Source organism: Zea mays, chromosome 10 (assembly GCF_902167145.1).
Source record: "Zea mays cultivar B73 chromosome 10, Zm-B73-REFERENCE-NAM-5.0, whole genome shotgun sequence".
Lineage (NCBI taxonomy): Eukaryota > Viridiplantae > Streptophyta > Magnoliopsida > Poales > Poaceae > Zea > Zea mays.
The window spans coordinates 60067484-60211662 of NC_050105.1; the positions used below are offsets into that span (position 1 = coordinate 60067484).

Sequence of the window (144179 nt, forward strand, 5' to 3'; positions counted from 1 at the left end):
TAACCCTCGTTATCCTGAGGCATGGGAGCCTTGCCCTTGACAAAGTTAGATAATCTTTTAGGAGGGGCATTAAGTTTGACATTGTCTCCCTTTTGGAAGCCAATGCCATCCTTGATGCCAGGGCGTCTCCCACTATAGAGCATGCTTCTAGCAAATTTAAATTTTTCATTTTCTAAGTCATGCTCATTAATCTTAGCATTAAGTTGAGCTATGTGATCATTTTGTTTCTTAATTAAGGCTAGGTGATCATGAATAGCATCAACATTAATATCTCTACATCTAGTACAAATGGAAACATGCTCAACAGTAGATGTAGAGGGTTTGCAAGATTTTAGTTCAACAAACTTAGCATGTAAAATGTCATTTTCACTTCTAAGATTGGAAATTGTAACATTGCAAACATCTAAATCTTTAGTCTTAGCAATTAATTTTTCATTATCATTTCTAAGGTTAGCAAGAGAGATATTCAATTCTTCAATCTTAGCAAGTAAACTAACATTATCATCTCTAAGATTGGGAATTGAAACATCACTAACATTAGAATCAACCTTAGCAATTAATTTAGCATTTTCATTTTTAAGGTTGGCAATAGTATCATGATAAGTGCTTAGCTCACTAGATAATTTTTCACATTTTTCTACTTCTAGAGCATAAACATTCTTAACCTTAACATGCTTCTTGTTTTCTTTAATTAGGAAGTCCTCTTGAGAGTCCAAGAGTTCATCCTTCTCATGAATAGCACTAATTAATTCATTTAATTTTTCCTTTTGTTGCATGTTAAGGTTGGCAAAAAGGGTGCGCAAATTATCCTCCTCATCACAAGAGTTATCCTCATCACTAGAGTTTTCATATTTAGTGGACGATTTTGATTTTACCTTCTTCCTTTTGTCGTCCTTTGCCATGAGGCACTTGTGGTCGACGTTAGGGAAGAGGAGTCCCTTGGTGACGGCGATGTTGGCGGCGTCCTCGACGGAGGAGGAGTTGGAGGAGCTCTCATCGGAGTTCCACTCGCGGCACACATGGGCATCGCCGCCCTTCTTCTTGTATTACCTCTTCTTTTCTCTCCTCTTGCCCTTCTTGTCGTTATCCCTGTCACTGTCACTTGATAAAGGACATTTTGCAATAAAGTGACTGGGCTTACCACACTTGTAGCACACTTTCTTGGAGCGGGATTTGTAGTCATTCCCCCTCCTTTGCTTGAGGATTTGGCGGAAACTCTTGATGATGAGCGCCATTTCCTCATTGTCGAGCTTAGAGGCGTCGATGGGTAGTCTACTTGATGTAGACTCCTCCTTCTCCTCCGTCGCCTTGAATGCGACCGGTTGTGCTTTGGGCGTGGAGGGGCCATCTTGCTCGATGATTTTCTTTGAGCCTTTGATCATCAACTCAAAGCTCACAAATTTCCCTATTACTTCCTCGGGAGACATTAGTGTATATCTAGGATCACCACGTATTAATTGAACTTGCGTAGGGTTAAGAAAAATGAGTGATCTAAGAATAACCTTGACCATTTCATGTTCATCCCATTTTTTGCTCCCGAGGTTGCGCACTTGGTTCACCAAGGTCTTGAGCCGGTTGTACATATCTTGTGGCTCCTCCCCTTGGCGAAGCCGGAAGCGACCGAGCTCCCCCTCGATCGTCTCCCGCTTGGTGATCTTGGTCACCTCGTCTCCTTCGTGCGCGGTCTTGAGTACGTCCCAAATCTCCTTGGCACTCTTCAATCCTTGCACCTTGTTATACTCCTCTCGACTTAGAGAGGTGAGGAGTATAGTGGTGGCTTGGGAGTTGAAGTGCACGATTTGGGCCACCTCGTCCTCATCATAATCTTCATCCCCTACGAATGGTACCTGTACACCAAACTCAACAACATCCCATATGCTTTTGTGGAGTGAGGTTAGGTGATATCTCATCATATCACTCCACCTAGAATAATCTTCACCGTCAAACATCGGTGGTTGGCCTAATGGGATGGAAAGTAATGGAGTATGCTTAGGAATGCGAGGATAGAGTAGGGGGATCTTACTATACTTCTTGCGGTCTTGGCGCTTAGAAGTGACGGACGCGGCGTCGGTGAAAGGGAAATGTGCCCTTGGGCCATTTCTAAGTATTTTGGTGATTTAGTGTCCAACACAAGTGCTTAAGTGTAAAATGGTGGACAAAGTACAAATCAAGGATAAAGGTATGTTTCTCGGACTTAGTACATTGTTTTAGAGACTAATGTATTATGTCTAAGTGCTGGAAACAGAAAAAATCCAATTGGAAATGTCTTGGCTCAAGCAGCCAAGAATCTGCTCAGTCTGGGAGCACCAGACTGTCCGGTGCACCAGGCTGGTTCGAGCGAAATGGTCGCTCTCGGGAATTCGCAGGCGACGTACGGCTATAATTCACCGGACTGTCCGGTGTGCACCAGACTGTCCGGTGAGCCAACGGTCGGCCGGGCCAACGGTCGGCCACGCGATCTGCGCGGGACACGTGGCCGAGCCAATGGCTAGAAGGGGGCACCGGACTGTCCGGTGTGCACCGGACATGTCCGGTGCGCCAACGGCTCCCAAATCTACAACGGTCGGCTTCGCCATTTAAGGAAGGAAATCGGGCACCGGACTGTCCGGTGCGCCAAACGACAGAAGGCAAGATTTGCCTTCCCAGATTGCTCTCAACGGCTCCTAGCTGCCTTGGGGCTATAAAAGGGACCCCTAGGCGCATGGAGGAGAAGATCAAGCATCCTTTGAGCACTATTGATCACTCACACATCATTCTTGCGCACTTGTTCGACATTCTAGTGATTTGAGCTCCGTTTCTAGTGTGCTAGCCATTTGAGCTTAAGTCTGGGTTCTGTGTGTGCGTATTTGCTGTGATCTTTGTGTCTTGTGTGAGTTGCTAATCCCTCCCTTGCTCCGTACTTCTTTTTGTGAACTTCAAGTGTAAGGGCGAGAGGCTCCAAGTTGTGGAGATTCCTCGCAAACGGGATTAAGAAAAGCAAAGCAAAACACCGTGGTATTCAAGTGGGTCTTTGGACCACTTGAGAGGGGTTGATTGCAACCCTCGTCCGTTGGGACGCCACAACGTGGAGTAGGCAAGCGTTGGTCTTGGCCGAACCACGGGATAAACCACTGTGTCATCTCTGTGATTGATATCTTTGTGGTTACTGTGTTTTGTTGAGACTCCTCTCTAGGAACTTGGTGATTATTGTGCTAACACTTAACCAAGTTTTGTGGCTTAAGCTTTAAGTTTTACAGGATCACCTATTCACCCCCCCCCTCTAGGTGCTCTCAATTGGTATCGGAGCCGTTCTCTTCAAGAAGGGACTAATCGCCCGAAGAGATGGATCCTAAGGGAAAGGGGATGGTGGTCAACAACAACGAGAAGGAGTCTATCTTCAACGAGCCGAAGGATGACAAGCCTACTGACTCGGGCTCGGGCCACAAGCGCAAAGACGGGAAGAAGAAGAAGACAAGGCGCATCAAGGAGATCGTCTACTACGAAAGCGACGAATCTTCCTCTTCCCAAAAGGACGACGACGACTACGAGAAAAAGAAAACGGTCAATTTGAACTTTTCTTTTGATTACTCTCGTATTCCTCAAAGTACAAATGCTCATTTATTATCTATTCCACTTGGTAAACCTCCTCATTTTGATGGAGAGGACTACGGATTTTGGAGTCACAAAATGCGTAGTCACTTGTTCTCTCTCCATCCTAGTATATGGGAGATTGTAGAGAGTGGAATGCACTTTGATAGTACGGATAGTCCAATGTTCATTAATGAGCAAATTCATAAAAATGCACAAGCTACTACTGTTCTTCTAGCTTCATTGTGCAGGGATGAATACCACAAAGTGAGCGGCTTGGATAACGCCAAGCAAATTTGGGACACCCTCAAGATCTCTCATGAGGGGAATGACGTCACAATGCTCACCAAGATGGAGTTGGTGGAGGGCGAACTCGGGAGATTCGCTATGATAAGGGGAGAAGAGCCAACCCAAACGTACAACCGGCTCAAGACCCTTGTCAACAAGATAAGAAGCTATGGAAGCACGCAATGGACGGACCACGACGTCGTCCGCCTAATGCTAAGGTCCTTTACTGTCCTTGATCCTCATCTTGTAAACAATATTCGTGAGAATCCTAGGTACACCAAGATGACGCCCGAGGAGATACTTGGAAAGTTCGTGAGCGGGCGAATGATGATCAAAGAAGCAAGATACGTGGACGACGCATTGAATGGTCCAATCAATGAGCCTCAACCTCTTGCTCTCAAGGCAACAAGAAGCAAGGAGACGCTACCTAGCAAGGTGGCACAAATTGAGGCGGCCGGACTTAATGATGAAGAGATGGCTCTCATCATCAAGAGATTCAAGACGGCGCTAAAAGGTCGCAAGGGGCAGCCAAGCAAGACCAAGACAAAGGGGAAACGCTCATGCTTCAAATGTGGTAAGCTTGGTCATTTTATTGCTAACTGTCCTGACAATGATAGTGATCAGGATCAAGGGAACAAGAGGGAGAAGAAGAAGAACTATAAGAAGGCAAAGGGTGAGGCACATCTAGGCAAGGAGTGGGATTCGGATTGCTCCTCTTCCGACTCCGACAATGAAGGACTCGCCGCCACCGCCTTCAACAAGTCATCCCTCTTCCCCAACGAGCGTCACACATGCCTTATGGCAAGGGAGAAGAAGGTATGTACTCGAAACTCTACTTATGCTTCTTCAAGTGAGGACGAATCTAGTGATGAGGATGAAATAGATTATTCATGTTTATTTAAGGGCCTAGATAGAACCAAGGTAGATAAAATTAATGAATTGATTGATGCCTTGAATGATAAGAATAGGCTTTTAGAAAAGCAAGAGGATTTGTTGTATGAAGAACATGACAAATTTGTAGAAGCACAAAAATCTCATGCTCTAGAAGTTAAAAGAAATGAAATGCTTTCTTGTGAATTATCTTCTTGTCATGAGACAATCTCTAACTTAAGGAGCATTAATGATGATTTGAATGCTAAGTTAGAAATAGCTAGTAAATCAACATCTTGTGTAGAAATTGTTGCAACTTGTAATAGGTGTAAAGATTTTGACATTGATGCTTGTAGTGAACACCTAGTTTCAATTTCCAAACTTAAGGATGAATTGGCTAGTCTTAATGCTCAACTTAAGACTAGCAAGAGCGAATTTGATAAGCTAAAATTTGCGAGGGATGCCTACACGATTGGTAGACACCCCTCAATTAAGGATGGACTTGGCTTCAAGAGGGAAGCCAAGAACTTAACAAGCCATAAGGTTCCCATCCCCGCCAAGGAGAAAGGGAAGGCTCCTATGGCAAGTAGTACTAAAAAGAACCATGCTTTTATGTATCATAATAGGAGACATGCAAGAAATGACTATAGAAGTTATGATTCACATGCTTATGATTCACATGCTATGTTTGCTTCTAGTTCTTCTTATATGCATGATAGAGATATGTCTAGGAGATATGTTCATCATGTGCCTAGAAAGAATATTGTTCATGTTTCTAGGAAAGTTATGGATGGTCCTTCTACAATATATCATGCTTTAAATACTTCCTTTGCTATTTGTAGAAAGGATAGGAAGATAGTTGCTAGGAAATTAGGGGCAAAATGCAAGGGTGATAAAACTTGCATTTGGGTCCCTAAGACAATTGTGACTAACCTTGTAGGACCCAACAAGAGTTGGGTACCTAAGTCCCAAGCCTAAATTTGCCTTGCAGGTTTATGCATCCGGGGGTTCAAGCTGGATTATCGACAGCGGATGCACAAACCACATGACGGGGGAGAAGAAGATGTTTACCTCCTACGTCAAGAACAAGGATTCCCAAGACTCAATCATATTCGGTGATGGGAATCAAGGCAAGGTGAAAGGCTTAGGCAAAATTGCAATATCAAATGAGCAATCTATATCTAATGTGGTTTTAGTTGAGTCTCTTGGATATAATTTGTTATCTGTTAGTCAATTATGCAATATGGGATATAATTGTCTATTCACAAATGTAGATGTGTCTGTCTTTAGAAGAAGTGATGGTTCACTAGCTTTTAAGGGTGTATTAGACGGCAAACTTTACTTAGTTGATTTTGCAAAAGAGGAGGCCGGTCTAGATGCATGCCTAATTGCTAAGACTAGCATGGGATGGCTGTGGCATTGCCGCTTAGCACATGTAGGGATGAAGAACCTTCACAAGCTTCTAAAGGGAGAACACGTGATAGGTTTGACTAACGTGCAATTCGAAAAAGATAGACCTTGTGCAGCTTGTCAAGCAGGTAAACAAGTGGGAGGAGCGCATCACAGCAAGAATGTGATGACCACATCAAGACCCCTGGAGCTGCTACATATGGACCTCTTCGGACCCGTCGCCTATCTAAGCATAGGAGGAAGTAAGTATGGTCTAGTAATTGTTGATGACTTTTCCCGCTTCACTTGGGTATTCTTTTTGCAGGATAAGTCTGAAACCCAAGGGACCCTCAAGCGCTTCCTAAGGAGAGCTCAAAATGAGTTTGAGCTTAAGGTGAAAAAGATAAGGAGCGACAACAGGTCCGAGTTCAAGAACCTTCAAGTGGAGGAGTACCTTGAGGAGGAAGGGATCAAGCACGAGTTCTCCGCTCCCTACACACCACAGCAAAACGGTGTGGTAGAGAGGAAGAACAGGACGCTAATCGATATGGCGAGGACGATGCTTGGAGAGTTCAAGACCCCCGAGCGTTTTTGGTTGGAAGCCGTGAACACGGCTTGCCACGCCATCAACAGGGTCTACCTTCACCGCCTCCTCAAGAAGACGTCGTATGAGCTTCTAACCGGTAACAAACCCAATGTATCTTACTTTCGTGTATTTGGGAGCAGATGCTACATTCTAGTGAAGAAGGGTAGAAATTCTAAGTTTGCTCCCAAAGCTGTAGAAGGGTTTTTGTTAGGTTATGATTCAAATACAAAGGCGTATAGGGTCTTCAACAAATCATCGGGTTTGGTTGAAGTCTCTAGCGACGTTGTATTTGATGAGACTAATGGCTCTCCAAGAGAGCAAGTTGTTGATCTTGATGATGTAGATGAAGAAGATGTTCCGACGGCCGCTATACGAACCATGGCGATTGGTGATGTACGACCACAGGAACAAAAGGAGCAAGATCAACCTTCTTCCTCAACTATGGTGCATCCCCCAACTCAAGACGATGAACAGGTTCATCAACAGGAGGCGTGTGATCAAGGGGGAGCACAAGATGATCATGTGATGGAGGAAGAAGAGCAACCGGCACCTCCAACCCAAGTTCGAGCGATGATTCAAAGGGATCATCCCGTCGACCAAATTCTGGGTGATATTAGCAAGGGAGTAACTACTCGATCTCGATTAGTTAATTTCTGTGAGCATTACTCCTTTGTCTCTTCTATTGAGCCTTTCAGGGTAGAAGAGGCTTTGCTAGATCCGGACTGGGTGTTGGCCATGCAAGAGGAGCTCAACAACTTCAAGAGGAATGAAGTTTGGACGCTGGTGCCTTGACCTAAGCAAAATGTTGTGGGAACCAAGTGGGTGTTCCGCAACAAACAAGACGAGCACGGAGTGGTGACAAGGAACAAGGCTCGACTTGTGGCAAAACGTTATGCCCAAGTCGCAGGTTTGGACTTTGAGGAGACTTTTGCTCCTGTGGCTAGGCTAGAGTCCATTTGTGTTTTGCTAGCATATGCCGCTCACCATTCTTTCAGGTTGTTCCAAATGGATGTAAAGAGCGCTTTCCTCAACGGGCCAATCAAGGAGGAGGTGTACGTGGAACAACCCCCTAGCTTCGAGGATGAACGATACCCCGATCACGTGTGTAAGCTCTCTAAGGCGCTCTATGGACTTAAGCAAGCCCAAGAGCATGGTATGAATGCCTTAGAGATTTCTTAATTGCTAATGCTTTCAAGGTTGGGAAAGCCGATCCAACTCTTTTCACTAAGACTTGTGACGGTGATCTTTTTGTGTGCCAAATTTATGTCGATGACATAATATTTGGTTCTACTAATAAAAAGTCTTGTGAAGAGTTTAGCAGGGTGATGACGCAGAAATTCGAGATGTCAATGATGGGCGAGTTGAACTACTTCCTTGGGTTCCAAGTGAAGCAACTCAAGGATGGCACCTTCATCTCTCAAACGAAGTACACGCAAGACTTGCTGAAGCGGTTTGGGATGAAGGACGCCAAGCCCGCAAAGACTCCGATGGGGACCGACGGACACACCGATCTCAACAAAGGAGGTAAGTCCGTTGATCAAAAGGCATACCGGTCAATGATAGGGTCTTTACTTTATTTATGTGCTAGTAGACCGGATATTATGCTGAGCGTATGCATGTGTGCTAGATTTCAATCCGATCCTAAGGAGTGTCACTTAGTGGCAGTGAAGCGAATTCTTAGATATTTAGTTGCTACGCCTTGCTTCGGGATCTGGTATCCAAAGGGGTCTACGTTTGACTTAATTGGATATTCAGATTCCGACTATGCTGGATGTAAGGTTGATAGGAAGAGTACATCGGGGACGTGCCAATTCTTAGGAAGGTCCCTGGTGTCATGGAACTCTAAGAAACAAACTTCCGTTGCCCTATCCACCGCTGAGGCCGAGTATGTTGCCGCAGGACAGTGTTGTGCGCAACTACTTTGGATGAGGCAAACCCTTAGGGACTTTGGCTACAATCTGAGCAAAGTCCCACTCCTATGTGATAATGAGAGTGCTATCCGCATGGCGGAAAATCCTGTTGAACACAGCCGCACAAAGCACATTGACATCCGGCATCACTTTTTGAGAGACCACCAGCAAAAGGGAGATATCGAAGTGTTTCATGTTAGCTCCGAGAATCAGCTAGCCGATATCTTTACCAAGCCTCTAGATGAGCAGACCTTTTGCAGGTTGCGTAGTGAGCTAAATGTCTTAGATTCGCGGAACATGGATTGAATTGTAGCATACATGTGTTTATGCCTTTGATCATGTTCATTATGCATTTTGTTGTTTATGTATGGTGCTCAAGTTGTAAAAGCACTCCCCGGACCTCACAAGTCCTTGTGCAAGTGATGCACGTATTTAGGGGGAGATGTGTTACAACTGGACCCTTTGAGACTAACAATGTGCCTTGAGTTTGTTTAATTTAGTCTCAAAGGAGAACTGAAAGGGAAAAAGGTGAACTTGGACCATGCAAGACTTCCACTGCACTCCGATGAGAGGGTAACTTATTCCAAGTTCATCTCTATGATCTTATCGCCTTTGTACTCTTATTTGAAGATTTTGGTGAGGCAATGGGGTTAAAGGGCCAAACTTGCTCCCGTTTTGGTGCTTGATGCCAAAGGGGGAGAGAAAATAAAGGCCAAAGCAATAAATGGATCAGCTACCACTTGAGAAATTTTGAAAATAGTATAATAGAGTTTTTGGATAGTAGAATAGAGTTTTTGGTTTGTCAAAACTCTTTTATTGTATTTTTTGTCAAAAGTTGGCCTCTTGTGGGGAGAAGTGTCGATTATGGGAAAAGGGGGAGTTTTTGAAATTTTTGATCAATTCCTTTTGAGATAGCTCTCTTTATGTCTCAACATGTGTGTTTGACTTAGAGATAGGAATTTGAGTCTGATTTGCAAAAACAAACCAAGTGGTGGCAAAGGATGATCCATATATGACAAATTTGATTCAAAACAAATTTGAGTTCTTATTTGAATTGATTCCGTACTTGTTCTACTTGCTTTATGTTGTGTTGGCATAAATCACCAAAAAGGGGAAGATTGAAAGGGAAATGTGCCCTTGGGTCATTTCTAAGTATTTTGGTGATTTAGTGTCCAACACAAGTGCTTAAGTGTAAAATGGTGGACAAAGTACAAATCAAGGATAAAGGTATGTTTCTCGGACTTAGTACATTGTTTTATAGACTAATGTATTATGTCTAAGTGCTGGAAACAAGAAAAATCCAATTGGAAATGTCTTGGCTCAAGCAGCCAAGAATCTGCTCAGTCTGGGAGCACCGGACTGTCCGGCACCAGGCTACTTCGAGCAAAATGATCGCTCTCGGGAATTCACAGGCGACGTACGGCTATAATTCACCGGACTGTCCGGTGTGCACCGGACTGTCCGGTGAGCCAACGGTCGGCCACGCGATCTGCGCGGGACACGTGGCCGAGCCAACGGCTAGAAGGGGGCACCGGACATGTCCGGTGCGCCAACGGCTCCCAAATCTACAACGGTCGGCTTCGCCATTTAAGGAAGGAAATCGGGCACCGGACTGTCCGGTGCGCCAAACGACAGAAGGCAAGATTTGTCTTCCCAGATTGCTCTCAACGACTCCTAGCTGCCTTGGGGCTATAAAAGGGACCCCTAGGCGCATGGAGGAGAAGATCAAGCATCCTTTGAGCACTATTGATCACTCACACATCATTCTTGCGCACTTGTTCGACATTCTAGTGATTTGAGCTCCGTTTCTAGTGTGCTAGCCATTTGAGCTTAAGTCTGGGTTCTGTGTGTGCGTATTTGCTGTGATCTTTGTGTCTTGTGTGAGTTGCTAATCCCTCCCTTGCTCCGTACTTCTTTTTGTGAACTTCAAGTGTAAGGGCGAGAGGCTCCAAGTTGTGGAGATTCCTCGCAAACGGGATTAAGAAAAGCAAAGCAAAACACCGTGTTATTCAAGTGGGTCTTTGGACCACTTGAGAGGGGTTGATTGCAACCCTCGTCCGTTAGGACGCCACAACGTGGAGTAGGCAAGCGTTGGTCTTGGCCGAACCACGGGATAAACCACTGTGTCATCTCTGTGATTGATATCTTTGTGGTTACTGTGTTTTGTTGAGACTCCTCTCTAGGCACTTGGTGATTATTGTGCTAACACTTAACCAAGTTTTGTGGCTTAAGCTTTAAGTTTTACAGGATCACCTATTCACCCCCCCCCTCTAGGTGCTCTCAGTTGGATCCGGATGTAGAGGGCGAGGAAGAGTCGGTCTCGTAGTAGACCACTTTCCTCATTTTCTTCTTCTTCTCGCCACTCTTGTGCAATCGAATGCGTGAAGGGGATCCATCCTTCTTCTTGTTGGCGGACTCCCTTGATGGAGCCTTCCCGTGGCTTGTAGCGGACTTCTCACCGCCGATCCCCATCTTCTTGGCGTGATCTCCCGACATCACTTCGAGCGGTTAAGCTCTAATGAAGCACCGGGCTCCGATACCAATTGAAAGTCGCCTAGAGGGGGGGTGAATAGGGCGAATCTGAAATTTATAAACTTAAGCACAACTACAAGTCGGGTTAGCGTTAGAAATATGAACGAGTCCGAGAGAGAGGGAGAAAAACAAATCGCAAGCAAATAAGGAGTGAGACACAATGATTTGTTTTACCGAGGTTCGGTTCTTGCAAACCTACTCCCCGTTGAGGTGGTCACAAAGACCGGGTCTCTTTCAACCCTTTCCCTCTCTCAAACGGTCACTTAGACCGAGTGAGCTTCTCTTCTTAATCAAACGGGACACAAAGTCCCCGCAAGGACCACCACACAATTGGTGTCTCTTGCCTCGGTTATAATTGAGTTGATCACAAGAAAGAATGAGAAAAAGAAGCAATCCAAGCGCAAGAGCTCAAATAAACACAAGTCACTCTCTCACTAGTCACTATTTGATTTGGAATGAACTATGGACTTGGGAGAGGATTTGATCTCTTTGGTGTGTCTTATATTGAAAGCTATAGCTCTTGTAAGGTGTAGGAAGTTGGAAAACTTGGATGCGATGAATGGTGGGGTGGTTGGGGGTATTTATAGCCCCAACCACCAAAAGTGGCCGTTGGGAGGCTGTCTGTCGCATGGCGCACCGGACACTGTCCGGTGCGCCAGCCACGTCAGCCGGCCGTTGGGTTCTGACCGTTGGAGCTCTGACTGGTGGGGCCTCTGGGCTGTCCGGTGGTGCACCGGACAGGTCCTGTAGACTGTCCGGTGCGCCTTCTGCGCGTGCTCTGTCTTCTGTGTGCGCAGGCGCGCATTAAATGCGTTGCAGTCGACCGTTGCGTGCGAAGTAGTCGTTGCTCCGCTGGCACACCGGACAGTCCGGTGTGTCACCGGACACTGTCTGGTGCTTCACCGAACAGTCCGGTGAATTATAGCGGAGCGACCTCCCATTTTCCCGAAGGTAGCGAGTTCAGCGTCGAGTTCCCTGGTGCACCGGACACTGTCCGGTGCGCCAGACCAGGGTGCCTTTTGGGATGTCTTTAGCTCTATTTATTTGAACCCATCTTTGGTCTTTTTATTGGCTTGTTGTGAATCTTTGGCACCTGTAAAACTTATAGACTAGAGCAAACTAGTTAGTCCAATTATTTGTGTTGGACAATTCAACCACCAAAATCAATTTAAGAAAAGGTGTAAGCCTATTTCCCTTTCAAAGACAATATGAATTATCCAAATAGTGTGCAACAACAGAAATGTAACTAGTCTTTTGATGTGATGAAGTCCAAATATCTGAAGTTAAAGCAAATGAAAACTGAACTTTTTTAAAATTTTCTTTAAGAACAGCAAGTTGTTTGTGATACTGAGACATCAAATCAGATTTTATAGTAGTTCTACTAACAGGTTGGTATTGTGGGAAGAAAGCACGCTGAATCAGATTCTTAAAATTAGGGCTTTCTCCCATCATAATAGGTAAGTCTTCAGAAACAATGTATTTAATAATTTCTTCACGAGCTAATTGTGGATTGTAAACCCAAGTACTTACAGTGCCGTCCGCAACAGAGTTTAGTTGAGTTTGCATACTTGCACCAAAAGTTTTCCCTGCCTTTTTTAAACAAGCTTTGAAGTGTCGATTCAAATGCCCAGTGCCACGAGCAGAATCTGTACTCAACTCAGTTTTACAATAGTGACATATAGCAATATAACTTTTTATACCATCGTCGATAATCTCCCGCTTATTCATATGCTTCCAGCATTCTGCCCTAGAAACAGATGGTTTAGCACCCTTTACTGGCACATCAACACCAATATCCCCATCTGCTGGTAAGGAACTAGAACCAGACTCAGCCCCTCTACTACCATCTACTGGTACTGGTAAGGAAAAGGAACTAGAACCAGATACAGGCTCAGTGCCACCACCATCTGCTGGTACTCGTAAAGAGGGACTACAAACAGGTCGAGACCCAGGGACTTCAATGGTAGGGGAGAATTCACTAGAAATAGGATTGCTGGAATAATCTTTCTTACTACTACAAAAAGCTTTTCTACCAGCTACCCTCTTCCTCCCCATTGTAGAGCAAATGAATACAGATCTAGCAAGTGAGCAGCAAGGAAACTACGGTACTCTAGTGTATAAATAAAGCACGAGTTCGAGCCCATTAGTCGGCATGATTCAACTAGGTGAGAATGTAAGGAGAAAGCACTTACTGCCGCCTCGATTGAGCACTTGAGCCTTGAGCACTTACTGGGAAACATACTTGCCGTTGGCGAAGCAGTAAGTGCATGGAATTGGAAGAGACGGTGACGGGGAAACATACCTGGCGGCGCTTCGATTCCTGACGCTTCGATTACTGGCTGCGCGGAGACTGGAACTGGAACGGGAGGTGGCGGCGCGGCGCCCTGGAGACTGTGACGGGGCGACGGCGTGGTGCCCTGGAACTGGAGACTGGTGTTGGCCCGGGTTAGGGTTTAGGCGGTGGCGCGGCGCCCTGGAGAGTGGAGATAGAAATGAGACGTCGCGGTATAAATGAAATGCGCGTGCGACGGTGCGAAGTGCGAACCGACCCAAACCCTAAAGGCCTAAACGCGTGCGAACTGCGAACCACCGTGCCATTTTCGTGTCGGGCTGACCCGGGCACGGCCCATTATCCCGTGTCGTGTTATTTAGGCCATCAGGCCGAAACAATAAGCACGGCCCAGCACGCTAATCGTACCGTACTGACCCAAGTTCTTCTCTTCCATGCTGGGCCAAACTTCGAGCTTTCAAATTCGTGCCGGGCCAGACCCGTGCTGGCCCGATGGGCGGGTGCCCAATTTAATAGGACTACCTTTCCCTACACAGTCACGTCACGTTCATTTCCTTACACAGGACGCTTTCCTTTTTCCTTTCATGCATGGTGCTGCTGGGCGCTTTCCTTTCCATGCACGTCACGTTTGCATGCAGCCGCAGACCAAGGGACAAGGGTGGGTAAAACAAAATCCTGTGAACAAATCTTTCTGGGGCGACCCCCAGGCCACTGCACGACGGGCGCTGGAACGCGTGGTCATCGGCTCATCGCAACATTTTCCTCGCGGGGGAGGCCACCAGTTACTTCTGATATGCCCGATGCCGTCCATGTTGGATTCAAGGGCATCCGGATGGGATGGGTAAGAAAGCGTTTGAGTATACGACTAATTACAGAAAAACTGGTGCTTTAGTAGAGTAGAACCACCCCATCATTGCCGTTATTCTCTGCCGGTAGCAATTCTCAGTGATACGTTCTGACCCGGCAGTAATTACCATTTCGTCTATAGTGTTTTAGCTTAAAGTAAAAAAATATTCCCTCCATTCTTTTTATTTATCGCCATTTATTTCGAAAATAAACTAGCGAACAATAAATATTCGTGAATAAAGGTAGTCAAAGATTTATACCAGCAGGCAAAAACAGGTTTCGAGCGAGATGCTAGCTGTTCTATAGGGTAACTGATATGTTATACGATTTATTAATTTACCGGAAAATAGGGCTTTATCAAATTAAAAAAAGCTGGCTTTTGCAACAAGCTACATAAAGCAGCTTTTGGCAACTGCGCCGTCATGTCTATTTTATTACATACAATCACAACTGAAGGAAATTCCTATTATTACTATTATTATTATTATTATTATTATTATTATTATTATTATTATTATTATTATTATTATTATTATTATTATTATTATTATTATTATTATTATTATTATATATTAAAACAGGGAGCATTCTTGCACTATCCACGTCACCATTTTTTTTGTGCTCCATACGATCTAAAATGAACGGTCCTTCAAACATATGCAAAGCTGGGAGCAACAATGAGCTACTACAAGTCTACAACATCCACGTGACCTTTAGATTTCTCAACCTGTCAACCATTCGATCAAAATATAGCGGCGCCTAGAATCACTCCGCGTATCAGCAGTTCAGCACAAAAGCGGTGTCCGCCTCGAAGAGCTGCGATAGTTCTAGACAGCAAAAAGCAAATGATATTCCTGGACGTGACGTCCCTGTACACGAGCGTTCACTAGTACAGATAAACTCTATAGTGGCGGTCGTAAACCTATTTACAGTGGCGTTTTTCGTAACCGCCAGTGCTAGGGATCAGTAGAAATCACCATTTTTACAGACGGGCAACTGAGAACCGCCAGTGAAAATCGATGAAGCTGATGTCAATAACTGCACTAATGGGTTGCACAAGGAGAGGTTGGAATCTGATGCAGAGCAGATCGCAGGGAACAAGATTGATGGAGCTGAAGCTAGAGCACATGACAACAATAAGCTGAGGAGGGGTGATCGGACAAGGAAGCTGAATCCCAAGTACTATGGCGCCAACTGGCTGTAATAGGGTCCACTTAGTTTTGGTTCTCAGTATAAAGTGATACAACTGCTCTATTGTAAAGTGACTTTTGGCTATTGGCAAACTTGAACAGAAAGAAATAGAAAACCACAAACCTGCTGCCGAGAGAAATACTGAGAGTGCTTAACATTTGGTATTCAGAGCTGGATCATCACCACGAGTACAACACAAGACTCCAAGCCAAAGCAGGAGCGATGGCGCCTCCGAGGGTGGAAGATCCGATGGCGCAGTTGATGGCTAAAATTGATGAAGGCAACAAGGAGACGTGCCGACACATGGAGGCGGTCCATGCTTCTATGGAGAAGATGGAGGCTACAGTTCAAGGGCTGGTGTCCGATCGCAACGAATTTCAGAAGTGGCGGCCAGATATCGAGAAGAAAGTGGTGGAGATGGCAGAATCTCCGAAGAAACTTCAAACCCAGATGGGTAAGACGCCGCCGAAGACCTTCACTGCTCCAGCGGCTACCCCGCTGGGCACGATGCCAGTGTCGACGTCGCCAAAGACCTTCACTGCTCCAGCGGCTACCCCGCTGGGCACGATGCCAGTGGGTATCGGCGTTCCAGCAACCACTACATCATCTACGTTGATTGGAGATATGGCGACGGGTTCTAAGCTGCACCGCACGGCGGATCCGTTTCGGTGACCTGCTACTGAGCAGGAGATGAATCGGATGTCTACACTTACAGGAGGTATGAACACATCGAACCCCTATGCTCCTTGGTTGTTCGGCCAAAGTCCCATGAGTCAATTTGCATCACTGAACTGGTCACAAGGTTTTGGTGGAAATTTGCCCCAGATGAGTTTTCCAGTGTTTGATGGATCTAACCCGAAACTGTGGAGGAGCAGATGTGAAACCTATTTTGAGTATTATGTTGTTCCGGTGGAAATGTGGATTCGCCTGGCTACAATGCATTTTGAGGGTCCAGCCTTATTTTGGTTGCAGTCGATGGAAGGAAGAACCAGGGAAATGAACTGGGGTGAGCTCTATGCAGCGCTGATTACCCGATTTGGTCGCGATCAGCACAATTTACTCATCAGGCAATTCTATCACATATACCAAACTGGATCAGTGTCGGATTATATTGAACAATTTGATGTGTTCTTGCACCAGCTGTTGGCCCATGAGAATCATCTAACAACCACTATGGTTACTGCTCGATTTGTGGATGGACTCAAAGATGATCTTAAGGCGGTGGTAATCACACAGCGCCCAGCTGACCTTGACACTGCATGTTCTTTAGCTTTGTTACAGAATGAAGTAATGAGTAATACTGGACGCCGAGATCTAAGGAGACCAGATATCAATTCATTCAACAGATCTCCAAACAAGGCCAACACGTTACCTCTGCTGTCAGGTAACCGAGCATCTGGTTTTCGGAAGAACGCAGATCAGGAACAAATTGGGGTGCTAAAGGTGAGGGAAGTAAAATGGCAGCCCTCAAGGAATATAGGAAGGCCAAGGGACTGTGTTTTAAATGTGGAGAAAAATGGGGCCAACTTCACAAATGCTCCAACACAGTGCCTTTACATCTAGTGGAGGAGATGTGGGCGTTAAGCATAACTGACCTTGACTTGGTGGTGGAATCTGAGGAGACCGTCATGGGCATGAGCAGGAAAGTGTGCTGGCAATATCCATAGCAGCAGTGTCAGGCATCGAAGGAAACAAAACTATCAGGCTGTGGGCATCTATCTACTGTCAGCAAGTTCTGATACTAGTGGATTCTGGAAGTTCAGCAAGCTTTATGAACACTCATTTGACAGGAGTAATGACAGGAGTGCAGCCTTTATCAGTGCCGTTGCAGGTAAAGGTAGCTGATGGAAGAAATTATGGAGTACACATGTAATGCCGGATTGCCAGTGGCTGCGTGGGGGCAATACTTTTGTCCATGATTTTAAAATACTATCGTTAAGTGGTTATGATTTAATACTGGGAATGGATTGGTTGGAGAAATATAGTCCCATGTCGATACATTAGTTCCTGTATAAGGGAAAAACCAGTACAGTTACAGGGTGTCTTGCCTAACACCCAGTCATGTCCAACACTTAGTTGTATTCAGTTTGATTCGCTTATCAAACAAGAAGTCATTGAGCAGTTGCTGGAGTTACAGGTGACTTTGTCTGATCAGCAAATGGAGATGCCTACTGTGGTTACAGAATTGGTTAATCAATTTACTCATCTGTTCGAAGAGCCAAAGGAGTTACCTCCAAAGAGATGGATTGATCATGTCATACCCTTAATTCCAGGAGCTCAAGCTTTTCGGTTGAGACCATATCGATGTACTCCACAACAGAAAGATGAAATTGAAAAACAAGTGGCTGAAATGCTGAAAAATGGTATTATTCAATAGAGTACTAGTCCATTTGCCTCACCTGTGTTACTGGTTAAGAAGAAAGATGGTGAGTGGCGACTCTGTGTTGATTACCGTCAACTTAATGCCTACACGGTGAAGAATAGATATCCTATGCCTATATTCGATGAGATAGTAGATGAATTTAGTGGAGCAGCTATTTTTTCCAAGCTAGATCATCGAGTGGGGTACCATCAGATACGGATCAAAGAAGGGGATGAGCCAAAAACCGCTTTTCAAACTCATTCCGGTCATTTTGAATATCGGGTCATGCCATTTGGATTAACGGGGGCACCAGCTACATTTCAAGAGTTCATGAATCATATTTTAGCTCCGCTGCTATGCAAGTGTGTGGTTGTATTTTTGGATGATGTGCTTGTCTATAGTTCTAGCCACTTGCAGCATTTAAAGGCAGTGTTTCAAATACTCATGCATCACTTACACTTAAAAAGATCTAAGTGTTTGATAGCTCAAACTACCTTGGAATTTCTGGGTCATGTGATCAGTGCACATGGGGTTTCCATTGATCCAGGCAAGGTGCAAATTGTTCAGAATTGGCCAGTTCCAACTTGCGTTAAGGACCTCCGCAGTTTCTTGGGCATGGCTAGCTACTACAGAAAGTTTGTGCGTCATTTTGGGATTATCAGCAAACCCCTCACTAATCTTTTACGCAAAGACACAGTGTTTGTGTGGACAAGTGAAACTCAGCAGTCCTTTGACATATTAAAGCAAGCCCTAGCTGAAGCACCTGTGTTAAGTATCCCTAACTTTCAGAAGACATTTGTGATTGAGACTGATGCTAGTGGAGGGGGTATTGGAGCGGTGTTACAGCAAGAAGGTCACCCAATTGCTTATATTAGTAAGGCACTTGGGGCAAGGAATTTGGGATTATCCATTTATGAAAAAGAATGTTTGGCTATTCTTTTTGCTGTCGATCATTGGCGTTCATATTTGCAACATGGAGAATTTCTTATCAAAACAGATCAACAAAGTCTCATTCACCTTGATGATCAAAGAGTGTCTACGGCTTGGCAACAGAAGGCATTGACAAACTGTTGGGCTTACAATACAAGATCGTGTACCATAAGGGGATAGATAACAGGCTGGCTGACGCTTTGTCACGCCGGCCTGGATTGGAACAAGATGGGCCACATCTTCAGCTGAATGCAGTGGCAGTTTCCACCATAGTTCCGAATTGGTTACTACAGATAGTGCAAGGCTACGAGCAGGATCCTAATGCTCAACAGATTCTACAGAAGCTTGCAACTGGAACTAGTACTGGCCGTACACTCTCACAAATGGAGTCATCAGACATAAGGGCCGTATTTGGTTGGCGCTAATCCCATTTTGCAGCAGACTGTTACGACAGCAATGCACAGCAGTGCCTTAGGGGGCCACTCTGGTTTGTCTGTTACATACCGAAGACTCAAAATGACATTTGCATGGCCTGGCATGAAACAACAAGTGAAGGAATTTGTGCAATCTTGTCTCATATGCCAACAGGCCAAACCTGACAAGGCCAAGTATCCGGGACTTCTTCTTCCACTTCCAATTCCTTCGCATGCATGGCACACAGTCAGCCTAGACTTTATCACTAGTTTACCACAGTCTGGTCGTTCGAATTGCATTTTAGTGGTGGTCGATAAATTCTCCAAATATGCCCATTTTATTCCCTTGACTCACCCATTTACAGCTCCGTCCGTAGCTAAAGTATATTTGTCTGAGGTCTATCGACTCCATGGGCTGCCGGCTGCAATGATTTCTGATCGAGATCCTGTCTTTACCAGTCGTCTATGGCAGGAATTATTCAAACTTGCTAGCACTCAATTATGTCTCAGCAGTTCTTATCATCCTCAGTCCAATGGACAAACAGAGCGGGTGAATCAGTGCCTCGAAACTTATCTTCGTTGTTTCGTACAATCTGCTCCGAAGAAATGGGCGAGTTTGCTACCATTGGCGGAGTTTTGGTACAACACTTGTCCCCATTCAACTCTGGGCACTTCTCCATTTGAAGTATTATATGGTCACTCTCCTCTCCATTTTGGGCTTACTGACAATGGCCAGTGCACTGTTCCTGACCTTCACGAGTTGTTGAAAGAACATCAGTTGATGCTCCAACAGGTTAAAATGCATCTCCATCGGGCACAACAACGTATGAAGAGACAGGCTGACAAGGGAAGAACTGACCGTGTCTTGGAAGTGGGCCAACAAGTATTTCTCAAATTACAACCTTACTATCAAACTTCAGTGGTTGCTCGCCCTTATCCCAAACTAGCATTTCGGTTCTTTGGTCCATTTGAAATTACTCGTAAGATTAACCCTGTGGCTTATGAGCTAGCTCTTCCACCAGGCTCAGGCATTCATCTGGTGTTTCACGTTTCCCAATTGAAGCCTAAAGTGGGATCCAATGCCCCGGTTAGTAGCACAATTCCAGATGTGTTTACTGGATTACATGTACCTGAGGAGATCCTAGATTCCAAACTAGTTTGGCATGGTGGCAAGACTGTTGCTCAAGTTTTGGTGAAATGGTCTGGCTGGGATCCATCTCTGGCCACCTGGGAGGACGAACAGGTGATGAGGTAGTCATTTCCCTGTGCGCCAGCTTGGGGACAAGTTGAGTTTTTAGGGGGGGGAATATGTTAACAACTGCACTAATGGGTTGCACAAGGAGAGGTTGGAAGCTGATGGAGAGCAGATCGCAGGGAACAAGGTTGATGAAGCTGAAGCTGGAGCACATGACAACAATAAGCTGAGGAGGGGTGATCGGACAAGGAAGCTAAATCCCAAGTACTATGGCGCCAACTGGCTGTAATAGGGCCCACTTAGTTTTGATTCTCGGTATAAAGTGATACACCTGCTCTATTGTAAAGTGACTTTTGGCTATTGGCAAACTTGAACAAAAAGAAATAGAAAACCACAAACCTGTTGCCGAGAGAAATACTGGGAGTGCTTAACAATGGAGGACAACACGCTCTGCAAGGTGGCCTCCGCTCCTGGTAACCTCGTTGGTGAGCGACCCACCGTGGTACTCAGCGCCCAACGCGGCACGGGAGCCAAGGCAAGGCACGATGTGTAGCGAGGACTGAGGCCCCGGAGGACATGGTTCTCGCGCTGCAGCTGCACCATGGCCCCGACGGCGCACGCCGTCTTGACCGCCAATAGGTCACTCGAGGCTTCATCGAAGGCGAGCCACACCACGGTGCTTGACGCGCCGCAGCGAGAGTACGCACACGCCGGAGTTTAGTCCAGTTCAATGGCGTTGAGCAGCGGAGCAATGCCCTTCTTCAAGCTGCTGCAGTGCTGCGACTGGAGTAAATCCTCTGCCTCCTGGAACTATCCCAAGGTGCACGCGCAAACGCACAGTGCTCTTGGTTTCCCACCTTTGATTCTTGCTTCCTTCACTTCACAGCTCTTGGTATAGGGAATCATTCTCCTACATTTATCATCTTCTGACATTGCACTTATGTTTTCTTTTTTCCCGTTTTTTCCGTCGTTATCTGTTTGTCTAAACAATTTTATTTAGTTGTACTACACTACAAGTCTTTAACAAGAGATGAGAAGTCATTTCATCATGAGTGCAGAAATAGCAAGTATGGATTAAAACTTGATACAGAGAGTGAGATAGAAAAAGAAATCAGTGTTTAATGAACAAGACAAGTCAAAGACATTAATTCGGATATCACAACTGTTGGTGCATTTTTGGGCACCAATCACTCAATACGAACCGTGGCAGTGCTCTCTGCACAGGCACGGACGGTCCGTGGCCTGGGGCTGGACAGTCCACGACCTGGTACAGGGGCTGGCGTTCCCTGCCTGACGGCCGGGCGGTCCGCGCGTGCGCAGGGGGCGGTGAAGGTTGCCGGCGGCGCCTGGATCTCGCTCTCGGGAGGGACCCGTCGGGGAGGAGAGATCCCAGGTGATGTCTAGGCTCGGCCAGCCGACCTAGACTCCTCTAATCGACGTAGAGTCGAAGAGAAGCGGAGACTTTGGGGATTGGAATACTAAACTAGGGTAAACTAGAACTACTCCTATTGCATAAGGTAAAAACGAGAAATAGATTTGATTTGATCGATTATTGTGTTTCAATCGGCCGTAGCCCTTCATCTATATTGTTGGGGACTTGTTCTCAAATACTATGAATTAAGAACAAGGCAACACAAGATATTAAATGTTAATGCCCTTCGTCCTTCGAAGCATTATTTCCCTTAGGATATAATGATCTTCAGACGAAGCTTATGAAGGACATACCTTCATAAACACAATATACGTTAAATAAAAGAAGGAGCATATGACATATGAAACAACATAAACTGTCATACAACATTATTAACTCATTATTATTCATTATATCATCATGTAAAAGCAGGAACAATATTGAATTACAAGGGTACCTTCGGCTTGTCAGAAGGCAAAAAAGCACAAGCGTGACGCAAAAGCAGGTACAAGTCAGCGTGAACAGTACGGGGTACTGTTCATCTATTTATAGGCACATGACGCAACCTGTGAGAAATTACAGTCATGACCTTTACATTTACTATTATCTTATAGAAAAACCTATGAGGACTGAATAGCCTTTTCCCCTTTAAGCCGGTTCCTTTTCTCGTGATTGAGCCGAAGCTCCTTTGTGCATAGCTTCGGAGCGGTGACAACCTTCGTCACGATCATGTCCCCATCCTATATGCCTTTTAATCTTGAATCCGAAGATACCTGTTTATAAATCAAACTTGACAAACACTGTTAAATTACGTTTTTGAGGACCTTCGGAGGACGAAGGCCCCTAACAGTAGCCCCTCGCAGTATTAATTTGTTTTAGGATAACGAATTCAGACTGCGACATGGACGAAGGCCTTAAGCCGAAGGTCCGGAAAAACACCTTCCTTTTGCTAGAATAGCAACATACAATGACAGTCGGGACCCTCTAATTTGGAACGTGCTGAGCGTATAAATAAGAACTCACCCTGACCACATTTGGTACGCTGTTTTTGCCACTTGCTTTGTTTGCTCAATTTTTAGCTCTTGCTCACCAACGCTTGCTTAGTTTCTCAAGCTTTCTAAGCTTCGGTTTGGAGGATACATTTTCGCCATTTCCGAAGAAAAGATGTCTCAAGACAAGAAGACAGTTGCTGAGACGAAACTAACTGAAGAGGAGAAGCTCCTTGAGGAGAAGACTGCAGGATTTGTTGAGTCAATAGCAAAAACAAATACAGAGAAGATTACTAAAGAAATACTGGAAGGCTTGTCTGAAGATACTGATGATAGCGACAGCTATGATGTGGAGAGTGGAGGCGAAGACTCTGAAGATCGGCCTTGGCGACTAAGTCATGCAGTCTTCGGGAAAACAACTATCAAACAGAGTCATCTTGATAATATGGTATTTTGGAGATATGTCTATTGTGAGGGCTGACGTAGACAGGGTCGTTCCTGCTCCCGAAGAAAACAAAGTTGTGATCTTCCGAAGCTTCTTCAAAGCTGGACTTCGGTTCCCGTTGAGCAGATTTGCGGTTGAAGTTTTAAAGACATACCAGATTTTCCTTCACCAGATCACTCCCGAAGTAGTTATTAGAATGGGGATCTTCGTCTGGGCTGTGAGAAGTCAAGGTCTAGAGCCAAGTGCAAGATGTTTTTGCAGTATGCATGAACTTTCGTATGAGACGAAGGCCTGAGGTAAAGAACAATATCATAACAATTTCGGTTGCTATAGCTTCGTTGCTCGCTCTGGCGCAAGCTACCCAGTGCCAACGTTTCGGAAGAGATGGCCCGGGGCCTGGATGGAAGAGTGGTTTTATGTGAAAAATGATTTGAAGGCGAGAGAAGACATTAAAGACATTATCATGCGCCCCATCTGGTACCGCTTTGGCCTTCGAAAGCCGAAGGTAGAAATTGATGAGGCAGCCGAAGCATGCCGAAGGGCCTTCAGCATAGTTTACTCTTTTATTGGGACAAGAGACTTACTTCAAGAACATATAGCCTATAGGATATGGCCACTTGTAGATAGCTGGGAAATGCCGAAAGAAACCATCACTATCCCTAGCGAAGGCGGCCTGGTTCGATTGAAATACACCTTCAGGTACGTAGATAAATTTGATGAACCAAATGATGACTGGCTGAAAAGTATCGAAGCTATAAGTGATGAACTGCTTGGGGCGTATTCCAAAGCAGAAGATAATGCATTATCTGCATCCTTCGGGAGCTGGAAAAAGAAAAGATTAAATAGGGTTTTTGATGCTATTGGATTTGTGTACCCCGACTACTGCAACCCACTGCGGGGACGGGGAAAGAAGAGGAAAACTGTTGCTTCGACCAAGGCTGCTGCTTCGGCCACTCCAGATGAGCCTGCGCCGAAGAGCAAGAAATTGAAGGTTCTCACCCATCGACCACGCTATATTGAGCCGGCCGTGGTACCTGAGCTTGGTGAGAAGATCTCTTCAGCTGCTGAATCAAAGGAGCCCATTCCTTCTACGCAGAAAACTGAAGAACTGGCTACCATGCCAAAGGCACCCTCAGCCGAGCAAAATGAGGCAGAGACTGATAAAGGTAAGGCCGAAGAGCCAAAAACTGAAAAAAATGTTAGGAATTTTAAGCCCTTCGGCGGAAGTAACAGTGCCGAAGGCACAAAAAAGTCTTGCGGCAACCCCGAAAAGAAAAAAGGATGGTAAATGTACTAGATGTGCTAGAAACAGTAAAGGCTTCAAGCTCTACTCCTTCAAGGAAAATTGCCGAGGGTTCGAAAATGCAAACTGAAGCTGAGACAGAGCCGGCCGAAACTGAAGCTGCAGTAGGCCAAACTAGTGCGGAAGCTGGGCCTTCAGAGCCTACTAAGAAAAAACCTTCGGAAATTGAAGAGAAAGCAGCAGAGGAAGAGGCTGTAGATCAAACTTTGCCTGAAAAAACTGCCGCTCCTGCTCCCGAAGCTTTAAAAGAAAGTATTGAATATATCATTCGTCATGCTTCGGGAAAAAGACTCTCTAAAGAAGAAGAACGAGAAGCTCAACACTATGCCCAGAAGCTGAAATATCCAAAGGGGGCATTAGTGTTCAACGGCAGCGGAGAAGAAGATTTTTTTGTACTGTCTCCCGGATAGCAAAGAGATATCTGTTTGCCGGGAGATGGGTAGAAGCTTCGGGTTCCCAACGTTAGAAGATGGCCTCTCAGTACTGTCGAAGGATGAATTGGCCGACAGTTTGGCATATAATAGTATAAAGGTGCGAAAATCAATTTTTGTATTTAAAAACGAATTATTTCACTTGTTTATACTTAATACTATACTCCTTTTGCAGGGCTTGATCCTTAGCAATGCCCTCAGGGCACAGAAAAATATCGAAGATGAAGGGTGCACAATGGCTCTGAACAACCTTCGTTCAGAGGTGATTGAACTAAGGAACGAGGCCTTGAAAAGGATAAAATATTAATTTCATTGGTAAACAAGATAAAAGAAGATGAAGCTAGTTCCAAAGTTCAAGCTGAGGCCTAGAAAAGTGAAATTGAAGACCTTCGAAAATAGTTAGCCGATGCCAAATTAAAATGCGCTGTTGCCGAAGCTGATCGAGATGCCAGCGAATACTGGAAAAATTATTTTGAAAAAACAGTTGCAGAGCTTCGCGCATCCAAAGAAAGATGCTTTGAAAAATTTGTGGATTGTGTGAGAAAGATAAAGACTAGCTTCGCCAACATGGGCGCCTACTCAAATGAAGACAACTTCATACGGGGCGACCCTGAGGGCGTCATCGAGTGGATCAGTAATGAAGCCGAAGCTTTTGAGGAGATTTTGAGTGACTGTGGGGACGTCTGCGCATTTTCTGGCGCGAGAGGAGTTGCAACCGTCCTGGAGAAGGGGGGTTGCGAACATGTTAAAACCTTGGCCCAAGCCGAAGCTGCCTTTTCTGTTGATGACACGAAGGACCCTTCGGCTGAAGCAAGTTTATTGGGCGGCAAATTTTTTACTGATATTTGGGAAAATGGCGGCCGAGGGATGGCTCATGAAATAATGAAGAAGAGCGAAAAAGATATTCATGACGCTCGAGAAACAACGAAAGCAGCTGAAAAAGCTGCGGAACTTGAAAGACAGATATGTATTACTTAATAGCTTTTAACTTTGGTGTTTATTTTTGTGACTTCGAACTAATTTATGTCTTCTACCGCAGCTGAACTATCTCCTCCCCCCAAGCCATTTAACCCACTGGCCGACCCAGAAACAAAGAAAGCAATAGAAATTATTAATATGGCTGAAGCTATTGTAGACGAAGTTGTTACCAAACTACTGACCGAAGCTGCAGAAAAAGTTCTGAAGGAAGAAGAGTAGCTATTGTAAAAACATTTCTAGAATATTAATGTAACATTTGCTGAACTATGATTGTAATATTTGATGTTTATAGATTTGAATGTAATATATGAATGGTTTGTAATTCAGTTCTTTGCGATGCATGAAACTTTATGTACATACCGTTTTTGAGCCTTCGGCGAAAAAACACCTTCCCTTCTTTTCATGCTTCGTAAAGAAGAGCTTTTATGCTTCGTAAAAATCATCCATACTTTGTAAAACATCAATGCTTCGTAAACAATAGATCCCTTTTTCCGCATCAGAACTGATGAAGCTGTAATTCTCAGCTTACTTTGTGCCTTGGCATCTTTTCATTTTTTGTAAAGCATTGCCCAAAGATCGGCCTCGTTTTCAATTGATGTCATTGATGTGATATGATGTATGATGTGATGCTATGCGATATGATGCGATGATATGATGCAAAGAATGATGCTAATGCCGAAGACACATACCCACGCTGAAACACAATATCTGTGTCCCCTTAGGAACCATCAAAAATCTCTTTGTCGTTTATTTTCAGCTTCACCGCTTATTTTTCGGTGTAAGTTCTGCATCCCCTAAGGAACGTCTTTTGAACTTCTTCGCCTTCTATTTCGGCGGTATTCGCGTTGACTTTTCGCGCTTCGCCTTATATTTCGGCGGTATTTGGCTCTGCATTCCCTTTGGAACGACTTTTGAGCAGAAAACTTACACTGCTCTCCCTTGGGAACGGTTTTTTGAAGCTTCGGCAAACTTACGTTGCGCTCTTTAAGAACGACTTTTTGTAGCTTCGGTGAAACTTTCACTGCAATTTTTAGCTCCGCATTCCTGAAGGAATATCTCTTTGTAGCTTTGGCATTCTCATAAGTCTGTGACGATGGTATATTTCATTTTGACATAAACGAAGCTAGTACAGGAAGTTAAAAAATAACAAGAAAACTAGGTTTACATTGATTGTTCCTTATTAAAAAGAAAACGACAGTGAATGTAAAACTGTGCCAAAGGTAGGATATCTCTTAATAGATGTGTTTTGATGCCGGCATAGTACTATTAACTGTGCGAGCTTCAGACCCCTCCTTAAAATCTCGCTGCTGATGGGTCTGTTGACTCCCTTCTGGCTGCTGACCTCGTGAGTAGGCAGGCTGTAGTGGCGGCGGAGGTGGAAGCTGTGGCCAAAAAACTTGCGGCTGACTAGCCAAAGCAACAGAAGTTGCAGGATGATTACCCACATATTCTGGTATGTAGGGTGAATGACAAGAAGCAGTGTGCAGGACCTGCTTCGTTTGACTTCGTGGGGCTTCGGCTTCTCCAATCTCTTTTTGCTTTTGGATGGTGATTTGACACGTTCTTGTATTGTGGCCCTTGTCTTCACCACAAAATAGGTAGTAGATCTTCCTGGGCTGGTCCCCATATCTTCCTCCGAAGCCCCTGGCGCCTCTGCCTCTTGGAGCTGGCGGCCAGAAAGAGCTTTGTTGCTGCCCCGAAGCTTGCGAAGAATACTGCGGCCTCTGCTGTTGACTTCCTCTGTCATCACTCTAGGTGGAGTTGTGAATTGACCTGACGTGCCTCGGGTGGATTCTTCCTCCAAAGCCCCTGGTCATTTCAGAGAACCTGTATGCTTCCTCCCTTCTTTGGGAGAAGTCATTGTCAGCCCGGATGTACTCATCCATCTTCTAAAGCAGCTTCTCCAGAGTCTGTGGGGGCTTTCTAGCGAAATACTGAGCAGTAGGTCCTGGACGAAGCCCCTTAATCATGGCTTCAATGACAATTTCATTGGGCAATGTAGGCGCTTGTGCTCTAAGACGCAAGAACCTTCAGACATATGCCTGGAGGTACTCCTCATGATCTTGCGTGCATTGAAACAAGGCCTGAGCTGTGACTGGCTTCGTTTGGAAGCCTTGGAAACTTGTCACCAGCATATCCTTGAGCTTCTGCCAAGAAGTAATGGTCCCTGGCCGAAGAGAAGAATACCATGTTTGGGCCACATTCCGAACTGCCATGACGAAGGACTTGGCCATGATAGCTGCATTGCCTCCATATGAAGATATAGTTGCTTCATAACTCATCAAAAACTGCTTGGGTCTGAATGCCCATCATACATAGGAAGCTGAGGTGGCTTGTATGATGGAGGCCATGGAATAGCCTGCAGTTCTGCTGCCAAGGGAGAAGCATCATCAGAAGTAAAGGTATCATGATTAAAATCATCATACCATCCATCGTCGTTGAACAAGCCTTCTTGATGAAGCGCCCTGTGTTGGGGCCTTCGATCTTGTTCGTCTTGAGCAAGATGGCGTACTTCTTCAGTGGCTTCGTCGATCTGCCTTTGAAGATCAGCCAGTCGGGCCATCTTCTCCTTCTTCCTTTGTACTTGCTGATGGATTATCTCCATGTTTCTGATTTCTTGGTCCAACTTCTCCTCTTGGAGTGTTGGACTAGTGGCCTTCCTCTTCTGGCTTCGGGCCTCTCGAAGAGAGAGGGTCTCCTGATTTGGGTCCAGTGGCTGAAGTGCAGCAGCCCCTGGCGTTGAAGCTTTCTTCGGCGGCATGATGAAGGTCGGTGCTTGCCGAAGGTGGTCGAAAAAGGGTTCACCGGAGGTGGGCGCCAATGTTGGGGACTTGTTCTCAAATACTATGAATTAAGAACAAGGCAACACAAGATATTAAATGTTAATGCCCTTCGTCCTTCGAAGCATTATTTCCCTTAGGATATAATGATCTTCAGACAAAGGTTATGAAGGACATACCTTCATAAACACAATATACGTTAAATAAAAGAAGGAGCATATGACATATGAAACAACATAAACTGTCATACAACATTATTAACTCATTATTATTCATTATATCATCATGTAAAAGCAGGAACAATATTGAATTACAAGGGTACCTTCGGCTTGTCAGAAGGCAAAAAAGCACAAGCGTGACGCAAAAGCAGGTACAAGTCAGCGTGAATAGTTCGGGGGTACTGTTCATCTATTTATAGGCATAGGACGCAGCCTGTGAGAAATTACAGTCATGCCCTTTACATTTACTATTATCTTATAGAAAAACCTATGAGGACTGAATAGCCTTTTCCCCTTTAAGTAGGTTCCTTTTCTCGTGATTGAGCCGAAGCTCCTTTGTGCATAGCTTCATAGCGGCGACAACCTTTGTCACGATCATGTCCCCATCCTATATGCCTTTTAATCCTGAATTCGAAGATACCTGTTTACAAATCAAACTTGACAAACACTGTTAAATTACATTTTTGAGGACCTTCGGAGGATGAAGGCCCCCAACATATATAAAGGGGGAGGTCTGGATCCGCTTCGAACTGATTTCCGAGTTAATCCCACGGTTTTAGGTAACAAATCCCGCGAGAAACTAGGAACGCTAATTGTCTCTGCGCACATGTGGACCGTCCGCGCCGCCACCGCGGACAGTCCGTACCGCAGACCGTCTGGCCTCAGGGCCGGACCATCCGCAAGGCCATTTTTGGCTTCCAACATATGCCCCCCTGCCTTTTGGTGAAGGTTGACGAACCAAAAGCATATGAACTAAACCTGATGTAAGTCACCAGCTTTTCAAAATAGAGATCATTCAATAAAGCACCAATGTTTAAAGGTTGTTTTGGATTGTATCTTTCTCGGCCACGACCATTTGTGCATCAAAATGAATAGAATGGAGGTGCCCCCCAGCCTGGATAGACAAAGGGACTATACACGTACCATGGATTCATCGTCGTGCCATTCCACATTTGAGTAGGACAATATACCAACGATGAATAAACGGGTGGAAAGTATCCTGGTCTCATAGGATGAACAGGCGATGCTTGTCGCGTCGCCTTTTGGGCCGTTTTGTTTGTCCGTTTCGTTTTACCAGGTGACCGATGTTTCTTTGTTGACCGATCACGTGGAATAGTCTTTTTGCTAGCATTTTCGGAGAGCAACTGATCGAAAGTAGGGTCGACTTTGATCAGCCGACTATATGTAATTTGACCTTGCGTCTTTTTCCTTGCTACGTGTAGAGGCTGACGCCTTTGGTCATAGGTGGACTGTCCGACTGAGTTAGCCGGACCGTTTGTCTGAGCACCAGACCGTCCGCACGTAGGTGCCGGACCATCTGCGATGCTCGGGCTAGGCTGATGTGTTTGGTTCATTAATTGTTCCTGCCCCTCGGCGTCTTCGAACCTTTTAGCCTTCTCGCCCGAAGCCTTTCGAGCAATCTCCTTTTGTGATATAATTGACATGCGAGGATCGCCAATGACGATGCCCTTGCCTTTGCCTTTATCGGCCATTTCGGGCCGAACCAAGACCTTTTTGCATGTGAGTTCTATTGTATTAACAGGAAAAGGTTGTGTGTCTACTTGCATCTCCTAAAAAACCAATCGGCCCTCATTTATGGCCGATTGTATCTATTGACGAAAAACATTACAATCATTGGTGGCATGAGAAAAGGAATTATGCCACTTACAATAAGCACGCCTCTTTAGTTCATCAGGAGGAGGAATAGTATGAGTTAATTTAATGTTGCCATTTTTTAGTAACTCGTCAAATATTTTATCACATTTGGCAACATTAAAAGTAAACTTAACTTCTTCTTGTCGATTCTTTCGAATCGACTGTAAAGTAGAACATGCGGAAGGTTTAGCCTGTCCTGGCCAAACTAGTTCGGCGGTGTATACATCCATGGATTCATCGTCCGAATTATCGTATGCCACTAGATGCATCTTATAGTTAGCCGATTTTGATGTTTCCTTACTTCAGCTTTCACAGGTCATAGCCCGCTGGTGCAAGTGTACTAGTGAAAAGAATTGGATGCCATCTAATTTTTCTTTTAAGTAGGGTCGCAACCCATTGAAAGCTAGCCCTGTTAGTTGTTTTTCTGCGACATGGATCTAAAAGCATCGGTTTCTAGTGTCCCAGAACCTCCGGATATAGTCATTAACCGATTCTTCAGGCCCCTGTCGGACTGAGGCTAAGTCAGCCAATTCTAATTCATGTGCTCCTGAGAAAAAGTGTTCATGAAATTTCCGCTCTAATTCTTCCCAAGAGTTAATAGAGTTTGGTGGCAAGGCTGCGTACCAAGCGAATGCAGTATCAGTAAGGGACAACGAGAATAAACGAACGCGGTAGGCTTCTCCATTAGCCAATTCTCCCAAGTGTGCTATGAATTGGCTTATATGTTCATGTGTGCTTTTCCCACCTTCACCAGAAAATTTAGAGAAGTCTGGTATTCTAGTTCCCTGTGGATACGGCACGGTGTCGAATCGGTGGCTATAAGGCTTCCGATACAATTGCCCTGTATCTGACACACTAACACCGAGTTTGTTCCTGAACACCCCAGCAACTTCGTCTCTGATCCTCTCCGCCATGTCTGGCGACCAGCCATTGAGTTTGTGGGTGGAAATCTCAGGTTGCCTAACATCACTCTATCGGCTTTCCTCCCAGGGATGTTTGAGGTGTGTATTAGGTGTCCTATTAATGTCACCAGCTCCTGCCCTATACCTCTCAGGCTCTCTTGTGGCCGAACAATATTCAGCCCTATGTCCATGAGGTGGTATGGTATGATTATAATGCGTTGCTGGTGGGGCACCATAATGTTGCTGCGATGAATGTGGAAACTGTGCATATTGCGCAGCTCTCGGCTCTGCGTACGCATATCCGGACGGTCCGGCGTAAGAGGCCGGATGGTCTGCGACCTGGCCAAATGGTCCGAAGGTATATCCAGATTGTCCAGCCGTATATGGTGCTACGTGGGTAGTCTCGTACCCAGACCGTCTATCGTAAAGAACTGGACGGTCCGCGATCGGGCCAAATGGTCCAGGGCTGTACCCAGACGGATCAGTCATATATGGCGCGACTTGGGCAGTCTGCGCGTGGACTCGTGTAGAGTCGGATGGTCCGGCGTAATACGTCGGCCGGTTCATGCCATATCCGGACGGTCCGACGTAAGATGGCGGACGGTCCGCAACATATCCGAACGGTCCGGCGTGTTGCACCAGACGGTCTGTGATGGGGCCGAATTGTTCGGGGTTGTACCCTGATGGTCCGACCATGTACGGTGCGACCTGAGCATTTTGTGTGCGGGCCTGCATCGGGTCGGATGGTCCGACGAAATACGCCGGACGGTCCATAGTATAACCGAACTGTCTGAGATGATGCTCGGACGGTCCAGCCGCGTCCAGTACCTATCGTGTGCCTAGTGGTTGCGGCTGTGATGGTGACACAAAAGCGTGCATCGGCATACCATGTGATGGCTGGGTCAAGGGTGACCCGTTTATAGCCGATGTGTTTGATGTGGGTGGCTCTGTATTAGACTCTCACGATGGAAAGCTAGGAGCAGCTGATTTCTCGTATTCACGTAGATGCATTTTAATAGATTCATCTACATACTGCTTTAACTGATCTCCTCATTGATCCATGAAAGTCGTAAGAGATAGATCTGGAGTACTTACAGCGGGACCCTGAAGTGGAGGTAGGAGAGATTCCATATCGATCTCCCCTTGACGGATGATCTTCTGGTGGCGATCCACCGTGAAGTGTGACAAGTACTTTTCCGCCGCCTCCTTGCGCCGTTCAGAGAGTTTATGCAGCAGTTCCGCCTCTCCTTGTCGCGTTGTTCGTTCCATTGCCGCATCACCTCCTTCTCTTCATGCATTACAAGGTCTTCAAAGGGTCTTTGGTCATCAGCCGGGAGCGTCTCCATGGCCAGCTTGATGATGTTGGTGGTGGAGATCTTAGTGTGATCCTTAGAACCGACCATCTATGGGCCGATTGTTAGCAGGTCTAGACACCTAGTCCCTAGCGGAGTCGCCAAAAGTATGTTGGTGCCTTTTTGGGCCACCAATCACTCAATACGAACCATGGTAGTGCTCTCTGCACAGGCGCGGACGGTCCGCGGCCAGGGGCCGGACAGTCCGCGACCTGGTATAGGGGCTGGCGTTCCCTGCCTGACGACCGAACGGTCCGCGCCCTGTGGACGGACGGTCCGCGCGTGCGTAGGGGGCAGCGCAGGTCGCCGGCGGTGCCTGGATCTCGGTCCCAGGAGGGACCCCGTCGAGGAGGAGAGATCCCAGGTGATGTCTAGGCTCGGCCAGCCGACCTAGACTCCTCTAATCGACATAGAGTCGAAGAGAAGCGGAGAATTTGGGGATTGGAATACTAAACTACGGCTAAACTAGAACTACTCCTATTGCATAAGGTAAAAACGAGAAGTAGATTTGATTTGATCGATTGTTGTGTTTCAATCGGCCGTAGCCCTTCATCTATATAAAGGGGGAGGTCTGGATCCGCTTCGAACTGCTTTCCAAGTCAATCCCATGGTTTTAGGTAACAGATCCCGCGAGAAACTAGGAACCCTAGCTGTCTCTGCGCATGCGTGGACCGTCCGCGCCGCCACCTTGGACAGTTCGGATCGCGGACCGTCCGGCCTCAGGGCCGGACCGTCCGCAAGGCCTTTTTTGGCTTCCAACAACAACATAACAAACCTGAGAAGAACTTTGTTAAAGTTGTGCCTCAAGATAAATAATTAGTTTTTTTATTATTGCGCTCCTTTTTTATTTTGCAATGATACAATTAAGTTTCGAAAAAATAACATTATGCTTTCTAGATTATATATGCACCACAGACAATCTTGATACTATTCTATACATGTAAGGAAATGTATATAATGTATATCCTTTGCCGAATAGAAACATTATTGTCAGAGAGAGACTTCATATATTATAAGCCTTGAGCTTCCAATAACTAGAGGAAGCCTAGGCCAGACTGTGCCATCTGGTTGAGTCGGACTAGGCCAGGACATCTATAAAAGCAGCCTAGACTCCTAGGAATTAGGGTTTAGGGTCTGGCGGCGACTGCAACTGCTTGAGGCACGAACGACGGTGGGCGGTGGCCGAACATCGACGACGGCTTCCTGCTGCACGAAACGCGAGTGGCAACGTGAGGCACGAGCGGTGGCCCAAGATGACGTTGGTGAGCGGTGGCCCCAGGCGACGTCGGCGGGCGGCGCTCCAAGACGCGAGCGGCACGGCGGGCATGACTATATGAGGCATGAGCGGTCGTGACTACATGAGGCACGAGGGGCGGCGTGAGCGTCTGCAGTGGCAACGGCCTGATGTCGAGCGACAATGGTGGCGGTGATCGCCTACGCTAGCATCCAAAGACGATGATCTCCTCCGATCCGATGCGTCTTAGGCGTCCTTCGATGAAGACCACCACCGATCTAGTGGCTTTAGAGGCGTTCGCCGATCTGGTGGCCTTAGGGTTGTCCTCTAGTGACGTCCTCCCACCGATCTGTGTTTATACCTTCCATGATTATGTTTTATGCCTACTACTTACACTATTTATGCATTCTATTGAGGATTTTTATGATGAAGAATACGACGTCTCTCACGTGGCTTCGGTTTTTTATGGTAACTACCTAGATTCACACACATTTGTTATGGGGATGTCAAACGTAATATCACACTGACCATTGTAATAACATTACAGATTTTTATTCTTATCACTGTCAATATTTATGCTTAAAATTTAGGATGTTTAAGCTCAAACATGTGGATGCACCCACCAATGTCCCGCATACATATTTTTCGCATGCACAGTAAAAATGGAATCCCTTAATTTATGGTGTTCGTAGCTGCATTAAAATCAAATCCCTTAATAAACTCACCTAATCAACCCCCTAATCAAATCCCTTGATTTATGGTGGTCACATGGATGTGGGAGCTATTGGTTTAAAGTGAATCAACATTTACGCTGTTATCTATCATTATCTATGCTCCAACTTGAGGATTTTTATGATCAGTAATACAAGGCATCAGAGTTATCAACGACTCTCACTTTGGCTCGGTATTTACGATCATAACTAAAGGTTTTTATGTTGAAAATTAAATGTTTTTACGCTCGAACATATAAATGCTTCACCAGTGAACCACATGACAAATTTTTACACAGCGTACCAAGTTGCATAAATACATACATCGTGTAACATAATTAGTATCGATATATATCATAAACTGGTTATGACGAGTCTAGTTGCATGGTTGTTGGAGCGATCCTATATTTATAGAATCATCCAGCGCGCATGCAGTGGACGAAAATATCTTCCAAAATTTTCACGCATGCAATGGAAACTCCCATGATCTGCCATAATTATCGAATCTTGTATAAAAATAGGATCTGTATGCATGTGCCTGCACATGTGCACGTGGTCAAGTGGTTGGGTGAGGTTTTATGCTATATTTATGAACTTTTTACGCTATTTCCTTGAAGCATTTATGTTATTTGCGCAAAAAAACAGAATCACAATTTATCGTGTGCGTCCCACGCGGGGGTTGGGGTGTTGGATCGGGGTTTGACTGATGCACTGGGGAGAGGTTTTGACCTGGTGCACAGAGATGTGGAATGTGGGTGGGCGCACCGGTGCGGTCCAACCAGATCGTAGGGGTAGTCGGCCAGGGCTTCCTCTACCAATTGGAAGTCTATGGCTTCCAATATACTTTCCCTATATATATATATTGGGAGCCTAAGGCTTTCAATTTTTACAGGAAGCTTCAGCCGACCCCTTCACATGCCTAACCAACAACCTCGCGGAAATTAGGGACGGTTTTATGGAAGGTATAATTTAATGGCGAAAATTAGGGCTGTTTGATCAAACGCGCATGCAGGATCTAATTTTTATGGCTTTGACGGTTTTTATGGCAGGTATGATTTTTTGATTGGTTTCACATCCGAAAATTATGGCAGACATAAAAATATGGCATGTGCTACATTGGTGGGCGCACTTCAGGTTCGACATAAAATCTTCTATTTTGAGCATAAAGATCCTTAGTTTTGACCATAAATATCGAGCCAACATGAGAGACGTTGATAACTCTTATATGTTGTATTTATAATCGTAAAAATTGTTAAGTTAGAACATAAATAATGTTTATATATAGCATAAGTGTTGATTCACTTCCAACCAACAACCCTCATTCATGCGACCACCATAAATCAAGGGATTTGACTAGTATAGTTGATTAGGGGATTTAATTAGCTGTGTCAATTACATAATTTGAACTTTTATGGCAGTCAAGAACACTATAAGTCAAGGGATTTCTTTTTGACTTTGCACGTGAAAAATATGACAAACAATACACTAGTGGACACAATCCAGGTTTCAACGTAAGAATCTTCAGTTTTAAGCGTAAAAATCCTCAATTTTAATTAGGGGATTTGTGAAAGCCGCCTAGATGGGGGTGAATAGGCGAAACCTGAAATTTATAAACTTAAACACACACTAAGGCCGGGGTTAGCGTTATAATTAAATTCAAGTCCGAAAGATTGTTTCTCTTGCTAAGAGTTGCTCAAAGGATGCAGATGACGTATGGGAGCAAACTCAAATCAATACTAGCAAGGAAACGTTAGAGAGAGGAAAGAGGGCAAACAAATCAAGCGAGAATCAAAGCGAGTAGACACGGTGATTTGTTTTACCGAGGTTCGGTTCCAAAGAACCTAGTCCCCGTTGAGAAGGCCATAATGGTCAGGTCTATTTCAACCCTTTCCCTCTCTCTGAAACGGTCACATAGATCGAGTGAGCCTTCTCCTTAATCAAATGGATCACTAAGACCCCGCAAGGACCACCACACACTTAGGTGTCTCTTGCTTAGCTTTACAAACACTTAGAAATAGAATGAGGAAGGAAGAAAGGCAATCCAAGCGACAAGAGCAACAAAAGAACACAAATGATCCTCTCACAAGCCCTTAAGCACTAGAGTTGATTTTGGGAACTTGGAGTGGATTGATTGCTTTGATTGTGTCTTGGAGTGTTGGACTTTGCTCTTGCAATGAATGAAAACTTCAGAATGCTTGGATGGCTTTGAATGAGGTGGTTGGGGGTATTTATAGCCCCCCAACCACTTCCTAGCCGTTGGCAAAGCCTGCTGGCGATGGGCACACCGGACAGTCCGGTGGCGCACCGGACAGTCATTGTTCACTGTCCGGTGCGCGCCACGTGAGCGCGTTCGTTAGGGTATAGAGCTGTTGACCATTGGAGGCGTTTGTCTTTTTGCTGCACTGGACAGTCCGGTGACCTCTGACTTCTGTCGTGGCACTGTTTATCACTATTCATCTGAGCAGTCGACCGTTGGCGCGCAGGGAGCCGTTGCTCCGCTGGCTCATCGGACAGTCCGGTGGCACACCGGACAGTTCGGTGAATTTTAGTGGAGCGCACCGAGAAGAAACCCGAGAGTGGCTGGTTTGTTGGTTGGCTGGCCTGGTGCACCGGACACTGTCCGGTGCGTCAAATATCAGCACACTCTAAGTCTTGCTCCAAATTTGATTGTGACCTTAACTGAATTTCTTTCTTGGTTTGTGTTGAACCTTATGCACCTGTGATAAGTGACATCTAGAAAACTAGTTAGTCCACGTGGTTTGTGTTGGACGTCAACCACCAAAATCGATTATAGCAAATGATTAAGTCCATTTTCCCTTTCAATTTGATTAGAGGAGTTGATTATTGGATTTAATTTCTTATGGCAATCACAGACATTATAAAACATGGGATTCTATTTTTTTCTTGTGTACACAGAAAATATTGGAATGCAATACATTGGTGGTGCACCCACAGGTTTCAACGTAAAAATCATCAAGTTTGGACATAACATAGTGTTGAATATAGAATAAATACGGGGCCAACATGACAGATGTGGATATCTTTAGCACGTCGTATTCTTGATCGTAAAATCCTCAAAGGAAAAGCATAAGTAGTGTAATTGTAGACAAACATAAATCATGGAAGCATAAAAAAATATTCTCCCCGTAGTTGGTACAGGAGGTCGTGCGGGCGGGCGGCCACGCGAGGCCTCGTCCTCGCTTGCACACTGGATCGCCACCCCCTCGTCGTCGAGACACAGGGATCCGATCATCGAGATACACCTCCGTCGTTGGAAACCCCACTGCGGGCGATTGACTATGCCTATCATTGTCGAGGTGCTGCCGACACCTACAGCCGAGCATCGCCGTCGTGCAGAACGACGACCCTCGCCACCCATCGCCGCTGGCGCCTCGCGTCGCCGCCGCCACTTGTGCCATGTGTGGCGTCGTCATCGTTCACGCCTCGTGTAGCTGACGCCGTCAAAAAACTTAATATGTGGTAGCCTTGATCGGCTTTTATAGATGGCTTGGACCTGGGTAGGTGGTGCCGCTGGACCGAAAAACTTTGTTGGACCAATGTTTACTGTAGTTATTGAACGCCCAGGGCTCCAAATATATAAACTTTCAAATACTATGCTCGTGTGCATTTATATATACTACTTATTAAGACTGCAAGGGTAGCCTGCCCCATTCCCTGTTTTGGCATTCCCATTCCCCTCCCCGCACAACCCATTCCCACCCGCGACCCCTCAGGAAAATACGAGTAGTAGCTACCGCTACACCACATGTGTGTTTATGTTTACATCTATGATAGGAAACACATCTACTACATCTCTCCCCAAGCCCACCTGCTACCTTTGTACAATGCACAATAGTAAATAAGTATCATTGAGATTCTTGAATTATATTTTTGGATAGAGAGAGTAATATTTAAAGAAGAGCCTTGCATGCAATTTCTTTTGTTTGAATGATGTTTTCAACTTAAATTCCTTTTTTTGCATGTGTGGCATTTATTCTCTGTAATTTTTTTTCATGGATCTAACTTGTGAGTCATTTTCATAAATCAACACCAAGGATGAATCTATGTTTCGTACTTGGAAACCCCGAACAAACAGCACTAGCAGGAGGCGCTCGTGTTGCGGTGGCTCATCGACGCCGAGAAGAAGCTTGGCGACTGCGAGTTCGACCTCTTGAAGTAGTCATATGTGGCCGCATGCACCGCTCTGGACGACAAGCTCCGGCACAGCCACCGCTTGGATACGGTCCAGAGCGGCTGTACCGCGCTATCCGTCATCAAGCAGGGGGACCTCATGGTCGTCGCCAATGTCGACGACTCCTGGGTTGTTTTAGGCACCGCATCCGACGACGGTGCCATCACGCTGTCCATCTCATTGTCCACTTGAAGCTCAACCTACCACGTAAGTTGTTACTGACTGGCCATGAATTTTTGTGTGCTAGAACAACTGTCGTTGCTGACGTTGTGTGAGTGTCCTCGAACATGATGTATGTAGAGGAGTAGCGCATCCGGTGGTGCAACGACGAGGTGTACTACCTCGGTGATGAGCCTGGGGTGCACTTCGTCTGGCAGCCCAGTCAAGAGTCATCGGGACTCGCCATGTCGCGCGCATTCGACGACTACTATATCAAGGACCGTGGCGTCATCTTGGCGCCGGAGGTGACGCAGAGGAGGACCGACAACAATGACCAGTTCGTCATCCTCATCACCATCGGGGTAGTTTTTGTGTGGGCCTACCTTTAATTCTCTTCGAAAACACACACACTTGCCTTTTTGTTTAAGCAATCGCGTATGGTGGTGCGTACCTAATGACTGACGATATACGAGGAAACTTTTTCCGGCATGTGTGGGACGTGCTCTCCAACGATGAGACCATGCAAATTGTGGCATATATTGAAATCTGCATAGTACTGATGGTTGCAATGTAGTAGTGAAACACCTATATTAAAATAATAAAATTTATGTATATAGACATGATCATAAATAGATTATGAAATCTTTTCTCATAACTGTATACACACATTTTGTATATAAGTTATCGTTGTATTATATATTCCCGTACGACACTCACCTCTCTCTATACATATACATACACACACACACATATATATATATATATATATATATATATATATATATATATATATATATATATATATATATATATATATATATATATATATATATATATAACCACTTTCAAATACCAAGATGAGTTGTCATATCATAACCTGGCCGGTACTGAATTATGCCAGATCCAGTTGATTGTGGTGAAGAAAATCTGCTTAGCTTTGGTCATTAATTACACTTGTAGAAAATAAACTTTCGGTTCAGCATAGTATTCCTAATTAAAATTGTGTCCTTTTGTACCAAATTCATACTCCGAGTTAAAAAAATTAGGACCCAAGTCTATTTCTTTGCGAGACTAGGAGGGTGTTTGAATGATGCATTAGAGGTAATAGTTAGTTGACTAAAAACTTATTAGTAGAATTACTTAGTTAACTATTAACTAATTTACTAAAAATAACTAATAGCTGAATTATTAGCTAAGTTATTTAGATGCTAATTTTAGCCGTTAACTATTAGGCCTGGTGCCTTCAAACCTGTTAGTGTTATCGTATAAGCGTTAAATGCAGCACATATAAACCATGGGCTGCTGGTGATGTATCCTCGCAAAATATACAGTTAATTAATTATGGCCTACAGCTCAAAAGCTAAATGACAAAATCCAGCTATGGCGATTCTTTAAAACGGACGCCGCTGTAACTGGTTTATACTAGCTACTATATAATTATAAAAAGAGAAGAATGCAGATGTTAGCCCACAGGCACAGCACGCAACGCAAACGGTGAGCGCACAGCACGCAGCAAACCAGATCTCGGTCGCCCGCCGGCTCTCCAGACGGAGCGAGCCCGTTCCGTCGCCGTCACCCAGCGCGCCGATGGAGCAGCAGGTAAAACGACTAACCAGGTCTTTGTTTAATTTCATATGGGTCTCTTTTCGTTCTCCTCTGCGGTTGGTGTGCGGCAGCAGGGGCCATCGGCCATCCTATACCCATGGGCCATGGATTATATATATATGCCATGACGATGCCCCGTAGAGCAAGCTTCCCGAGCAGGTGAAAGCCAAGCGCCCAAGCCGCTGTTTTCGCTTTCCCACTTCGTACCTAACCAGACTTACTGACTTAGTGCCTCGAGATGTGGGCGAAGCGGCGACGTCGACGCGGGGCGCGCAAGAACTGCGGCATTGCAGTCATGCACGCACTCGCACATCGGCCGGGACCCGGGAGGGCTGGATGAGGGCAAATCATGTCGGAACGATTCCCGATAGATCTGGAGAAGAGTGCATGCGTATGCGTGAGAGGTTTGAGAATTTTGGTCTTCCTGAAAAGTGTTTGGGAGTAATTATTCTGAGAGCAGCGAAAATGAGGAAATGGGAGAAGACACTGAAAAGCAAAGGAAATGTGCTTGACAAGATTTGGACTATAATAATCTAAGCTATCACATATATATGCTGCACTAGAATATCCCAGCGCAACTGTGCATGCAATTTTCTACTCCTCCATTGGTCGTCTCTCTTATCGTTCCCAAGTTTCGCGCCCCGGCCATGCAAGATTCCAAGAGTACCCAAGCCCTACTGTGTGGATGCCTGGAAGGGGATGATCGATGACCATCTTCATCAGTTTTTGGAGTATGAGTATGTTAGGGTATAGGGGAACTGTGATGATCCAATGAATTGAGAAAGGAAAGAGGATTGAGATAAAAACCGTGTCCATGCGCGCTATCCCCTAATCGAGAAACTGAGAGTTTGTTCAAGGGATTGAGAAAAAATACAAGAAAGAAGGGTTGAGAAACGAGAATGGGATGTGCTAGACCAGTAAGAGAGAACTAGATCCCAATCTCCTATACGCATGACAGGTCTCTACTGGAGAGAGGGAACTATTTTCCACAGTCCGTAAGAGTAGCTCTATGATGGGTATTCAAGATAGGTTCTCCTCTAATTCAACTAAAAAACTAATTAGATAAATCCGTCATTTTTGCTATGTAGTTCATTAATTATGAACTAAGGGATCGTTTGGATTCCTTCATTTCGAAGGAATTAGATAAATCCATGTATCGTTCCACCTTTATCACATTATATATTGTGGTAGTCAACGCCACATCTGTTCGTGGATGAGGTGCTACCTACCTATCTCTGTTAGGGCAGTCTTTAGAAGCACCATTTTGTAGAAGAAGATGCGAACTGTCTAGGAGGATAACATACAATGTTTTAAACCATTTAGGCTGATACAGAGAGCTATAAAAAAACTTATACAAAACAATATATATAGCACAAACTGTTTTGTTTCTCAATACTTTCTTTGAACCAGGATAAACGCCATTTCAAATAATTAACACGTAGATGAATGTTTGTGAGTCCAATCTTCTACCGAAGTGATGCGCAGCGCTGCTGGCTACGTGGAGGTGCGATCAGCATGGGGGATGCTCACCGCATACAGATGAAAATTTTCTCCTTTTCTTGAACCAAAACTACTCGACACAGCTGCTTTGCCGAGTACGCAGAAAATACTAAGCAAACTCTTTACTGAGTGTGACTCTGGGTAAAGAAGACTCGTGCACTCGATAAAGATTTTGCCGAGTGCCACCTGATACTCGGTAAATAAAAGTCGTCGTCACGACACTAAGTGACGGTGACAGAGTCATTGTCAAGTGTCTACTATCCGGACACTCGGCAAAGAAGGCTCCAACGGCCCCTTTTGCTACTCCCTTTGCCGAGAGCTCCGGGAGGCACTTGGCAAAGGGGGCTTCTTTGCTGAGTGTATGATGGTACGGGCTCTCCACAAAGGAGGCTCCAGTGTGCCGCTTTATCAGTTCCTTTGCCGAGTGCGCTGGGAGGCACTCGGCAAAGGGAGATTTTTCGGTTCCTAGGTGTGTCTTCTTTGCTGAGTGCTATGGTCATAGCACTCGGCCAAGAGCCAGTTTGTCGAGTGTAAAACTCGACAAAGTGATCAGATAACCCCTTTTTTATTGTTTTTTTGCTATTCCATCCAAACAAACAAAATATATATCACATAATCATCACATACATCAAACACATGACATAGTTCACAAAGATCACATGATTTCTCAATCATGTATAAACGCTAGATCCTCAGTATGAATGGAAGGTGTCGTAGGATTGTCACGGGGATGTTGAGCTGCCTCTTATGTCCATCACAAGAGTCTACCTCCATGAACTTAGACAATTTACACTTCGGACAATATTTTGCCTCCGTGTATTCTTTCCTCAATAGGACGCAGCCCTTCGAATGAGCATGTATCTGCTCATACATCATCTTGAGTGCAGAAGGGGTTTTGACTCATGTTGTACTGCGATTTCAAGCAGGCTGCCAATAACAGTCAACAAACCATCGAAGGTGTCTCGACTCATGTTGTACTGTGACTAGAACACCATTATACGTCCAATGACATCCAGTTGAGAAACCTTTGTCTTGCTGTGAAGGGGTTTCTATGCCGCGCCAAACATGTCGTAGAATGCCTTTGCGGACGCCTCTGGCTCATCCTTCGTACGTCCTTCGGCAAACTGTGCCTCGTGATAGTCGTTCAATGTGTCCGCTATCCCGGCATTGATATCATAATCCTCGACGCATTGTCTCACCACATCCTCTCTCATACGATGCACTTCACCATGGAAGATCCATCGAGTATAGTCTGGCGTAAATCCATTCTTCTAAATATGTTCTACCATGGTCTTCTTTGTTTGTTCTTTTCCTGTTGGCATATTTGTTGCATGGACATGAGACAAGACTCGCTCCTTTAGTAGCATCGCCAAATGCTCGTTCCACGAAAGCATCGGTCTTTCTAATCCATTCAGGGGTGACATCATTCCTTCCTACGCGGCCCATGTACATTCACTCATTGTCCACCATCCTCTAACATATATAACCGAGTATAGTTTAATATATACATGTAATGCATGTACACTACATTCCTACCTTCTAATAGGTGAGGATATGTCATAATCCCACCTGCAGTTGCGTAGATAGGGTTAGTTTCCATGCTCTACTCCGCTCCGAGACAGGATTTCGGCAGCACCTCTCCATTGTTCTCCAGATACAAGTCCTGGCAGGGAGACTGTACTGCCCGGAGAACAACAGGGAGGTGACGCCGAAATCTATCTCGGACCAGAGTAGAGCATGGAAACTAACACCATCTACACAACCCCGGGCTATCCAAGAAATGTGAACAATTTGAAACAGATACATTTGTAGATATGTAAAGATCTGCATATCTACACCTAGGGATGGCAATCGGGCGGGTAGAACGCGGATATATGGTTCGCGTATCCATACCCACGAGATAAAACCAAACCCATACTAATCGGCAGTGTCTCGACTCTTGACTATCAAAGCATTATAAATATAAGGCAACTTGCCCGGGGGAAAAGTGATATCCAGCACGGGTCCAATAATTTGATCAATATGCCCTACGCTTTTTTCTTCAATTGTGGAAATCCCGGGACGCGAAGTAGTAGGATTGGTTCTCATAATTATCACATAATTTTCAAAAAAAGGAATTTGTCAAAAAAAATTTCTTGTTGAATAATGCCAAATCAAAAAAATATCTAAAAATCCAAAAGTCAAAAGGAAATGAATTAGTTAATTCAATAAAAAAGAAAAGGGGACTCGCACTTGATTTCGTTGCCCAAGCGAATCCCATTCAATCGTTTACTTATGGAATGAATCCGTTGGAAAGTTCAATCCATTTTTTTCATATAAATTTCGCCTTTTGTGAAGGATCTGTGCCTACTCTACTTTCCTATCTAGGACTTCGATATACAAAATATATACTACTATGAAGCATAGATTGCTGTCATCAGAGAATTTTCTTAGTATTTAGGTATACCCATACCCATTTACGCTCGTGGGTACGGATCTGTATCCGTACCCGTACCCGCCGGGTATCCGTTATCCAACGGATATCCGTTACCCGCCCGCCCGCCCACTAAAATTTCAGCAACATTCCAATACCATTGTACCAGAAATAATTTCAACATTCAAACAATAATTTCAACATTCCAACAACATAAATAGATAACATTCCAGGCTTACAACAACATTTCACCATAGTGACATAGTCCATAGCAAGTAGTAGAAGTAGCAAAGACACTACAATACATCATAAAACATGTTCTTGGAATGAAATTACAGTCATACATAGTTTCCAAATGCAACAACAAATTATTGTAATGAGTATGGCTGAATGGCATTCAACTTCATTTGACATCTTGTGAATTTTCCTTCAAATATCTTCATTTGGCATCATGGAGAATTCAAAGGAGAGTTCCTACAATGATATATAATTAGTTATAGATATATCATGAAGTCATGGTAATTATCAGAAAATAATATGCTAGTTCTTACAACATACCACAAGTTCTTCTTGTATATCTTCAAGACAAGTCCACAAACCCATATAATCTTCTTTTCCTACAATAAGCGAGAGTATAACAAATGAGAGTAAACTGAAATCAAAACATACAAGTTACAACGACATACAATAATTTTAAAGATGTATTGTTTGTACCTTTTTCTTGACCAACACGAAGCCAATTTTGTGCACACATCAAAACCTCTAAAGTTTTGGGAGTAAGTCGACTTCGATGATCACTTAGCACTCTACCACTAGTACTAAAAGCAGACTCTGAAGCGACAGTTGTAACAGGAATAGCAAATATGTCACGGGCTATATCATCCTTGGAGTAGGGTACCGTATCCCAGAAATTTTCCAATAGCCTAATATATCAAATTCCTTTGACTTGGGAATACGACCTTCATCCACATAAAGATCAAGCTCAGACTTAGCCTTTTCTTCATCACTGCACATGTCATCGAGCTCTTCTTCCATGGCAGAGAACAACTCATCTGTATATGTGGAAGCATTAGAAACACAAGATGATGATGCATTTTGTCCACCACTAGTAACAGGTTTAATGCATTTGTTGTTGTACTCTTTAATCTGTTCATCAAATAATTTCCTCACATTTTCTATCTCTAGCATTGCTCTACTTTGTGCACCAAATAGACGTGCATAGCATGCTTTCAACATTCCAAATTTGTATCTTGGATCAAGAACAACAGCAATAGCCATTAGACCATGAATGTCAGCCCAATATTTACCAAATTTTGTAATCATATGACTTGACATGGACTTGATTAACTCATCATCACACTCTAGCCACTTGCTCATGTGTCCTCTAATTGCACATATCTTTGGAAAGAAGTCATTAGCTGTTACATATTGTGTTCTAGAAAACAATTTTATAATTTCATAGAACAATTTCAACCTATCGCAAACTTCACTAGCAAACTTCCATTCATCCTCACTTGGAGAAAAATCATAAGCTCTTTCACATTCAGCCAAACGATCAGAAGCCTCTTTGTAACAAATAGCAACACTGAGCATGATATAAGTAGAGTTCCACCTAGTTTTGCAATCAAGTGACAATTTCTTGTTGCATGGGATTGGAGAATAGGATCTTCACCGCTCAAGGACTCAAGGTTTCACCGCTCACGGCCCACGGCCCACGGGGCTGGCGACTGGCGCATGGGATTGGAGAATAGGATCTGGGTCCACATGTCATATGCCCAACGGGTGACGGATATGGAAAGCCTATATCCATACCCGCGAAATTATTACCCGCGGATACTATATAGTATCCATACCCGTACCCGCGGATACAAAAACCCACCATATCCGTACCAGATGGGTAAATAACCGCGGTTATTTACCCATAACTGTACCCACTGCCATCCCTATCTACACCGCATCTCTTTCGAACGGGAGATGCCTAACTAGGTTACGTGATCTACGACCATGATGAAGAAATAGAGGTTATACCTAGGGTGGCGGTGGAGTCAGGCTAGCGAAGCTGTGGTGGGGTCGGTGCAGTGGCGACGTGATGCGGTACATGTAGACACGCAACGGCTAGGAAGACGATCGATTAGCCTAGGTACTTCGGCTCGGCTCCAACGATCTCTTCTCTGCAAAAAAGGAACACAAGCATGTCAATACAAAAAAATCGACAACACCTCCCCTGCGCGGTGAGGTTTTAAAACCTGAAAAAATAACAGTACGATGGCTGACATGCACATATACATGATCTCAAGTGAACCTCTCATTGCTAACACCATCATATCAAAAAGTATAAACCACGACCAACACACTAGAATGTCATAAAACCACCACTCAAATAAGTATGATTTTTGTTCATGGTAATGGTAATTGTTCCAAGACAAATAACCTACTACATTAAGTAGATTATTGTTCCTTCAATAAAAAAGGAACCCAAGGATATATAGAACTAGAGCAAAAACACTAAAACCCTTTTCATATATATATCTGCTTCTATTCTATCCTTGGCATATGCATGTTTTAGAGTTCGGCATTCTTTCTTTTTCTTTTATTAATCTACTAGAAAAAAGTATATCCACACAATCCACACAATTTGAGCATATCAGAGAGATGATTATCCAACTTTTGTTTATTCACACAATCCACACAATCTAGCATGATTATCCAACTTTTGTTTATCCAAACCACACCCAACTTAACTATAAATAAGAGGCATGAATTTATGACATGAGGGTGCTTACACAATCGAGCAGTGGTCGGGGATCAAGCGATGGCCGGTGACGGGCAAAGCCGGGGCTAGGGCCGACGATGTGCGTAGTCGGGGCTGGGGCCGGTGGTGAGCTCGTCGGTGGTGGGTGAAGTAGAGGCCGACGGTGGACGGGCAGAGCGCCAGGGCGGTGGCAGGGACCGGCGGCACGGGCGGGCTAGCACCTGGCAGTGGCGACAACGCTCGGGCGCTGTAAGAGGCGGCAGTGAGTGACGAGAAATGGGGCAGTGGACTCCCGGTTACGGTTAAGTGCTCATTCTCGAGTGCCCGTGATTTGGCACTCGGCAAAGATTTTTTATTTAAAACATTTCTTTGCCGAGTGTCCTAGATCTAACACTCGATAAAGATTGTTTTAAATTATTAAAAATACTTTGTCGTGTGTCGCCTGGCGGGCACTCGACAAACCAAGTCTTTACCCAGTGTCTTTATTTGACACTCGGCAAAGCGTTTTTTTATTTTTTCACCAATTTTTTGTGGTGTGTTCATACACTTTATAGACCTACATGTTCCTTTTTGGCACAATTATCAAAAGTGTTTGCTATAACTATTAGATTTACTCTGTTTAATTGAATTTCTTCGGATAATTTAGATTTGAACTGCAAGCCACTCGAAAAATAGAATACAATGAATACAAAATGATATTCATGTTATTTAGCACAAATTATGGCCTATTTCAGAAATAGTCTGAAATTTTTTAGTACCATGCGCACAAAATATGATCGTGAACTTGAGATCTAGTTGTTTTAAAATTGTATAAAAAACAAACAAAGCCAGAAAATCAAGAAACTTGTCGACATGTCATGGTGTCATATGTAGAGACTCTGATAAAAATTTGAGACTGTTTCGTGAAAGTTATCACACACTATGTGTAGAAACTTCTATGGAGGCTGACTAGGTTTATACACATAGTGCGTGACAACTTTCATGAAACAGTCTCTAATTTTATCAGAGTCTTTACGAATTATATCATGACATGTCGACAAGTTTCATGACTTTCTGACTTTGTTTGTGTTTTATACAATTTTAAAACAACTGGATCACAAGTTCATGGTCATTTTCATGAGGATGGTGCTTGAAATTCCGGTCAGTTCCTGAAATAAGTCATAACTTGTGCTAAATAACATGAATATCATTTTTTGCATTCACTGTTTTTTATTTTTTGAGTGACTTGCAGTTCAAATCTGAATTATCCGAAGAAATTCAATTAAACGAACTAAATCTAATAGTTATAGCAAACACTTCGATAATTGTGCCAAAATGGAACATGTAGGTCTGTATAGTGTAGGAACATAGTAGAAAAAGTTTGGTGCAAAGAAGAAAAAGCAAAAATATACTTTGCTGAGTGTTAGAAGAAGGCACTCGATGAATAATTAATTTGCCTAGTGTCTGACCGAGGACACTTGGCAAAGAAGGTGTTTTGCCGAGTCTCAAAACCTAACACTCAGCATAGTTAACGACCGCCAACTATAGATGGCTGCTGATGGCCCTTTGCCGAGGGTCACGTTTCACCGAGTGTTTGATGCTCGGTAGACTCCTTTACCGAGCGTCGACTTATGCCGAGTGCTTGGCGCTCGGCAAAGGCGGTCTGTGTCGAGTGTATTTCTTCGACGAGAGTGACACTCGACAAAGAACTTGACCCTCGGTAAAGAGTCGTATTCCGGTGGTGCACTCCTTGAGTAAATCACTAATATTAGGTTAAAATAAACAAAAATATCCGTAGTGATGAGACCAAGCAGCCACATCTTCCAATGGATCTTCTTCATCCAGCCTCCATCCACCTGCGGCCAACACAGGCCGGCCTCTCTACCTATATTTCTACAGCCAGTCAGCGGGCACATGGGATGAGCAGCTGACACAGGTTGTTGACAATCGAGCTGTAGGAGGGGACTTGTTCATGCGATCTTGCCCAGTAACTTTGAGACTTGGAGCTATCATATTGAAAACAAAGGTCATGTGCTTTGAGCCTTTTTTGGGGTGATGGGAAATTTATGCTAGCTGGTGGATTAGAGCACCATTTGACACTTCTTTCCTGAGCGAAGACCAACAAAAGCTTAATTTTGTGCTCTTTTTCTTGGAACACCCTTTAATTTTGTTGCATCCAAAGTAAATTTCTCTCTTTATGTAATACATTTTGGACCATCCAATTTTTTCTTGGAGTTGTTATGAGAATGCTTTAGGGCACCATACGAGAGTGTGTTTCTCTTTCGACACAATAACACTAGGCTATGGTAAAGTGTGGCATCCATACTAGGGGGTTGTACGATACATGACCACTGCATAAAATGCTGACATGCCTCTTCATCACTACTGGATCAAAGGCTACACAAGCAATAATGAACTTTGCATAATTGTCAGATAAAAAATGATGCATTGGTGGTGATGAGCTCATCGTCACCGCCACATTATATGCTTTAGTCACTTCGCATGTCCTGGACCTCTGATGACCTATCTTTATTTGTTTACTTCGGATAAAATCTTGTTCCTTTAATTTTTATGAGTTTTTTTTGTCATACATTTGGACCCTGCTTCACTATTATGTTTGCATTGCTATGCGCCTGTGCAGCAGTGCACCTTACGAGGACAGCTAATTCATTTCCATTTCACGACAAGAACTTAGCAATCGAGAACAAGTTTAATAATATAGCCGACCGCTAGTTGTAAGGATCTTTGCAGTTTACCATTTAGTCCATTCCAATAGTAGTTAGCTCTTCAATATAAATACAAGACTCTACTTGTCTCTCTCGCAAAACTTTTTTGGTTTTGTGTCTAATCCGGTTGTAAGTTTATAGCCCACTTCTTCTCTCTCCTCTACCTTAGCATTTAGCTAACTTATAGCCTATTATCATATTTGCTCTCCTCAAGTAGCATGCACAACCCCCACACTACCAATTAATGCCACTCATTATCAATATCTAACTTCCATGCAATTTAAATAGACTAACACAGGGAGAAAAAACCTCCTATATATATACATAACTAAGTGTATTATTCAAATGGCACCGCTAGGATTGCTCAACTTAAGAAAAGATAGAGATTCAAGAGGATTTGAGTTTCTAAACTAGCTCTCAGTTAATATGTCTCCATAGCTTTTGTGCTAATAGGACACTACAATTCTACACATCCTAAAGTCCTCCATACTTCACTATCTCTAGGGTGTCGTCAGTTTTGGTCTATGCTTCTCATTTGGTCTTTGTGTTATCTCTTGTCTACCTTAGAACGTGTAGAGCATTCATATGAGCGTGCATATGTTAACCTTATCATTAAAACATTTTTTTCAGATGGTACCACTCTGTGTGAAGAGTGTGAAGCGAAAGAGGAAAAGGGTTGACCACAGCAATATTATTCTAGCATTACCAGCTATATATCCATTTCCACAAAAGAAAACGGTGGCAAGTGCTGCAGGAAAGAAAAGGGCAGCAACCAAGAAAAACACTACAGGTATTATTGGACCATCAAGTAATTAAGTATCCACTGCATAATAATCATAGCAAAAAAATAAAAATAAAGGTGCGCAATAATGCATCTATGTGGGCCTTTATTCCAGTAGTATATATATTTTCACTTGTTTCAGGAAGAAACAAGACGCGCAACAAGGCTGCACGTGCACCCAAGCAAGGACTGAGGAAAGGTCTACAATCTCCTGTTTCTATTTTTATTCAAAAATTAAAGTTGATATCGTATGTGAACCAGACAAATTTCTCTTGTTAGATATATAATTCCAGAGCATCAATAGTAATTAAAAGTTGATATCCTGCAGTGGTCATGCTGATCAAATTTTGATTTTGTCATTTCCACTTGTTTTAGGTAAAAGAAAGAATGCTAAGGCTGCTCATGCACCCAATGACGATGCACTAACGGAAGGACGTATAGGTACAACTAACCGTATATATGCTTCTATTTTTCATAAAGTTGATAACATATATGCATGAACCAAAACAAGTTTTACTTGTTCGATAATTCCAGTTTATCAATAGTAAAACTGCATCTTAAGGATCAACAAGAATCCTGCAGTCACGTGCTCTATCCATGCATCCATCTATCTGCAATTTGGTTCAACCAAAATGTCAATTTGTACAAGATGTGGAAATTAAACAGTGCATACAAGATGATGGAAACAAACAACATGGAATTCCTAATAAAAAAGAAATCCATATTATTTTGTTTCAAATATTTCTTAATATGCAATTGAGATAATATTGAAAAAGGAAATTGTACCTTGACCTGTCTTTCAATATATTTTCTAGGTTCTGTAGACATATCAAATGGTGCAAGCAATGAACATCCTGTCCAAGAGGATCAAAAAGGTAACAATGTAGCCCATGGAACTTGAGATATATATGTCAAACATTTGATGTGGGAAACAAAAGAGTCCAAGCTATATATATAATGTTTCTGTAGACCTCATACGGCAACAACACAACTTCTCAAACACTGGAGACGACATTATTGTGGATGATCGTTCAGGTAATAATGCTGTTGCTTCTTTGAATTTGCATCGGATTATTGTTCCAATAGATTTCTGTACTCTTTTTACAATATGACGGTGATATGCTAATATATATTGATTCTTTCTAGGTGATGCAAATGAACCAAAAATTGTTAGCAATGAACAATATATTTCCGATGAAGAAGCAGGTAAATCAAAACACATCCAATTATTAGAGACGCTAGCTTCAAATAATGCGTTGGAGAACTATGAGCTCCCTTATATATATGTTGTATTGTTTCTGTAGGCACAGTGCAGCTACCGAACCCTGCCAAACAAGACATTCTGGAAGCGGATTCTGCAGGTTTTTTTTTACTCCCTCCGTTTTTTTATTTGTCACATTTTAGTAAAAAATGAATTAGCGGACGACAAATATTAAGAACGGAGGTAGAACTACTTATTTGATTTTTTTTTCTTTTCACTCCTGGAAACGAGCGCTTTGCCGAGTGCCTGAAACACTCGGCAAAGCCTTAAAAACACTCGGCAAAGGCTTTGCCGAGTGTCGCACTCGGCAACGAAGGCTCGACACACAGTGCATCGGCAAAGCCTTCTTTGCCGAGTACTTTTCCTTGGGCACTCGGCAAATAGGTTTGCCAAGTGTCAGACAGCACTCGGCAAAGAAAAGCAGCCGTTACGGCGCCGGGTGACGGAGACGGCGTCTTTGCCGAGTGTCCCGGTTGACACTCGGCAAAGGAGTTACCTTTGCCGAGTGTCTGACTGACAGCACTCGGCAAAGGTAACTTCTTTGCCGAGTGTCACCAGGGACACTCGACAAAGAACCCGCCAGGGAGGGTCCTCATGTCAGTTCTTTGCCGAGTGCTAGGTACGGCACTCGGCAAAGTGTGCTTCTTTGCCGAGTGTCAGAGACATTACACTCGGCAAAGAACCTATATCGGTGCCCAGGTCTTGGTTCTTTACCGAGTGCTATGGTCTTGACACACTCTGCAAAGTGACCAGTAGGCACCTTTTTAATTTGTTTTCCCTATTCCATCCAAACAAACAAAAGATATCACATATACATCACATATATCACATATATACATTACAGATATCATCACAAACATAAATAGCCAACACAAACGTAAATATCCATCACAAACATAAGTGTTCAACACAAGTATCCAACACAAACATAAGTCTCATACGTCTCAAGCTCTAACATAAGTATCCAACACAAACATAAGTATTTAACACAAGTTTTGAAGTCTTCAAACACACAGACATAAGTATTCGACACTGAAAACATAAAACTCATGGAGGTGGGCGGTTGATCTGGTGCTGCGTTGGGCTGAACCCTTCAGGAGGGTTGTTGGATGCGGCCCCAGATTGGCCCTGCACAGAGAAGAGATTGCATGTGTTATATCAGATGCATTACCAACATCTAACTACAATTTTGATACTCACAGGAGTATGGAACACAGCAGGGTCAACTGCAGGGAACATTGGAGGTGGCGGAGCGAAACCCTGTGACGCGCTAAGGCTCTGCATGTACTGGAACATATCTGCCATCCTCTGATCAGTCGCCGCCCGCTCCGCCATTATCCTCACCTCCATCTCTTGACGTTCCCTCCTCTCTTGTTCTAGTTGGGTCTGTAATATTACAAGCCAACGTTATAGTAACTCAAAGAGAAGGTATATAACTCAAGGAATGACAAGTTACAGAAGCACTAACCTCAAGTTGCTGTATGCGAAGCTGTGAGCTGTCGTGCCGAGGTCGTATGGCTGGACTCGAGCCCGTGCTCCTTGCCCGCACCTGAGACAGAGTGGGAGTGCAGGATGAGTCGATTGCCCCGTCGGCAATCCAGTACCGCCCATGTCTCTTGCCTCCTCCGACCCTCATGAGCACATCGGGGTCGATCGGCTCGGTGCTCGGATCATAATCTGGGCCATGGACCTCCTGCGCCATGGCGGTGTAGTCATGAAGGCGGCTGTAGACGGCGGGGTTGGTGTAGGCCTCGGGCCCGTCATCCGGGTTGTAGGTGACGTCGGACGTCACCTTGCCCTTATGGGCCATAGCATAGGCCGAGAAGGTGGAGCAAGGCCGGACACCATGTGACGCCGACTGCAAGAAAACCAACGAGATAGTTAGAAATAATATCTAATCCAGTGCTATATACCTAAATAAAAAAGAGGGCGTACCCATGCTTCGGCATATTGGCCCAGGCTCCGGCTGCCTTGGTGGTGGGAGGGACCTTGCATCATCACACGCCGTTCCCGGCTAGCGGTGTGCGCCTCGTCCCACTCAGCCGAACACCACCTATCCACCATCTGCTCCCAGCACAGAGGATGTGCGGCGCACCAATGTGGAATCATCTACAAAGTAAACACGTAAAGTGCATATCAGAAGATAAAATAAAATTCATGCATGGAGTACTGGTACCAAACATGCATGACTTTACCTGCAGGTACTGGTCCCTGGTCAACGACATGGTTCGGGCTTGAGTTTTGGTCACCCTCTCCCCAAGGACGGAGCCGTGGTAGGTGACGATGGCCTGGATTCGGGCCTCATAGTGCATGTCCACGACGAGCTTCTTACAGCTCGTGGTGGCTACCACATCCACCCTAGCCTCGTATCCAGCCTCACATCTGAAGAAATCATGCATACAAAAACGATGTATCCATACATTATTTCAAGAATTTGCAACGAATGCGACATATTTTACATTATACTAAGACTTACCCATAACTCTTGCTTCACCCGCTCCGCCTTGTTATTGAATTCCCGGCCGTCCCGGTCTACTGCATCGGGGGCGACGGCGTAGTGGACAAAGGTGAAGGTTGGGCCCGTCACTCCGGCGTACTCCACCAGTCCAGGGAAGTGTTCCCTGTACAGCAGGCCGAGGATGCCATTGGGGGAGCGACGATGACCCCCAGCATAATCCACAATCGTCCAAGACCTGTCCAAGTGATAAATAAAAAGTATTAGTTTATATTATGATTTTGAACACATATTATGAACAAGAATGAAGAACATAAAGTTACATACCTCTCCCCTTCCGGCCGAATCAGCGGCCGCCTGTCCCGAAGTATGGGACGCTGAGGAAGACTCGCGGGACCGCGCAGGTAGATGCTCCTCGAACCTGAGGCGCCAGAACCTGAGGCGTCCTGCTGCTGGTCGTCGTCGACCTGAGGCGCCGCCTGCTGCTGGACAAGGTCATCCTGCTGCACCGCCTGCTGCTGGTCTGTCTCGTCCGCCGTCCTACTCCTCCTCCCCCTCCTCCTCCTACTCAGCCAATTACCGCCGACCATATTTGTCCAAAAACCTGCAATTAAGAGTAAACAAATAAGCACATATAAAAAGATAAATTAAAAACAGGTGCGAAATAAAAAGTCATATAGCATTACATCGATTAAAAATAATCTTCATATGTGTCGGGGTTAGCCGGATCATAACTCTCATCATCACTATCAACCATTTCAATCTCAACACCATCGGAAGATGCAACCTCGTCATTAATGTCATTGCCTTCAAGGATTACTAAGTCATTATCATTTTGCACCTCATCATCCTCGTCATCAACAACCATTTCAATATCTACGTCCATTCCGATAGCTTCGGTTAAGTCTATCTCAAATCGCCTTTCTAGCCCATCTTCTTGGAAGAACTCTCTATCATATGTGTCCAGGTCTAAGTTGTAATATTCATCGTTAGGAACAGGTAACCTCCCGTGCGGCGATACCTTATACACAACATCCCAACCCTTAAGATGTTCTTTCGTTTGGCACGCATATGAGAGATAATACACTTGTGTGGCCTGTTGGTCCACGATATAGACATCGTCTCCTGCTAAGGTGGAATCTTGTTGAATTTCGACTATCCCAAGATTAAATTGTGTCCGTCTCGTCACTTGAGGGTCAAACAATGACATTTGAATATCACTGGAGTAAGAGGTTTGGGACCATAAAAATTGAGCTCATATATTTCTTTGATTCGTCCAAAATAATCGACATTGTCAAGGCCAGGCGTAAAGACTCCAGAACATGTTGTTTTCCGATTTGGCCAACTTTTGTCGTAGTTTGTTGTGCGAAAACGGTATCCATTGACGTCGTACCCAGAATATTTCTTGACCCTATAAGCAAAGTCGTTGGCTACTTCTCTCAACTCGGCACTCATAGACGGATCTCTTTGGCCCTACAAGTATTCTCAAGTTAAAAGACGCTAAATTGAGTTCAAAGACGTATCTCTTTTACAAACTAAGCACGTACCTTACGTTTGAACCAGGAAATGAAATCGGGCAACCCATTTCTCGCACCCTTTCTAAGAAGAGTGTCATATTCCTGTGGAGTGGGGTCCCTTGATCGACGCCAGAATTCATGAAGAAATTGTTCCATGTATGGCGTCACCTCTTCAAGGTTGGTCAATACGTATAGCATGATATGTTGCCACTCTTCATGTGTCAGGGTCTTGGTGGTCGAGCCACTTGCGCTTCCGAGTTGGCCTCAAAATATGCTAAGGTTCGATTCATTGTCGCCATCATTGTAACGAGGGGGTGGATTATGCACGCTCGGCAGTTTGTCACCATAATAAGTTGTTGTGAAGTTTGAGACCTCCTCTAGAATGCATGCCTCTGCAATGGAAGCCTCGATTTTGCATTTATTTCTACATTTCTTTCGAATAATCTTTAGACATCTCTCGATTGGATAGCACCAACAACCCTACACGGGGCCCCCCATTCGTGCCTCATAGGGGAGATGAAGAATCAAATGCTGCATTGGATTGAAGAAGCCGGGTGGAAATATCTTCTCAAGCTTACACAGTAACACGGGTGCCAATCTTTCCAAGTCTGCAACCACGGTCCGAGATAACTCTTTTGCACAAAGCTGACGGAAGAAATAGCTCAACTCTGAAAGCGCTAGCCAGACATGCTCAGGGACATAGCCTCGAACCATCGTAGGAAGAATCCGTTCAATCCATATGTGGAAGTCATGACTCTTCATCCCTAAGACTCGCATAGTAGATAAGTTCACCCCCTACTCAGGTTAGCTGCATACCCATCAGGGAACATCAACATCTTGATCCACTGAAGTACTTCCTTCCTCTGGGCCCTGCTTAGGACGAAATCGGCCTTAGGCCTTCTCCACGTCTTTCCGGCACTTGGCGGCTTCATCTCTAGGTTTGGTCTATCACATAACGTTGCTAGATCCACTCTTGCCTTCATGTTATCCTTTGACTTATTAGGAATGTCCATAATTGTTGCCCACAGTGCCTCGGCAACATTCTTTTCAGTGTGCATCACGTCAATGTTGTGTGGAAGGAGCAGGTCGTCATAATAGGGGAGCCGAGTCAAGCCAGCCTTATGTGTCCACATATGCTGCTCACCATATCCCACAAAACCACCTTCTGTATTGGCCACGAGCCCATCTATCTGTTGACGAATTTCGGCACCAGTCATCGTTGCAGGTGGGCGGTCTGTCACTACGACACCTTTCGTAAAATTCTTGATGTCTAGGCGGAATGGATGGTCAGCAGGGAGAAATTGTCGATGTTTATCGAAGGACGAATATTTGCCACCCTTTTTCAACCAAATGAACCTGAGAGCTTCCTTGCAAACTGGGCATGGGAACTTACCATGAACACACCAGGCGCAGAAAAGCCCATACACCGGTAAGTCATGCATGGAGTACTGGTACCAAACATGCATTCTGAAGTTTGTCTTCGTAGCTCGGTCATACGTCCATACCCCTTCCTCCCAGGCACGTACCAATTCATCGATCAAAGGCTCCATGTACCACCCATTTTATTCCCTGGGTGTCCGGGAATTATGAACGACACGAATATATTCTGCCTTTGAAAGCACACACCAGGGGGGAGATTGATTGGGATAACAAACACGGGCCAACATGTGTACGGGGTAGCACTCATTCCATAGAGATTGAACCCATCTGTGGCCAACACAACACGTACATTACGAGCCTCTTCGGTTTTCTCACGGTGAATGGCATCAAAGTGTTTCCATGCTTTACCATCGGATGCGTGCACCATCTTGTCAGGATTGTATCGTTTTCCATTTTTGTGCCATGTCATCTGTTTTGCGGATTCCTCTGTCATGTATAGACGCTGGATCCTCGGTACGAACGGAAGGTGCCGTAGGATTGTCAAGGGGATGTCGAGCTGCCTCTTCTGTCCATCACCAGAGTCTACCTCCATGAACCTAGACGATTTACACTTGGGACAGTACTTTGCCTCCGCGTATTCTTTGCTAAATAGCACGCAGCCCTTCGGACAAGCATGAATCTGCTCATACGTCATCTTGAGTGCACGAAGGAGTTTCTGTGCCTCGTACATGCTCTTTGGCCGAACGTGATCATCCGGAAGCAGGCTCCCAATAACTGTCAACAAACCATCGAATGCGTCTCTACTCATGCTGTACTGCGACTTGAACGCCAATACACGCCCAATGGCATCCAGTTGAGAAACCTTTGTCTGCCCGTGAAGGGGCTTCTGTGCCGCATCGAACATGTCGTAGAACGCCTTTGCAGTCGGCTCTGGCTCGTCATCCATACATCCTCCCGTGTACTGTGCCTCCTGATAGTCGTTCAACATATCCGCTACCCCCGCATCCGTGTCATAATCGTCGACACGTTGTCTTAACACCTCCTCTCTCGTACGATGCGCTTCACCATGAAATATCCACCGAGTATAGCCCGACGTAAATCCATTCTTCCAAATATGTTCTACCATGGCCTTCTTTGGTTTTCTTTTCCGGTTGGCGCATTTGCTGCACGGGCATGGGACTAGACTCGCTCCTTTAGCAGCTTCGCCATATGCCCGTTTCACAAAATCATCGGTCTTTCTAATCCATTCAGTGGTGACATCGTTCCTTCCTCTACGGCCCGTGTACATCCACTCACGGTCCTCCATCCTCTAACAAAAGCCTAGCAACAGAAAATTTCGGCAGCACCTCCCCTGCACAGGGAGGTTTCGAAATCCTGTAAATAAAACTATCAGCACGATGGCTGACATCCACACATAATTCAATGGTACGATAGCCGGCAATCAACAATACTACATATTAACCTAATCATACACGTATATAATTAACTCAATATTAAAACCAATCATTCCATATAAATCATAAACGTAGAACATAAAGCAAGCAATCACCTTGGAGGTTTGGTCGCGGGCGACACGACGGGGCGTGGGCGAGACGATGGGTCGCTGGTGAGGCGCCGGGCGGGCGAGGGCACGACGGGGGAACGGCGGGTGCGGGCGAGGGGCATGGCGGCGCGGCTGCGGGCACGACGAGTGCGGTGGGCACGGGTGAGGGGAACGACGAGGGGCACGGCGACGCGGGCGCGGGCACGGGCACGGCGAGCGTGGCGGGCGCGGGTGAGGGGCACGACGGGCACGACGGCGTCGGCGCGGGCACGGCGGGCGCGGGCACGGCAAGCGTTGCGGGCGCGGGTGAGGGGCACGGCGGCGCGGGCGCGAGGTCGCGGCGGCGGTGGGCAGGGGCGCGGTGGGCGAGGGAGCGGCGGCGACGCATGAGAGTGAGAGAGTGAGGAAGAAAGCACTGACAGTTGGTATGTACGCGTGCTTTGTCGAGTGCCCGTGATCTGGCACTCGGTAAAGATTTTTTTTAATTCTAAAATACGCTTTGTCGATGCCAGATCGCTGGCACTCGGCAAAGTAGTCTTTGCCGAGTGTGCCCTGGGCGACACTCAACAAATATTCTTTCATTATTCTTTGCCGAGTGCCACACAGCTGACACTCGGCAAAGCCTACTTTGCCGAGTGTCAACCATCTGACACTCGGCAAAGTACATTTGTATTTTTTTTATTTTCCCAACCAAATTTTTTGTGTTGTGTTCCTACACGATGTAGACCTACATGTACCATTTTGGGACAATTATAACTGTGTTTTCAATAGCTAGTAGATTTAGTTCGTTTATTTGGATTTCTTCGGAAAATTCAGATTTGAACTGCAGGTCACTCGAAACTTGGAAAACCGTGCATGCAAAAATGATATCCATGCTACTTAGCACAAGTTACAATCGATTTCAGGAGCGGACCGAAAACTTCGAGCACCATGTTCACTCAACATGGCCGTGAACTTGCCATCCAGCTGTTTAAAAATTTTATAAAACACAAACAAACTCAGAAAATCATGAAACTTGTCCACGTGTCATGATATCACATGTAGAGGCTGTGATAAAAAATTTAGAATGTTTGGAGAAAGTTGTGAGACAGTATGTGTAGAAAACTAAGAGAACTACACATGAAATCATAGAGTTTCAATGTGGATCTCTTAGGTTTGTACACATAGTGCGTCACAGCTTTCTCGAATTTTTTTCAAATTTTTATCACAGCCTCTACATATGATATCATGACACGTGGATAGGTTTCATGATTTTCTGACTTTGTGTGTGTTTTATACAATTTTTAAACACCTGGATGGCAAGTTCACGGCCATGTGGAGTGAGCATGGTGCTCGAAGTTTCCGGTCCGCTCCTGGAATCGGTCGTAACTTGTGCTAAGTAGCATGAATATCATTTTTGCATGCACTGTTTTCCAAGTTTCGAGTGACCTGCAGTTCAAATCTGAATTTCCCGAAGAAATCCAAATAAACGAACTAAATCTACTAGCTATTGAAAACACAGTTATAATTGTCCCAAAACGGTACATGTACACTACATAGTGTAGGAACATACCACAAAAAGTTTGGTGACCAAAATAAAAAAATAAAAATATGCTTTGCCGAGTGTCCACAGAAGACACTCGGTGAAGACCTCTTTGCCGAGTGCCAGTTATTTGACACTCGAAAAAAGAATCTGCTTTGCCGAGTGTCTGCTTTCGGCCCTCGGCAAAGACTAACAGCCGTCAGATGTAGACGGCCGCTAACGGCCCTTTGCTGACAGCCGTCTTTGCCGAGTGTTTGCCTCTCGGCAAAGGGCTCTTTGCCGAGTGTCCTGCACTTGGTAAACTGGATCGTTACCGAGCGTAGGACTTTGCCGAGGGCGACACTCGGCAAAGCAGTCTTTGCCGAGTGCCCGATAAAAAGCACTCGGCAAAGGCCCGGATTCCGGTAGTGTTTACAACTTTGGTGTCATTTGTTTTACGAATATATTTGGAACAATAGTGTTGTTATGGTAACATTTATTTATTTATCTATGATCTTACATCTAAGGCCGTTTCTTCTTTGACTTTTAATTACTTAAGACTAATGTTTCATTTATTATTCCACTTTTTTACAATTGTAATTATATATCATTAATATGTTTTGTCTTTTTAAATTATTGTAGTGGAACAACCATATGTTATCAACAACGAACAACAGATTATGGAGGAACAACCAGGTAAATATAACCTTTCCAATTAGAGACCACTCGAGAAAAAGGTCTAGTGTTGAACTAACACTTGTGATGCTATATGATATCTAATATATATTGATTTCTCTAGGTGTGGAGAACCAACAAAATGTTGCAGTTAATCAGCAACACAAACCAGACGAACAAGCAGGTATATATATGATATAACTCATCCAATTAGAGATCCTTCAAAAAGTGCAGTTGAGAAAGTAAAATTTCTATGACATAATATTTCTGTACGTAGGCATAATGCAAGAACAAAACATTGGAAATGCTTTAGAAGAAAATGTGCCAGAGGATCCTACAGGTTTGTTACTTCTTTGGTATTTTCTTGTTATTATATATGTTTTTATATTATTTCCAAAATAATTTACACAGCAAGAAATCAGGTTTTTCCACACACATGCATAAGAGCCAGATATACTAGAATTAATAGGGAATGGAGGTGAAAGCAGGGTTTTTTGTATTTCACTTTTCTTGCAATAGATCAGATGAATGTGACCTTCTATTCACATTAACAAATTGAAATAGGAGGCTCTGTTATCAACATTGGGCTTTGCAAATAATGTGAATAATCCTTAGATTTTTATCGTCTTCTCAATAATTTGGCCACTATAAAAGTCCCCTTTTTCATATTTGTTTTTTACTTTGATTTTGTAAAGCTCCTTCCTTAGACAAATTTATGGTATGTGTATATCTTATTTAAAACTATCCCAAAAAGTAAAACATATGGAGAAGAAGGGTGCGAGGAAAGAGTACATCAAGTATATTGCTTATGTTGCACATGTTGCCTTGTTAAAAGCCTTGCATAAGAAAATATAGAGTAAACTCATAATTAGAAAACAAGCACAACAATTTTATAAACAAGTACAACATTTAGGATCACCACTACAAGTTATGAACACCCCTTGAACTCTCCTTGAACTTAGGATCCCATAAGTATTGTCATGCCAATGCCATAAGCAAAATTTTGAAATACAGTTGCGGGTAGAGATTTATAAACCAATAAATTTCAATAATACGAAAAGTATTTTAGGAGATAGGGCATTTAACTTTTGAAGGTGGTCAAAAAATAAGTATCTCCTAAAATGTCTAGACAACTTTTTTTGACACAACCAACTATTTTAAGAGGTAACCAGATAAAGCCCTTCTCTATAAATAGATTCGGAGTATCCCATACTTTGGAGGTCTTCTTATGTTGGATGCATATGTAAATATAGTATTTAGAAAGATGTCCCACTTGTCAATAAATATATAATTTATAATGGTGGCTCACTTAAGAAGCCTACCTCTATAAATTAATCTACAAAAAATGAGCTTCACAAAAGTGCTGCTTAGGCAAAAAAGGACCAAAGCTCATAAGGATTCCGAAGTTACCAACCATAACTAGTCGCATCCTATCCTAACCCTAAGCTCATAGACACACATACTCATTGTTCTATCGACTACCATCTTCTCCCACTCTTCTCCTACAATGATGCCCTCTGTCACAAGCCCACAAGACTGTCACCTCCCCTGACCCCGTCTTCTCCATTTGGTCTTTCATTCTTGATTTTTAAAGGGGGAGGTGTCTCATGTGGATCAACATCTAAGATCCATCTCATCTTTCTCCATCATAGGTAGCTAGTGCACACATAGAGGATGGGCTCTCAGATCTAGTGGGATAGACTTGCCTTGTTTGTCCAACATAGTTCTTTTTCTTCATTGTCGTTGGTTCAAGCGAACATGGTGGTTATGCCAACATCTCGTCCTCTTTGACTCAATGTTAGGATGGCTCATGTGGCCATGGTTATCAACCCTACTATAGTTTTCTATCTTCCTCATTTTCCCAACCAAGATCCACCATCACCAAGTGAGCTATCGCTAGCCTCATCCACCTTATGTCTATCTCCTTGCAGATCTATAGTGGAGATGGCATGGGTGGAGATACAACTTTGATTATGGTGGAGCTGGAAAGGGCTATCGGGTTTGATCTATGGCAAAGACAGTGGGATGGATGGTTTGATCTACGATAGAGATAATGCTGGCACACATTTTTTTGGTCTTGGTGTCCAACTCGACAGGCTCAGTAGGCTTGGCAACAAATTTCATGAGCTCAATTGGCTCATGGGTGAGTGTTGATTATGGGCTCAATTTTTTGTTTTTAATTCATTTATTGGGCCGGCATTACATTTTTAGAGGCAAGCATTGCAAAAAAAGGGGACAACGCCTGAATGAACCTTATACAAATACATTGTCAATAATTCTTGCAAGAGATAGCAAGAGCAGTGCCTTTAGCACGAATGATTGTGAGGTCGGTGACTTTGGTGTAGGAGAAAGGTGGAGGATGAAGACCCAAACTTTGGAAGGTATATATGCCACAAGTACAAAGGGAAGAGCCTTCAAACCTCCTAGCAATATGCATTGAGGTAGACAATGTGTCACATAGGTGGGCTTCATGAGGATTTTCACATTGACGATGCTTGAGCAAGCAGGAGGAGATGATGATGTGTTTTTTAATAGCTAGTCGACAGCTAGATGGCCTTAGGGTTTAGTTCGGATGGATGGCCTAGATTTGATTCACATTGATACATGATACTTATTCCAGACTACAAAAAACATTACTATATGCGGTGTACGACATGCATATCACCATACTTTATGGTGTTGTACTAATACGAGTAAACGATCAATAACCTTCGCTGGATGAAATGGGCATGGGAGTTGTGACATCGATATAATATATTGTGTGCACTAGAGAAATAAATCAATTTACAAACAGAATCATTGTATGAACAAAGTTCTTGTGAACTTCAAATCACATCTAGCCTAGTGGATATTGTAGTTGTTCCAAGAGATGTGATTTTTATTGCCAGATCATAAAGTGAACTAATTGTGATGGCAATTTCCATCACTGGATCTAAATGGTGGTGCATCCTTCCACCTTTAAAACAACGATGAAACTTCTTATTGGGTTTTCTAGTGGGTGTTGCTCGCTTAAAATGTAGGTTTGGAGTACCATCTTTACATAGGTGGACTGATGCACAAACAATGCTTGAGGGAAGTGTTTAATTTGTTTGTTGAAATAGAACTTGGTTTTGCCTGTCTTTCATATCATACTTGGTCTTGAGGTAAGTCATTATTGCCTCAATGTTCCTTATTACTCTGATGATATTCAAATTAATGACATATAATAAATGTTGAGTCTCTATGTGAACCATCATGTGACCTGCCTCGCTTTATATCTCACCACTAGACCATGTTCATTCCTCCTTTGGAGGAAGACCCATTTGCATCCTATATTGATGACTTCTATAGGTCATGGAACAACAAGACCAACAACATATCTTTTATATTGCAGACACAACTCTTCCTCAATTATTGGTTTCCATTATCTCGATCTAAGTGTTTTTAGCACACAACCATGAACTTTGGTTCTAGATCTTAATCAATTGGGTCAACAAATTTTGAGGCAAAATATGTGGTTACAACTATTTTATCTCAATTCTAGAATTCTTCTTATTCCACATAGTTACCAACTATCTCCTCTTGATCATCATTTGGTTGATCATGAGTTTCCATGATGACTGAGCTAGGGTTTTCTAATTTTCCAATGTGATAATGTGCACATGATACATTAGAATTTCCATCTTCATGATGGGTCCTTTAGGGACCATCTCAATTGATGATTGATTTAACTCTTCAGCTTTAGGTTGAGATTCTTTAGCTGATACCTTAAGTATGCAAGTGGTTTGGATCCTTGTCTTACCAAATGTTTCCATGAGACCTTGTCCCAAGTGATAGAAGGCCTCACACTCTTCCTAGTATTGGGAAACACAATAGAGTGGTTACCATGTGGGGGTACTGGTACTCTCTCTGGTGAATCTACTATAGGTATATCTTACCTTGTCGGTCCTTTATGCTTAGTGAAGGCATCTAGTACCTTATTTGCACGATGTTTCAAATATATTATCCTCTGAACTTTGAGTTCATTTTCATTAGTGTGTGGATCTAAGGACCGCATCCCAATTGCATTCCATACAATTTCCTAACACTCTTCTAGATGTCCTCTCCATCTAATGACAAAAAATGCTCCTTGTCAAACATAAAGCTAGCGTATCAAGCCTTATGAATTCCTCGATTGTTAGGGGCCTAAATTGCCAAAGATCTTCAAAACCTTTTGTTTTGAGATCGAGAAAGTGTGTTTTAGGCACAATATGAAGAATAGACGAAGTCAACCTTTGGCGGAAATGGCTAACGAACCTAAAAGAAAGAGCTTCGTCTGAGTATAGGCACAATGAAGGTGTACGCCAAAGCCAGCAACTTCGATGTCGAAAAGCTTCACATGCGAAGCTAAGGGACTCGGAAGACTTGTTCTGCAAGAAAGAAGAATGAGGAAGGACGACATTGCCCCTGTTATATTTGTAAACCATATGTGTAAACTTTATTGGCATACTTGTAATTTCATACAAAGTTGTACCTCTCCCCTATAAATGGAGGAATTGTGCCATGCATAAATTCACCGTTCGAGGGCCCAAAGCTTTGACTAGCTCAGCCTTTGAGGTACCTTCGTGCTATCATTTGTGTAAAGCCGAAGGTATATTTGTAATTGTCAATTACATTGCAAGGAATGAAATGATAAGTGTGGAAATACGAAGTTGAGTTACACATCTCACTTTCTATTATTTACATTTTTTCCTTGTTAATAAATACACATCTATCCCCCTTCATCTCTTCTCTTCAATTGACCTTTGGAGAAGGTTTAATTGAAGGGAGAAGTTTATGGTTTTATAACTTGTGTTGCCTTGTTCTTGACATCCTATAGCAATCAAAAACAAGTGACCAACATCGATCATAGGCTCAAAGTATTTGATTATAGATGGAGTCCCATAACTAACATATATTCCTAGCTTCGGGGATGCCCATTGATGTGCGACTAGGTTGTGGTGTTGGTACAAATACCACAAAAGTAAACATATGAAGATGAGAAATAATTGGTTCTTTTCCTATGCACCATCTATGAGGGGGATCTGTTGTCTTGAGTTAGATCAGTGTTGCAACTTGGAGCACTTCACTACCTCAACAACTGGATGACTAGTTATAATTCTACAAGAACAATCGATTAATCTACTTATTTTTACCAATGATTTAACTAAACCATTTTTTGTATCAACATGTGGTATAGGATGCTCTACCTTAATGTCCATGAATGAGAAATAATCATGAAAACCTTGGGATCTAAACTCACTAGCATTATCCATTTGAATATGGACATAATGTGGTTATCAAGAAAACCTACTCTTAACATGATTATTGGAGAAATAAAAGGCATGATTCCCTGTGGACACAAGTAAACATAGCTCCATATAGTGCACCCACAATTAGTACCATAATGTTCCAAGATAGGCTTGATAGGTGATGAATAGACCCACAAATATGAACATTCTTAATCTTTCATGGTATAGTGTGATTAGTTTCCCTTATTCATATGTGGTGCATATAAAATCTTCAGGATCAAGGACACACTCAAAATCATGGCTAGTATAATTATTGTTGGTCCTTTTCATCATACCCAACCTAGGTGACCAACTAGTCATGTCAAGTATTTATTGAGTAGGTTGATAAAGCTAGATTATGTCGGAACATATTCTTTTGTGGATTTTATGTATGTATAACACAAAGCTATTGACGCTAAGAGGAGTCTTTCCATCACGTATTTATGGTATCCATTGAATCTAGTGTTTAGTAGATATTCAATATCTTGCTTAATCTTGATTTCTATATGAAAACCATGTGATAGCTTTAAAACTCAAAAGGGTATGCTTTTAACCACCATACAAAAGTTCATCCTTCACAATGATTTGGGTACCCATAAGGAGAACCAGAGTGGCACTTTTGGTGCATATGGTAGGAGCATTACTTCCAACGACGGTGACAACATTTCCATTTTTCTTAGTAAATATATGGATTGTATATCTAGTGTTCCAGAGTATTGTATTAGTGATGCCTCTATCTAGTATTAACATAGATTGCAGTTTCCATCAAATGGTTTCCACAAGGTCTACGGAGGGCCGTAGATGCAACAATATTATAGTAACATGCTTTAAGAAAATCAAATTTTCATTATTCCTAGGAAACATTACAGTGGACTTAGGAATTTTGGTGTTTGTAGATGCCCTCTTGGGGTGTACATGTCCAAGGGACTAAAGTTGACACAAGTTGAGAGTGCATTATGACATTGTAGGTACCCAAAACTATCAGTCATTTATAAGGAGGATGTTTGTGATGCGGTTTATTTGAGCATTTTACCAATTTCTTTTGGATCGACAATTTTCATGTCGAGCCTTCAAGCTTCAGGCTTAGTGGTAAAATCAGACTCATGTTGATCTCTATTTGTGTTATTTATTTACGAAGGACTTTTATAGAGTTTAACTAGGTGTTCGGTGGTGCAATAATTTTAGGAGTAACGTCCCTTAACTTCACATCTATGACATTCACCTTGAATTTTCACATGTCTCCTTGTTGGCTTTCACTTTCCTTTTCAGCTTTCGCTACCTCTTCCTTTGAACAATGCACCTTATTTCATTTTCCATGATGCCTCTAATAGTTGTGTGACCTCTCAACAACATTATCATGTGCTTTAGGCAGAACCATGGCCCAATGATTATTTGTGTGACCTCTCAACAACATTATCATTCTGCCACTCTACAAGTAGTAGTCCTGATATTAACTAAAAATACTTGGAGTAGTTCGACTTCCTATATTGTTGTTGCAATTCTATGTTGTTAGCATGAAAGGTGGATATGGTTTTCCTAATTAGTTAGTGTAGGTGATCTTCTAGCCATAAAGGTGTAGCTAAGAGACAATATTATACATGTTAGATTAGTATGGTACCACAGACTTATAGTCTCAAAACATAGGTGGATCATATCATGTTGTGGTATAGGTAGCACAATTAGCTACTACTAGTTGAAGTGGTCCTTCAGGTATTGCCACAATATTAGTGGCTCTTTGTGGGTCCACCCCTATATTCATACTTCATACTCCACGTCTTGGTGGAATTGGCCAAATCCCATGTGTCAGGGGTCACGACACTTTGTCAAGCCCAAGTGGCAGGTGCCAGACATTGGTGCCTATTTGCCTATTTATTGGGGTCGATTTTTGTGTGGGAGAACAAATTTGATTCCCTACATTTTTAGCATTAGGCTCGGTTGAACTCCTGGTGATAACATTCTTATAAATCACGTTTTACGCATATAAGAACAAGGCACAACGGATGGAGACAAAATGAGGATATTTTGTAGTTCACTTTTCTTACATTAAATTAGATGGAAGTGATCTCTTGTTTATACTGACCAATCCAAGGAGGATGCAAGTATGAACACATGACTTTGGAAATATGAATCCTTGAACTTTTGTCTTAGAGAATCTCCAACAAGGTGCCTCAAAATAGTGCCCCCAAATTTAAAATACTATATCATTTAAGACACTAAAAATAAATTGAGCTCCAACCCTTAAACTCTAAATCATATTACGAAATAAATTATATTATTATAAAAATAAAAGGTTGAGGGTGATGTAAAAAACAAGGATACGATACTAATCCGAGGTGTATTATATTTGTGTCACTTCATGATCTCTATATTTTTTGATAAACATTTGTAAAATAAGACATTGTTGAAGTTGTTGTTTTGATGAACCTATATTTTACGGTACTGTTGGAGATGCTCCTACTCTCATTAACATGACTACCATCAAAGTATTGTTTTCATAATTGTTTTTTTAATTTCATACGCTAATGTTTATTTTTTGTAGTTTTTGCTGATATATTCAACTTTCCGCTGAATAATGAACTCATGGATCTCTCAAACATTGAAGACAATCTGGAGGATTCAACAGGTAATATTTTTTTTAGTTCCATGAAATTGGCTTTAGACTATTGATTCAATTCGCTGTATATTTGCTATCTGATAAGCTAATATAAATATATGTTCTTTTTTCCCCTAGGAGTTCAGGATGAACAAACTATAATGAATAATCAACAACTGATTCCGGACCAACAAGCAGGTACGCAATATAAAACGTACCCATCCATCCAGTTTGAGATCTCTGACGCACAAAGTGCAGTAAACAAACAATTTTTTTTCTGTCACAAACTTATGCAATGCAGGATTAGTGCACCAACAGAACCCTGAAAACGCCATAGAAAAAGTTGTTGCAGAGGACGACCCTGCAGGTTCGTTTGTGGCTTCGTTTGTGGTTTCATTTCATTTCCAGTGTATTTACAGGGAGGATTTTGTTTGCTAAGATTTATTCATTTTCAGTACTCGGTGACATATTCAGCTTTCCTTTGAGTAATCAACTTATGGACCTGGACTAAGGTTCTGCATAGCCAATCGCCATGGGAATTGCGTTGCTGATTTATTTTTTTCCAAGATAATGACATGAACCTGTATTTCAACATTCTCTGGTCCAAATCTGTTTTGTTATCGTGAACATAATGCTGTATATACAAGCGTATCGTCTTCTCTGATTATTATATATACATGGTATATATATATAGATGTTCCAGCTGCAGTGTGGCAAATCCCATTTCTGTGAGAAGCCGTTTTGGTGAAGCTGTATTTCATCAAGGCTTGTTCTATCTTTGTAGACGATATGTATATAGATTTATCGATCCACTATGCATGTTATGTTTGAGTTAGAAGAGGAACGAAATACATTAAGACCTTGTTCGTTTGTATCGGATTGTATCCGAAATCGTTTTAGTTAATCAAAGTTTATATAAATTAGAGAAGCAATCCGGTTAGAAATCGTTCCGAACCACCAATCCGGCATAAACGAACAAGCCTAATTATCTTACATTGTCACAACAAGAAAGTCTGGAAGAAACCACGTCATATAGAACAAGTAACCCTACTAACGCGCGCACTGGAAGGAATCAAAATATCAAATATTCGTAAGCTAGACCACTCCGGAAAATCTGAAGCAGCCGTCTTTTTTCGTGTCTAGCACAAATCAAAATGCAAAGTACACAACCGTGAGTACTTTTGAACATAACTTTACATCACTGCTGGTTCAGTAGAACAGTGGCTTATATTACTACACATAGCTAGCTGATCGAGGCATTTAAGTTTTATAGATGGTCAAACATACGTCAGGTACAAAATACTACCTCTGCTCTCGAATATTATGGTCCGCTAGTTTATTTTTAAATTAAAGCGCGACAAATAAAAAAGAACCGAGACAGTATTGTTGAGCGGCAAAACAGCCGCGTGGACGGTCCGGCCCTGAGGCCGAACGGTCCGCGGTCCGGACAGTCCGCACCGTTGGCGCGGATGGTCCGCGCGCGCGAAGGATCGGTTAGAGTTTCGAGTTTTTGTAGGATTTGTTACCTAAAACCGCGGATTTAGCTCAGGATACTGATTGTAACGGGTCCAGACCTCCCCTCTATATATACATAGAGGACTACAGGCGATTAATCATCAATAATCGAATCAATAATCAGTTTACATCTCGTTTTTACCTTAGGCATTAGGAGTAGTTCTAGTTTAGCCTTAGATTAGCCTTCCTCAATCTCAAAATCTCTGATTCTCTTCGGCTCTACGTCGATTAGAGGTGTCTAGGGTGGCCTGTCGACCCTAGACAAGGCCTAGGATCTCTCCTCCCCGACGGAGTCCCTCCCGGGAGCGAGATCTAGCCGCCGCAGGCGAACTCCGCCGCCCCTGCGTACACGCGGACCGTCCGGCCATCAAGCGTGGACCGTCCGGCTCATCAAGTAGGAACTCGAGCCCTGTGCCAGGTCGCGGACCATCCGACCCGTGGCTGTGGACCGTTCGCGCCTCTATAGAGAGCACCGCCGCCGATTCTCAACACAGTTATTGGCACCCGGATCGGCGCCAACACACTTTTTGGTGACTCCGCTGGGGAAATCACATATAGACCTATCAGATCGGCCCTCAATGACCGGTTCAAGGGATAACTCTGACGTCTCCCCCAACAATATCATCGAGCCGACTTGGGAAACCTTGCCGGCTGAAGAACAGCTCCAGTTCAAGAAGCACAAGGAGCAGCTGATCCAAGAAGTGAAAGCAAAATTCCTGGCCAACTTCAAGGTGGATAGGAACAATAAAGTCGTTCGGCAACTGGCGACGGATCTGGCTTCGCTCCGACCTACTACGACTACCCCTGAGGTAAGCGACAGAAACGAGCTCCAATCTCTTAAAGCTTATATAGATGAATAGCGAGACCAAATGCAAAATATTATAGGAGGTATGCAAAATGATTATAGAAGGCTAGTACGTGCGTTTGATAAATCTACTATTGCAAATTTTCCTTCGCACGAGGTTGAATTAAGGGAAACACGTCTAATTCATCGGCTACAGGTTGTCACGACCAGTCACATCCCCTTTATGGGATGCCGATAGACATGTACCCTGGGCAACCACAACCTCCTGCGCATATCGGCAATAAATTTGCCAATATGCACATGTCCGGAACGTCCGCACGTGAGCATGGACGGTTCGGGCCAGCGGTGGCCGGTCCTATTTTTAGAAATGAATTACCGAGATATGCACCCGAGCCACCACATACCGCGCAAACCCTAAACTACCCAGTCGGACCGTCCGCATACAGTGATGGATGGTCTGCATACAGCGACGGATGGTCCGACCATATGGCCAGACAGTCCGCACATACAACCGGACGATCCGCGTATCTAACCGGACGATCCGCGTCAGAGTTTTTTGAGGAAGATTGTTACCCAAATCGTCATCCATCCCAGCTAAATTTCCCATCATATCCTACAGCACCCAGCACCATAATACAACATTCCAAACACATGGGGGTGAGTTCTTTTCGGCCCATAGAAGGCCGGAAAGAGACGATCGTTCCTATGAACCACATAGGGAAAATATTAATACACCACAGAACTCAAACCAATGGGGGAAAGACAACATGCTAGTATCCAAACAACCTAACCAATATTGGACCAAAGAGCCGGTGGTGTCCCACCGGCTGCTATCGATATATTAAGGGAAGAGATAGCCGAGGCGTTCCGAGATAAGCTCGGAGTAAGCATGGTCCCTGGGTGTAGTCATATCGGAGACCTTATGACAGTCGATTTGACCATCACCCATACCCACAGGGAACTAGGATACCCGAATTCGCAATTTTTTTGGGTGACCAAGGAAAAAGCACACGCGAACACATAGGCCAGTTTTTAGCACAATTAGGAGAATTGGCCGACACAGAGGCATTCCGTGTGCGTTTATTTTCATTATCTTTAACAGGAACCGCATTCGCATGGTATGCCAATGCCACATTACCTCCTAATTCTATTTTGTCATGGGGGATTTAGAGCAAAAATTCCATGATCACTTCTTTTCCGGTGACTATGAGTTAGATTTGGTAGACTTAGTGGCCCTGCTACACGGGAAAGACGAATCGGTTAATGATTACATCCGGAGATTTTGAGATACAAGAAACCGATGCTTTCAAATTCATTTGGCAGAAAAATAGCTAGCGGGATTAGCCTTTAACAAGTTGCGATATTATTTAAAAGAAAGATTGGAAGGCATCTAGTTTTTACGCTACCACAGTTACATCAGAGAGCTTTTGCTTGTGAAAGCCGAAGAAAAGAAACTGCCAAAACGACTTGTCACAACGTCCACATAATAGAATGCGACCAGAGTAGCTCGGACGACGAGTCAAAAGAGGTTTACGCTGTTGAAATGGTTTGGCCTAAGCAGGCCAAATCTTCGGCTTGTTCCTTCTTACAGCCGGATCAAAAGAAACGGCAGGAGGAAGTTAAATTTACATTTAATGTTGGCAAATGTGACAAGATATTCGATGAACTACTCAAAATGGCAACAATAAAATAAATCATACTGTTCCACCCGCCGACGAACTAAAACGTCGTGCATACTGCAAGTGGCACAACTCATTTTCTCATGCCACTAATGATTGTAATGTATTCCAACGACAGATTCAATCAGCCATTAACAAGGGACGATTGAAATTTCAGGAAATGCAGGTGGACACGGAGCCCTTTCCAATAAATATGATCGACTTCGATGGCAAAAAAGTCCTGATTCGGCCTAACGCCGCCGATAAGGGCAAAGGCAAGGAGGTCATCATCGGCGACGCGCGAAAGGCCGATGAAAATGATAAAAGCTCCCACAGAAAGGTGGTGGCGGAGAGGACTCCCGATGGAGGTGAGACTCTGAAGGTTACCATCACTACCTCTAACACTGGGGGGCAAGCGCAGGCACAAGCAGGAAACCAGGCACGAGCACTTATTCTGCGCATTGCGGATGGTCCGACGCACAGATACGGACGGTCAAGGACACCACCGGACAGTCCAGATCATTCCAGCGGACGGTCCAGCAATGCCCAGGAGCCACGACGACCACGTACCTTCAAACCACGACGACCAGAAATAGGTACGTGGAAAACTAACACAGTAAAGGCAGTTGGTTGATTGATCAGATCTGCCCCAACCTTTGACCAGTTATTGTCTAAATATGTTAAAAAGAAGGCCGACCCAAGTGACCGCCCAACAAAGCGATCTCGCTCACCCACTCAGGAGCGACAGCAGGCAAGACCGATGGGACCACCTCACCAATCAGGAAAGAAGCAAGGTCATACTGTCCAATTAAGACCTAACTTGCCTGCATGGACACCCCCACCCCCATATCCACATGTGCCATATCCATATATATACATACCACCATCATATGTCCCAAATCAAATGTGGAGTATGCCACTAACATTTGGGATGCCACAGTACCCTGCTTGGGGGACACCCCAAACATTTGTATTCAACAGGATGACACCTCCAGTACAAGACCGATTGAGCACCACTCAATCCGGTCACCAGGCACATGCCCAACAAGATTGCTGGACCACTCGACTACAAAGGCCGACCAATCCGGCAGGGGGCATATACCTACAACAACCAAGAGAACGACAAAAAGGGACATCATCAAAATAGGTATAGTAGATGCCGTTATACAGGGAAATAATGAAGGGCCGATGATTTTTGGTAAATCGGCCAGTACAAGCAAAGAAGGAGACACGACTGCCATCAAAACAGCAGACCCAAAATACTCCATGCCCTGATGGTGCCCATCGGGACTGACACGGTCTCAAAAGCGAAAATTGCAACGCTTGAGAGAAAGAAAAAGGAAGTAGAAAAAATATTTAATGACACACATCCACCACCACAAAAGAGGTGGAGGCCAAAGGCCATTGAAATAAATCAAATGGCCATGAAGACAGAAAATGAGACAACAACTTCACAGCTCTCTGTAGGTACGGTGGATCGTCCAGCTATAAAGGCCGGACCGTCCGGCTGTAAAGGCCGGACCGTCCGGCTATAAAGGTCGGACCGTCCATGGATGACATGGACCGTCCGACTCTTGAGTCCGGACCGTCCGCTCTACGCCAGGACGCCTCCAAGGACGCGCCAATACCTATGGAGGAAGACGACCTACTGGAAGAGGACTTGGTCGATTATGGGGCTATGCCGGAACACTCAGGTATGGACATAAATGTTATTATGTTCTCCGCCGATTGTACTATTATTGGTGACGATGAACCCGTCGTCGATCAATTCAATTTTGGTCCTAAAGAGGCCGCCTTCACTAAGCCAAAAGAACCGGTTAACCATTTGACGCCGCTCTTTGTGCGCGGTCATATTGATGGAATACCGATTGCTAAGATGTTGGTAGATGGAGGGGCGACCATAAATTTGATGCCTTACTCATTGTACAGAAAATTAGGAAAGCAAGACAACGAACTTGTCAGGACCAATACGATGCTCAGTGATGTAGGGACTGACAGTTCGATCAAAGCCAAAAGGAGTCATGTTCGTTGAGTTAATCATCGGGACTAAGATCCTTGCTGCTAGATTCTTCATTGCTAATGTTGAAGGGAATTATAGTCTAATCTTAGGTAGAGATTGTATTCATGCTAATCAATGTATACCTTCTACTTTACATCAAATGTTACTACAATGGGTAGGCGATGACGTGGAACAAGTACATGATGATGCATCGGCCTGCATCACCATGGTCGATGCCCCTATACTTTGGACCTATGAGACCGCTACATGTCTCATAGCAGTTGACTTTTCTGATTATCAATTCATAAGTAAAGATAGGAAAGGCTTCACCCCTATAATGCTAGAGCCGATGGAAATTCGGCTAAATCCCAAGTAAAGTTTAAATGATGAGTACACTCATAAGAAACATGTCCTAGGTCACGGACAGTCTGGTCCCTGAGGCCGGATGGTCTGGTTTTTCATAGGATGGTTCGACCCTTAAGGCCGGGCAAGTGTCGCAGCATGGACCCAGTGTCGTGGATGGTCCGGCCTCCAAAATCGGACGGCCCGCAGCCGCACAGAGATCGTGTAGTTCCTCTAATGGAGGCATAATAGAGGAATTCAGAGATCTTGACAAGTTAGGACAGGGGTTTACATCGGCCGATCCTTTGGAGGAAATCGAAATAGGAGATGGTAAAACTCCAAGGCCGACTTTTGTGAACAAGACCCTGGAGACCGATCCTAGAGATGAAATGATCGGTCTATTAAAAGAATATTCTGATTGCTTCGCTTGGAACTACACCGAGATGCTAGGATTGAGCCAAGAGATAGTAGAGCATCGACTGCCAATTAACTCCGGTTTCAGGCCTTTTAAGCAGAAGCCCAGAACATTTCGTCTAGAATTACTCCCACGAATAAAGGACGAAGTTCACCGCATGCTAGAAGCTAATTTTATTAGACCTTGCAGATATGCAGAGTGGGTCTCCAATATTGTTGTCGGGGACCATAATTAGGGGTACCCTCAAGACTCCTAATTCTCAGCTGGTAACCCCCATCAGCATAAAGCTGCTAAGGCCTGATGGGTGCGACTAAGTCAGGGATCAGTCCATTCGAGCGACTCGATCACGCCTCGCCCGAGCCTAGCCTCGGACAAGGGCAGCCGACCCCGGAGGATTTCCGTCTCGCCCGAGGCCCCCCCTCCGACGGCAAACATATCTCCGGCTCGCCCGAGGCCCTGCCTTCGCTAAGAAGCAACCCTGACTAAATCGCCGCACCGACCGACCAAGTCGCAGGAGCATTTAATGCAAAGGTAGCCTGACACCTTTATCCTGACGCGCGCCCTCCGGCAGAGCCGAAGTGATCGCCGTCACTTCGCCGCTCCACTGACCGGCCTGACAGAAGGACAGCGCCGCCTGCGCCACTCCGACTGTAGTGCCACTTGACAGAGTGAGACTGACAGGCAGTCAGGCCCTGCCAAAGGCACCATAGGAAGCTCCGCTCCGCCCGACCCAGGGCTCGGACTCGGGCTAAGCCCCGGAAGACGGCGAACTCCGCTCCGCCCGACCCAGGGCTCGGACTCGGGCTAAGTCCCGGAAGACGGCGAACTCCGCTCCGCCCGACCCCAGGGCTCGGACTCCGCCCTGGCCTCTGCCGACGACCTCCGCCTCGCCCGACCCAGGGGCTCGGACTCGGCCTCGGCCATGGAAGACAGACTCGACCTCGGCTTCGGAGGAGCCTCCACATCGCCCAACCTAGGGCACAGGCTCGCCACGTCAACAGGAGGCGCCATCATCACCCTACCCCAAACTGACTCGGGCCGCAGGGAACAAGACCAGTGTCCCATCTGGCTAGCTCCGCCAGATAGGCATTGATGGTGTCCCGCATGCTCTGTGACGACGGTGGCTCTCAGCCCCCTTACGGAAGCAAGAGGACGTCAGCAAGGACCCAACCGCTCCGACAGCTGTCCCTCCGCCAGGCTCCATCGCTCCTCCGACGGCCACGACATCACACCAACTGGGTGCCAAAATCTCTCCGGCTGCCACATCGGCATGTACTTAGGGCACTAGCTCTCCCCCGCTAGACACGTAGCACTCTGCTACACCCCCCATTGTACACCTGGATCCTCTCCTTACGCCTATAAAAGTAAGGACCAGGGCCCTCTTAGAGAGGGTTGGCCGCACGGGGACGAGGACGAGACAGGCGCTCCCTTGGGGCCGCTCGCTTCCCTCTCCCGCGTGGACGCTTGTAACCCCCTACTGCAAGCGCACCCGACCTGGGCGCGGGACGAACACGAAGGTCGCGGGATTCCCACCTCTCTCACGCCGGACTCCGGCCGCCTCGCTCCTTCCCCCCTTCGCGCTCGCCCTCGCGCTCGACCCATCTGGGCTGGGGCACGCGGCGACACTCACTCGTCGGCCCAAGGGACCCCCCGGTCTCGGAACGCCGACAGTTGGCGCGCCAGGTAGGGGCCTGCTGCGTGTTGACGAACAGCTTCCCGTCAAGCTCCAGATGGGCAGTCTCCAGCAACCTCTCCAACCCGGGACGGTGCTCCGTTTCGGGAGTCTTGAGTTCATGTCCCTCGACGGCAGCTACGACATGATACTCCTTCCACCGCCGTGCGACAACGACAATGGCGGCCGACAGCCCGCCCGCCGGCGGCGAAATCGATGACGTCTTCCCCGCGTGGCGAAAGAACAACATTCGAGCTCGTTCCGCCTTCTTCCCCACCGACGGAGGGGAAGGCAGGGCAACCAAGGCCAAGCAGGAGGCAGCGCCTCGTCGGCTGTCGAGCAAGTCGACAACGCCGGCACCCCAACGAGGGGTGCACCGGGTATCGACTTCGCGCCTGAGACGAAGACGAGCGCCGTCTCCCCGCGACACGCCAATCCCGAGCAAGTGGACGACGCCAGCGCGCTTGCGAAAAGCTTGCAGGACGTCGCCCTCGTACCTGAGACGACAGTGCAGTCAGTGCTCGACGTGACTTCATCGCCGCTCGTCGACCAAAAGGTACCGACCGATTCCCATCCTACGTCATTTGGATTCAGCCTCAACCCGCCTAGCGACCTCGCTTTGGCGGACGCTCTCGTGGAGGCGAGTCCAAACCCTCTGGGGTTCCGCATGCGGTCGCCTTGGGACCGGTTGACGGACGTCTCGACCTACGGGCCCTCTGGGTCCGAGGAAGACGACGACCCCAGCATCTGTTGGGATTTCTCTGGACTTGGCAACCCCAGTGCCATGCGGGACTTTATGACCGCATGTGACTTCTGCCTCTCCGACTGTTCCAACGGTAGCCGCAGCCTCGACGACGAGGATTGCGGCCCAAGCCGCGAATGTTTCCACGTCGATCTAGGGGGTCCCTCCGAAGGCAATCATCTCGGCATGCCGGAGGACGGTGATCTCTCTGGGCCGGTGCCTCGCGCTGACATCCCACGGGAGCTAGCTGTGGTCCCCGTTCCGGTGGGGGGTCACGACCCACAGCTCGAGCAAGTCCGCGGGGCGCAGGCCAGGTTCGACGAGGGAGCAGGAGCGCTTGAGCCAATCCGTCGGGACGTCGGGCAGGCATGGGCGGGCCAACCCCCGGCCGGAGAAATACGTCACCTGCCCCAGGGTTTCCAGCACCGCGTCGCTGACGACGCCAGGGTAAGGCCGCCACCCGCATCTAGTGGCGTCGGCCAGAACCTGGCTGCAGCAGCGATGCTCCTCCGCGCGATGCCGAAGCCATCCACCACCGAGGGTCGGCGAATCCAGGGGGAGCTCAAGAATCTCCTGGAAGGCGCCGCGGTCCGACGGGCCGAGAGCACTGCCTCCCGAAGGCAAGGATACCCCTCGGAACCTCATGCCGCGACTTCCCGATTCATGCGGGAAGCCTCGGTCTACACTGGGCGCACACGCAACACCGCGCCTGCGGCCCCGGGCCGCCTCGGCAACGAGCACCATCATCGCGACCGTCGGGCCCACCTCGACGAGAGGGTGTGCCGAGGCTATCACCCCAGGCGTGGGGGACGCTACGACAGCGGGGAGGATCGGAGTCCCTCGCCCGAACCACCCGGTCTGCAGGCCTTCAGCCGGGCCATCCGACGGGCACCGTTCCCGACCCGGTTCCGACCCCCGACTACTATCACAAAGTACTCGGGGGAGACGAGACCGGAACTGTGGCTCGCGGACTACTGCTTGGCCTGCCAGCTAGGTGGAACGGACGACGACAACCTCATCATCCGCAACCTCCCCCTGTTCCTCTCCGACACCGCTCGCGCCTGGTTGGAGCACCTGCCTCCGGGGCAGATCTCCAACTGGGATGACCTGGTCCAAGCCTTCGCCGGAAATTTCCAGGGCACATACGTGCGCCCCGAGAATTCCTGGGACCTCCAAAGCTGCCGGCAGCAGCCGGGAGAGTCCCTCCGGGACTACATCCGGCGGTTCTCAAAGCAGCGCACCGAGCTGCCCAACATCACCGACTCGGATGTCATCGGCGCGTTCCTTGCCGGCACCACCTGCCGCGACCTGGTGAGTAAGTTGGGTCGCAAGACCCCCACCAGGACGAGCGAGCTGATGGACATCGCCACCAAGTTCGCCTCTGGCCAGGAGGCGGTCGAGGCTATCTTCCGAAAGGACAAGCAGCCCCAGGGCCGCCCATCAGAAGATGCTCCCGAGGCGTCTACTCAGCGCGGCGCCAAGAAGAAAGGCAAGAAGAAGTCGCAAGCGAAACGCGACGCCGCCGACGCGGACCTTGTCGCCGCCGTCGAGTACAAGAACCCTCGGAAGCCCCCCGGAGGTGCCAACCTCTTCGACAAGATGCTCAAGGAGCCGTGCCCCTATCACCAGGGGCCCGTCAAGCACACCCTTGAGGAGTGCGTCATGCTTCGGCGCCACTTCCACAGGGCCGAGCCACCCGCGGAGGGTGGCAGGGCCCGCGACGATGACAAGAAGAAAGATCACCAAGCAGGAGAGTTGCCCGAGGTCCGCGACTGCTTCATGATCTATGGTGGGCATGCGGCGAATGCCTCGGCTCGGCATCGCAAGCAAGAGCGCCGGGAGGTCTGCTCGGTGAAGGTGGCGGCGCCAGTCTACCTAGACTGGTCCGACAAGCCCATCACCTTCGACGAAGCTGACCACCCCGACCACGTGCTGAGCCCGGGGAAATACCCGCTCGTCGTCGACCCCGTCGTCGGCGACGTCAGGCTCACCAAGGTCCTTATGGACGGGGGCAGCAGCCTCAACATCATCTACGCCGAGACCCTCGGGCTCCTGCGCGTCGATCTGTCCTCCGTTCGAGCAGGCACTGCGCCCTTCCACGGGATCATTCCCGGGAAGCGCGTCCAGCCCCTCGGACGACTCGACCTCCCCGTCTGCTTCAGAACGCCCTCTAACTTCCGAAGGGAGACTCTGACGTTCGAGGTGGTCGGGTTCCGAGGAACCTACCACGCGGTACTGGGGAGGCCATTTTACGCGAAGTTTATGGCCGTCCCCAACTACACCTACCTGAAGCTCAAGATGCCGGGCCCCAACGGGGTCATCACCGTCGGCCCCACGTACAAACACGCGTTCGAATGCGACGTGGAGTGCGTGGAGTACGCCGAGACCCTTACCGAGTCTAAGGCCCTCATCGCCGACCTGGAAAACCTCTCCAAAGAGGTGCCAGACGTGAAGCGTCATGCCGGCAACTTCGAGCCAGTGGAGACGGTTAAGGCCGTCCCCCTCGACCCCAGTGGCGACGCCTCCAAGCAGATCCGGATCGGTTCCGGGCTCGACCCCAAATAGGAAGCAGTGCTCGTCGACTTTCTCCGCGCGAACGCCGACGTCTTCGCGTGGAGTCCCTCGGACATGCCCGGCATACCGAGGGATGTCGCCGAGCACTCGCTGGATATTCGGGCCGGAGCCCGACCCGTCAAGCAGCCTCTGCGCCGATTCGAAGAGGAGAAGCGCAGAGCGATAGGCGAGGAGATCCACAAGCTGATGGCGCGAAGTCCATAAAAGAGGCGAAAGGCGTCAAGATCAACCCCGAAAGGTAGATCCTCGCGGTGCCCCAGGGCATGGTCTTGGGGTTCATCATCTCCAAGCGGGGCATCGAAGCCAACCCGGAGAAGATCGCGACCATCGCACAGCACCCCAAGCCCTTGCTGGGGGCACCCGGGGGCTACACGCACCCTCGGGAAAGGCCGCTTGTCATCGCCAAAGTTCTGGAGCCCGGAACGTACAAGCTGGCCGGCGGTCAAGGCGAGGTCTATGGCAACGCTTGGAACATCCAACAGCTACGTCGCTTCTACCCTTAAGATGTTTTCAAGCTGTTCGTATACCTCGCTCCCACAAAAGTCTCAGCCGTCAAGGAAGGGTCAACCTCGCCTCGGCAGAGCCCGACCCTCCCTTGGGGGCTAGAAAGGGGGGAACCCCTCTGCGTCAAGATCGTCCAAAATTTTCGGTCAAAAAGGCTTTTGCGTTCTCCCGGCTATGTCAGAGACAGGGCCCCAAGGAGCAAACGTGGGTGCATGTAAGTGGCAAGGCCGACTGAGCCGAGGGATTCCTATGCCTCCGGGTTAGGGACACCTTCACTCATCACCCGCCACGAAAAATGACCCCTACTCGGGAAGCCACCCTGTTATTGACAGGCAAAGCCGGACACGCAAAATAAAAGGAAGAGTACGACTTCATGCAATGGAAACAAAGTGTTCAGGCCTCAGCGGCCGCAGGAAGACACACGCGCATCCAACAGAAACTGTTCCAACAGAGTTAGGCGTCGCCTTGGGAAGGAGCCACGCCTTCAGCTCCGTCCCTGCCTTCGGTAAGGTCCATCTCGGCTTCCGGCGACGGCACAGGGGGGAGGATCTCCGCCTCAAAGGTGGTCGCCAGCACTGCGCTCGGACCCGCGGCGACCGCGTCGAGCCGCTGGACTTCCGCCAGGGTAGCTTCGTCTTCGTCAGGAAGACAATACCCCTCACTAACCCGCTCCAGGTCCACAACGTAGTGGGAAGCGAGCACGGCGAAGGCCCGCCTGACGCCGTGGTGTAGCGCCTCGCGGAGTCTGCCGCGCGCGTGATCACCCAAGGCTTGAATGCGGCTTTGAGGGGAGCTTCCTGAGGGGACGTCGCCGGAGCCAAGGATCCGATAAACGTCCGAGACGGCTTCGGACATGGCCGCGAGGTCGGCCTCCCTCTGCTCGGCCGCCCTGGCAAGCGCCTCGGCAAGCGCCTTGGCAGACTCATCGAGGGCGGACTCGAGCTCTGCGAACAGCCAGAAGAAAGATCTCAAACACAAGCAGAGGAAACAAACAAGAACAAGAACCAAGGATGGCCAAGGCGTACCTTCGGCTCGGGCACGCTGCTTTGAGGCCGCGACCTGGGCTGCGGCTAAGTCGGCTGCGAGGGTTTCGGCCCGGCTTTCGGCCTCGGCAGCCCGGCCCCAAGATTGGTCCCGCTCCTCGACGACCTGGACGAACTCCGACCGCTGCCGTTGCGCCTCTGCGCGCGCCGCGGCCGCCTCCGCGCGCGCCGCTGCCGCCTCGGCTCTCAGGTCAGTGCAGAGCAACTGGAGGTCCGCTACCTCGGCACCCTGCTGAGAAAGGCGCGCAGTAGCCCCGGCGAGCGAGGTCCTCAGGGACCGCAGTGAGCCCCAGACATCGACCTCGCGGCGGATGAACGACGACTTGGCGGCGCTCCGATCCGTCAGATCCTGAGGGAAGGAAACGGGGCGTCACGAAGAACGCCTCGGTCACAGAAGAGAAAAGGTATGCCTGAAACCGTTACCTGGAGGATTTTGGGGACGTCCCTACAGAAAACCTCCAGCGACGACCGGAGCGACCCCACCGTTGCTTTAGCACACTCGTGGAGCTCATCCCAGGACTGGTCCTCCCGTTCATCGTCGAGAACGAAGACGGGGTCCGAGGCCTCACGGGTCCGGAACCGGAGCAACTGGTGTCGGACCTCAGGGCTCCGCCGCACAGCGATGAGGCTGCCGCCCGGCGGGACAGATCGCGCCTCCCCGCCCACCTCTTCCGAGGCACCGGGCGCCGACGCATCAGCCGTCTCGACGTCGGCAGCAACCGGTCGCTCTCCGACTGGGACGACGGCGACTTCGGTAGCGGCAGGCGCCGGCATGGCCGGCACGACCGGTGGGCTCGAGACCACGTCGGCGTCAGCCGCCTCCCCTATCACAATGGCCGCCTCGGCAGAGGAGCCAGCCTCGGGAACCTGCTCCACGGCGACCGGTGCCGCCCGAGCCCCCTGAGGTGGAACGCCATGCGAGAGGGTCGGCTGAACGGCAAGGCCCGGAGCGGCGCTGGCCGCACAAGCCGGCGTCGTCTTAAGGGCCTTCCGGGGTGCCAGGTCGGTCAGGCCATGGCTTCGCTTGCTGAGGAGAAAAGAAAAATCACGGCCGGGACATATGAATGGAAAGCCAGGACGAAGACATTCCGAGATACTTACCCGCTCCGGGCCATGATCCACCGTGCCTGGGGGGAAGTCTCTTGGATCCCGGCCCCTGGAACCGCCGCCGAGGTCCGCTTCGCTGGCAACTTCGGCATCGCCCTCGCTTTGGACGCCCGGGGGGCAGATTGCCCAGGCACTGTCACGGTGGCCTGAGGGTCGCCTCCCTGCGCCGCCGGCGCGAGCGGCGGCTCCCGGGGAGCGGACGCCCTGGCCTGGCCCCCCGGGGTCACCTCAGCTCCTCCAGCCGAGGGGTCAGGAGCCCTCTCGGGTTGCCCTCGCCCCTCAGGCCGGGACCCCGACGTCCTGACTCCGGGGACTGACGGCGTCAGCCCGCTCGGGGGCTGGCTTGACGGCTCCTGGCCAAACCCCAAGCCGGGGCTGAGGCCAAGACGGGCGGCCATGTCGTCCTCCTCGTCATCATCTTCATCATCGTCGTCGTCGTCGGGCGTTTCCGGCGACGGCTCCCTCGGGAGCCCCTCCCTCTCCTGCTCGCAACGGAGCTTTTCCAAGGCGTCTCGAGCTCGCCTCCGCTCGCGGGCCCGGGCCTTCTCCGCGTCCTTCTTTTTCTTCTTCTCCTCCACGGCGACCCGCCTCGCTGCTTGGTCCACCGTGTCCTGCGGAACCCGTGGCAGGGAAGGCTTGTGCCACCCCACCTCCTGAAGAAGAGGGGAAAAACCCCAATCGTAAGAACCAGGAGCAACCTGATGTATGAAGAAGGAAGAAGCGGACACTCACGAGAGTCACGCACCCTCGGTCGGGGCGCATCAAAAGCTGGGAGAAGGCGTGGGGGTCCGGCTTCCCCAACGCAACGGACACCCGCCATTGGAGGGCGTCGAAGGGAAGAGGATCAGGGGACATCCGCGAGCCCTCCCAGTCAGCCTCCGGGGTCATCTCCCAAAGCGACAGCCATCGCTCCGCCAAGGGAAGCACCCTCCGACGGTGGATGGCGACAATCACTCCTGCGGCGGTGAGTCCCCCCTTCCGCAACGCCTCCAAGGCCTGGAGAAGGGGCTCGAGGTTCTTCTGTCTTTCGTGCGGGGTCCCGTGGCGCCAAGCATCGGTGGCAGCGGTGACTACTCACTGGGAGAACGGCGGGAGCAACTCTCCGTCGTTCCGGAGGTAGAACCACCGGCGCTGCCACCCCTTGTTCGAGGACGCGAGGATGGCGGGAATATACAGCGACGCCCGCGACTGCCTCAGCAGGAGGGTGCAGCCGCCGGCCCGCACCGCTGCGCGGACTTTCCTCTCCCCCGTCGGCGAGGCAAAAAGCTCCGCGAAAAAGAGATGGGTCCACAAATCCCAATGGGGGGCGATCCCCAAGTACCCCTCGCACACCGCTACGAAGATGGCGGCCTGCGAGATGGAGTTAGGGGTGAGGTTGTGCAACTCCACCCCATAGTGGTACAGGATCGCCCGCATGAAGTGGCCCGCCGGCACACCGAATCCCCGCTCGTGGAAGGAGACGAAGCTCACGATGTACCCCGGCGGTGGGGACGGAGCGGCTCCGCCCACGGGAGGAATCCATTCCGGTCACTGCTCATCAGTGAGAGGACGAAGCAAACCCTCGCCGACCAGATCCTCCAGGTCACTCGCGGTCACCGTGGAAAAGGGCCATGGATCGCGCGGCGAGATGATGGTCACCCGGTCAGCCATCACCAAGCGGAAGGGATGGCGGCGCAAGGGGCGGGAAGGGCGGTTTTCTCTTCTCTGGCTAAGTCTCTCGGGTTGCGAAAACCTAAGAGGGAGGCAGGAAGCGGAGCAAAGAACCGTCACCAGACCCTCTCCCGGGTATATAAAGACCAAGGCGAGACCGGTTCCAACGTTCCGCCCGGACCGGACGCGGGATTCAAAAACGCGAAGCGAAACAGCCGTTCCTCGAAAGGCTCGCGCACGTGCAACGGCCGCCCCGCCGACCACTCGCCCCGTCGCATTAACTCTGCGGCGGGATAGGCGGCGCTTCTGGCAGGAAAAGCGGGCGACGCTTCGCCTTCGGCAAAATAACCGCGCCAAAAAAGGTACGTCGCGTCGTTCGATTTCGTATCCTTTTCCTTTTTTCCTCTTTCTCTCTCTCTCTTGCAACAGGGACCGGGAAAGGGGATACCCCGAAAAGGATCCTTCCCCGTGAAGGAACCAGGCTCCGAGCCTCCTTACTGATCAGAGGTTCGAAGGCTGGCCCCCCGAAGGGTTCAACAGCCGCCTCAGATCGCGTGGGCCCTACACCCACTACTGGTCAGAGGTTCGAAGGCCGGCCCCCCGAAGGGTTCCATGGCCGCCTCAGGCTACTCGGGCTCCGCGCCCATTACTGATCAGGGGTTCGAAGGCTGGCCCCCAAAGGGTTCACAGCCGCCTCAGACGCCGAGCGAGGGATGACCATGGGTACGTTCGATACATAACCGAGGCTCGGGCTGCGCTCCCGAGGTACCCTAGGACATTTCCGAGACCAGCGGGAGCGATCTTGTAACGGAATCCCATCAGAGGGAGGCATCGAGCCCTCGGACCCCGTCGCCAGGGGACCGGGTCCGGCAGATCACCCGCAGGTACTTTTGGGCGTGCCTCTGGGCCCCTAGCCGACCCCTAACGAACAGGGCACGGACGACCACTCGGATTACCCGCTTGCAGCTCACCGGAGACACCATGTTCGGTGCCCATCGAGGGCAACATGGCGCTTTCCCCCCCTCCTCCTTGCGGAAAGGCGACGCAGGGGCGTATGTAAAAAAGCCGAGTCTGTCCCTGATCGCCCTCTCGCCCTGTGCAGAGGCTCGAGGGCTGCTCTCGCAAATCCGGCTCCGGCCGAACCGTTGACAGCGTCAACATACCAGCCCGAGAACTTGGGACCCGACCGTACACCCGGGCTACGGCCAGCTCGCATGAGGGAACAACCAGACCAGCCGAAGCATTACGCAAGGCATTAAGACCTCGAAGGAATGAAACCACTCCTCCGAGGCCTCGGGGGCTACACCCGGCGGGTGCGCTCGCGCGCACCCACCGGAACAAAATGCAACCGAGAAAGGCTGGTCCCCTTGCAAAAAAGTGCGACGAAAGCCTCCAAGCGAGTGCTAACACTCCCTTCGAGGCTCGGGGGCTACTGTCGAGAACCATAATTAGGGGTACCCTCAAGACTCCTAATTCTCAGCTGGTAACCCCCATCAGCATAAAGCTGCTAAGGCCTGATGGGTGCGATTAAGTTAGGGATCAGTCCATTCGAGCGACTCGATCACGCCTCGCCCGAGCCTAGCCTCGGACAAGGGCAGCCGACCCCGGAGGATTTCCGTCTCGCCCGAGGCCCCCCCTCCGACGGCGAACATATCTCCGGCTCGCCCGAGGCCCTGCCTTCGCTAAGAAGCAACCCTGACTAAATCGCCGCACCGACCGACCAAGTCGCAGGAGCATTTAATGCAAAGGTAGCCTGACACCTTTATCCTGACGTGCGCCCTCCGGCAGAGCCGAAGTGACCGCCGTCACTTCGCCGCTCCACTGACCAGCCTGACAGAAGAACAGCGCCGCCTGCGCCACTCCGACTGCAGTGCCACTTGACAGAGTGAGACTGACAGGCAGTCAGGCCCTGCCAAAGGCACCATAGGAAGCTCCGCTCCGCCCGACCCAGGGCTCGGACTCGGGCTAAGCCCCGGAAGACGGCGAACTCCGCTCCGCCCGACCCAGGGCTCAGACTCGGGCTAAGTCCCGGAAGACGGCGAACTCCGCTCCGCCCGACCCAGGGCTCGGACTCGGGCTAAGTCCCGGAAGACGGCGAACTCCGCTCCGCCCGACCCAGGGCTCGGACTCGGGCTCAGAAGACGGCGAACTCCGCTCCGCCCGACCCAGGGCTCGGACTCGGGCTAAGACCCGGAAGATGGCGAACTCCGCTCCGCCCGACCCAGGGCTCGGACTCGGTCTCAGCCCCAGAAGACGACGAACTCCGCTCCGCCCGACCCCAGGGCTCGGACTCCGCCCTGGCCTCTGCCGACAACCTCCGCCTCGCCCGACCCAGGGGCTCGGACTCGGCCTCGGCCATGGAAGACAGACTCGACCTCGGCTTCGGAGGAGCCTCCACATCGCCCAACCTAGGGCACAGGCTCGCCACGTCAACAGGAGGCGCCATCATCACCCTACCCCAAACTGACTCGGGCCGCAGGGAACAAGACCGGTGTCCCATCTGGCTAGCGCCGCTAGATAGGCAATGATGGCGTCCCGCATGCTCTGTGACGACGGCGGCTCTCAGCCCCCTTACGGAAGCAAGAGGACGTCAGCAAGGACCCAACCGCTCCGACAGTTGTCCCTCCGCCAGGCTCCATCGCTCCTCCGACGGCCACGACATCACACCAGCTGGGTGCCAAAATCTCTCCGGCTGCCACATCGGCATGTACTTAGGGCACTAGCTCTCCCCCGCTAGACACGTAGCACTCTGCTACACCCCCCATTGTACACCTGGATCCTCTCCTTACGCCTATAAAAGGAAGGACCAGGGCCCTCTTAGAGAGGGTTGGCCGCGCGGGGACGAGGACGAGACAGGCGCTCCCTTGGGGCCGCTCGCTTCCCTCTCCCGCGTGGACGCTTGTAACCCCCTACTGCAAGCGCACCCTACCTGGGCGTGGGACGAACACGAAGGCCGCAGGATTCCCACCTCTCTCACACCAGACTCCGGCCGCCTCGCTCCTTCCCCCCTTCACGCTCGCCCTCGCGCTCGACCCATCTGGGCTGGGGCACGCGGCGACACTCACTCGTCGGCCCAAGGGACCCCCCGGTCTCGGAACGCTGACAATTGTGCTGGTGGAAAAGAAAGAATCAGGTAAGCTTAGAGTATGCATTGATTTCCACAATTTAAATAGAGCAACTCCTAAAGATGAATATCCTATGCCTATAGCCGACACGTTGATTAATAATACGTTAGGAAATAGAATTATTAGCTTTCTTGATGGTAATGCCGGATATAATCAAATTTTCATGGTCAAAGAAGATGCATCTAAAACGGTCTTTATATGTCCAGCCTTTATTGGTTTATTTGAGTGGGTTTTCATGACATTTGGTCTGAAAAATGCTATCGCTACTTTTCAGAGGGCTATGAACTTGATCTTTCATGAGTTGTTGGGAAGCACTGTGGAAGTTTACATCGACGATATTGTAGTCAAATCAGCTGAGTTTAGTTCTCAATAGCTTATTTGCGCAAAGCCTTTGACAAAATGCGTCGGTATGGTCTAAATATGAACCCACGCAAATGTGCTTTCGGAGTGTCGGCTGGTAAGTTCTTAGGATTTATCATTCATGAACATGGTATAGAGATAGACCCTGACCGAATTAAATCCATTCAGTGTAAGCTTGAAATGCAGAAGTTTCTCGGCAAGGTAAATTATTTACGAAGGTTTATTTCTATCCTAGCCGAGTAGATTGAAGCCTTCACTCATATCCTTTGGCTTAAAAATTATGCCGAATTTACCTAGGGGGCAGAACAGCAAGACATATTCGATCTGATTAGAAAATATTTGTCTTCTGCTCCCGTGTTAAAAGCACCATAGGTAGGAGTGTCGTTTAGATTGTACATTGCAGCCAAAGATAAAGTTATTGGAGTTGTTCTGACACAAGAGACTGAAGGAAAGGAGCATGTGGTAACCTACCTAAGTTGAAGGCTGGTGGACACCGAAACAAGGTACACTTTCATTGAGAAGTTATGTCTATGCCTGTTTTATGCATGCACCAAATGTAGGTGTTATTTATTATGTAGTCACTACATTGTTTCTGGTCAAACCGATGTGATCAAATACATGTTGCAAAACCCGATCATGAGTGGTAGAATTGGTAAATGGGCTTATGCACTTATAGAATATGACTTGGCCTATGAACCATTGAAATATATGAAAGGCCAGGTCGTAGTAGATTTTATTGTAGAACATCGGGTTGATGATACTCATGAGCTAGACATATCATACCTCACTGTTACTCCCTGGACTTTATATTTTAATGATCGGTTTGCAATGAAGGACAAGGAATTGGCATTGTGCTTGTTTCACCAAGTAACGTCTCCTTCGATTTCTCTAGCCGATTAAAAACTTACTGCACTAACAATCATGCCGAATATGAGGCCCTTTTATTCGGCTTGGAGCTTCTAAACTATATGGGAGTAAAACATGTGAAGGCATTTGGTGATTCTTAGCTGTTTGTCCAACAGGTATTAGAAGAATATCAATATTTAGATGGTACTCTAAATAGTTACCTTGAAAAATGTTGGGGCATATTTCATTCTTTTGACGAATTCAGCATTCAGCACATATCCAAGGTTGAGAATTACAGAGCTAACAATTTAGCGCAGGATGCATTAGGTTATCGGATAAAGCGAGGGAAGTTTCACAACACTGAAAATCTGATAACCGATGCCGCGCCAGATTGGAGGTTTCGTACCGTCCAGGTATGGGAGCCGGACCGTCCGACAGTGCCAGGAATGTTCTCCTGGTTGATTCGGTTGATAACAGAGCCTATGCATTTGATTGGAGGACGCCCATAATTAATTACCTACGAAATCCCAGTGTTAGGACGGATAGGAACGTTTGGCGTAAAACTTTCAAGTATGTTTTAATGAGCAATGAACTTTACCGTTGAACAGTCAACGATGTCCTGCTTAAATGCTTGGGCCCAGATGATGCTATATTAGCCATGGCCGAAGTACATGAGAGGATTTGTGGTACCCATCAATTGGCTCCAAAGATGAAGTGGTTATTGCGAAGATCTGGCTTCTATTGGCCTAACATGATAGCTGATTGTTTCAAGTACTACAAAGGGTGCCAAGTATGTCAGAAATTCAGCGACATACAGTTGGTCCTCACAGCCAAATTACATCCTATCATTAAACCTTGGCCTTTCATAGGATGGGGATTGGACTTTATAGGAGAGATTCATCCTTCATCATCAAAAGGGCATCGTTTCGTGTTAGTTTCCACTGACTACTTTACCAAATGGACTGAAGTCATTGCTCTGAAAAACATGACACACAGGGAGGTAATTGAGTTCATAACTAAGCATATTATTCATAGATTCGGCATTCCCCATACTTTTACTATAGACCAGGAGGCTTTTTTTATGTCAAAGGAGGTACGTGAGTTTGCTGAATTATATAGAATTAAATTGCTCAATTCATCTCGATATTATGCTCAGGCCAATGGACATGTTGATTCTAGTAATAGAACATTGATTAGCCTGATAAAAAAGAAGATATCTGATCATCCTAAGTAGTGTCATAAGATTTTGTCTAGAACTTTATGGGCTCATAGAATATCTAAACACCATGCTACTAAAATATCTCCATTTGAGCTTGTCTATGGGCAGGAAGTAGTGTTGCCTGTAGAGATAAGTTTAAATATTGTCAGGTTCGCCAAACAAAATGATCTAACTGTCGGTGATTATTATAATTCGATGATGGACAATATTGATGAAGTGACCGACAAGAGAGTGACAACATTAGGAGAAATAGAAAAGGACAAGATCATGGTCGCTAAAGCTTACAACAAAAAGGTCAAGGCTAAATCGTTCCAGGTAGGGGACCTGGTATGGAAGACCGTCTTGCCTCTAAGGAGCAAAGACTGGAAGTTTGGGAAGTGGTCTCCAAGCTGGGAAGGCCCTTACAAAGTCACGCAGGTGATGTCCGGTAACGCCTACTTGTTGCAAACATTACAAGGCAATAACTTGCCCAAGGCGTTAATCGGTCGTTTCCTCGAGCAATATCATCATAGTATGTGGCAAGATGCCTAAGAAAGTCGATGTGATCACATCGAGTTAGTTGCTTTTGGTTCGCTCAGCTCCGCCAAAAGGCAGGGGGCATATGTTGAGCGGCAAAACAACTGCGCGGACGGTTCAGCCCTGAGGCTGGACGGTCCGCGGTCCGGACATTCCGCACTAGCGGCGTGGACGGTCCGCGCACGCAGGATCAGTTAGGGCTTCGAGTTTCTTGCGGCTAAAACCGTAGATTTAGCTTAGGATACGGATTTTAATGGGTCCAGACCTCCCATCTATATATACATAGAGAACTACGACCTATTAATCATCAACAATCGAATCAATAATTAATTTACATCTCGTTTTTACCTTAGGCATTAGGAGTAGTTCTACTTTAGCCTTAGATTAGTCTTCCTCAATCCCAGTTTCTCCACTTCTCTTTGGCTCTACATCGATTAGAGGTGTCTAGGGTGGCCTGCCGACCGTAGACAAGGCCTAGGACCTCTCCTCCCCGACGGGGTCCCTCCCGGGAGCGAGATCCAAGCGCCACCGACGAACTCCGCCACCCCTTCGTACGTGCGGACTGTCCGGCCCGTCAGGCAGGAACTCGAAACCTGCGCTAGGTCGTGGACCGTTCGGCCCCAGGCCGCGAACCGTCCGCTCCTCTATAGAGAGCACCGCCGCCGGTTCTCAATGCAGTAATTTGCATCCAGATCGGGGCCAACAAGTATAACATAAACTCTGAAGTAGAATAAGGGGGTGTTTGGTTAGAGGGACTAAAGTTTAGTCTCTAGTTTTTAGTCCCATTTAGTCCCTTTTTGCCAAACACTAGGACTAAAATATGGACTAAAATGATTTAGTCTTTAGTCCTTCACATATGTGCTAAAAGAGACTAAAAGCCCATAATTATCATGTTGCCCTTACCGTTTTTCATAGATAACTAATATTATGAGTATATTCTAAGGGCATTTAAGTCTTTGGACAATGTATTTAATGACTTTAGAATCTGTTTACTCCCTAGAACCAAACATATAGGGACTAAAGTTTAATCCTAGGACTAAAGTTTAGTCCTAGAACTAATTGAAACCAAACATGGCCTAACATGTTTACGCAGTGGCGGACCCAGGATTTGAAGACAGCCTAGGCGAAATTACACTGCTATACTCTACGCCTGTGCCTAGACCCTTTGCTGCTCTGCTTGCTTGCTTGTGGGTATGATGTTTGCTTGCTTCTGTCCATTGTCGCAGCTGAGGCAGCCCAGGCCACCGCCTGTGGTGCCTGGGCGGTAAGTCCGCCACTGTGTTTACGGGACTTTGACAGAGCAGATATAGAGGCGGTACTGAATAAATGAAACATGTTGGGGGCATCTATGAGTACATAAATGATTTTATTTCGGTGCTATCCATTTTACTTACGGTTAATAATAAAAAAATGGGCACCAATTGTATAAAATATATGGGACCAGATTAAGAACCGTATGTGAAATATGTATTTACTTTGGCAGTTCGTCTATAAGTAAACTACCAGTATAAATAGTATGGTAGTTGTCACCTCAAAACCGTTCAAAGGCGACATATCTGTTGTGATATTAGCTAAAAACATGTCACTAATTTGTCATAACGACGAGTTTTGATTTAAAAATGTGTCACTAACAAAATTATCTTTGTGTCGTCTATTGTAAAGACGCGTCACTATAGCAAAACATGGTAATAACTCAGTGACTTCTTTTATTTTACATGTCTCTACTATGATCTGTTTATATATCTTATTTTCAGCGAATGCTGGCTGCCGAAAATGCTCTCGTGTCCTGTAGTGAAGTGATTGAACCTATTGTATCCGACCAAAGACCTATATATCAGTAACTCAATGCTCTCCTACAACATCTCTTTATATGTAACAACATTCAGCATTCTAAATATAGGTGACCAGATGGGCCGGGCTATATGGGCCGGTATGAGGCACGACACGGGCACGGCATGGCATAATACTAACCGTGCCCGGATCGTGCTTGGGCTTATAGGTATAAACCCATCCGGCAGCATGAGCACGACTCATTTACTATCAGTCCATTTAGAACGATGCTAGACATGGATAGCCCAACAAACCAAGGACAGCCCAGCACGACTCGTTTGTGGCCCAACTTTACTTGTCCTAATCTAGTCCACCATATATATAAATATGACTAACTCAACTCCCAACTCCCACTTTCAAACTATTTTCGAGTTTTCTTAAAAAAAGAATGGAGAAAACTAAACAACAAAAATAGAAAAAAAAATAAGTTATTTTCGAGATCTATTACAAGGCGGGCCTTAGGCCGCCTAACACGGCACGATAGCCAGCACAACCCATTTAAAACTAGTCGGGCCATGCTTAGGCTCAGACTTTGGCCCACGGATAGACATATCATGACCCGCTATTTATTCGTACCATGCCTCGATCCGATTAAATCAGCACGGGTCCATTGGTCATGTATAATTCTAAGTACTTAAGCCACGGAAAACATCACCATTATATATACATAGAACTTAGACGCTCAAATCAGGATATAAACCCCTCGTGTTCTGAGTACTTAAGCCACGAAAAACTCACACATGGACCCACATCGTATCAATAAGATTACTTTAGTGAAATCTAACCCACGACAAGAGCGAAGATTATTATTTAGAACTTCCATAGAGGTCATTGCACCAAGAATCATGCGATACAAAATAGCACCCAAAACACTGGAACCTCTACCTTTTTATTTTAGGGCCTATTTTACCATGAAACCTAAAAACATGTAGTTGTATTGTTACTCAAAGTGCATATGTAAAAAGCATTGTTTTATATGATAAGTCATATGTGATTTATTTAGTAGTGGTTATTCTCCCAAAATTGAGCCTGGAGCCAATCAATCGTCCCCTTCTCCACCTGGAAAGCCTTGGCCAAGACATCATCCGAAATCGGTGGCTTTGATCCAAAGACCGCATTGGCGATAGTAATAACCCCAGGGTTCTGGCTACTGAGCGCCGCGATAGCAACGGCCGGCTTGTCATAGACCGGGTTGAATTGAAAATGGATGAGACCTTGGGGGAATACGAACACATCACCCTTGTTGAGCACCTTGGCAAATAGCTTGTTTGGGTTGGAGGTGACAAACCCGACGTACAGTGTCCCCTCGAGAACCGTGAGGATCTCCGTGGCACGTGGGTGGGTGTGCGGCGGGTTCTCGCCCAATGGCGCGTAGTCGATACGTGCCAGGGAGATACCAAGAGTGTTGAGGCCAGGGAGCTGCATGACATTGATCAAAGTGACATTGGACCCCACCTTGCTCTTCATGGTGTCTCTAGCCTTATCAAGGTTGGCTGCTTTGAAGAAGTCATCTGGGATCACCGCCATAGGATCCTTACAAACAAATCCATTCACCTTCACTGTAGTACATATAGACGAAGCAAAAACAAACAATGCTTAGAAATTAGAGGTACCGCGCATATAAATTGTTGTGGTACAGAAACGTGTGCTAAAAATATTCTGTGCTCACTAGGTTGGTACCAAAGGTGAATATAAGCATTCATAAAAGTAAAGATATGCATACCTACCAGGAGAGTGAATATCAGCAACACAGAAATCCTGGAGCGGGCTAGGATCGGAAGCGGTGGCATGAGAAGCTGTTACTGCTAGAAAAGCAGCAAGAAGGAAGTACGAGGACGCAGCCATTTAATGTTGGCACTACTGTGTACAGTATGTTTGCTTTGTTGATGTTGTGGCTAGGCGGGGTAATGGATGCGTGGCTTATATAGCCGCAGCGTGAACTTGAGCAACTGAAAAGGTCAGGTTTTGAACCCATCCAACACAAGAACTAGTCTTTGGTTGCTGGAACCAGATGATGAAATAACCGACTGTGTCGTGGATAATATCACACAACTTGGTTACCTGCTCCTTAGACAAAACAAAACAAAAAAAATGTAAGGGCGTATTGTATTAAAATAAAGTAAACAATAAACTCCTCTAATACAGTAGATCAATTAATAGCTCGTAGTCTGCCTGGTCAACTTTTTGACTTGTTCGTACCATACTCTCTTGTTCTTATCTGCTCCTTAGATAAATTTAATAGCGCACACAAATATATGTGTTAGATAAAACCTATTTATAATACGCTAGCAAAATTTTATCTGAGAAAATATTCATATCATGCAATAAATATATAACATCTGCAAAATCATGATGTAGTGGGAAAAATGTGACTTCAGATCCCACTCGTAAGGCCTAGTTTGCATATTACCGTGGCCGTGGCTCGCTCACCGTGAAAATCCGACAAAACAACGGTTTCGCGTACAACACTACAATAAAATAGGGAATTTTCTGATGCCTAAAGCCATCAGAGATAAGCTCTAAGCCATCGGAAATAAGCTATTTTCGATGGCTGAAGTCTTATATCCGACGGTATCCGTCCCTCGGACATAAAGGGTCGGAAATAGTCTTATTTTCGATGGCGGCTGTGGAACAACTTATGTCTGATAGCCACGTTAGGCCATCGGCGATTATCCTCATTAATCGTTTTAACGGTCATCGGTGGGGCCCACAACACTTATGTCTGACGGCTTAACTTAGGTCGTCGGACATAAGGCAGTATTATGTCTGACGGCCTATGTTTAACATAGGGCAGTATTATGCCTTGCAAGGAAATTTGATACTCTTGAGCATCGTTGTTTATGACACTGGGCATGGCCGGGTGCGGACGCACTACGCCAACTACATGCATTTTGGCGGCCAAAAGCCGCCGAAAATAAGCTATTTTCGGCGGCTTCTGGCCGCCAAAAAATAAGCTGAAAATAAAGGTTTATTTTTGGCGGCCAACTCCAAGGCCGCGGAAAATAACCTGTTTTCGGCGGCCAGAGCACGGCCGCCGAAAGTCTACCAGGGTTATTTTCGGTGGCCGCAAGCGGCCACCGAAAATAAGCAATTTTAGAGAAAAAAATGAACGAAATGAAAAAACTAGCAATTTCAACAACATTATAATCAAAATAATATGACAGAAACAGTATTAACAGAATTACACACATTTAACACATAATATCACATATCTTCACAAATACATCATAGTTCACCAAAATACCACCAGAGTTCACAATTGTTCACAAATACATCACATAGTTCATTACAACATAACACAAAGTTCACAATTGTTCACAACAAAGTCTCAATTTAGTACAAGATTCAAACCATCACATGTCGAGGTCGTTTGAGTTGTGACCACTACCTCCAGAAGCGAACAACTTGTTCATGAAGTCGTTTAACTGGTTTGGATTCTAAAGAAAAAGACATTAACAACGACAGTGTTTACATGCATGACCACTATTCAAATGAATTGTTTGTCAAACTAACCTCTCTTGTAGTAGCTCCCTCCCCTGCATAAGCTCCTCCTGGTGCTGGTATCACCGGTGGTGACGTGTTGTGGCCCATAACCCCGGATCCCTACAAAATCAAGTTTAGTCAAGATTTGAAAGGTTAATACAAACGACAAGTCTAAACTAAACTGAAGCACCTGAGGTGGAGGTGGCGGAGCATGTAATCTCAACGATGCATCGGCGACTAAAATTGAGGGAAAACGAATAGTTGATGTTGTGCTTGCTCTAGAAACATATGGTCCACGATAGGATTAGATCAAGCGGTTAAGCTCCTTTCTCTTTCACGTGTTTATTTTTCTAAACTCGTAGAGCTGCTAGAGAACGACTAGGAACGGATCCAGACCTCCCAACTTATATTTTTGAAGGGGTACGACCGATTGAATAACAATCGAACCAAAATCAATATATCTTTCGTTCTTTACTTTTTGCCCTAGGAGTAGCCAGTAATGTATCTGTCGGTACCCTGAATGAGGGGTACCCCTTACTACAGTGTGAAGACACGGTGCCCGTGCGGTGATCTCTAGCCATACGGTGAACAGCACCCGACCCCACCACGTGGACGGCTCAAGGGGCCACTACACCAAAATAGTAAACTTCCTAGAGCCTAAACCCTAGGAAGTTAGGCCTAAACTCTAGGAAGTTAGCGAAACTCTCGGAAGTTAAGCCATCCCGTCGGAAGTTTGGCTCTCGAAAATTTTTTGTCGGAAGTTAGCTTAACTTCCTAGAGGGCTCTAGGAAGTTATCTAACTTCCTACGACTTAATAAGCCTCTTGGAAGTTAGTAGATTCTCGGAAGTTAGTAGTTTCACGCCGGCAGCGCCGTCAGATGACTAACTTCCTACGGCTTACTGTAGCCCCTAGGAAGTTAGCTGACTAACTTCCTACGGCTGATTGTAGCCCCTAGGAAGTTAGCTGGCTAACTTTCTATGGCTTACTGTAGCCCTAGGAAGTTAGTTGGCTAACTTCCTACGACTTACTGTAGCCCCTAGGAAGTTAGCTGGCTAACTTCCTACGGCTTACTGTAGCCTCTAGAAAGTTAATTTGACCAGCATTACAAATGTTGTTTATATTTTACACCACATTCCACAAAATAACAAATATATCAACAGCTATATAGCACAACATATTTTCACATAAAACATCTCACACACAATCACATAACAATATTTAAATCCATAGTCTCATCAATTACATCACAAAAGTCTCATCCATATTCTCATCATCACAAAAGTCTCACACATATCATCATCCAGTACTAATAAAAGACAATATCTCATACATAGTCATAATAAAAGTCTCAAGTATCAGAACACAATAACATGGAAGCTCACGGTCGCCGATCACCATCGATACCTCCACTATTGAAGAGGGTTTTGACAAAGTCTAACCCGTCCTCTTGTTCATGCGTCAGCAAGGTAGTTGGAGGGGTCTAATATACATGTACAAATGATATTTGCTGAGTTACATCATAATATAACTAACAACAAGTAAATGATGATGAATATGCATACCTGATGTTCGGTAGATGGAGATGTAGGTATAGGTGGAGGTGAAGACCAAGGATAATGAACGGGAGGTGGTGGTGGGGGGGCACCAGGACGTGTATCCCTTGGGCCTGTGCTAGTTGCTACAAATTTGTCGAACTCATTCACATCAGCGTTTTAAATCAATACATATCTTAAAGTGAAAGCTATTATCTTTTGAACTTACTTGTATGAGTGTTTGCTGTTGCTGAATCTGTGTAGCATAATATTCATATTGCACAGCTTGTTGCTTCAAGTAATCCTGATGTCGCCTAAGTTCTTCTCGCAGTTGCTCCACTTCTGCTGGATCTTGAGTGGAGCGACGGGAGCTACGAGCAGCAGACCTCGATGAACCTCCACGCTGAACCCTCACCTGGCTCGAGTCGATGACGTTAGCAAACATTGTGTACCTACAAAACAAGTAACATCACGACAGGATTAAGAATACATGTATTGCACTCAACCAATGAAACAATATAAGATATGTAGAGTCCTCACCTTCCATGAGCTTTTCCACCACTTGCATACACATCCTGAGGATCAATAGGTGAGGTCCTCCAGTCATAGTCTGGTCCGTGCTGACTAGACATCGCCTCGCCATATGCAGCCTCATACAAAAGAACAATGCAATCTTACATACAAGAATCCATATAAACAGAACCTACCAAACATTTCCAAACACTCACCACACGATCTGTTGCCTTTTGGCTGCACAACACATCTGGATTTGTAGGATCTGGTCCTCTGTGCCCCCTAAGGTATATTTGAACATCACTGGGCACTGCACCAGTGCTAGCTTCCAGTATGTACATTTGACAAACACTATAACTAGAAATTACAGCAAGTCAACTACAATCAACGAAAATGGCTTAAACTGTACTTACCATTAGTTTTGCCAAACGAAAGTGATCATCACCTCCATACCTATGATACGACTCGGTTCCACGATTGGAACTATGTCGCACAGACTTTCCCTTGAATTCAGCCGAAGCCCAGTAACGACATAACGCATGCCAAGCAGCATCATTGGCAGCTATCCGTGGAATCGAATGCTGCATGAACACAATTCATTTATAACTAACTGTAATATCTAGAAGCAATGGAAATTTTTTCAACACAAGCAAAAACATCCATTACCTCAAGATATTGTTGCTCGGTCATATCGAGTCCATACTGTGTCGCCTCATTCTTACTCTCTGGACGTCGCCCTTCACTACCAAACATGGCTTGACTAATCACCTGGATTCGAGCATAGTACATCATATCCCCAACAACACTTGCCGCATTCCTATGGAACACGGAGTGTGCGTGTTCTGTATGAGTATCTCCTTCAGGCAACTTGTAATGTTTCTAAAAAAAGAAGCATAGTCAAAATCAATAATGTGATAGCTTAACAAAAAATTACAACTTGCCGCATTCCTATCGAGATTACAACTTAACAAAAAAAATTTAACATACCCAGAAGTCGTGCCAAACTGCAGCTTGTGCATTCCCATGTTGCGCATTTATTGCAAGGGCATATTGATCCCATCTTGTGACAGGGACCTCCTTACCATCCTCTATCACCAATCTAGGCCATTTCATACGACATATGTTGCCCAGCACTTTCTTTACTTGCCTTCGACGACCTATGCCAGTGAAACTACTATCCACCCAAGCCCTAACATCACAAGAACAATTGTCAAATACAAAATGTAATCGCGTAATAGTGTATGACATAAGAACAAAGCAAGTATACTCTTACCCATCTCCAGTTGGTATTATCTCAACCCTATCAACTGGTTCTTTAGGAGGGGGGACCCAACTAGTTCTCCGCGGCTTCCGGACCCGTGAAGACCCTCCAACTCCCCCACTTCCAAAACCACAAGCTTCTCCTTCCCTTGACCCACTAGCTCCCCCAACTCCTGACCCTCCATCTCTTGGCCATCCACTTGCATCCTCAGGCCATTCACGCCATCCACTATAGCTATCATGTCCAAAACCACCAGTATCATGGCATCCCCACCCTGTCTCCGCCTCCTCTGTCTCTACCTCATCAACATCTCCCACCTGTCTCCCCTCCTCTGTCTCTACCTCATCATCAACATGTCCCACCTGTCTCCCCTCCTCTGTCTCTACCTCATCATCAACATTTCCCACCTGTCTCCCCTCCTCTGTCTCTACCCCATCTTCAGACTCATCCTACAAACATTACATTGCATTGCAAAACAAATATTATATTAATAATTTAGTTATACGAACTCATACAAATATTACATTGCAAAACAAATATTGGTTACCTCATTCCTCTGAACGCCAACTGTCTGACCCTGCAACTCTGGAACATGCTCCAACAAAGCTCTACGCCTACTCGAGCTGGAACTAGTGCCCTTAAACACTAAGTCCTCCTTTCTCATAACATAGGACGCTCTCTTCGCAAGTCCCTTAGTGAACTGCTTCACCTTTTTAGACATCCTGTTATTAGAACAAAATCACATTAGTAAATGAGGATAATGTAAATGAACATAAAGTAAATGAACATAATGTATTGAAAACAATAATAAATACATAATTACTTTTTAGTCGTATTCGAAATCAGGATCAAATTGTTTCCTTCGATTCGATGTTTTCTTCTTTGACTTTCGTTTCCTTTTGTTAGGACTTACTACATCTTCCGAACCTCCCACTAAGGATTCTGGCAAAACCTCAGTATTTATATTAAAATTGGTTGGGAGTTCATCTTCTTGATAAATTTCTTCAACTTCTATCTCGAACCATTCACCCTTGTTGTGTAACCGTTCACGAGGATTAACTTTGTACACTACCCACGTGGCTTCCAGCTTTGTACATGGATATGGTATGTAGTACACCTGATCAACTTGGTGAGCAAGAACAAATTTGCTACATGCATTTGTTTTGAGCTCATGTTTGACTTCTACCATGCCAAATTGGTTTTCTACGGTCCCTTGATTAGGATCAAACCAATCACATTTGAAAAACACCACCTTAAGATTTTTGCTACCAGCAAAGTCGTACTCGAGTATGTCATTAATAACTCCATAATAATTCATCTCTCTTCCATGATCATTGACTGCCCTGCATACAACTCCAGTATTTCTTGTCGCCGCAAATGGATGAGTAGACTCAAATTTGGCCGAACAAAAATGAAACCCCTTAATGTCGTAACGACCGTAACTTCTGACTTTTACGATTGCGTAAGACATCTGAAGCAAGTCCTCGTCTAAATTTGGAATTTTATCACACTGTCAATTAGATAGTGAAACTAGATTTCTTAAACATAATATATAAAGTAGAACAAGAGTGTTAATTTATTTACATGAGCTCGGAACCAATTAATGAAATTGGGCTTCCCAAGTCTTCCTCGAAGTGCATTTTCGTACTGCCTCGAGGACAATTTCTCATTAAGTCGCGATTGGAATTCTCTGTTACAACAAATAAACAATAGCGTATTAAGTCACGATTACTACATAGATACACAAAAGACAAATTTCATCTTACTTGAAATACAGAGTCATCTCATCCATATTTTCATACATATAGAGCAAAGCATCCAACTTTTCTACGCGCTCGGGATGATATTCGGTGGATGCTCCGACAGTCTTGCCCTCAATCTCAAAAATTTGGAGATTGTTGTGAGTCCCTACTTTGTCATCATGACACCTCAATGTAGGGGCATTGATATTGTGCTCGTCTGCAAAGTATACACTCGTGAACGCTGCTACCTCTTTATATTTGAATTCTTCAGCTATGCACCCTTCAACTCTTCCTTTGTTACCAACCATAGAACTAAGTTTTTTTAATGCCCTTTCAATATGATACATCCACCTGTATTGCACAGGACCTCCAACCTTAGCTTCATATGGAAGGTGGACAAGTAGATGTTGCATTGGATTGAAGAATCCTGGGGGGAATATTTTTTCCAACTTGCATATAAGGACAGGAATTTCTGTCTCTAGCTTCTCCATCACATATTTCTTTATTTCTTTAGCACAAAGTTGTCTATAAAAGTAGCTTAATTCAGCTAACGCCTTCCAAATACTGACATTAAAGTACCCACGAAACGTTATAGGGAGGAGTCTTTCCATTATTATGTGATAATCATGGCTCTTCAATCCAGTTATTTTATTTGTATTCAAGTTCACAGCTCTCCTAAACCCTACCGCATAACCATCTGGGAATTTCAAAATTTTCAACCATTCCATTACTTCTTTCTTCTGTTTAGGTTTTAGACAAAATTGGGCATGTGGCTTTTTTCCATTTTCGTCGAGTTCCTGGGTTGGTCGGTTACAAAATTTTGCTAAGTCTTTTCTAGCCTTTATATTGTCTTTTGTTTTGTCGCCCAGATTCATGCAAGTACTTAGAATGCTTTCACCAACATTACGTTCCTGATGCATAACGTCAATGTTATGCATCAGAATCAATGTCTTAACATATGGGAGTTCCCATAAACCACATTTATGTGTCCAGTTATGCTCAGTTCCAAACCCGACGTATCCATCACCACTTTCTTTCTCTTTCAAATTATTAAGCATAGCCTCAATCTCAAGTCCGCTCAGACGCCTGGGCGGTCCCTTTGTCACGATAGTGCCCTTCTTAAAGGTGTTAACCTCGAACCTATACGGGTGAGTTTGGGGTAAGAAGCATCTGTGGCAATCAAAGTAACAGATCTTCCCCCCAAACTCAAGGCGGAAACAATATGTATCCTCGCCACATATTGGACATGTTAGAATTCCATGGTAGCTCCATCCAACAAATAAACTGTATGCCATGAAATCATGAATGGACCACAAATATGCAACTCGGAGTGTGAATCTCTCCTTTTTGTAGCAATCGTATGCTTCAACACCTTCCCATAACTTTTTGGGATCATCGATCAAGGGTTGCATCATCACATTCAGCCCTTTCCCAGGATGGTCTGGTCCAGTAATAATTAGGGAAAGAAACTTGTAATCATATTTCATGCACAGATGAGGTGGAATAACAAATACAAGCCAACAAGAATATGATGCCACATTTGTATTGAAAGGTGTAAACCCATCTGTCGCCAACCCAATTCGAATATTTCTCGCTTCACTAGCAAATTCTGGATCAAAGTCATCTAGAGCCTTCCACGCATCACTGTCAGATGGGTGTGTCATCACATGAGTGTCCTCTCGTTCATGTTCTTTGTGCCATCTCATGTGCCTAGCTGTGTTTCTTGAAAGAAACAAACGCTTAAGACGAGGCGCAAGAGGCATGTAACGAAGTTGCTTTTGAGCTATCGTTGATGTGACCATTTCACCATCATTGTTTTTTACCTCTACATATCTCGACTTGCCACACTGACACTTCTTATCATTCTAATGATCCTTCCAGAAAAGCATACAATTATCTGGACAAACATCGATTTTTTGATAGTCCATACCTAGACCAGAGAGCAGTTTCCTGCATTGATACACGTCTTTCGGCATCTTGTGATTTGGTGGAAACACTTCGCTGATTAAGATCAAGAGCTCGTTGTAACAATTGTTCGAGAACACGAACTTATACTTAATAGCTATAAGTCGAGTCACGAAAGCGAGGATGGAAACTTTTGTGTGTTCATGCAATGGTTCTTCTGCAGCCTTAAGGAGGTCGAAGAACTTTTTAACATCTGGAGGTAGCTCCTTACTATGTGGTGGAAACACAAAATCAGGATCCTCCCTTAAATCTTGAAGCATCTCTTCCATTCTATCATATTCCATGTCATCATTGTTGTGGGCTTCAAACACATTTTCACGAGGAAACTCCTCGCCTTGATACACCCAAACTTCATAGTTAGGCATGTAGCCATATTTGCAAAGGTGCCCCGACAGAGTTCTCTTGTCTTGGCATCTACAAACCCGACACATACTACATGGACATCACACATCCGTGCCTCTTGACAAAGCAAAAGCACGATCAATAAAATTCTTTGTCTTTCTTATCCACTCCGTCGAGGGATGATTGATACACCAACCTTCATACATCCATCGACGGTCCTCACCCACCATATTTGGTGCTAAAATAAAATAACACGTGATTTATAAATTTTCACGATAAGCTTAATTAACCTAACTATATGCAGTGGTTAGCCACCATATTATTAATCAAACATAACCTTAATTTTAGCCATAACATACAAGATTAATTTTAGCCATAACATACAAGATTAATTTTAGCCATAACATACAAGATTAATTTTCATCGAAGGTCCTCACACCACCATATTATTAATCAAACATAAACTTAATTTTAGCCATAACATACAAGATTAATTTTAGCCATAACATACAAGATTAATTTTCATCGAAGGTCCTCACCCACCATATTATTAATCAAACATAAACTTAATTTTAGCCATAACATATAAGATTAATTTTAGCCATAACATAGAAAATTAATTTTTATCGAAGGTCCTCACCCACCATATTATTAATCAAACATAAACATAATTTTAGCCATAACATACAAGATTAATTTTAGCCATAACATACAAGATTAATTTTAGCTATAACATACAAGATTAATTTTCATCGAAGGTCCTCACCCACCATATTATTAATCAAACATAAACTTAATTTTAGCCATAACATATGTTGGGGGCCTTCGGCTTCCGAAGGTCCTCAAAAACATGATTTAACAATGTTTCTGTAGTAAAGTACATTAACAGGTACCTTCGGATTCGGATCAGAGCCACGGTACGAAGAAGCACAAAGGTTGGCGCAGAGCCGAAGCTGTGTGTAGAAGAGCTTCGGAGTAGCGGTGGAAAAGGAAACCGACTTAAAGATGAAAAACCAGATTAGACCTCGAAGAGTTATCATAGAGTTATTGATAAATGTAAAGGGCATTATTGTAATTTTCCATGGGCTACGACCCGTGCCTATAAATAGGTGAACAGTATCCCTGTACTGTTCACGCTGATTCGGCATTGGCTTTTGCATCACACTTGTGCTTTTAACTTCTCACGAGCTGAAGGTACACTTATAATTTAATATTATCTTTACCTTTCCATCATAATAAAATGGAAATGATTTGACAATAATACACAACTATTTATGTTATCTTTATGTTTCATATGATCCCTTCTTCATTATTATATTTTATGCTGATGAAGGTATGTCCTTCATAACCTTCATCCGAAAATCATTATATCCTTAAGGAAATAATGCTTAGAAGGACGAAGGATTTTAACATTTAACATTTTGTGTTGCCTTGTTCTTGATTCATAGCATTTGAGAACAAGTCTCCAACATTGGCGCCCACCTCCGGTGAACTCACTTCCATTTTTTGAGTCTTGAACACTTTCGGCAAGCATCACCTTCGTCATGCCGCCGAAAAAAGCTTCAGCGACAGGGGCTGGTACTTTACAGCCGCTGGATCCCAATCAGGATGTCCTTTCTCTTAGAGAGGCCCGAAGCCAGAAGAGGAAGGCTTTCAGTCCAACACCTCCGGAGGATGACCTGGATCAGGAGATCCAAAACCTGGAGATCCTTCAGCAGCAGGTGCAACGCAAGAAGGAGAAGATGGCTCGTCTACCTGATCTTCAGAGACAGATAGACGAAGCTTCTGAAGAGGTTCGTCATCTTGTTCAAGATGATCAAAGCCGAAGGCCTCCACGCAGAGAGCTTCATCAGGAAGGCTTCCACAATGAGGATGACTGGTATGAAGATTTCCATCATGGAAACTTTGCTTTTGATGATGCTTCTCCTCTTTCAACAGAATTGCAGGCTACACCATGGCCACAGTCTTACAAGCCACCCCAGCTCCCCATGTATGACGGTCACACAGACCCGAATCAATTCCTAATGAGCTATGAAGCAACAATATCTTCGTATGGTGGCAATACGGCAGTCATGGCAAAATCTTTTGTCATGGCCGTCAGGAGAGTTGCTCAGACTTGGTACTCTTCACTTCGGCCAGGGACAATCACTTCTTGGCAGAAACTGAAGGATATGCTGATAACTAGCTTCCAAGGGTTTCAGACGAAGCCAGTCACCGCTCAGGCTCTCTTCCAGTGTACCCAGGACCATGAAGAGTACCTTCACGCGTATATCTGGAGGTTTCTGCGCCTGAGGGCACAAGCGCCAACAGTGCCCAATGAAATTGTCATTGAGGCCATGATTAAGGGGCTTCGGCCGGGGCCATCAGCGCAGTACTTTGCCAGGAAGCCACCACAAACGTTGGAGAAGCTGCTCCAGAAGATGGACGAATACATTCGAGCTGACAATGACTTCCGCCAAAGAAGGGAGGAAGCATTCAGGTTTTCTGAAATGACCAGGGGCTTCGGAGGAAGATTTCACCCGAGGCATGTTTGGTCAATCCATAACTCTGCTCAAACTGATGATCGAGGAAGCCAGCAGCAAAGGCCACAACACTCTTCACAAGCTTCGGCCCAACAGCAGAGTTCTTTTCGCCCGCCAGCGCCAAGGGGCAGAGGCGCCAGGGGCTTCGGGGGAAGGTTTGGAGACCAGCCAAGAAAAATATATTGCCTATTATGTGGTGAAGACAAGGGCCATTCTACCAGGATGTGCCATGTTACCATCCAGAAGCAGAAGGAAATAGCGGAAGCAGCAGCGCAACAGAGTCAGCCGAAGCAGGTCATGCATACTGCTTTGTATCACTCACCTTATATTCCAGAATATGTAGGCAACCACCCTGCAACTTCTGTTGCTTCGGCGAGCCAACCCCAAGCATCCTGGCAGCAACCTCCACCGCCACCGCCGATCCAAAGAGGTCAGCAGCCAGAAGGGAGTCAACGCACTAACCTTCAGCGGGACTTCAGAGAGGAGTCCGAAGCTCGCACAGTCAATAGCACTGTGCCAGAGTCGAAGCACATTTACTGACGAATATCCTACCTCAACAGCAGTTCTTTTGCATTTTCTACATTCGCTATTACTCTTTTGTTAATAAGGAACAATTATGAAGAGTTTAAATGTCTTTAATTGAATTCCAATTTCTTGTAATACTTCCGTCTTTTACCATAATAAAAATATATTTTTTCCATAGGCTCGAGTTGCCGAAGCATACGAACTTATACTGATTTGAAGGACCTTTGTATTATCAAAAATTTGATCTAATGGACACAGTACAAATTGTTCGAAGCAGTAAAAAGTCGTTCCTAAGGGAGCGCAGTGTAAGTTTTCTAAACATACAGCGAAAAATAAACGCTGATTCCGCTGAAAGTAAAAGGCGAAGAAGCTCCTAAGGGAGGCTTACAGCGAAAAATAAACGCTGATTCCGCTGAAAGTAAAAGGCGAAGAAGCTCCTAAGGGAGGCTTACAGCGAAAAGTCAGTGCTGATATAAAAAGTGTGTGTGATTTATTACAGGGATATGTATCTGCGGCACAAATATCATTTTGCATAACATAACATCATCACATCATTTTTGCATAACATAAGCATCATACAGCATAATGCATCTGGAACAAGAAGGGGATACAGTATTGACCTTCGGAACATATTTTGGGAAAGAGAAAATCGTGCTAAGGCACAAGGCAAATCGAGATGAAGTGTAGCCTCATCGGAAAAGCAACACAAAACTTTTTTACAGCTTCGAAGAATATTTCACGAAGCTTGGACATTTTTTCATCAGAGAAGTAAGCAAATTCTTATGATATAGAAAAGATTTTCTTCACGAAGCATGAAAAGAAGGGAAGGTGTTTTTTCGCCGAAGGCTCAAAAAATGGTATGTATGCAAAGTTTCATGCATCGTAAAGAATTAAACTATAAATAGATTGTATATTACATTTAAAGTTACAATATATTACACATTTTTACATTTCAAATGTTTCTACAATGGCATTCAATCCTCTTTAAGCACTATTTCTGCAGCTTCGTTCAATAGTTGGTTGATAACCTTGTCCATAATGGCTTCGACCATTTTTCTAATTTCATCGTCCCCCTTCGGGTGGGGGCCCGGAGATGCCTCAGCAGCTTCTGAGGGAAGAAAAGATACGGCTATATTACTATTACAAACCGAGAACGGAGTTTGGAAATAAAAATTACAGCATGATAAAAACCACTAATTAATACCTATGTGCCCTTCGGGCTCTGTACTTTTTTCGGCAGCTTCTGCTACTTTTCTAGCATCGTGGATGCCTTTTTCACTCCTTTGAATAATTTCTTGCGCCAGTTCTCGGCCGCCGTTATCCCAGATATCGGTGAAGAATTTTCCGCCGACCATGCTTGCTTCGGGTGAGGGGTCTTTAATGTCTTCAGTAGACAAAGTAGCTTCGGACTGCGCTAAGGATTTTACATGCTCGCAGCCTTTCTTCTCCAAAACAGTAGCAATCCCTCTAGCACCCGAAAAAGCGCAGATGTCGCCGCGGCTGTTCAGAATTTCCTCGAAGGCCTCTGCTTCGTGACTGATCCATTCCATGGGACCTTTAGGATTGCCCCTTGAAAAATTCTCTTCACTAGAAAATGCACCAATGCTGGCGAAGCTGGATTTTATTTTCTTGACGCACTCTATGGATTTAACATAGCATTTTCTCTGGGATGCACGAAGCTCCTTAACACTTATTTCCAAATGATTGGCCAATTGGTCACTAAGCTCTCGTTTTGTCTCTTCAAGTATACGTTCTTCTTTAGCTCTAGCTAGTTGCTTCTGAAGATCTTTAATTTCACGTTTGTGAGCTTCGGCCTGAACCTTTGAAGCAGCTTCATCCTTTTTTACCTTGTCTACCAATGTAAGCAGAATTTTATCTTTTTCTAGAGCTTTGTTTCTCAGTTTAATAACTTCTGATCGTAGATTGTTGAACGCAATTTCATAGCTCTCGTCTTCGGCACTCTTTTGTGCTCTTAATGTGTTGCTTAGAATTAAACCCTATATGAAAAAGAGTCCGTATAAGAATAAAAGAATGAGTTACGAATTATAAAATTTTCAAACGTCTAATTCCCATACCTTCAGGCTATTATACGCAAGACTATCCGCGAGATCTTCTTTCGTCATAGCACATAAGCCAGCTTCGAGCTTCGGAAACCCCATACTTCTAGCCATCTCCCGACAGACGGATAATTCTTTGTTGTCTGGGAGGCAGTATAGGAAATCTTCTTCGTTCGTCCCATTGAACACTAGTGCCCCCTTCGGATATTTCAATTCTTTGGCATAGTGGTTAGCTTCAAAAATTTCTTCTTCTGATAACTTTTTCCCCGAAGCATGTCGCACGATATAGTCATATATTTTGGAAGATGCTTCGGGGACGACGGTATCAATTTCTTCAACCGAAGCTGGCTCTGACATTTTCATTTCTTCGGTTGCCTTTGCAATTTTTACTTCTTCTGCTTCCGAAGGTATTACCTTGGTTGGTTCTGAAGGCCCAGTTTCAACTCCAGTCTGTTGCTTTGGAGCTTCAGCAACAGACACTTCAGCAAGTGCCTCAGAAGTTTCAGCAGTTTTCTTTGGAGTTGTGCTTGGAAGTTTAATTGTTTCCAAAACATCTAACACATTAAGCATTCTTTTCCTTTTTGGGGTCACTGTCGGCCCCTTCTTAATTTTTGATGCTTCAATTTCTTCTGAAGGACTTAAAATTTCTGATGCCTTCACTCCCTCAGCTGATGCTTTCGCTTCTTCCGTCTCTGGTTCTTTTATCTTTTTTGTCGCTGGCACTTCGGCCATTTCTGCGACTTCTGGCAGCAGGGTTGGCTCTTCAGCCTCGGTGGCCAAAGAGGTCTCTCCGGTAAACTCAGGCACCGTGGCTGGTTCAATATAGCGTGGCCGATGTGTGAGAACCTTTACCCTTTTTCTCTTCGGTGCTGGCTCACTAGGAGCAGCTGCAGCTTTTTCATTCGCAGAAGTTGTGCCTTTTCTTTTCTGCCCTCGAATGGGATAGCGATAGTCGGGGTAGACGAACCCGATTGCATCAAATACCCGGTTGAGTCTTTTCCTTTTTCAGCCTCCGAAGGCCGCTGACAAAGCAGTATCTTCGGCCTTCGAATATGCCCCAAGAAATTCATCACTTACAGTCTCAATGCTCTTTAACCAATCATCATCTGGTTCAACGAATTTGTCTCCATACTTGAATGTGTACTTCAGCCGGACTAGCCCACCTTCGTCAGTTTCTTTAATAGTTTCTTTCGGCATTTCCCAATTATCCGCAAGAGGCCATACTCTGAAGGCAATATGTTCTTGTGTTAAATCCCTCGTCCCAATAAAAGAGCAAACAACTCCGAAGGCTCTCTGGCATTCTTCGGCTGCTTCATTCATTTCCACCTTCGGCCTTCGCAGGCCGAAGCGTTGCCAGATGGGATGCATAATGATCTTCTTTATATCTTCTCGAGATTTCAAGTCATTTTTCACGTAAAACCATTCCGTCATCCAGTCGCCAGGCCACCTCTTGCGAAAGGTCGGCACTGGGCAGCTTGACCCAGAACAAGAGCCGAAGCTATAGCAGCCAAAGTTGTTGTGATATTGTTCCTTACCCCAGGGTTTTGTCTCGTATAACAATTCGTGTATATTGCAGAAGCTCTTTGCATCAGGTTCCAAGCCTTGGCTCCTCACAGCCCACACGAAAATATTCATCCTTATGATCGCTTCGGGGATAAGTTGGTGAAGGTGGATTTCAAATATCTTCAGCACCTCCACAGCAAAACGGCTCAGGGGAAATCGTAGTCCAGCTTTCAAGAAGCTTCGAAATACTACAACTTCATTTTCCTCAGGAGTTGGGCAAGTCTTCTCTCCCTCGTCGGCCCTTACAATAGACAAATCCCGGAAATATCTTCCCCTCATGTTGGCAAGATGACTTTCTTTAATACTTGATTTGCCGAAAACCGCATGGCTTGGTCGCCAAGGTCGATCTTCGGAGTCTTCGCCACCACTATCCGCATCATAGCTGTCGCTATCACCAGTATCTTCAGATAAACCTTCCAAAATTTCTTTAGTGATCTTCTCTGTATTAGTCTTCGACATAGATCGAAGAAAACCCAGATGCATCTCTTCAGAAAGACTCAGCTTCATTTCGGCAACAACCTTCTTCTCCTCAGACATCTCTTCGGAATTCTTGCCTCTCGCTTCCGAAGCTTAAAACTAGGGAGGCAACAAAATATTTGTGGGCATAAAACTATTTGAGCAGGCAAAACAGATGGCAAGGGAGCGTGCCGAATAAATTGTGGCGAGCCCGTATTTATAAACCCATTATGTCGGAGACTGGAGGGCCCCATTTGCCAATGACTGTTGCTATTCTAGCAAAAGGAAGGTGTTTTTCGGACCTTCGGCTTATAGCCTTCATCCATTTCGCAATCTGAATTCATCATTCTGACAAATTAATATTGCGAGGGGCTACTGTTGGGGGCCTTCGGCTTCCGAAGGTCCTCAAAAACATGATTTAACAATGTTTCTGGAGTAAAGTACATTAACAGGTACCTTCGGATTCGGATCAGAGCCACGGTATGAAGAAGCACAAAGGTTGGCGCAGAGCCGAAGCTGTGTGTAGAAGAGCTTCGGAGTAGCGGCGGAAAACGAAACCGACTTAAAGATGAAAAACCAGATTAGACCTCGAAGAGTTATCATAGAGTTATTGATAAATGTAAAGGGCATTATTGTAATTTTCCATGGGCTGCGACCCGTGCCTATAAATAGCTGAACAGTATCCCTGTACTGTTCACGCTGATTCGGCATTGGCTTTTGCATCACACTTGTGCTTTTACCTTCTCACGAGCTGAAGGTACACTTATAATTTAATATTATCTTTACCTTTCCATCATAATAAAATGGAAATGATTCGACAATAATACACAATTGTTTATGTTATCTTTATGTTTCATATGATCCCTTCTTCATTATTATATTTTATGCTGATGAAGGTATGTCCTTCATAACCTTCGTCCGAAAATCATTATATCCTTAAGGAAATAATGCTTAGAAGGACGAAGGATTTTAACATTTAACATTTTGTGTTGCCTTGTTCTTGATTCATAGCATTTGAGAACAAGTCTCCAACAACATACAAGATTAATTTTCATCGAACGTCCTCACCCACCATATTATTAATCAAACATAAACTTAATTTTAGCCATAACATACAAGAGTTTAGCATAGTTAAACTATATGCAGCGGTTAGCCAATCAAGTTAATTAACCTAACTACCTACGGCATTATTTGAGTAAACTCTCACAAGTTAGCACATTGAATAAAAAAATAAAAAAAGTATAAACACGGTACCTAACGGTCGCAGCGGGTGTGGATCGATGACTTGGGCGGGGCGGCCGTGCGCACGAACGCCGGGCGCTGCCGGGGGTGGGTGCTACAGGGGCGGGCTCCTCGGGGGCGGGCGCTGCCGGGGGTGGGAGAGACGGCCGTGGCGGCGGCCGGGGCGGGCTCCACGGGGGCGGAGCGCGGTCGGGAGAGCTGGGGCGGGCGGCGGCCGGGGCGGCGCGGTCGGGGGCGGCAGGGCCATGGGCGGCGCGGCCGTGCGTAGGAGAAGGGCGCGCGGGCGTGAGACATATATTTGGTGAAAGGTGAGAGAAGAGGGAGGTAAAAATTAAAAAAACATAACTTCCTAGAGTTTGTGCTTTGCCTCAAGGAAGTTAATTAACTTCCTACAGCCGGTCGTAGGAAGTTAGATTTTCGTTTGACTTGTCAACAGATGAATCCTAACTTCCTAGAGGAGGCCGTAGGAAGTTAGCTTCCCAGCTAACTTCCTAGAGCCAGCCGTAGGAAGGTATGTTTTCGGTTGACTGGTCAACAGCTCAAACCTAACTTCCTAGAGGAGGCCGTAGGAAGCTATCTGGGCAGCTAACCTCCTAGAGCCAGCCGTAGGAAGTTAGATATTCTATTGGCTTGTGAACGGATGAAATCTAACTTCCTAGAGGAGGCCGTAGGAAGTTAACTGGGCAGCTAACTTTCTAGAGCCAGTCGTAGGAAGTTAGCTATTTTAATGCTTGTGAACGGATGAAACCTAACTTCCTAAAGGAGGCCGTAGGAAGTTAGTTAAGTTCCTACGGTTTTTTAACTTCCGACAGCTTTTATAAAAAACCGTAGGAAGTTATGTTTATTTCCTAGAGGTACCAGTTGCCTCTCGGAAGTTATTTATTTCCTACGGTTTGTTATAAAAGCTGTAGGAAGTTAAAAACCGTAGGAAGTGTATGATTTTGGTGTAGTGGGCACCACGTGACCAGAAAAGATGATATATCCCAAGATGCAATCAGTTGGACCGGACCTCGACGAGGAAGCACCGGACCCCTGTACGCACAACCCGGACCCCCGAATACGGTCCGGGACTCCCAAGTAGCGTGCCGGGTCCCTTGGATGGGGTCCGGATCCCTCCAAGTAAGGTTCGGGCCACCCATAACGAGGTCCTGGGACAGGGGATATCCCGGCCTAAGAAAGGGTCCGGTACTGGCACGTGTCCTGGCTTCATCTTGTGCACGTGCGCTCCCCGCTCAGGCGGAGACCCGATGCTGCTAGGTGGCTTGTTGCCCGTGACGTAAACCAGTGGGCGGACGGTCTCTGCATTTATTGTGGAAAGGACGCGCCGCCTGTCCACCCTTCTGACAGGCGATGTGTCATCTCAGCATTTAATGCGACCTATCCACTCCGCTGGCAGGCGGCGCCAGGGCCATCATGCAGACGGCGTGCCTATCTAGTCCATTGTCAAACAGTGCGCCCGTGCTGCGGGGTGCACTGTGTCCATCATCGCTTATACAAGAACCTTCCCCTGCACGCTGATACTACGCAGATCTCGGATGTCAGGACGCAAGAAGATTGCTCCAGCAGCGAACATTAGTAGCTCCAAGTTCTACGTCCGTTATGTTGCTGGGCCCACATTTCGGGGCTCAGTACCCTTGTACGTGCCCCCCTTAGCTATAAAAGGGGAGACATGCAACGACACACACACAGACAGAACTGAGGCATAGACTCTCAGCTCTCAAGCTTCCACAACAATCCAACACACAGTGGAGTAGAGTATTACGCTCCGGCGGCCCGAACCACTCTAAATCCGTGCGTGCTCCCGAGTTCATCGTTCATCTACCAACAGGCAAAACGCTTAAGCCCCCTCCTCATCTTAGGATTTTGGGCGGGTGCACTCCGCCACCCGGCCAGAGAATTCCCTCTCCGACATTTGGCACGTCAGGTAGGGGGCTAGGCATTAGGTTTTTGCTTGTTTTCTCGCTCAGCATGATGGTGCAAATCATTGAGCACCGCGCCGAGACTTCAACGGATTTCCTGGTGGAGGAAGAAGTTGTTTCTTCCACGCCACAGGTTCCCAACCGCCCAGTGTCGGGCACTACTGCTGTGCACGCTGCACGGCAGCGTACGACTGCACAGACATCCCGGACTCCATCGAGAATGGCTCCGAGAGCATTGTCAGCAGCCAGGGAGTTGCTGCGTCACCCTCCAAGCTCCACGGCCTCACCGGGGGCCATGAAGCAGTGGCGGGACGACATCGACCGGCTGCTCAACATGGCACATTCTACCTCGACCAGGTCGAGGCCACGGTCATCCCGGTGCCAACATGAGGCGTCGGCGTCTGTGCGCTCACCCTAAGTGAGGGGCGCACAGACCAACGACCTCCGGGCAGAGCTCAACCGCAGGCATGCGGGAGAGGACGCCCGGGTCTCTTTAGAGAGGGCGCGCGAGCGCCGACAAAACATTGAGGGTCGCAACCTCGATCAAGACTTCGTTGCGGTAGCACCGTAGGCCCCAATGGGCACCCGGTCCTAAGCGGGTGTCCCCTTGGCAGGCGTGGGCTGCGCTGCTCTCGCGGATCATCTCCGCGCGGTGTCATGGCCACCCAAGTTCTGGCCGCACCTGCAGGAAAAGTACGATGGAACATCAAACCCGTCGGAGTTCTTGCAGGTGTACGTCACCGCCATCACAGCAGCAGGTGGAAACACTGTTGTGATGGCGACATATTTTCATGTCGCCTTGTCTGGACCTACCCGGACTTGGCTCATGAACCTCTTGCCCTAGGTTCAATGTAATCCTGGGAAGAGCTCTGCGCGTGGTTCGTTGCGAACTACGCCAGCGCTTACCAGCAACACGGTGTGGAGGCCCACCTCCACGCAGTAAGGCAGGAGCCCGGGGAGACTCTCCGGACGTTCATCTCCTGCTTCACCAAGGTGCGAGGTACCATACCTCGCATTTCCGATGCTTCCATCATCACGGACTTCCGCCAGGGAGTACGTGATGAGAAAATGTTCGAAAAGTTGGCCACACACGACGTGGAAACTGTCCCCACACTCTTCGCTCTGGCCGACAAAAGCGCCAGAGCCGCCGAGAGCCGTGCATGGCACTCAGCCCCACAAACCGGGGCTGCCCAGTCGGGTGGCTCAGGTGCCTTCCCCCGGGACGGTAAGAAGAAAAAGAAGGGATGTGGCCACGAGAAGCTGCGATCAACTGCTCTAGTCGTTGTCGCCACGACTAGGGGCCGGGGCGACCACAACAAGCGCCCACGGCCAAAGAGGGGTAACAACGGCTCATGCCCTGTGCACCCCAACGATCGCCACAGCGCCACGGAGTGTCGCGAGATCATTAACCTCGCGAAACGCATCAGCGAGCAGCGCGAGCAGTCTTCCAAGGACGGCTCCTCACCTCATCGCCGACCTGGCAAGGAAAGGGTCGACGACGGCGAGGTGGTCGCGGCTGAACGGGACCTCGGGTATCAGTCACCCGAAGGGGACCTGAAGGATGTCTTCGCCAGAGACTCCTACTCCGGCGACGACAGCTAGATGGACCCCCAGAGGGACCCAGTACTCCCCGGTCTACGGGGCCGAAGCCTACCTTCCTTCAGAAACCCTTCTGGACTCCCCATGGGTCCAGACTTCTAACAAGTCCATGCAGAAATGGCTACAACACGAGGACGAGGACTCCGTCATCAAACGCAGATAAGAACCTAGGGTCAGGACCTAGTCCTACGGCAAGTACCAAACCTAGAATGGCTCTGCAACGCTCCCCAGCTAGGAAGGACCCTTCAAGGTGACGGGAATACGCCGACCCGGGGTGACTATCTTGCTATGACTGAAGGAGTACCTCTTCCTGACCACTGGAGCATCTCTGTAAGTTCTACCCATAGGAGCAAATCTGAGGGGTCGAATTTTTCTCCCTAGTGTAACTAGGTAACACATACGTGTACGCCAACCCGGTGAGGTCCGCCCTCATAAGCCCGGCCTGTTGGTCTGCACCCATGCATGACAGTTTATAAAGAAAAGATTTACCCCCTCAGATGTGCCTCTATGATAGTTTTATCCTACTGCTCCATGGTCTTACCTTGCATTTTTCCGGATGTTATTTTATCTAACCCACCCGAGCAGTTCCCATCCCATCAGACATGATGACATCCGAATTGAACAGCCAGGTTTGCAGGTTAGGACCTCTCTGCGAAAGCAGGAGGGCCCGACAGTCTGGGGACCGGCTCTAAAGAGCAGGAGCCCGTTCCATGGGGTGGTCCGGAGCCTGTGTGGCCGCTTAGCCTGGTCGCGGACCCAAAAGCCTGCACACTCCACCACTCCGTGACGGATACCCTAGTATTTTGAGCTATAAGTCCTATGGGTCCGACAACCTGGGTCCGGAACTAGAGAATGGACACTTGTCTCCTGGGGTGGTCCGGAGCCGTGTAGCCGCTCAGCCTGGTTTCGTACCGTGGGCCTGCACGCTCCACCACTCTGCGATGGGTGTCTTAGTACCTAGAACCACCATCCAGGGGGTCCGGACGCACAACTTGCCTTCCCAGACTAGACCCTACAGGTCCCGAGCATGTACCAAAGGATGGCTAGCGTCAGATGGCGGGTCCTACGAGTGTACTACTAATGCTCCCTAGCCGAAGCTGTGTGCAGGCCCAGGTCCCAGTCGAGGCTACCTCCTGGGGGGCAGCCTCGACAAATCGAGCCTACATCCCAGGGGGGCCAGGTACCAAGGAGGAATCGGTTACACCACACACAACATGGACAAGTGGTACACAGATAAGTGCTAAAACTGCTTGATAAATAGTACTCAAAAGTACCTTACAAAAAGCAAAAGTATTACATCCACCTTCAAGCGGAGTCCTAGCTCCATCTACTCTGCAGGAATGGACTACTCTGCACTAGCAGGGTCGCGTTGGAAGCTAGCTCTGGGTAGCCTCACCAGTGGCGGCGACCACCTCTGCACAGAGCGGCGACCACCTCTGCACAGAGCGGCTCACCAGCGGAGGCGACCACCTCGACACCGAGCGGCTCGCCAGCGGAGGCGACCACCTCTTCACCGGGCAGCCTCACCAGCGGCGGTGACCACCTCTGCACCGGCGGCTTGCCAGCGACGATGGCCACCTCAGCGCGTACCCATGGCGAAGAGGCCCTCGCCCCTGCCCTCCTATGGGGGTGAGGACAAAACCATCCAAACCATGGAGCTGGGAGCACGGTGGAAGGCGGTGCTTGCGCTCTGGCCCGGACCGCGTAGCCGAAGTTTGCTTCCTTCACAAGGCTGGTGATCATCCTTTTTCTCCGAATGCTGGAGGAAGAGGCAGGTCACCAACCCATGTGGGAGGCGGAGCCGCGGCTCAGCTCGCTCTCCACCACCGCGAGGCTGATGAACATCCTTGAAGCCAAGCACCGGTGGAGGAGCGTCGCTCCCACAAGGCCGCGCACCGCCAGCAGAGGAAAGACAAGACATGCAGCACCAACCCGCTAGGGAGGACAAAAGGCACAAACTCTCTGGCGGCAAGTTCGTCGCGGAGGATGGGGCCGACGCAAATCCTTCCGTCGAACGCCGGCGCATCCCATCCAAGTAGGGGGCACACCATGTCGAGCACCCACTCAGTCTAGGCATGCTCGAGATGAACTTACAAGGCCATGGTAAACTATGGCGACACAAAGCAGGAACCCTGAAGGCAAAAGGGCGCAGAGAGCTCGAAGGCGAAAGGGCACCACGAGTGGGAGAGAAGCAAGGCATGGCTGCTACTCGAGTGATGAACCCCTTTTTAAAGGCAGATTTCCCCGCTTGCGCCCCAAAGCGTCACAGGCAAAGTCTCCCCCGATGCGCACCAGGGTTCCCATCTTATGACACGGGGGCCAGGCCTCAAATGTCATACAGCTGGCCCAAAGCGCGAAGAAGGCGAATCGTCGCACAAGGAGCATGCCACTGCCCCGCGGTAGTGCGCCCCTTCATCTTCGCTACGACCAACGGTCAAGAAGGCGAACCACCGCACAAGGAACGTGCTACCGCCCCGCTGTAGTGCGCCCCCTCGTCTTCGCTACAACCAGCGATCTAACCTCTGGCATGGGGGCCCAGGCACACATGTCATGCACCTGGCGCGCCGGTTTCTGTGTGCGGAGAAAGCGAACCAACGCGTGAAGAGCGCTCCTCCGCCTACGGTAGTGCGCCTCTTCGCCTCCACCAAAACCAACAGCCCAGTCCCTGACACAAGGGTCTGGGCCCACGAGTCATCCTCCTTGGGCGCTAGTTCCTGGGTGCAGAGAAGTCACACCGCCGCTTGCGCCAGTACCGCGCCTCCTCGGGGCCGCCGCAGAAGACGGAGAAGTTAAATTTTCAAAACCAATGCAGCGACTCGAGGCACCTCGTGCATGGCCCAACAAAGCCATTAAGTGTGGAGGTCACGGGTTAGTCAGCCGCGGGGACAGGCGTGGCAGTCGGCGTGACCATGGGCGGACCGGCAGTAAATGCATCAACAGGCGCGCAGGAGTAGCGAGCCAATCGCCAATCAAACTTTGGCCCCACCTGCAGGCTCGTATCCTCCCCTGAGGTGGGCCTGAGGGCCACTGTCGGTAACCTGAATCAGGGGTACACCTTACTACAGTGTGAAGACACGGTGCCCGTGCGGCGATCTCTAGCCGCGTGGTGAACAGCACCTGACCCCACCATGTGGACGTCTCAAGGGGCACCACGTGACCAGAAAAGATGATATATCCCAAGATGCAATCAGTTGGACCGGACCTCCACGAGGAAGCGCCGGACCCCTGTACGCACAACCCGGACCCACGAATACGATCCTGGACTCCCATGTAGCGTGTCGGGTCCCTTGGATGGGGTCTGGATCCCTCCAAGTAAGGTCCGGGCCACCCATAACGAGGTCCTGGGACCGGGTATATCCCGGCCTAAGCAAGGGTCCGGTACTGGCACGTGTCATGGCTTCATCTTGTGCACTTGCGCTCCCCGCTCAGGCGGAGACCCGATGCTGCCACGTGGCTTGTTGCCCATGATGTAAGCCAGCGGGCGGAGCCTGACGCAAGGCCTCTCGGCTGCGCGGTCTCTACATTTATTATGGAAAGGACGTGCCGCCTGTCCACCCTGTTGACAGGCAATGTGCCCCTCAGCATTTAATGTGACCTATCCACTCCGCTGGTAGGCGGCGCCAGGGCCATCCTGCAGACGGCGTGCCTGTCCAGTCCATTGTCAAACAGTGCGCCCGTGCTGCAGGGTGCACTGTGTCCATCATCGCTTATACAAGAAGCTTCCCCTGCACGCCGATACTACGCAGATCTTGGATGTCAGGACGCAAGAAGATTGCTCCAGCAGCGAACATTAGTAGCCCCAAGTTCTACCTCCGTTATGTTCCTAGGCCCACATGTCAGGGCTCAGTACCCTAATACGTGCCCCCTTAGCTATAATTGGGGAGGCATGCAACGACACACACACAGACTAAACTGAGGCATAGAATCTCAGCTCTCAAGCTTCCACAACAATCCAACACACAGTGAAGTAGGGTATTACGCTCCGGCGGCCCGAACCACTCTAAATCCGCGCGTGCTCCCGAGTTCATCGTTCATCTACCAATAGGCAAAACTCTTAAGCCCCCTCCTCATCTTAGGATTTTGGGTGGGTGCACTCCGCCACCTGGCCGGAGAATTTCCTCTCCGACAATATCCTTCTTCCCCTCAGCCTTCACCTCTCTTCGACTCTATGTCAACTAGAACCGTCTTAGGTGGCCTGCCGATCACAAGACAAACTCTATGATCTCTCCTACCCAACAGGCTCCCTCCTTGGAGCGAGATCTAGGTGCTGTAGGCGAACGTCGCCACCCCTGAGCACGGGCAGACCGTCCGGCTTCACTGTAGGGAACACCCGCCTTTTCGTTAGGTCACGGACCGTCTGGCCCTAGGCCATGGACCATCCATGCTGCCGCAGGGAGCACTGTCATTGGTATACCTCGCAGTGATTGGCGCCCAGATCGGCGCCAACACACTTTTTGGCGACTCCGCTGGGGAAATCGTGTGAATATCTATTATATAGATCGGCCCTCAATGGACAGTTCAAAGGATAGTCACGACGTCTCTCCCAGCAACATCATCGACTCGACTATAGAGACTCTATCGTCTGAAGATTAGCAGGAGTTCAAGGAACACAAGGAGCAGCTGGTCAAGGAAGCGCAGGTGAAATTCCTAGCCAACTTCAAGGTGGGCAGGAATCACAAGGTCGTTCTGCAGCAAGCGACTGATCTGGCTTCACTCCGACCTGCTGCAGCTACCCCCAAAGTAAGTGAAAGAAACAAAATCCAATCTCTTAGATCTTACATAGATGAGCAACGTGAGCAAATGCAACAAATTATAGGGTTATGCAAGATGATTATAAGAGGCTAGCATGTGCATTTGATAAATCCGATGTCACAAAATTTCCATCGCACGAGGTTGAAACTAGAAAAAACACACGCGATTCATCAGCTGTAAATTGGCACGACCAATCCTAACCCCTTTGCGAGATGTCGATGGTCATATATCCTGGACAACCACAACCTCCTACGTAAATTGGGGTAAATCCACCGATCTGCACACGATCGAAACGTCCGCGTGCGAGTGTGGACCGTCTGAGCCAGTGGCGGTTGGCCCCGTCTTTCGAACCGAATTACTAAAATCCGCGCTAGAGTCACCTCATCCCGCGCAAACCATAATCGATCAATTCTGACCGTCCACGCTTGGTGCTAGACAGTCTGAATACATCATTGGACGGTCCTGCGCAGAGTACATAGAACATAGTGATAATTATTATTACCCATCTATACATCTGTCCCAACCAAACCTCTTGTTAAGTCCTACGGCGTCCTAGCACCATAACGTGACATCCCAGACACGTGGGGGCGAGTACTTTTCGGCCCACTTAGGAGGCCAAAAAAGGATGACCAACCATAGAGCCACATAGGGCAAGCATTAATGCCCCATAGAATCCAAACCCGTAGGTAGCGAGACAACATAATACTCAAACACCCACACCTATGCTAGACCAAAGGGTTGGTGGACTACCACCGGCCTCCCTTGACATAGTGTTGGTCACTTGTTTTCAATTGCTATATGGAATAAAAAACAAGGCAACACAAAGTTAGAAAGCATAAAACTTCATCATTGAATTGTTATCCCTTTGGAGCAACTACTCAAGGACGGAGGTGATGTGTAATCAAAATGGAATACACATCATGCAATGAAATAGAATAAGGAAGTTCATCTCATATGCCTTAGCATTTTATTTCCTTTCTCTCCATATGATACGAGTTTATAATCATACCTTTGGCTTCTAGGCATAAGATCACATGAAGGAGTTTTGGAGGCTAGGTAATACAACACTATAGCACCTAGCAAAAGGTACTTTATGTCGGGTATTGTTCATCTATTTATAGGGGAGACGAACTTACCTTGAATGGATTTATAATAGTGCCCATCTATTTTTACATAAGTCATTTACAAATGGTATTAGGGTAGTAATGTACTTTCTTCGTTCTCGACTTCACAGGTTCCATCCTTTGTCACCCAGTTACTTCTTCCTTTCGACTTGTGGCCGAAGTTGCTACCTTCGGCCATTGTCTTTATCACTTGCGTATCAACTAAGTGCTTTTGTGTGTTGCTTTCTGTCGAAGTTTGGCTCCGTCCATTAGTGAGGACGTTCCTAAAATACATTTGTTAATCGACGAAGCTAGATGTTAGGCAAGTGATCTTCGGCATTCAAGTGACCTTCAACAAAGCTATTCCTTGTACCCTTAAGGCAATCATGTGACAACCAATCAAAGGACCTTCGAAAATATAGTCCCCCAACATTAGCCCCTTGCGGGATGAGTGCGTTATTTCATAACGAGCTTAGATCGCAAAGATTTATAATTGGGAAGCCTTGTGCCGAAGGTCCGAAAAACACCTTCCCAAAGCTCGTTATGAAATCAACTAACACGCATAGTCAGACCCAATGGTCATTGAGTGCGACATTTAAAGTGAAACAATTGCACAGATAAAAGGGGCGGTACCCAGCGTTATCGGGTACGACTTTTGCTTCTTGTACTTACTGCGGCTAGTCTCGCTCTGCCTTCGAAGCTAGCTTCGAACACTGTCTATTTGCTCACGAACCAGCCTTAGCCAGTTTTAGAAATTACTTGTTTTTTGCTTAGAGTGTTGTTAGAGATGTCGTTGTCACCTTCAACAATTGTGCTAGAGGCACAAGCTGAGGAAACTGTTCCGGTAGTGGGAGCTACTAGTTCCCAGGCCGAAGTCAGCTCGCTGAACCAATCTAAGGATAACGTGGATTATGATTTTGCGGAGGGCAGCACGGTCATCCGCCCTACGAAGCCCAGCCATGTGGACTTCAGGAAATCCAAGATCAAAGAAGGGCACATCGAGGTACTTAACCGCTTCAGCTACATTGACAATATTGATTGGGTTCGGTTAGGGGTGAAGAGTTAGTACCGAGTCCAAGGGAGGACGAAGTAGTCATATTTCAGTGCTTTTTGAAGGCTGGTCTTAGGTTTTCCTTACATAAGATGATAGTTGCAGTGCTGAAGAGGTTTAACATCTATCTTCATCAGCTTACCCCAAACGCTATAGTGCGTTTAGGATTCTTTATCTAGGAAGTTCGAAGTCAAGGAATAGAATTTGATGCCGAAGCTTTCTGTGAGGCCTTCAGTCATATTCATGAACTGCATTTCTAGACGAAGACGACAAGGGGCCTCCATAGAAATTTTGGTTGTTATAACTTTGCGTATCTAAGGGGTTCACTGTTCCTGGCCTTATCCTATCGAAACAAGTGGCCGAATGAATGGGCAAAAGAACGGTTTTATATGATGAATGACTTGACCACACGGGCTGACATATCAGGCATCATTCAATCTCCTATTGTCACTAGTTTTGGATTTAAGAAGCCAACATGTTATGTTAACTTCAAAGCCCAAGCTGCCATAGTTGCCTTCAATGTTGTTAGCACCTATATTGGGATGAGGGATCTTGTTCAAGAGTTATTAGCGTTTAAAATGTGGCCATTTGTAGTCGAGTGGGACATGTCGAAGGTGTCTGAAGGGGTTGCTTCGAATGCTGAGACTGGGCTGGTTAGGCTTCGGTTTAAGTATAGATTCGAAGATGAGTTTGGAGAACCTAGTGATGGTTGGCTAGATTATGTTGAAGTGAGGTGTAATGAGATTCTTGGTAATTTTAGCAAGTCTAAAATCGAGGCTCTGCACCCGAAACCAAGACAGAAGTTGAGATTGAAGAGCTCCCTCCCTTGGGGGCTGAAGAAGCAAAAATTGAAGAAGCTGCCAACTTGATAGCACAAAGGGTTAAGCCTTTAGAGGCGCTTCCAGAGAGTGACGGAGAAGAGGATGATGAGGAGCAAATAGCTCCAGTAATGAGTTCTTTCTTTTATGTCTTCGAAGAAGAAGATGAGAAGGATATCGTTGGCACAGGACTGCTGTCGAAGGCTGCCACACCACCTACTAAAGAAAAGACTGGTCCGAATGGGGGAGAACTTGGACAGACTGTTGTAGCGGTGACTCATTTGGTAGCCATAGAAGCTGAAGACAAGGGTTCCTCCAAGCCTGCCTGGCTAAGGAGAAAGGGAAAGGGCCTGCTTTAGTTGAGGAACCCAAAAAGGCTATCGAAGGTATCGAGTTCACCATGCTGTGGGGAAGGTGATGGGGGCAAAGCACTTGGCCGAAGCCGTTGGCTTTGCTGAACAATTGGGGTACCCCTCGAGGTCCATTATTTTTAGGGGTGGGCAAGATGATTATCTGTACTGCTGCCCTGACAACATGGAAACAGATGTGTGCCGCTATATGGCCGACAATGTTGGCTACCCAAAGCTGGAAGCGATGCTAGCAACTATGTCTGATGAAGACTTTTTTGATTGTCTAGCTTATACTCATCTCAAAGTGATTTTGTTAACCTTTGTGTTTTTAGCTTTGGGTTGCTTTGACGAAAAAACTCATCCTTTGCATCTTCACAGGGCCTGTTCCTAGGCACAACCTTGAAGAATAGGAGGAAAGTTGAGAATGAAGCTGCTTAGAAAGAAATTTTAAAACTTAGATTCAAAATGTCTAGACTTCGATTTGACTGCGAAGAAAAGGAGAAATCTTTCAAGATTTTAGAAAAGGACTTTATTGACAGCCGGACAGAAGTCTAGAGGCTCGAAACTTCAAATGCTAAACAGAAATGGTGCATCGCTTCACTCGAAGCTGAGATGGAGGAGATGAAAATGGTGTATGAATTTGAAATGACGAAGCTAAGGCAATTGTCTGCCGAAGTGGCTATCAACCTTAGCAGCGCTCAAGTAAAGATGAATGATATGAAGGCTAAAATAAACCATGTAAGGGGCTTGATTGAAAATTATCCAACCTTATTGGCCAACTGTCATACTCTAGGCAATAGATGCCACAAAGAGATGTTGAAGACCTTCTCTGCCGTCGAAGCCGAGTGCAAACATGTGAAGGCCTGCACAGACCCTGATTTCAAGGTCTCTACTGACGATGTCTGAAGGTCAACTGTCGAGGCTTCGAAATGGTCAAAAAAAATTATATCTGAGATTTGGAAAAGGGGTGGAAAAGAGTTAAATATTTAGGAATCCATAAAGAACACAGAAAAGGTACATGCTTCGTCACCTCTATGTTTTACCTTCGTGTGTTATGTTCATGCTAATTGCAAAAAATTCTTATAGGCAAGGCAAGCAGCTGAAAAGGCTGTGGATATCAGAAAAAGCTTCAGAACAATAAATTTGAAGGTATTTAACTTTCTGATTTTTTTCTAAATTTTAATAAACTTGTATAAAATAACTGCTTTACTAACCCTTGTTGAAAAGTTTCCACTTCATAGGTCATGATTGACGTGAAACATACCGAAGTTGAAGCTAAGGATGCTGCTGCCGAAGCCAAGGCCATTGCTGCCAGAGCTGTAGAGAAGACTGAAGATGATGAGATCTTGAAGATCTACGAACAAATTTATGACGAAGCTATGTGAAGTGACACAAGAAATTGATGTGAAAAACAATGTTGTTTCATTGTAATAGTTTGAGATTTAAAACTCTTTCCGAAGTTTCTTCGGGTGTTTTGTAATATATTTCCATTTATGTTTCACTTTTTGTTCCTTTTTCTCTTGAGATGTGCGAAATTTTTAATCATGCGTTTTGAGCCGAAGGCGAAAAACATCTTACCTTCTATTCACATATTTCAAAAGAAAATGTGTGCATATATTTCTTAGATGTAACGGCTCTATACCCGCTTAGGGACAACTTCGGTTATTACTTCGAATAAAACAAAGAGTAGATCTGCATTCCCTTAGGAACGACTTCAGAACTTTTTCACCATTACTTGGGTGCAATAAATAACAGCTCTGCATTCCCTTAGGAACGTCTTCATAGATTTTTCACCGTTACTTTGGTGAAATAAAATAGAGCTCTGCATTCCCTTAGGAACATCTTCAAAGATTTTTCACTGTTACTTAGGTGAAATAAAACAGAGCTCTGCATTCCCTTAGGAACGCCTTCGGAGCTTTTTCACTGTTACTTAGGTGAAATAAAACATAACTCTGCATTCCCTTAGAACGTTTTCAGATCTTTTTCACCGTTACTTAGGTGAAATAAAACATAGCATTGTATTCCCTTAGGAACATCTTCAGAGCTTTTTCATAGTTAGTTAGGTAAAATAAAACATAGCTCTACATTCCCTTAGGAACGTCTTCGGAGCTTTTTCACCGTAACTTATGTGAAATAAAAGATAGATCCACACTGTTGGGCTCGAAGATACTAGATCATATTGTATTAACATGTAAAATGATGAAAATACTTGCAAAAGTAAATGCTAATATACAATAGTGGCTCGTTGATAGCTTTAGGGTCACTTACCAAGCCCCTTAGTGTACTCAGAATATGTGCTTCGTCTTTGGGACCATGCTATTCACGGTATAGGTTTCAGATCCCTCCCTTCTATCCCTTTGTTGCAGGTCTTGCCTTGGAAATTTGGGTTGATTAGCGGGGACTTGATCATAGGGAGGTAGTCCTGGGACAACGGATGCAGCTGGTGACCATGTACTCATCACTGGGTTGCTTGAGGCATTTGAGGCTGAAGCCAGACTTGGCCTTGGCTCCTGTAACTGAGTTTGGATGTATTATGGGATGTAGGGTGAACAATATGAAGATGTACTAAACACCTCTTTTATGTGTGAAGGTTGAGTACCTGATGAAGCAAGCTCTTTCTACTTGTTAATGGTGTGATGGCATGTCCTTATAGTGTGGCCTTTGTCCACACCACAACACAAATAGAATGGCTTCCTTGGAGGCGCACCAAATCTGCCACTAGAGCTTTGTCATCCGCTTGCTCTCAGAGCAGGTGGTCGGAATGTGCTTTGCGAAGATTGCTATTGAGAGCTTGCCATTTGTCCTAATTGATCCTATGACTGGGTCATTCTTTCCTCACCTTGTGATGGGTTATGGATGCTTCGGACATGCCTTGGATGGAATCTTCCTTCGAAGTTCATGGCGACTTTGGTGTATCTGTGGAACTTTTCTCTCCTTGACGGAAAACATTGTCAGACCTTATGCATTCATCCATTTTCTGCAATAACTTTTCAAGGGAATGAGGAGGGTTCCTTGCAAAATATGGAGAAGTTAGTCCTGGTCTGAGCCCCTTGACCATAGCTTCGTTGACGATGTCATCCTGAACGACCGAAGCCTAAGCTCGAAGCCTGAGGAACCTTCAGACAAATGACTGAATGTATTCATTTGGCTCCTATTCAAAATGAAACAGAGCTTGTGCAGTGACATGCTTGGATTGAAAACCCTGGAAGCTAGTAAGGAGCATTTTTTAAGCTTCAGCCATGAGTTAATAGTCCTTGGTCGAAGTGACGAATACCAAGTCTGGGCGACACTTTAGACTGCCATGATGAAGCACTTTGCCATGACTGCTAAGTTTCCACCATACGATGATATGGTGGCTTCATAGCTCATGAGAAACTGCTTCAGGTCTGTCAAGCCATCATAGATAGGTAGTGTAGGAGGCCTATACAGTGGTGGCCATGGTGCAGCTTACAACTCTGGTGTTAGTGGGGAAGCTTCATCATAGAGGAAAACTTGGGCATTGTACACCTTATGTCAAAGATTGTCATGTTCTCACCCACTTGGGCTTTGATATTGCACATTTCTTCAGTTTCTTCAATAATCTTTCTTTGGAGTTCTGAAAGACTAAGCATCTTCTCTCTGCGCTTCTCCACTTGCTGGTGAATGGCTTCAAGGTTGCTGATTTCTTCATCAAGCTCTTCTTCACGGGGGCGAGCTGATGGCCTTCTTCTTTGGGTTCCTTATCTCTCTGATGAGAGCTTCATTCTCTTGATTGGGATCGATCGTTGCAAGGATGGAGTTGGTTGTTGCTTCTTTCTTCGGCGACATAGTGCATGTAGATGTGGTCGTAAAATCACCGGAGGTTGGCGCCGATGTTGGTCACTTGTTTCCAATTGCTATCCCAAAACATAAAGTCAGAAAGCATAAACCTTTGTCCTTGAATTGTTATCCCTTCGAAGCAACTACTCAAGCACGAAGGTGAAGTGTAATCAAAATGAAATACACATCATGCAATGAAATAGAACAAGGAAATTCTTCTCATATGCCTTAGCATTTTATTTCCTTTCTCTCCCTATGATACGAGTTTACAATCAAACCTTCGGCTTCTAAGCATAAGATACCATGAAGGAGTTTCGGAGGCTAGGCAATGCGAAGTTGTAGCACCTAGCAAAAGCTACTTTATGTCGGGTACTGTTCATCTATTTATAGAGGAGACGAACCGACCTTGTACGGATTTACAATAGTGCCCATCTATTTTTACATAAGTCATTTACAAATGGTATTAGGGCAGTAATGTACTTTTCTTCATTCTTGACTTCACAGGTTCCAATCTTCGTCACCGAGTTGCTTCTTCCTTTGGACTTATGGCCGAAGTCGCTACCTTCAGCCATTGTCTTTATCACTTGCGTATAGACGAAGTGCTTTTGTGTGCCGCTTTATATCGAAGTTTGGCTTTGTCTGCCAGTGAGGACGTACATGAAATACACTTGTTAATCGACGAAGCCAGATGTTATGCAAGTGATCTTCGACATTCAAGTGACCTTCGGCAAAGCTTTTCCTTGTACCCTTAAGGCAATCATGTGACAACCAATCAAAGGTCCTTCGACAATATAGGCCCCCAACACATAGTATGGGAGGAGATAGCTAGGACATTCTGAGATAAGCTCAAAGTTAGCATGATCTCTAGGGCGGTCATATCGGAAACCCTATGACAACCAATTTGATTATCACAAGTACCCCTAGGGAACAAGGATACCCGAATTCACAAAATTTTCGGGTGACCAAGGTAAGAGCATGCACGAGCACACAGGCCAGTTCCTAGCACAGTTAGGAGAATTGGTCGATATAGAGGCGTTACGTGTCTGTTTATTTTTATTATCTCTGACTGGGACTGCATTTGCTTGGTATGCCACGCTGTCACCTAACTCTATTTATTCGTGGAAGGATTTAGAATAGAAATTCCATGATCATTTTTTCTCCGATGATTATGAGTTAGACCTGGTAGACTTAGTAGCTCTATGGCAGGGAAAGGATGAATCGGTTAATGACTACATACGGAGGTTCTAGGATACAAGAAACCGATGTTCCCAAATTCACCTAGCAGAAAAACATCTAGCAGGATTAGCATTTAATGGAATGTGTTATTATTAAAATGAAAGATTTGAAGGCATTCAATTTTTTACGCTAGCTCAGTTACACCAGAAGTCTTTGGCTTGTGAGAGCCAGAGCAAAGACACATCTAAGACGGTTTGTCACAACGAACATATGATAGATTGTGACTAGACGAGCTCAGATGACGAACCCCAGGACATATACGCCGCTGAGATGGTTTGGCCAAAATTGGCCAAATCTCTAGTTTGTTCCTCTTTACAGCCGGCTCAAAAGAAACGACAAGAAGAGGTTAATTTACGTTTAATGTTGGCAAATGTGATAAATATTTGATGAATTACTCAAAAGTGGCAACATTAAAATAAATCATACTATTCCATCTACCGATGAACTTAAGCGTTGTGCTTACTACAAGTTGCAAAATTCATTATCTCATGCCACAAATGATTGTAATATGTTCTGATGACAGATCCAATCGGCCATTAACAAGGGCCAATTGAAGTTTCAAGAAATGCAGGTAGACATAGAGCCCTTCTCAATGAATATGATCAACTTTGATGATAAAAAGTCCTGGTTTGGCCTAGCCCGACCGATAATGGCAAAGGCAAGGAGATCATCACCGGCGACCCACGAGAGGCCGATGAAAACATCAAAATTTCTTGCAGGAATGTGGTGCAGAAAAGACCTCGGATGGAGGAGAGACTTTGAAGATCATCATCACAACCTCCAATGTTGTGGGGCAAGCGTAAATGGGTGTCCAAGCGAGGCCTCCAGTTATGCACAACACGGACAGTCCAGCGTGCAAGCGCGGGTGGTCCGGCGGCACCCAAGAATAGCGATGACTACGTACCTTCAAACCTCGACGACCAAAAATTGGTATGTGGAATACGAACACATTTAAGGCATCCAGTCGGCTAGTCAAAGTCGGCCTGACCTTTGATCAATTATTATCTAAATATGTGAAAAAGACGGTTGGCCCCAGTTACCGGCCAGCAAAGCGACCTCGCTCACCTATCCAAGAGCAACATCATGTAAGACCGATTGGGTCATCTACCCATTCAGAGAAGTCAGCACATCACGATATCCATTTAAGACCCACTGTACCTACATGGACACCTCCACCCCACATCCATTTGTGCCATGTCAGTATGCATACCTATGACCACCTTATGTCCCAAATCAAATGTGGAGTATGCCACCATACCCATATGGGATGCCATAGTGCCTTGCTTGGGGACACCTCAAACTTTCGTATTTGACAGGTTGGCACCCCCAGTGCAAGACCGATTGGGTTCACCTCAATCTGGTCACAAGGCGCAAGTCCAGCAAGATTGCCAGACTACTCGGCTGCAAAGGCTAACCAATCCGATAGGGGGGCATAGAGATGAAATGTCCATAGACATCAAACAAACGACAAGAGGAAATATCATCAAAATAGGCACATCAGATGTTGTTGGGGACTTGTTCTCAAATGCTAAGAGTTAAGAACAAGGCAACATAAAAAGTGTTAAGTGTTAAAGTCCTTCGTCCTTCGAAGCATTATGTCCCTTCGGGAAATAATGAGTTTCGGACGAAGGTCATAAGAGACATACCTTCGTAAACATAACAAGTAATGACGAAGGATTCATATAAAGCATGAAATATAATATAAGCATCATCATAGAATCATTTCTATTTTATTAACATGGAAAAATAGAAATGATTTCAAATTACAAATGTACCTTCGGTCCTGAGAGAAGATAAAAAGTACAAGCGTGACGCAAAAGCAAATGCCAAGTCAGCGTGAACAGTACGGGAGTACTGTTCATCTATTTATAGACGCGGGACGCAGCCCACGTAAAATTACATTTATGTCCATTACATTTGTCAATGACTTATGGAAATCTGACAAGGTCCACGTAGTCTTTTCATCTTTAAGTCGGTTCCCCTCTCTGCTATCGCGACGAAGCTTCCCTGCGCACAGCTTCGGCTGTGCACCATCCTTCGTGGAGCTTGGTAATCAGCCCGTCCTTCGTCTGGTTCAGGCTTCGTCCTGACCGCACTTCATGTTCGTAATTCTGAGTCCGAAGGTACCTGTTCACATAATCCACTTGGAAAACATTGTCAAATCATGTTTTTGAGGACCTTCGGAGGACGAAGGCCCCCAACAGTAGCCCCTCGCAATATTAATTTGTTTGAAATAATAAATTCAGATTGCGATATGAACGAAGGCTTTATGCCGAAGGTCCGAAAAAACACCTTCCCTTTGCTAGAATAGCAACATTCAATGACAAGTGGGGTCTTTCAACTTTCAACGCATCAAGCGTATAAATACGGCCATACCGCAAACTTATTTTGCACGCTTTCTGGCCAACCACTCTTGCTCACTCATTTTTTAGCTCTTGTGCACTGTGATCTGCTAAGCTTTTAGCTTTGAAGCTTCGGCTTTGAAAACAGTTTTTTAGTGTTTCCGAAGATGTCTGAAGCTGCTAAAAAGGCTGCTGCTGAAATGAAGCTGAGTCTTGATGAAGAGAAGAACTTAGGGTTTCTTATAGCAATGTCGAAGACCAACACAGAAAAGATCACCAGGGAAATTCTGGAAGGGCTGTCTGAAGATACTGGTGACAGTGAAAGTTATGATGTGGACAGCGGTGGCGAAGACTCCGAAGATCGCCCCTGGCGACCAAGCCATTCAGTTTATGGTAAATCAATTATCAAAGAGAATCATCTTGTTAATATGAGAGGAAGGTATTTCCGGGATCTGTCCATTGTGAGGGCGGACGAAGGGGAAAAGACTTGTCCACACCCTGAAGAAAATGAAGTTGTGGTGTACCGAAGCTTTTTGAAAGCCGGATTGCGATTCCCCTTGAGCAGCTTCGTCGTGGAGGTGTTGAAAATCTTCGAAGTCTATCTTCATCAACTTACTCCAGAGGCTATTATAAGGCTAAATATCTTCGTGTGGGCCACGAGAAGCCAAGGTCTGAAGCCTGACGCAAGAAGCTTCTGTAATATACATGAATTATTATATGAAACAAAGCCTTGGGGCAAAGAACAGTACCACAATAACTTTGGCTGCTACAGTTTCGTCTCTCGCTCCGGGGCAAGCTGTCCCGTACCAACCTTTCGGAAGAGATGGCCCGGGGATTGGATGACAGAATGGTTTTATGTGAAGAATGACCTATCAGCACGAGAAGACATCAAAGGTATAATTATGCGTCCTATTTGGCAAAGCTTCGGCCTTCGGAGGCCGAAGGTGGAAATGAATGAAGCTGCCGAAGAATGCCAGAGGGCCTTCGGCGTCATCTGCTCTTTTATTGGAACAAGAGATTTAGTACAAGAACATATTGCCTTCCGGGTGTGGCCGCTTGCGGAGAAATGGGAAATGCCTCAAGAAACCACAAAAGAGACCGACGAAGGTGGGCTTGTGAGACTGAAGTACACCTTCAAGTTTGGAGATAAATTTACTGAGCCAGATGACGACTGGCTAAAGAGTATTGAAAATTTAAGTGACGAATTACTTGGTGCTTATTCGAAGGCCGAAGATACCGCGATGTCAGCAGCCTTCGGAGGCCGAAAAAAGAAGAGGCTGAATCGGGTATTTGATGCAATTGGGTTTGTTTACCCTGACTATTGCTACCCCATCCGAAGGCAGAAAAGAAAGAACATAACCTCTGCAAAAGAAGAAGCTGGAACTGCTCCTAGCGAGCCAGAGCCTGAAAGAAAGAAAATAAAAATCCTCACTCACCGGCCGCGTTATATCGAACCAGCTTCGGTGCCGGAGTTTACCGAAAAATCTTCTTCGGTCACCGAAGCTGAAAAGCCAATCAGACCAGTCACGCCACCTGCAGCTGCAGGGATGACCGAAACGGCGAAAAAGATAGAACTAGAAGAACCAAAGGTTTCGCTGCCAGAAACCAAAGAAATGGCCGAAGCACTATCCACAGAAAAAATTGCAGAAGTGGAAAAACCAACTGAAGAAAAAGTACCAGAAATTGTGAGTCCTGCAGCAAATGTTGAGACAACAAAAAATCAAAAAGCGCCAGCAATGACTCCAAAAAGAAGAAGAATGGCGAATGTGCTAGATGTACTAGAAACAATTAAGACTTCAAGCACACCTCCGAAGAAGGCTGCTGTTACTTTTGAAACAACAGCTGAAATTTCTGGTTCTGCAGCTCCAGAGCAAGAAATTGAAGCCGAAGCTGGGCCCTCAGAGTCCACAAAGGCAAAAACCTTGGAAAGTGAGGCAGAAAAAATAACAAAGCCAACTTTTGCTGAAGGAACTGGTGTTGTTACCCCCGAAGCATCCCCCAAAATTCGTGATTATATTTTTCGTCATGCTTCGGGGAAAAAATTATCAGAAAAAGAAGAACAAGAGGCCCAACACTATGCCCAAAAGTTGAAATATCCAAAGGGGGCGTTGATATTTAATGGCAGTGGAGAAGAAGATTTCTTGTATTGCCTCCCCGACAGCAAGGAAATTTCTGTCTGTCGGGAGACAAGCAGAAGCTTCGGATTCCCAACTTTAGAAGACGGACTTTCGGTGCTGTCAAAGAACGATCTGGCTGACAGCCTAGCTTACAACAGTTTAAAGGTGCGACAAATGGAATTCTTATATTTTTGTTGAGTTCAAGATTTTTCGTTTGTTTAAAACTATTAACACAGACATATTCCTGTCTGCAGGGCCTGATACTCAGCAATGCCCTCAGAGCACAGAAAGATGCTGAGGACGAAGGATGTACTATAGCCCTGAGCAACCTTCGTTCCGAAGTAATTGAACTGAGGAACGAAGGTCTCGAAAAAGACAAAATATTGCATTCCTTAATAAATAAAATAAAAGAAGACGAAGCTATTTTCAAAGGTCAGGCCGAAGCTCAGAAGTGTGAAATTGAAAACCTTCGTAAACAATTAGCCAGAGCTAAAGAGGAATGCATACTTGAAGAAACAAGGCGAGAACTCAGCGACCAATGGGCAAATCATTTAGAAGAAACTGTTAAAGAGCTTCGGTCAGCCAAGAAGAAATGCTTCGACAAATCTATAGAGTGTGTCAAGAAAATAAAAACTAGCTTCGCCAGCGTTGGCGCATTTTCGCAAGAAGAAAACTTTATAAGAGGTAACCCCGAAGGTCCCCTGGAATGGATCAATCATGAGGCGGAGGCCTTTGAAGAAATTTTAAATAGTCGCGGAGACATCTGCGCTTTTTCTGGTGCCAGAGGGATTGCCACTATTTTGGAGGGGAAAGGATGTGAACATGTAAAGATTTTATCGCAGTCCGAAGCCACCTTGTCCACTGAAGATATAAAAGATCCTTCAGCCGAAGCTAGCGCGGTTGGGGGAAAATTTTTCACCGACATCTGGGACAACGGTGGTAGAGAAATGGCCCAAGAAATCATTCAGAAAAGCGAGAAAGGGATTCATGAGGCTAGAAAAGTAGCCGAGGCTGCTGAGAAAAACGCAGAGCCCGAAGGGCAAATAGGTACTAACGAATAGTTTTCATTGCATTATAACTTTTAATTTTATAGTTCGTTCGCGATCTGTAATAATGATGTAATAGTATCCCGTCCTCACTCAGATCCTACTAAAGCATCTTCGGGCCCTCAGCCTAAAGATGACGACGAAATTAAAAAGATGGCCGAAGCTATCATGGATCAGGTTGTCGATCGACTGCTGAACGAAGCTGCAGAGATAGTACTTAGGGAAGACTAAGTGCTATTGCAAAAAACATTTGATATATGATTTGTGTAATATTTTGTAATCCTGTATGTAATATACTTGTTTTATGATTCAATTCTTTACGATGCATGAAACTTTAAACACGTACCATTTTTGAGTCTTCGACGAAAAAACACCTTCCCTTCTTTTCATGCTTCGTGAAGAAGAATTTATCATTTATCACGACAATATCCATAGTGTTCTGATAAGAAATATCCAAGCTTCGTAAAAATAATCTCCGAAGCTATACCTCGAAAATCAATATTGTTTCTCCCTGTAACTTGGCATGATTTGCCCTTTTTCAAAGCATTTTCCGAAGATCGATAACATGCCCCCTTCTTGTGCCACATGCAGCATGATGTATGATGATTATGCTATGCAAAATGATGTGATGATGTTATGTTATGCAAAATGATATTTTGTGCCGAAGATACGCACATTCCTGCAATGGGGCACAATCTTTTGTATCAATACTGACTTTTTCATTATAAGCCTCCCTTAGGAGCTTCTTCGCCTTTAACTTCAGCGGAATCAGCGTTTATTTTTCGATGTAAGTTCTGCATCCCCTTAGGAACGTCTTTGGAACTTCTTCGCCTTTTACTTAGGCGGTATAAGCTCTGCATTCCCTTAGGAACGTCTTTGGAGCTTCTTCGCCTTTTACTTAGGCGGTATCAGCGTTGACTTTTCGCTGTATGCTCTGCATTCCTTTTGGAACGACTTTGGAGCAGAAAACTTACACTGCGCTCCCTTCGGAACGACTTTTTGTGACTTCGTCAGACTTACTCTGCGTTCCTTAGAACGACTTTTTGTTGCTTCGAAGGATTTTCGATAGTCCGAAGGTCCTTTTTATTATCACAAACCTGTGAAGAAAACATATTTTTCTTGTAGGAATCAACGAAACTAATTACATGAAACCTAAACAATGTCCTTTATTACAAAAAATAAAACTGAATGAAAAAGATTGCTATTAAGGTAGGATATTTGTCAATAGATGTGTTTTGACTCTGGCACGGTGCTGTTGACCGTGCGAGCTTCGGACTGTTCTCTGAAGTCCCTTTGATGTGGAGCATATTGGCTCCCTTCTGGCTGCTGGCCTTGTTGCAACGGAGGTGGAGGCGGGGGTTGTTGCCAGGAAGCTGAAGGCTGACTTGCCGAAGCAGCAGAGACTGTAGGATGGTTGCCCACATATTCTGGGATGTAGGGCGAATGATACGAAGCAGTGTGCATGACCTGCTTCGGCTGAGCCTGTTGCGCGGCAGCTTCGGCTATCTCTTTTTGCTTCTGAATGGTAACATGACACATCCTGGTAGTATGACCTTTGTTTTCACCACAGAATAAGCAAAATATTCTTCTGGGTTGATCCCCGAATCTTCCGCCGAAGCCCCTGGCGCCTCTGCCTCTTGGAGCTGGTGGTCGGAAGGAGCTTTGCTGTTGCCCCGAAGCCTATGAGGAGTACTGTGGCCTTTGCTGCTGGCTCCCCTTATCATCATTTTGATTGGAATTATGAATTGATCTGACATGCCTCGGATAGAATCTTCCTCCGAAGCCCCTGGTCATCTCAGAAAATCTGGAGGCCTCCTCCCTTCTTTGGCGAAAATCATTGTCAGCTCGAATATATTCATCCATCTTCTGGAGCAGCTTCTCCAGCGTTTGTGGTGGCTTCCTGGCAAAATACTGCGCTGATGGCCCTGGCCGAAGCCCCTTGATCATGGCCTCAATGACAATCTCATTGGGCACTGTCGGCGCCTGTGCCCTTAGACGCAGAAACCTTCGGACATATGCCTGAAGGTATTCTTCGTGGTCCTAGGTGCACTGGAAAAGGGCCTGAGCAGTGACCGGCTTTGTTTGAAACCCTTGGAAACTAGTTATGAGCATATCCTTCAGTTTCTGCCAAGAAGTGATTGTCCCTGGCCGAAGAGAAGAGTACCAGGTCTGAGCAACACTTCTGACGGCCATGACGAAGGATTTTGCCATGACTGCCGTATTGCCACCGTATGAAGATATTGTTGCCTCGTAGCTCATTAGGAATTGCTTCGGGTCTGAGTGACCGTCATATATGGGAAGCTGGGGTGGCTTGTAAGTCTGTGGCCAAGGTGTAGCCTGCAATTCTGTTGAAAGAGGAGAAGCATCATCAAAAGCAAAGTTTCCATGATGGAGATCTTCATACCAGTCGTCTTCATTGCGGAAATCTTCCTGATGAAGCTCTCTGCGTGGAGGCCTTCGGGTTTGATCGCCTTGAACGAAATGACGGACCTCTTCCGAAGCTTCATCTATCTGTCTCTGAAGATCAGCTAGACGAGCCATCTTTTCCTTCCTGCGCTGAACTTGTTGCTGAAGGATCTCCAAATTTTGAATTTCCTGATCAAGATCATCATCCGGAGGTGTTGGACTAACAGCCTTCCTTTTCTGGCTTCGGGCTTCTCTAAGAGAAATAACATCCTGATTGGGATCCAGCGACTGCAGTGTGCCAGCTCCTGTTGTTGAAGCCTTCTTCGGCGGCATGACGAAGGTGACGCTCGCCGAAGGTATTCAAAGCTCAAGAAATGGAAGTGAGTTCACCGGAGGTGGGCGCCAATGTTGGGGACTTGTTCTCAAATGCTAAGAGTTAAGAACAAGGCAACATAAAAAGTGTTAAGTGTTAAAGTCCTTCGTCCTTCGAAGCATTATGTCCCTTCGGGAAATAATGAGTTTCGGACGAAGGTCATAAGAGACATACCTTCGTAAACATAACAAGTAATGACGAAGGATTCATATAAAGCATGAAATATAATATAAGCATCATCATAGAATCATTTCTATTTTATTAACATGGAAAAATAGAAATGATTTCAAATTACAAATGTACCTTCGGTCCTGAGAGAAGATAAAAAGTACAAGCGTGACGCAAAAGCAAATGCCAAGTCAGCGTGAACAGTACGGGAGTACTGTTCATCTATTTATAGACGCGGGACGCAGCCCACGTAAAATTACATTTATGTCCATTACATTTGTCAATGACTTATGGAAATCTGACAAGGTCCACGTAGTCTTTTCATCTTTAAGTCGGTTCCCCTCTCTGCTATCGCGACGAAGCTTCCCTGCGCACAGCTTCGGCTGTGCACCATCCTTCGTGGAGCTTGGTAATCAGCCCGTCCTTCGTCTGGTTCAGGCTTCGTCCTGACCGCACTTCATGTTCGTAATTCTGAGTCCGAAGGTACCTGTTCACATAATCCACTTGGAAAACATTGTCAAATCATGTTTTTGAGGACCTTCGGAGGACGAAGGCCCCCAACAGATGTTGTCATAAAAGGGAACAACAAACGGCCGATGATTTTTGGTAAATCAGCTAAGACAAATGAGGGAGAAGACATAGGAGCAACCAGCAAAGCAGCTGACCAAAAATGGTGTCCATCGGGTCTAACACGGTCTCAAAGCACAAATTGCAACGATTGAGAGCAAACGAGAGTAGGGAAAAGGAGGCGGAAAAAATATAATGATACACATCCGAAGTACCCACCACTACAAAAGAGGTGGAAACCAAAGTTCGTCCAAGCAAATCAAACAACCACAAAAACATAGGACAAAACAATAGCTGCACAGCTCTCTACCAGTACAGCGGACTGTCTGGCTCCAGCAGTCGGACGTCCGAGCCCATCATGGAGAGTCCGACCCCTAAGTCTATATTTTCCACACCTCACCAGGAAGCATCCAACGATGCGCCAACACCTGTGGACAAGGACAACATTGAGGAGGACGACCTACTGGTGGTGGATCTGGTCGACTACATAGTCTCGCCCAAGCACTCAAGTATGGATGTTAATGTAATTACATTTTTCGGTCGATTATGATATCATCGGCGATGATGAACATGTAGTTTCTCAATTCGATTTTGGTCCTAAAGAGGTCATCTTCACCAAGCCAAAAGAATCGGTCAAACATTTAAAGTCGCTCTTCGTGCGCGGCCACATTGATCGAGTGCCGATTGCTAGAATATTGCTGGATAGTAGGGCGGCCGTAAATTTAATGCCTTATTCATTGTACAGAAAATTAGGTAAGTAGGATGACGATCTGATTAGGACTAATATGACGCTCAGTGGTGTTGGGAGCTACAGTCCGATCAAGTCCAAGGGTGTCATGTCCGTTGAATTGACCATCGGGACAAAGACCCTTGTTGCTGCTTTCTTCATCGTTGAGGTAGAAGGGAATTATAGTTTGATATTAGGAATATTGGAACCATGAAAATCAATGTATACCTTCTACTTTGCACCAAATGTTGTACAATGTGTAGGCGACAATGTAAAAAAGGTACATGCTGGTGCATCGGCTTGCATTGTTATACCTGATGCCCTGTATTCTGCTCCTATGAGACTGCCACATGTCTCATAGAGGCTGATTTTTTTGACTATCGGTTCATAATAATAGATAGGAAAGCTTCATTCCTGTAATGCTAGAGCTGATAGAGAATAGGGTAAAACCTAAGTAAAGATTAAATGATGCATACATTCAAAAAATGTTTCCTAGGTTGATGACGATCTGACCCCTTGAGATTGGATGGCTCTAGGTGGAACAAAGAGGATCACAGAGCCCAACCCTTATCGTGGACAGACCGCCCCAACGGTCGGACAATCTGGTCCTCTCCTAGGCAATCCGGCCTCCAAGGCCAAAAAGTCAGACTGCTGCCAGAGAGTGCCATAGCACAAGTCCAGTACCGTCGACGGTTCGGCCCTTGAGGTCGGACAATCCACAGCCACGTAGAGAGCATTCAACTTCTATGAGGTAAGCACAATAGAGGAGTTCAGAGATCTCGACAAGTTAGGACAGGAACTCACATCGGCCGATCCTTTGGAAGAGATTGACATAGGAGAAGGAAATACTCCAAAGTCGACTTTTGTAAACCAAACCCTGAAAGCCAATTCTAGGGGTAGAATGATCGGCTTATTAAAAGAATATTCTGATTGCTTTGCTTGGAGCTACACTGAGATGCCAGGACTAAGTCGAGAGTTAGTGGAGCATCGGTTGCATATTAAGTCCGATTTTAGGCCCTTTAAGTAGAGACCGAGATCATTTCATCTGGACTTACTCCCCAGGATTAAGGACAAATTCACCGACTCTTAGAAGATAATTTTATTACACCTTGCAGATATGTAGAGTGAGTCTGGTAAGCTCAGAGTATGTATTGATTTATGTAATTTAAATAGAGCAACTCCTAAAGATGATTATCCTATGCTTGTAGCCGACATGTTAATTAATAATGCATCAAGAAATAAAGTTATTAGCCTTCTTGATGGTAATGTCGGATATAATCAATTTTTTATGGTCGAGAAAGATGCGCCTAAAACGTCCTTTATATGTTTAGGCTTTATTGGCTTATTTGAGTGGGTTGTCATGACATTTGGTTTAATAAATGCTGGCACCACTTATCAAAGGGCTATGAATTTGATCTTTCATGAGTTGTTGGGAAACACTATGAAGGCTTACATCGATGATATCGTAGTCAAATCGGCTGAATTTGATTCTCATATAACTGATTTGCGTAAGGCCTTTGATAAGATGCATTGGTATGGTTTAAAATGAACCCACATAAATGTGCTTTTGGGGTGTCTGCTGGCAAGTTCTTAGTGTTCATTATTCATAAACATAGAGATAGATCCTGACTGAACGAAGTCCATTTGTAATGTGGGAGCTCCGACTTGTAAGCTTGAAATGCAGAAGTTTCTCGGTAAGGTAAATTATTTGCGAAGGTTCATTTCTAACCTAGCCGGAAAGGTTGATGCTTTCACTTCTATTCTCCAGCTTAAAAATAATGCCGATTTTACTTGGGGGCAAAACAACAAGAAGCTTTTGATCTTATTAAAAACTATTTGTCTTCCGCTCTAGTATTGAAAGCACCGCAAAGTGGAATGCCTTTAGGTTATACATTGTAGCCGAAGGTAAGGTTATTGGAGCCATTCTGACTCAGGAGATTGAAGGAACGGAGCATGTGGTGACTTACTTAAGCCGGAGACTGATGGATGCTGAGACAAGGTACACCTTTGTTGAGAAGTTATGCTTATGCTTGTTTTATGCATGCACCAAGCATAGGTTTTATCTATTGTCTAGTCCTTGCACTATTTCTTGTCAAACCGATGTGATTAAATACATGTTGCAAAACTAAATTATGAGTGATACAATTGGTAAGTGGGCTTATGCACTTGTAGAATATGATTTGGCTTATGAATCACTGAAATTTGTGAAAGGTCTGGTTGTAGATGATTTTATTGTAGAACATTGGATTGATGATACTCATGAACTAGACAAGTCATATCTCACTATTACTCCCTAGACTTTGTATTTTGATGGATCGGTTTGTAATGAAGAACAAGGGATTGGCATCGTACTTATCTCACCAAGTAATTTCTCTCTTGACTTCTCTAGCAGATTGACAACTTATTGCACTAACAATCAAACTGAATATGAAGCTCTCTTATTTGTTTTAGAACTTTAAGATTATATGGAAGTGAAGCATGTGAAGACATTTGGTGATTCTCAGCTAGCTGTCCAGCTGATTTTATAGGAGTATCAATGTTTAGATGGTACTTTAAATAATTATCTTGAAAAATGTTGGGACATAATCTGCACTTTCGACGAATTCCATATTCGGTATATAACTAGACCTGAGAATTGCGGAGCTAATAACTTGGCATAAGAGGCATCAGGTTATTGGATAAAGCGAGGGAGATTTCACAACCCTGGAAGTCTGATAACCGGTGTTGCGCCAAGTTGCCAGGCCGCGGACCGTCCGGGCTATAGAGTCGGACTGTCCGCGATGGATCTGGACCATTCAGGCAAGGAGTCCGGACTGTCTGACGATACCAGAAACATCTCCTTAATTAATTCGACAAATAATGAAGCTGACGCGATTGATTGGAGAACTCCTATAATTAATTACTTACGTAATCCCAGTGGAAGGGCAGGCATGAATGTTCGGCGTACAGATTTCAAGTATATTTGATGTCTTGGGCCGTAAGGATGTTATTTTAGCCATGGCCAAAGTAGATGAAGGGATTTGTGGTACTCATCAATCAACTCCGAAGATGAAGTGCAAGTGGTTGTTGAGAAGATTTGGCTTCTATTGGCCTGACATGATAGCTGATTGTTTCAAGTACTACAAAGCATGCCAAGTGTGTCAGAAATTCGGTGATCTACAGCTAGTTCCTGCAACCGAATTACATCCTATTATGAAAGCTTGGCCCTTTAGGGGATGGGGATTGGACATTGTAGGAGAAAACCATCCTTCGTCATCAAAAGGGCATCAGTTTGTCTTGGTTGCCACAAATTACTTTACTAAATGGACTGAAGCCATTGCTTTGAAAAATATGACACATAGAGAGGTAATTGAGTTTATAACTGAGCATATCATTCATAGATTCTACATTCCCCAGACTTTGACCACAGACTAGGGGACTTCTTTTATGTCAAAGGAGATACGTGCATTTGTTGAATCATATAAGATCAAATTGCTCAATTCATCTCCATATTATGCTGAGGCCAATGGACATGCCAAGTCTAGTAATAGAACATTCATTAGCCTTATAAAGAAGAAGATATCTGATCATCCTAAGCAATGGCATAAAGTTTTGTCTAAGGCTTTGTGGGCTCATAGAATATCTAAACACTGTGATACTAAAGTTTCTCCTTTTGAGTTTATTTATGGACATGAAGTTGTTTTGTATGTGGAGATAAGCTTGAATGTTGTCAGGTTTGCCAGGTAGAATGATCTAGCTATCGATGATTATCATAATTTGATGATGGACAATATGGATGAAGTGACCGACAAGGGATTGGTGGCTTTGGGAGAGATCGAGAAAGACAAGGTTATGGTTGGCAAAGGTTACAACAAGAAGGTCAAGGCTAAGTCAGTCCATGTAGGAGACCTGGTGTGGAAGACCATATTGCCACTAAGGAGTAGAGACCGGAGATTTTGGAAATGGTCGCTAAGCAGGGGAGGCCCTTACAGGATCACACAGATAATAGCTAGCAATGCGTACATGCTACAAACTTTGCAAGGTGAGGACTTACCCAAGGCACTAAATGGTCATTTCTTGAAGCATTATCATCCTAGTATGTGGCAAGATGCTTAGGAAAGCCGATGTTGTCACATTGAGTTGATTCTATCCTGTACCAGTGCTTTTGGTTCACTCAGCTTCCCCAAAAGGTAGGGGCATGTGTTGAGCATTGTTAGTGGCACTGGGCACGCTTAGACAGTCGGTGATAGGATTAGATCTGGCAGTTAAGCTCGTTTCTCCTCGTGTATCTATCTAAACTCATGGAGCTATTGGACAATGCCTAGGAATGGGTACATACCTCCCCGTTATATATTTGAAGTGGTACGACATATTGAACAGCAGCAAACGAACCAAAATTAATATATCTTCTGTTCTTTACATTTTGCCCTAGAAGTTGCCAGTAATGTAGCCTTCTTCACCTCAATCTTCTCCTCTCTTCAACTCTACGTCGTCTAGAGGCGTCTTGGGTGGTCTGCTCATCCCAAGACAAACCCTTGGATCTCTCCTCCCTGATAGGGTCCCTCCCATGAGCAAGATTCATGTGTTGTTGGTGAACGCCGCCGCCCCTACGCACATGTTGACCGTCTGACCACTAGACGTGGACCGTTCGGCTGCACCGCAGGGAAGACCCAGCTCTGTGCTAGGTCGCGGACGATCTAGCCCTAGGCCATGGACCGTCCACGCTACCACATGGAGCACAACCATCAGTATACCTCGCAGTGATTGATGCCTAGATCTATGCCAACAGATATGTAGTAGCGATCCGAGCCAAGCGGCCACCGCAAGGCATTTGGCAGGCAAGGCATGGTCTATAAGCAAAATTCGATTATATTCATAATACACATAGGAACATTTAGTAGTTATCAAACCTCTTTAGAACTTCAGCAATCATCTCATACATTGGGATATGAAGTCTAGCTCGGAAGAAGCTCCTCAACACAACAACTTCATCATCCTTCAGTTCCAAAATGATCTCGATACCAGCAAATCTAATCATATTGTCTTCTTTCTGACCGATATACCCAAGTCATTTTAGGACATCAAGATCTTCAGCCTTTATAGTAGACTCACCGAACTCAATATGGCTGGGCTTATTTAGGCGAAGAATGCTAGGTTCTTCTTCATCGCTACCAGCATTAGCTTCGGAATCACTTTTATCTACAACACCCATTTCCTCACCAGCTTTCCGCTCAACAATACCTAACTATCTCATCACCTTTGGAATAGGAGTTGTCTCAACTGTATCTAGCATTTCACCCTCAGTGGTCAACCTAGCAGTTGAACTGACTCAAGCAATCGGCAGAGTGCCGAAGCTCTAAAAAAAGCTTGAGTACATGGAAAAAGAGCTTTGGATGTAGAGAAATTTGGGGCAGCAGGTTGGTGCAAAAGCAATAAATGTTGTAACATCTTTACCAAGCAGTCTGGCTTATATAGCCTCATAAGTGGAGAACGTGAGCGGTCATGCTGTTCACGCTCTCTGATCCAGCGTAGAACTTTTTTCCGATCGGAGCAGGATTCATCGATCTCCATACGAAGTTGTATTCTCTTCTCCCCCTTTATTCT

General features: G+C 45.9%; 2 protein-coding genes and 1 pseudogene across 6 annotated transcripts; 2 read left to right on the plus strand and 1 right to left on the minus strand.

Moving 5' to 3' along the window:
- Positions 1–21120: 21120 nt before the first annotated feature.
- LOC109943353 (probable protein phosphatase 2C 48) lies at positions 21121–39703 on the plus strand (annotated as a pseudogene).
- Positions 39704–40449: 746 nt separating this feature from the next.
- LOC100193884 (uncharacterized) lies at positions 40450–69805 on the plus strand. Of its 4 annotated transcripts, NM_001176801.1 has the most exons (15): positions 40616–40728; positions 50735–50894; positions 51028–51084; positions 51261–51326; positions 51701–51760; positions 51855–51920; positions 52032–52091; positions 52190–52246; positions 61185–61238; positions 61342–61401; positions 61495–61557; positions 69045–69128; positions 69237–69296; positions 69400–69465; positions 69554–69805. In NM_001176801.1, the coding sequence occupies exons 1-15, from the start codon at positions 40717–40719 to the stop codon at positions 69607–69609; spliced, it is 981 nt and encodes a 326-aa protein (NP_001170272.1). In that variant the 5' UTR covers positions 40616–40716; the 3' UTR covers positions 69610–69805. The 4 variants fall into 4 exon arrangements, with proteins under 4 accessions (XP_035818802.1, XP_035818803.1, NP_001170272.1 ...); XM_035962909.1 differs by lacking the exons at positions 69045–69128; positions 69237–69296; positions 69400–69465; positions 69554–69805 and adding an exon at positions 63563–63961 and having other exon boundaries at positions 40450–40728; XM_035962910.1 differs by lacking the exons at positions 69045–69128; positions 69237–69296; positions 69400–69465; positions 69554–69805 and adding an exon at positions 65522–65899 and having other exon boundaries at positions 40581–40728; positions 51004–51084.
- Positions 69806–93789: 23984 nt separating this feature from the next.
- LOC103641119 (putative germin-like protein 12-4) lies at positions 93790–94918 on the minus strand. 2 transcript variants are annotated; one of them, XM_008664489.3, is made up of 2 exons: positions 94748–94918; positions 93790–94579 (listed from the first exon to the last, which is right to left on the minus strand). In XM_008664489.3, the coding sequence occupies exons 1-2, from the start codon at positions 94863–94865 to the stop codon at positions 94020–94022; spliced, it is 678 nt and encodes a 225-aa protein (XP_008662711.1). In that variant the 5' UTR covers positions 94866–94918; the 3' UTR covers positions 93790–94019. The 2 variants fall into 2 exon arrangements, with proteins under 2 accessions (XP_008662711.1, XP_020401886.1); XM_020546297.2 differs by having other exon boundaries at positions 94744–94911.
- Between the last annotated feature and the right edge of the window lie 49261 nt (positions 94919–144179).

What these genes read in the sequence shown, in the direction of transcription:
- LOC103641119 (XM_008664489.3), bottom strand. Translation starts at nt 94,865, where the DNA reads ATGGCTGCGTCCTCGTACTTCCTTCTTGCTGCTTTTCTAGCAGTAACA. An exon ending in TGCTGATATTCACTCTCCTG is followed by an intron (nt 94,580 to 94,747) that starts GTAGGTATGCAT and finishes TATGTACTACAG; the next exon opens with TGAAGGTGAATGGATTTGTT.
- LOC100193884 (NM_001176801.1), top strand. An exon ending in TATTGTGGATGATCGTTCAG is followed by an intron (nt 51,921 to 52,031) that starts GTAATAATGCTG and finishes GATTCTTTCTAG; the next exon opens with GTGATGCAAATGAACCAAAA. An exon ending in GATTCCGGACCAACAAGCAG is followed by an intron (nt 69,297 to 69,399) that starts GTACGCAATATA and finishes TATGCAATGCAG; the next exon opens with GATTAGTGCACCAACAGAAC.